This window comes from Heteronotia binoei, chromosome 15 (genome assembly GCF_032191835.1).
Source record: "Heteronotia binoei isolate CCM8104 ecotype False Entrance Well chromosome 15, APGP_CSIRO_Hbin_v1, whole genome shotgun sequence".
Classification (NCBI taxonomy): domain Eukaryota; kingdom Metazoa; phylum Chordata; class Lepidosauria; order Squamata; family Gekkonidae; genus Heteronotia; species Heteronotia binoei.
In genome coordinates, this window is record NC_083237.1 from 26,381,188 (window position 1) to 26,524,747 (window position 143,560).

Genomic DNA, 143,560 nt, shown 5'->3' on the forward strand with positions numbered 1-143,560 from the left:
TCCGTGGATCTTACCCTCTTCTATCCGTGTGTGGCGTGGACAGCGGGAGAGGCGGCAGAGCTCGGCTCCTGTGTGCCCACAGCAGCCGAGTGAATCTGGTGTTATATACATATATACAGACATATGTACACGTTAAAAAAAACAGGGTGGGAGGGGCCAGGAAGTGGGGGTTTTAGACTTTTCAGAAATTGGCCAGGACCGCCAAGCTCTGCTTGCAGTCAATCTTGGTGGCGTCGGGGCTAGTATACACGAGGGACAGAGCCGCGAGGAAGGCCTGGCACTCATCCTCGCTCTCGAAGGCCAGCTCTGACACAACGTAGGAGACGAGAAGCACCGGGCGAAAACTGAGGGAAATAAAGAGAGACACTGGTGAATGGGAAAAGGCAGCAGATGAAAAGCAGGCTAAGATGACAAGCAGAATACGGCTCCTAGAGGGCTACTGGTTACCTTTCGTTGCCTTGGCATTGCAATGAAGCCCTACGAACTTTTTTAGGGGAGGGAGGGGGAATAAATTTCAATTCCTTATGGTCAAGGTGAGCCTGAAAGAGCTTCACCACGACCCCCCAACTATAGAGAAACAGGGCTTGTTGTAATTCTCTCAAGGCCTTCTGCAAAGCTACTTGGGGTACTCCCAATATAGTCCTGAACAAGGTTCAGTGTTGCTAGCAGCACACTGGCAGTGCTTGGACGGAGCATCACAACCCCCCTCCTCATTCCTACTATAAAAGTATGGAAAGGTAGAAGGAACTGAGTTTTACATTCAAAGGCCCTGTTCATAATATGCAGGAAATCCAAATCCCTGAAAACCACAGAAAGGTTAGTCCCCCAACCCGTAGTTAAGCATTAAGGCCATTTGTGCACATACACATGCATGTGCAAACATGCCCCAGACCCTAGTCCTGTCTCCCCTATCTTTCCCAGACCTTCTAATTGGAGATGCCAAGAACAGAATCTACAATCTTTTTCATGCAAGGCACGAGCTGTAATTGTTCCCAAAAAAGGGTTAGGGGGAAAACCGTAGCTAAAGGGTGCAATATGAATCAAATACAGTCTTAAGCACACAGAAAAAAACTTGTTGCTGAATCAACTCCATTCCAGGACATTTGCAAGGCTCACAACTCGACTCCCTCCTCCCTTCCCAAGGCCAGTTTTCTAACTGGGGAGAAGGTCAGTATTGTTCTTCTTCCCAGTCTTATCTCCAAAGCTCACTGTTCCCAAACAGCCAATCACTAGGGCTTTCCAGCTTAACAATTTGAGCTGTAAGCCATGGAAGGTCTCAGGACTGGGAAAAGATTGTGTCTCTATGCCATTCTCTGAAGAGAAGCACACCAACCCACAAACGTACTGCTACTGTGTCATATTCACACTTCAAAATCTCTTCCACTAGGCTTACAAATGGCTTGGAGTGATTTGGGAGGGAGGGGGCAGAACTGAAAGAGGTCCCTATATAGGGAATTAAGCAAATGTCGCCTATCTACACTGCCTTGCTTTCAGTGGACTGTTTGCTCTGATGTGTGTTTGCCCACACACACTCTGCAAAGAACATCAATAATGAGCATTTTATGTAAAGCACTATAGTGGTTCTGTTTTTATAATAAGCTGCTTTGGACAACAACCGAATGGAACAGGGGAGAAGAAATTCTTTGCACTTCCTCTGGCCACCCCCCACCCCACCTCCCCACGTTTGGGTTGGGATACAGCCAAGCAAGGAGAAGCAAAATACATGAAACCAACGGCAAGCCTACACAGGTCTACTTCTTAGTTTTTCCAGGACACTGTAATTTTTTGTGGATGCTGCCTTGTTCCTTCATGTATCTGTGTATTTCTTGTATGAAATACCTTTCCTAAGTAGTACCTGAGAAGAGATTTCACTTAGAACCTTTAAGTGGATTCAAATGCCTTCTGGCAGAGCTCAAGTCTACAATCAAATCTGTTTCAGCCATTATAACTCAAACAGAGTCCTTGGCAAGAAAGCTGTTTCTCCACTTACCTGCTAAGGGCATGGCCCTCTGGACTAAGGCTGTGTGAAAATGTAAAAACCCCCTTTACCCACCCCTATCTACAAGGCTCCCCATCCCTATACGAGAAAAGCTGTGCAGGAAGGAAGGAGGTAAGAAAATACAGAAGTGTGCGGTACCGCCCCACCCCAGCTTCACATACGTTTTGATCATGGCTTTGAGGGCCGTTTTCCTCTCTCGTTCGGCAAACTTGTCAATGAGATACCCGGACATGCAGGGTGCCTGACGGTAGAGGCAGAAGAAGCGGTGGTAATTGGACAGGGCCCAGGCTGCTCGCAAGGCCAGTGCGTGTGACACACATGGGTCTGCTTTCAGCTCTTTGGTCAAGTATGCCAGCTCAGTGGTGATGTCTGCAGAGAAGAAAAAAGCTGTTTATCTCTCATAGTCCCGTCTTTGCTTACTCTCAACACCCATTATCTTTGGCATAAATAGCTAATGTTTTCCATTCCAGTGCTTCACATCGCTTCAGTTTGACTTACAAGGCCCAACTAAATCTGTCAATAGAGTAAGGCCAAAAATCTGTCAATAGAGTAAGGTCACACAATAGCATCTCCAGACTATTCCCCTTTCTGATAAAATGAAATTGAGAGGGGGAAGAGCAGGAAAAAAATTAAAGTGAGTTAGGACCCCCCTCCCCATCAGGGGCAGGCAGCCCGCCTACTTCCTGTCTCCCAGGATGATGGGAACAGGAGTCCTTATTTAACAAAGGGGATGTGAGAGGAACTGAGATCTCAATCCTGAATCCAGGCTAAAAAGAGCACCCCTTTTACTAGGCTAAAGAGCCTGCTAGGGTGTGTTTTTTGAGAGAAAATTTTTTGAGAATTCCTTAAGGAACTTTTAAAGACTGAGAGACACAGATTGACCCCACAACCACTTTCCTTCCCCTTTGGACATTGATCTGGCACTGCACAAGCAGAGATGTGATCTATTCAGACTTAGAAAGTAAGGGACCCTCCCTCGACCCATGTCCCTTCTCTCTCACCCCCTGAATTCTTGGTGAAAATGTAGTAGAGGATGCGGTAAGCAGTGAATTCCCCAACATTTCCAGGGAGGTTCTCTGCATAGAGAGACTTCAGCTGCGTCTGGCATTGGTTGAACTCCTCATGGTCACCCTGGGAGCAGGGGAAAGAAGATAATCCAGCGTTACTGCAAATCCCACTGCAAATCCCATTGAAGTTGCTGTAATCGCTTCCAGAACAAGATTTTTTTTTAAAGTTTTTTGAGCCCTGGTATCCTACTGCCAGGTAACCAGATAGATTCTTTCTCCTCTAAGGAATCCATTTTGTTCTTACTAGCTGAAGGTGACCCCAGGGCATTCCAAGAAGAGAGCCGGGCCAGTGTAGGGGTTCAAGTGCACTGAACTAGGGAAACTGAACTTCCCACTCGGTCTCAAAGACTGCTGGGTAACTTCAGGCCACTCTTCACCCTAACCCACCTCATAGGGATACTGTGGAGAGAACAGTGAAGCACTACGCAGGCCACCCTGAGCTCCCTTTCCTAAAAAAAAAAATGGTAATGAACTATCTATGAAGGGACTTTTAATTTGTATGTGGATTATAGGAGGGACACCTGTCATACCTCAAAAGCTGAAAGTATTCTGACCTGTTGTTCACCCATAGTTCCCTGCTGCAAAGAGGATCGCATAATTCAGTACTCCTAGTTCTGCTGCAGGGTTTATTGGCAGCCTTTGCTCCCTCACTAACCTGTCCTTAAATTCTGTAACCACCCTAAGTCTTAAGCGAGCAAGAAAGGCTTTACAAGACCTAAATTTTAAAAAATTAAAAATACAGTAACTCAATGGATGCAGCTAATTATCCAGCATACCTTGCTCATGGGTTAATTTTTTTATTTTTTTAAACACATTACTTATAGGGGGCTTCTTGGGGGAGGGAACATGGGGACAACGAAGAAGCGCAGGGGATGTACAAGGTGGGTAAGCCATATAAATGCCTCCACCAAGGCATTCTGAGCATTTCCAAGCATCTATACGCAAAGCTTAAAGATACATATGGTTTCTCTTTAAATAAGAAAGAGGAACCCAACAGTTCCTACCCTGAAGATACTTTATTATATCTTGTAAATTCAAGCTGGTTCTCTTTGCCTGATCTCATCAACAACTAACTGAGAAAAGCCAGTGGCTTCGAATAACTTTCTCTTACCTTCTCCAGCGCTATCCTTGCGTGGGTTTCATACACCTCTACAGTGAATTCTGTACGGATTCCCTGAACCTAAACAGGAGAAAAAACAAAAGTTACCTAAGCAGTGACTTTTGATTTCCTGCGCCGGGGTAGTGGTGATGTCTCAAGCTCTGTATTGAAGAACGACAGCTAATGAATATTTTAAATATATAATAAATAAAAGGGAGCACTGGAAACCTACATGGTGTCATGAGTTCAGATCCAGAAAGTTACATGAAGAAATGACATTCCAGCCTTCTCAACCACAGGCAGAGAAACAGGAAGGATGCCTGTATTGTATTTTCCCTCTATGTACCAGAGCAAACAACCCTAAACACAGCTGGCAAGCCTGCCAAGGTCTGACTGGACTCGGGGGGGGGGGGGGGGGGGCTGTGGAACTTTATATCAGTAACATGGGAAGATTACATCAATGGTCCATGTCACCTCTGGAGCTTCCACATGGCCTAGCGTCCAGCTGCTGTTAGAGATGACTGTTCTCTTCTCTTCATGTTTAACAAAAGGAAGGGAACAGCCTGTGCCAAATGAAGGACAAGTGGAACAAATTGTCTGATGTAACACAGGTGGCACAAAGCTGCCCAACTTGTAGAGTTGCATGCCAGCTGGTCAGAGCAGGCAAAACGTGCGGGTAGTGTGCAAACTAGGAAATTGCATTCACGTGCTGGTGTCACAGGAGCACAGAAAAATGCCACTGCTCTTGTTGCTGCCCAGTTAGCTGCCCGAGGAACCTTACCATTATACTGCTCTGCTCTAAAATGAAGTGTGCCGAGACAAATTTTCTTGCACAGAATTTGGGTTGACTGCAGTGACCTGTAGAACCTGTGCAAATCACTCCCATATATATTATATACTTGGCACTGCTTAGGTCTGCAAAGGATCTGTACAAGGCACCAAAGCCCCACAGGCCTCACACCTCCTTGCCTATGCACTTTGAAACCTACCCTTGATGGCCGTGTGGCCTAGAAACAACTTATTTTTAAAAGTAACAAAAAGAAAGGGAGCTTTGACTTTCAAAAATTTGTACCCCCAAAATCTTGTTGGTCTATAAGGTGCTACTAGACTTCAATCTAGCTGTTCTACTGCAGGCCAGCACTCCAAGAAAAAGAAAGCAGTCTCCAGTAGGTGAATTTAGCGTCTTAACACCAATGCTTGCAGGCTCCAACTCCTCTGATAGAGAACCCAGGAACAACTCTCAGCTTCCTGCCCAAATAAGGGACAATAACAAGCTCCATCTGCAGAAGCAAAGCTAATAAAGACCAACTCCCATATGCTCCAGAGGCAACTACTCCCAACCCCCAATGGGCTCTCTTACTGTGAGGTCTTGCCGGATGGATTTCATCTGCTCGCAAGCATAGGCATAATCCTGCTTCTCTTTCCAGTGCGATTTCACCATGGACAGGGATTTTTTAAGCACCTGGAAGAAACAGAGGCAAGTAAGAGACTGACCCAATGAGTGTAAACCAAAGTGATCTTGGGATTTCCCCCTGCAGTAAAACAAGCCCACTGAGTACAGCAGCAGGTAGAATCCGGATTACAACAGACTGACAACCAATGTTCCCTCTAAGCTGCTGAGTCTTGTGAGCAAAAATTCTACTTTGTGAGCTACTGGCATCAAAGCTGCATAAATTATTGTGTTCTGGGGTCATCCTTCCTGAGCTAAGACAAAAAATTTTAGCTGGAGGCTAAAAATCTGTGAGCTAGCTCATGTTAACTCAGCTTAGAGGGAACACTGCTGACAACCATCAGCAAGATTACAGACACAGTTTTCCTGGCTGGCGGGGCATCTGTGGTCGTTCTCCTTCCACATTACAAACTGCTTTGCCCTGCACAGTCCTTCTGTCTTCCATAGCCTACTTTCTTCCTTCACTGTGCCAGACCTGCATGGGTCTATCTCTAGCTGCAGGGCAAGCCTGAGTTTGTCTGCACACTGTCCCAAACTTAAAGAACCTACCTGGGGTGAATTGCTCAGCACCTTAATCATACAGTACCTTGTGCGATTTAATCTACTGTTTATGGCTTGATTCACACAGCATTATCTGCTGTGTGTGTGTTTATCATCCACTTCCTGTTTTTCAGCCACGGCTCAGCTGTACAATGCCTTACGCCGTGATGACTGGTTATCATGTGTAGATGACACTGCTTTGACAGCAGGGGAATACACAGTAATTGTACACTTTAAGATGACTGGTTCTTCCCTACCCCCCACCAAACTACCAGGACCGGATACCATAATGCTTCTTGCAAAGAATGTGCAGCAGCCTGTGAAGACTTTAAGCCCAGGTATTTTTTGATAGCTCTACCACCATATTGTTGGTATTCGATGTATTTGTACAGGTAGCTCACTGCAGTAGGCAGCTCATTGGATACAGAATACAAGCATGACCATTATGCCACCCCTCATTATTTTGTAATCTTAAAAGCCGTATCTTCTAATTGCTACCCTAAAAAGGCTAGCTGTGCAACAAACAGACCGTGAGCATACCAAGGTGCAACCCTCAATCTTTGTTATTGGGGCAAAAACAGTGCAACTTCCAACTAAAATCGCACTGTTCTCGAAAAACACTGCAACAAAATGAGACGTGAATTCTGACTTTTCAATGTTATCCGTCTAATACTCTCTGCAGGGTCTCTCCTCCCCACCCACCAGGCAGTATCCACAGAAAAGCAGAACATAAAATTAAAGAAGTGAGAGGTGCCAAGACATGAGTGGAGGATTATTATTCTTATTTGGCAGGATGCAGCTGCTGGAGCCTCTCACCAAGACAGGCCGGACAGTGGATGGATCTGGCGCGCAAGTCAGGCGCAGGTAATGTTTGGTGATCTCCTGAGAGGTGCCCACAATCTTCAGCTCGTTCCAGTCGAGACAGTCTGAGCCGGTGGTGTCAAAGCTGTTGATCTGCAGGATAAGGGGCTCCAGGCGCAGCTTTTTAGAGTGGCCTCCGTGCTGGAACCGGGCTGCTCGCCGCTCCTTTTTGAACTCCTTCTCGGGGTCTTCGTAGTCCATGGTATTGCGCTTCCGGTTGCGCTTTGAAGGGCCCTGGTCATGCCTGCAAAGACCAGATTGCAAGGATTACTTAGGTAGCAAGGCAAAGTTCCAGGTGTATACGAGATCTGGTTTCTCTGAAGACCAAGGAAAACTTGACAAATCTAACAATCTGACCTCCAGTATCCAACAATACCGGATTCCAGCTACCAGAGTTTTCAACCTGTGTCCTGTTCAGTGACAACTGAAAGAGATTCATGCCCAATTCTAACCCATAAAAGAACTGGAATATCCTTCTTTTGGCACAGCAAAGCCACCCCCCCTCCCACACCAAAAAATGAAATTGGCTTGAAATTCATGCATCACCCAACATACCTTTTCCCTCGTTGGGCTCTCATCCGGCCTCTATCCATGTGGCCCCCACGCCCCCGGTTTCTCTGGGTATTCCTACGGCCACCCAATCGACATTCACTGCCCGAGTAGGAACTGTCAGAATCTGAATCGCTGTTAGAGAGGAGAAAGAAAGTCAATTTTTAATCTTTCTGCTCCCAGTAAACACTACAATTTGCCTTCTACTGAATACAAACAAGCTGCAAGGCAACATCTGCCCCACTTAGTCACACAAGGATGGTTGTCCCATGGTGGGGTCCAAGAATCGAGGCTTCCAGATTTCTCCTTTCGTTTTTAGCCCCACTGCTTCTTTCTACTATTTAGCTTCAAACTCTTTACGGCTCTCTGCCATCCTTAATGGCACGATACCTAACCTACTACAGTCCTCCAAGGCTCACCTCCTCCGAAAATGGCGGTTGGGTGACCGTGATGAAGACCGTGACCTGGAACGTGAGTCGATGCTTGAGGAGGAGCTGTTTTCCTTCATGAAGACGTTGCGGTTCCCAAACTTGGTAGGGAAGCCATTCCCACGTGCACGGCCAGCCCCGGCTCCCCCACTGCCTCCCCCTCGCTGAGGCTGAGAGCTGCCACTGCTGCCCCGCTGCTGCGAAAGGGTGGACTGCATGGAAGGCCGTGGCGAGTGGAGAGAGGATACCTCCCAGCGCTGCTGTTTCTTCTTGGGGCTGTCGGCCATGTTGTCCCGGTCCAGCCTGCAAAGAGGTATCAATGCTCCTTAGTATGCTGGGCACCATGAAGGGCTCTTTACTGAAGAGCAAGATCCTGTTTGCCTCTCAAGAAAAAAAAAAAAGGCCAGGAACTACAGCTCCCACCCCCTTCCTCTTCTCAAATCTCACTCCTCTCAAGAACTCAGTTATGGGCTTTGACCCCTGGTCTTCCATCCAGGCACCTGACATGCCAGCACAGGAGAACTTGCGCCTCCACCCAATCATCCATAACAGATCTCTCCCTCCCATCAACTGTTCCTCCACCTCAACCACCCTGACTCATTTCCTCGGCCCCTCACTCACCCTGGAAGCGGCTCCCGGCTCCAGTCAATCGTGTAGGCAGTGCCATCTTGCAGCCTGGCCTGCAGCACTTCCTTGAGGAGCTTCTCAGTGCGGTCTTTGTCCTCCTCTGACTCGCAAGCTGTGAAGCAGCGCTGGACGTACTCTTTCATGTCCTGCGGCCAGTCCTCTGGCTTGCCCGTGGAACAGCTGCAGGGAGGAATAAGTTAGGTTTCCCAAGCCCCAGTAGTGCTTCACCTGGACCTCATGCTCTGGAAAGCCTTTGCCACGAGGTCAGAGGCAGGGTGGCAGAACATAAAATGAAAACTCTGGGAAGAACACCATCCTAGAGCAGGGGTGGCCTAACTGCAGTTTGGGAGCTGAAACATATTATGTGGCTCTCAAAGCCCCACTGCCATCAGCTGGCTTGGAGAATGCATTTAAAGTTGCTTTCTTTCCACCTCTCCCTCCCTCATCTATTTGACTTTCATCCTGTCTTGCAGCTCTCAAACATCTGATGTTTGTGTCTTGTGGCTCTCAAACACCTGGCATTTAGTCTACTTGGCTCTTACGTTAAGCAAGTTTGGCCACCCGTTCTAGAGGGTTAACTATACTGAATTCGCAAACACGGCAGCAACTTGCACTCTCTGAATGGATGACATCCTTCACAAGCACGCCGTCATGTGCCATCCAAGCTGTTTAAGCTCCACAGAAAGACTACCACCACCACCCAGGCATCTTGTTCCAGGTCAAACTGCATGTCTTGGAAGTCAATATGCCCCATTCTTCAAACAGCTGCCTCTTATCTGTCAACTGCAACCAGCGCTGCTTACTAAACTCTGCCTAAAGACCAGCACTTAAGACACACAGACCTGGCTACAGTATCAGAACGTGACAGAGCACTCACTGTTAAATAAACAGCCACCGTGTGTATGTGCGTATGTCAATTTCTTGAGACTGGGAAGCTAGTCCCTCTGAAAAATAACATCACCCCCTTCTGCCACAGCCACTGACTGACGAAGGATATCTTTCCATTGCAATGTGATTGAAGTGTGCATACTGGAAAGAAGCACCAGGGATGCAGTGGGAGGGGGCTGGGAAGAGCACCAGGGACAGAAGGAAACATTGATCTCATGCTTTTTTCCTAGCTGCAGACACCCATTGGGTAGGGCTTACAAAAACGAGGCAAACGGTGAAATGATCCTGTATCTCCACAGCGACCATCTCATGCCTGGAACGCCCATATATTTGGCCTTTGGAACTATGAGGTCTAGAAACTTTATCAAAATGAATGAAGTACCTGGAAACTCTGCTTACCCTAGAACATGGGACAGTGTTTGACACAGTGGCAGCCAGATGGCTTTCTAAAACCCTTGTGACCCTTCCTGAATGGTCTCCCGCTTACTGACCAAACAGAACAAGGACCAAAGCTTGCAGAACAAATGCCCACCTGTGATTGTGCCGCTTCTCAGAATTCTGCTGGGAGCTGAAGTTGCTGTGTTGTTGCTGCTGCTGTGAATCCGAGGAGTTGAAGTTCTGGTTTGTCACCACAAAGGGGCGCTTCGGGAGATTGAACTTCAGACCCCCAGACCCAGGCACTTCTGTTGGGAAGAGAACAAGGGCAAGGAGGTTTCTGAAAAGTGAGATGTCTTTCAGTCCTCTACACAGAAGAGCTTCTAGAGCAGCATGAAAAGTTCCCTGTCCGTTATTACAGAGACAGCCTCAAGCCTCGTGGAAGGTGAGGTTACAGATTAACCACACCAAAAAATTCTGCCTTTGTCCAGCACTTTTGAATGTCACAAAAGGCACCGCTGTAGCCTGCCGCAGAAATGGCACTGCCACATGCTCTGTTATCTCAGTAAAAGCTAGAGAGAAACAACCTTTTTCATTCTACTAATTCAGAAATGTTAGAAATATATTCTAGTGATCTGAATCCTGAATAGCTCAACTATCCTCTCACAAAAGGGCATTTTACAAGAAGCCAGAGAAAGGCTCTGCCAGCACATCAGAGGCACCCTGCACCAACAGAGGCAGCGAGCCACACATTTCGGCTGTGCTTGGAAGCCAGGGAGACTATTTCACTTCCTGCTCCACAGAGGCAACAGCACATCCCTTTTGCCCCCAAGGCTCAACAAACTGCAGCAGTGGGCAGCACGTACAGGAGCCTGCAGCAAACCCCTTCTCCTCCATCATCCCAGGACTCTGAGACAGCCAGCTGAGCATCCCTTTACAAGCACTTCCTCCCAGTGCAGCTAGCCCTTTTTAAAAACTCCCCTCCCCCACCCTCCCCAAAGGCTTTCAATGCTCCAATTAAATCTGTGGTTGCCACTGGCAAGCTGGTGCCTCTGTTTCTGGGGCCCTGGCAAAATATGAACTAAAAACCATGAGAAACAGTACCAAAAACTTAAAACACTAAGAAAAGAAAATGGAAAGTACTTTTAGCACCAGGGCCATTAACTTGCATAAACAGGCCTCCACCTTTCCAAAGGACTGGGAGTTCTGACAAGTAGCTCCCCTTCCCTTCCTCTTGCCCTCCTCCCTTGGCCCACAGCAGCTCACGTTTCATGCGGTTCCACAGCTGCTGCCCTTTCTTGGGCTTGGCCCCATCCTGGTAAGAATGCTGTTGCTGGTTGTAGGAGGCATTCGACTGGTTCTGTTGGGAGTGTGGCACTCCGGAAGGTCCACCCTGCTGCTGCCCTCCAGAGCCCATGGGGTGACCACCGTGCTGTGAGGGATGGTTGGGATGCTGCATGGGTGGCTGTGGAGGGTTAGGGACCGCCATCTGCTGCTGCTGGTTTGAGTACGACATCGCTGCATCTTCCATGCCAGGGACAGGAGGCTGGCAGAGAGGGGGGGAAAGCCACCACCATCATAGCAAGCTACTCCTTTGAAGCAGAAACCTCAAGGGACAAGGCGCAGGTAGAATTCTACAGCCTTAGGTATACTACACCTATATAACTTTATTCCTCTGCCCAATAATCTAGACTCCTCCCCAAGTCCCCCTGCCTTATGAGCCCTTGCAGAATAAGAAAAGAACATCCAAAGCCACCTGCTAGCTGCTTCCCCCATTCAGGGTGTGGCCTGCCTGGTATGGGCCAGAGCCTGGGCCTTCTCTGTTGTCGCTCCTGCATTGTGAAATGGGCTCTGTGAAGAGGGGAGCCACCTCCCTGGACACCTTTAGGAAGTACTGCAAGGCTTGCTTCTTCACCAGGGCTTCTGAGGGGGATGAATGCAAGTATTCTTTTAAGGGACAGAGAGGAAGGTATGGGGGGTTATTTAGTTTTAATTCATAGTATTTTTTTTATTAATTGTAAGCTGCCTTGAGCCAAGAAGAAAAGTGGCATATGAATATTTTAACAAATAAAACGTTCAGCGCCCTTTTAATATAGCTAATCATGTGAAATGATGTGCATTAGGACCAAAAAAAATCCAGCTGCTAGTATAGACTAATGGGCTCTGGACTTGCTGAGACTAAGAGGGAAAAAGATCTTGGTGTCATAGTGGATAGCTCAATTAAAGTGTCAACCCAGTGTACTGCATGGTAAAAAAAGGCAAATTCTGTGTTTGGGATTGTTAGGAGAGGGACTGCCAATAAAATGGCTCATACAATAATGTCCCTGAATAGATCTACGGTAAGGCCTCATTTGGAATACTGTGTACAGTAGTTCTGGTCACCATATCTTAAAAGGACATTGCAGAGCTGGAAAAAGTAGAGAGAAGGGCTATCAAGATGTTTAGGTGGTTGGAGCAGCTTTCCTATGAGGAATCTAGGACTTCTCAGATTAGAAAAGAAATGACTAAGGGAAGACATGATAAAGGTTTATAAAATTATGCATGGGGTGGATACAGCTGTCAAAGGGAAATTTTCCTCACTCTCCCAAAATGTTAGAACTCAAGAGAATCCAATGAAACTGTTGGGCAGTAGGTTCAGGATGGACAAAAGGAAACAGTACTTTACGCAGAAAGTAATTAAAATGTAGAATTTGTTTCCAAAAGATGTTGTGATGGCCACAGGAATAAACAGCTTTCAAAGGGAATTAGATTCATGGAGGAAAAATCTATCAGTGGCTACTAGCCATGGCAACTGAGGAGAACCTCCACATTCAGCAGTACTAATCCTCTGAATCCCAGAGCCAGGAGACAACATCAAGGGAAGGCCTCAGCCTCTATGCCAGTGGCCATCCAGAGGAACTGGTTGGCCACTGTGTGAAACAGGGTGCTGGACTAGATGGACCACTGGTCTGATCCAGCAGGGTTCTTCTTATGTTCTTGTGTACTGATGTCCTCTCCCAGCACAGACCAATTAACACACCATCACTGCAAGCTTCTGAAGCAAGAAAACTGCTTGGGGTGAGGATATCACACATATTTTGGAAGCCAAAGTACACATCATACAATTCATTTGCATGGTATGAAATACAACTGGTGTTAACAGCCTACATCGGGGGGGGGGGGCATTGCCAAGAAGATAAGCAGCAAATTTGGCAGAGTCCAAGATAAAGAGGGCAGGCTTGGGTAAGTAAAATAACACAAGGAAACCAAGCTAACACCCTTCTGCTGGGAATAAGCCCAATTATACTTTTAAAACTGACACTTGTTCTTCCCTGACTTCGAGAAACGATTTACTGCGTCAGAGAGAGGGTGAAATGCAAGGAGTAACCAGCCTTCTTCATTTGAATTAACTCTTAGTGGTCAAAATTAAGTCAGAACTGGGAATTTTGAATTTGATGGGGGTGTCTTCTCTGGTCACTGATTTTGTCTTTCAAGCAAAGCAGGGAAAATAGAACAGAAATCAAGCAGCATCTTTAAGACTAACCAAGTTTATCCCAGTATAAGCTTTCATAGATGAGCACTCACTTCATCAGATGCAAACAGGGTTGAGCTCAAACTCACAGCTTAGGCTGGAATAAGCTTGGTTAAAGGTATTGCTTGATTCCTATTTTGCTACTACAGTCTAATGTGGAAGAGGGGGAGGGAAAGAAGCTAAATAAAAGCTATGCATCCATTACCTGGTTCATGTTTCCTTGGTGTTGGCCAGGAGCTGGCGGCTGTTGGGGTGATGTAGAGGAGTAAGATCCTGGGACACCATATTGCCCTGGAGAGTTGTATCCAGGGTAGACATTCTGGGGAGAACAGGCAAGCCACAGAAGCAGATCAGTAAAGCAAGGTAACCTACAGCCTAACGGGCAAATTTTAAAACTAGATTTTAATTTGGTATTGTCCACTACCCACCCCCACTTTCCTTCTAAAGATATAATTTCATAATTAGCAGTGATGGTCAGAATATTATTTCATGGAAAATTGTTTTCTGGCTTCTCTGCCCAGTGTTCCTTCCTCCAACTTTCTGATATCTCTGCTTCATGACTATTTCTGATATTTTGAATTTATCCTTGCATTTCCTAGGCAGCACTGGAGCAATCTGCATCCTCCAACCACATCTAGTTTGAATTATTTGATAGAGCGAGAGGGGCCATGGTTCAGTGGCAGAGCATCTGCTTCACATGTCAAAGGTCCCAGGTTCAATCTCTGACCCTTAATTGGAGATGCTAAGCAGCAGGTGATGTGAAAGACTTCCACGTAAGAGCCTGGAGAGCCACTGCCAGTGTGAGAAGACAACACCAATCCTGATGGACCAAGGGCATGAATCCATACAAGGTAGCTTCTTGTGTGCAGGAGCTTCAGGTGAGGATCCTGCCATGATCATAATTTTGAGTGTCCCTCTCTGATCTATAATTTTAGAATCGCTGCTCTAGATCTCTCTGGCTTTCCAACTGAAAGAGGCAGCTAAAGAGCATTTCACAGGTGTCCAGAAACAGGGCTCTACATCTCATGGTGCCAGAGCTGACTCAGTAAGGAACTAAATATGGCTCTTTAAGAGTCTTTAAGTACACTGGAGAAGATAGGTGGATGCAGGAATAACAGGTATGTGAAGAGAATGGCAAACAAACATTTTAAAATGACTGGAGGGCTTCCTGGAGATGCTTTAGAGAAAGAGTAATGATAGATGTGAGCCATACTAATACTTATGACAGTGTACTAGATTCACAGGAGTGTCAAACATTCGGCCCTGGGGTCAAATCAGGCCCCTGGAGGGCTCCTATCAGGCCCACAAGCAAATCTGCTTCCTTCTCCCTCCCTCTTGCTTTCTTCAGTTATCAGAGACTGTGAAATAAAATATTGCAAGAATGCTAACCTTTTAAGCATGTTTTATTTAAACCTTAAAAAGAATTTTCTTTGTGTTTGTCTGTGTCTTCTATAAAGCTTATGTCTTCACTATCTAGCATTACAGTTTATGATGCACATGGCCCGACAAGGTCTCATTTTTGTCAGATCCGGTGCTCATAACAAATGAGTTTGACACCCTTGTACTAGAACAACTGCACAAGGTGCTCCTGGTATATTTATTACTTATTGTGACACCTTGTGTGCACCACTTTTCTAATAAAGGACTCACAACAACCAGTGTTTAGGCCACAGAAAATGTATGGATATCATCAATGCAATAATTCACATCATCAGTGTGAAGTGGAACTGTTTCTTTGTTGATCTCTTGCTCAGCATTTTGACATTGTCTGGCTCTACAGTTATAAAAATTGCTGCCCTTGCCAATGCCACTGGGCATTCAGAGGTATGGGGCACTGAGGAATCAACCAGCCACTGCTACTTACCATAGGGTAATAATAATTATAGGGGTAGAGATAGCTGCTGTACTGCTGATACCATTGATAGTACTGCTGCTGCTGCTGCAGGGATTCCCCTTGCTGGGCTGCGTACTGTGGAAAGAAGGAGAACAAACTTTTCATCACAAAGGGATGCCTAGAAACCACTTTCCTTTGCCAATGCCACAGGAGGTCCAGTGGACTACAAGGAAACAGGCTGTCCATCTAACAGCCCTGGGAGCTTACTCTGACACTTGGAAAGATTGGCATCTGACAATCTAGGAGTCAAGGGTCCTTGTGACACAGACCCTGAACCTCTCCCAGAGAGCTGAGGCACTGAGCTCTTTAGACCAGGAGTCCAAGTCAGTACCCCTGAACCAATACAGACAACACAACAGAATGCTGGCAGCTTCCACATTTGCTTCCACTCACACAGCAGGTGTCTCAAAGAAACAGACTGAGCTCACAGCCATGGAGCATTATAGTGCCTCACATATCCCCTTCCCCCCAAAAGATAAGTTTCCTAGTTACATTTGATTCTTGCTGGTATGCTACCCCCCACCGCCCCCAAAAGATTAGTCAAGAGCCTTGCCCATTATTATGCCTGCAAAACCAGACACAAAAAACCCCGCATACTCTCAGATTATTCCTACTCTCTACGACATACAACCTTGCTGTGTAGCAATGAAGAAACACTCTTACCTGCGCGTTTGTTGGTGCACTGGTGGCATTTTTATTGTTGCCAGAAGCAGCAGCGCTAGCCTTGCTGATGCTGGCCAGCGCCTGGCGGGCTTTCTCCCATTCAGGGTTCTCATGCATTGGGCCTTCCATGCCATTCTCCCTGGCACTCCCGTTACCCAGGTTGTACTGGGTTGCCCTGGGGGTAGAAGAGTAAATATCTAACTCCAGATTCAGTTATTACTCTTTGTTACTACTATTAATATAAGGCTGGATTTGTATATCACTTTCCATTCTGCCCATAAGCACACTGCTATTTGCTCCATGATACAGGAATGACCACTCACAGCCATCCAATGAGTCACTCCAAGCAAGCCTGATTTGAACCTAAGCTCAGTATTTAGCACTATACTTTTGTTATTTGACACACTGAATATCACTTTAGCTCTGCCTGCACACACATATGCACCCTATGCTCCAGCTAAAACTTCCAAGACCATGCAACTGATTCAACTTGAGACTAAGGGAGTTAACTTCCATGCAATGCTCTCTTCACATTTTAAAGGTTTACCATATTTTTCATAAACACCAGGGATCAGGCAATGGCTAGCAAAGCCTCTTGTAACATCAGAGCTCCTGAATAATCAGGAAGGCCCTGGCAGCAGCGAGGGCAGCAGAGGTCAGACCACTCAATCACTCCTAAGCGTAACAGAAGGCCAGTGTGGATCCAAGTGGGCAGCCGTGTTGGGCTGAAACAGAACAAACTTTGAGTCTGGTAGCACCTTTCAGACCAACAAAAGTTTATTCAAGCACACTTCCTCAGATACATTGATATAGGCAGAAGGCCAGTGTGACATCACAGTCAACAGAGTCAGAACAGGCAAGGGATAAGAAGCACATGATACAATCAAATCTAGATAAATGTATTTAGAGTTATCAATCCTGAAGTGCCCTGAAATTTCCCTTCTGATGCTCCTGCATTCTCCTGCTCTTAGATTTCAGCTACTTTTCTGTTTCAGAAATAATCAGCCTAATTTATTCAATTTGCATGACAGCTCTTCCACAATTTCCATCATGCAATTAAGACTATGAAACCTACCAGGCCCACAAATTTTACTAGCCCATCTGCTCAAACATCATATATTGGTTACATGTGGCCTAAGTTGGGGATGGGGGTGGACAGAAATAAAAGAACCACCAGTGATTACAGCATCTCCCTGTTTGGTCACTTGGAGGCAATTCTGACCAACTATGTAACCAAATAAAGAGTGATTATGAACACATCTCTGGGCTCTAAATGTGCCCTTTATTTAGAAAAATGTTTTCCTTTCAGTTATGTTTTGAATCTTCCTCTGATACCTCCAAGCTATTCTCAGCCTTCACTTCTTCAGTCAAACATCTCCACCCACTCTTCCCTTGGTAGCCTTTTGCAATGGCTCATCATAAGAATCTGTCCACAAGGAGGTAAAAACTTTTGTCACCAAGCCTTGTGCAAATATTCCCTTACACTGATGAAATTTAATTTTTACCTGTCCAAAGGCCTACATATTTTGCAGACGAGATAATTTGAGCTGATACAACACTTGCCCAGTACCCAGGGAGAAGAATAGGTATTACACATGAGTAAGCACTATTCACCTAACCTCATCTTCTTGAAAGCTTGATGGACAACTGACTAATTGTACAAGATCAGCAAGATGGTAAAAACAAACATTATGATGTCACAAGTAAAATGCTGACCTCAACAAGAATGCTTAGCTTTGGGGTATGATTGCACCTTAACTCCACTACTCATTTTTACCATGAATCCTACCTTTATTACATTTGTATTTGCTCAGTGATTGAAATTTAACTACCTCTGAAATCCCTCTAACATAGAACATCTAACTAATTCAGAAACCCAGAAAGGAACCAATACCTGCATGTTGCAGCACCTGCAATATTATGAGAACCTGAACTATTTTCCATTCTGTGGGACTAAGCATGTCTTGAGCAGATTCAACCTTAAAACACAACTATATTTACAAGAGATTCCATAATATGGGATTTCCCACCCTCTAAAGTTCTTCAAACAAACTGCTACTACCATTTCTTCTTTGCCCAGCCTAACTAGACAGCCACTTACAAGAGAAGAATTTCAGACCAATTAATTTCTACATTAGAAACTCAAGATGTTTTCTTAGACTCATAGAGCAAGTATGTCATACCACAAATTCCTGCCATTTCAGACCGGCAGTGAGTGTCCAATAAATGCTGTGTGCTATAACCAAAAATACTTTAGTTCAAATAAATTCAGCAACAGACTCAAATGATTAGAGATTAGGATTAAAATATTTTTGGCTAGTTTTCCAGACTTAAATTGTAAAGTCAATTTTGTAACAATGCTTGGGGGACTCTTGAGCAAACAATCCCATCCTCCAGCCATGCAGGATTTCACAACACAAGATAAACCAGGCCCAAAGTCTTTTTTTTTTTTTAAACCCTCTCTGCTGCAATTGAACAGTTCCAGGCTTTTTTTTTACCAGCTGCAGGTTTGAACCCTTAACCTCCAAGGTCAGAAACAATTTCAACATCAAGAGCTGTGCATTCAATTCCATCAATGTAACTAATCTCTGAAAATGATTCAGCTAGTCCCCACTCCCTTTTCAGTACCCAGATTTGTTTTTGTAATTCTTCCTTCCAACTGTGATTCTCTTGCCTGTCATAATTAGGTAAAATTGCCACCCCACTCCTCCCACTGAGCAACACCTACCAAAACATCAACCCTCATTCAACCCCAAATAATTAAGATGCTGCAATCACCATTCTGAGGCACGCTGGTCTCCTATATTGGTAGCCATCCGGAAACAGCAAAACTGTGAATTTCAAACGGGCGACACCAAGGCCCCGAGAGCCTCTTGAGGGGGGGGGGAGGGGCCCACCACTTCCGTCTCTTTACTCCCGGCAGAGCTCAAACAAAGGAAGTTAACAGGGCAAGACGCACAAGAGCAAGACGCACATCACACTCTCTGCGGGGAGCCAGGGCCAACTTGTAGGAACGGCCCTTTGCCCGAAATGCAATTGAAGGGCCCCAGATTCCTTTACAGCACAGGCAGCGCTAGCCAGGGAGTGCTCCCTCTTGACACCTTCCAAGAGGAAACACAAGAGCAGCCACACGCTCTTGCCCTCCCCCAGAACCTTTTAGCCTTTGCAACCCGCTTTGTTTGCTTTGCTACAGCTAGAGCCCTTTATTACAATTCTCGTGTATAGCTACTGCGCTCCCTCACCCGACACGTCAGTTTCCTAGGCAACCCTTGGACTGAGGCGGCAACCCACCCTCACCCACTCCTTCCCCTCTCACCCCCCCCCCCCGAAAGAAACACTCGGCTGCTCTCCCCTCAGGGCCAACCTCCCCGCTCGGTCTTCCCTAGCCTCGCCCTCAGCAGGACTGCCCACTTCCACGCGGGCCTCAGCCCCTAGTGGGCCACTTACATCCGGGTCCTGCTTCTCTCTCTCTCTCCTACCCCACCCCCTACTCCTTTCCTCTCCCCCTCCGCCTAACAAAGCAGCGGCTCTCTCGGCTTCAGCTTCGCGGCGGCAACGACACAAAACGGCGGGCCAATTTTTGGCTCCAGAGTCGGAAACCGCCTGCGAGATCCGCCCGCTCCCAAAGGACGCCTCTCGCGGCCCAAAATGGCGCCCGCCGACTCTCTTGCCCGCTCCGTCCGTCTGTCTCTTAGCTTGTAGCCTTCCTTCCGGTCGCCTGGGAGGGGAGGGGAGGAGAGGAGAACGCGCAGACGCGCGCAGTGACGTCACAATATGGAAACGCCCTCGACAGCCCACAAGTCCTACCCACCGGCACCAGCCGTTAGTCAATCAAATTGAATCGTACTACAGCGCCACCTTTGCTCGCGGAGGTCTCCGGGGTTGCAGCTCGCCTCTGCCACGGACTCGGTAAGCGGCCTTCGGCAGGCCGCTCTCTCTCCGCGGGGGAGGGGGATACTGGCCTTCCTCGCGGGGCTGTTGTTAAGGACTGTTGCCGTGGTTATGTAGAAGGCCTCAAGCGATATACATGGATAGCACTAATATATTAAGTGTTGGTTACATTATAATTCTTTTATTAGTAACTTTTAATAATAGAATTATAACATAACCAATACTTAATATATTAGTGCTATTCATGTTTTATTAGTAGCTATTAATAATATGTCACCATGCCTTTGAAATCAGAGCTAACGTTAAGGTTGCCAACCTCTAGGCGGGGCCTGGAGATCTCCCAGAATTTACAAGTGATCCCCAGGCAACTGAGATCAGTTTTCCTGGAGAAAATGGCTGCTTTGGAGTCTGTGGCAGTATACTCTGCTGTGGTATTCCCCCCTCCCCAAGCTCCTCCCTCGGTTTCATCCTCCAAATACCCAGGAATCTCCAGGAATTTCCCAACCCATGGCTGGCAACCCTAGTTGCAGAACATAAGGAGAGCCCTGCTGGATCAGACGGGATTCATCTAGTCCAGCATCCTTACTCACATAGTGGCCAGCCTGCTCCTCTGGAGGGCCAACAACAGGGCATAGAGACCTTCCCCTGATGTTGCCTCCTGGCTCTGGGATTCAGACTTTTAGTGCCTCTGAACATGGAGATTCCCCTCAGCCACCATAGCTAGTAGCCACTGATAGACCTATCCTCCATGAATTTATTTGATCCCCCTGTAAAGCTATTTATTCCAGTAGTCAACTGCTGGCAGCAAATTCCACATTTTAATCACTCACGGTGTAGACGTATTTCCTTTTTTCCCTTCCTGAATCTGCTGCTAGAGCTGCTGGAAAGCTGAGTTGTAAATCAGAAAATCCCTCAGCTTAGTTTTCTAGTCAATACCAGCTCTGGTTTAAATGGCACAGTGACATTGTTAATAATGATATGACCAACAATATAACACTGTTATTCTTATACATTCAAATTCTTATACATTCAAATTTCACCTTGACCATGAATTTACTAAATGGCCTTAGGCAAGTCTTTTTCAGTCTCAGCTCTCCCTTCAACGTGGGGAGAATAATACTGGCCTGCCTTGAAGGGCTGTTGCAACGATTAAGACAAGGTGATGCATGAAACTTTGACCACTTGAAAATGCTATTGAAATGTGATTAATGATTTTTTTTAATTAAGGGGAAAGAGGCAGCAGTAAATTTAGTCCACAGGGAAGAGCTGCCAGGTAATAGCACCAGATGCAAAGATTCAGCTTGAAAGATTCAGTTTAATTGTAGAACAGCTAGATTTGAGTCCTTAAGAGACCAACAAAATTTTCAGATGTGAGCTTTTGAAAGTCAAAGGTTCCTTTGTCAGATATGAATCTAGTTGTTGTGCAGACCACTTGGCAATCATAGGAAAGAAGGATTGTTGGAAGAAGGGGGATTTTAAGAGGCACAGGGAGAAATCCTAAAACAGTTCTACCCTGAAGTTATTTGAATAGGCTTACTTCCCAGAAAGCAATTTTGAGGTTGGTTTACTTCACTCATAAGCGGGGCCTTCCATAGGTGCCAATCTGCGAATGGGCAAAATCGACAACTGCATGTGCTTTCTCTGTTGTGGCCCCTCAACTTGTGCCTTTCCGCAAACTTTGCAAAATTGAATTATTCAGGATGGCTTTTCTGCACAGGGAATAGGGTAGCACTGTACAAAACTCTCTACAAAATTACCTGGATAAATTGTTAGGGATGGTATATTCTACTAAATATAGTTTGCTGTCTAATTTTGCATCATTTAATGTGTCATCCTCAGGGCCACATAGGCCAATGAAGAAGTCTTATAGCTTGGGCACAAATTCAGCTGGGAATGTTAAATAAAATGTTTGGAATCCAATTCCTGGTGGCAGCATTACACATAAATTAAGAGGGAAGTTGTGACAGTAGCTCTTCAGGTCTGTGAGAAATAAACTGTTCCCAGACTACCAAGAATTGCTTTTTTAAAATTAGGACCTCCCCATCTGGTTTTCAACTGAACATCCAACCTCGTCTTCACTATTGCTGCCTTGTGACAACTTAGTAGGTATTCAACTGCTGCAGTTGTGTTTCCAAGAACAAATTCTTATGATTTAATGTAGTCTCAGATCTGTCACCTGGGAAGCAACAGGAAGTTTCAAGTGCAGTCCTGGGTGAGGAAAGAACCACACTGAATAAAGCGAGACTTGATCCTGAAGATATTGATTTTGGATTGCTCCCTTAGGCAGCCCTGGTCTAGATTTGCCCCCCTTTGCAGGGGAACAGGGGAGAGAAGGTGGCACAGTGTAGCCCAATCTTGTCAGATCTTGGAAGCTTAGCAGGGTCAGTATTTGGAAGGGAGACCACCAAGGAATACACTGCAGAGGAAGGCTATGGTAAACCACCTCTGCTTCCCACTTGTCTGGGAAGCCCCGTGTTGCAGTTGCCATGAGTCAGCTGTGACAATGGCACTTTATACATGCACAGAATGGATAAAAGGAAGTACTTCTTCACCCAAAGGGTGATTAACGCTTGGAATTCACTGCCACAGGAGGTGGCGGCAGCTACAAGCTTCTAGAGGGGATTGGATAAACATATGGAGCAGAGATCCATCTGTGGCTGTTAGCCACGGTGTATTGTTGGAAAACTCTGTCTGGGACAAGTGATGCTCTGTATTCTTGGTACTTGGGAGGGGCAACAGGGTGAGGGCTTCTGGTGTCCTGGCTCCACTGATGGACCTCCTGATGGCACCTGGGTTTTTTGCCCACTGTGTGACAGTGGTGGACTGGATGGGCCATTGGCCTGATCCAACATGGCTTCTCTTATATTCACAGGGGAATAGAACACACAGAGGTCTCTGATTGTGCTTGGGGGTCTGTTTGGCTTCATGAGCATGGCAGTTGCCCTCCAGAAAATGTTGGGAGGGATGTGTTATAGGATCAGGACCACCGATTGATTCTAAAGAAACCAGAACTGCAAAATATATCTATATCATTTGCAGTTGTTAGCAGGCAGTACTGCAAGGGAAGAGCTGAAACAGGGGAGCCATCTTTGCAGATGGAGCAGAGAATTCAATAACCAGGCTTCACGTAACATTCTCCTCTGCTGGAAAGAGGGCCCATTATCACAGCAGGCATGACAGCAAGAGGGAATCGTTGGGCCTTTGGCTGCTTTGCTAAATTTATTCCCATTGAATCACTGGCAGGGAGCGGGAGAGAGAAGAACAGATGCTGTGAGGAGCTGAGAACAAGCTCTGCTGCCTCCCCTTGTCCAAGGCTAAGATGCGACTTGGGCCACTACGGTGGGAGGGGGGATGACAACTGGAGGGCTGACTGTGTGCACAGCAGCAAATAAATCTCCATGTTAAGGTCTGAATCGCTGAACAGCTCCATCTTATCTCTGCATGTCAAAACCTGGGTTCCTTCTAAGCTGAGTTGGTGTGAGCTAGCTCACAGTTTTTTAGTCTTGGTCTCGCATATTTTTGTCTTCGCTCAGGAAAAATGGCCGCAGAGCAATCAAATTTATGCAGAAGCTCACAAAGCAGAATTTTGCTCACAAGACTTCACAGGGCAGCATCTCCCTTGAAAGTTTCTGAGCTCACATTCTGCACTGCCTTTCATCGTATGTTTGCGTACATTTCCAATTTGCACGTTACGATTTTATTTTCAGTCTCCTCCCTATCCCTTTGAATTCCAACACGCAAATATTTAAAAGCCTACCAGAATTGCAGACTACATATCTTCCCCAATCCAAACATTGTCTTCCAAAATATAAAAATCACAGAGACTGGGCAAGTCCGCCATTTTCTTTTGCCTTACAGCCTCAGGAAGATCCCTCAGTAACGCACCCCACCCCTGGCCCCGCCCCACTCCAAACAACCACACAAAAATCAAAAGGATGTAAAATAAAGTTTCCCTTTTATTTTAAACTGGGCAAATTCCAAACGCTTGTTAGTGTTGTTGGTGGGTGGGTCTCTAATTAGGAACAAAGAGGCTGGTGGGGAGCAGGGGTGGCTCCGGCCCCAAACGGACTCCCCTCTTCCTTCTCTTCTCTTCTGCTCTCCTTGGGGCTTCTGGGAGCCATCCTCCCATCCCTCTGGTCTACCCAGTGTGAGAGCCTGGAGCAGGGCAGTTTCCTGCTGAGGGGCGGGACACTCCCCCTGTAGTTTTATACCTTGCCACATGCTGACTCCCTCCACTTTCTGCTCTCTTCCCATTCATCCTTCCTTTCACTCGTTTGCTCTGTCCCTCCATTCATTCATTTTTTTTTTTTGCACATCACCTTTGCATATGGTGTTCCTGTTCTTTTATGGTGTATTTTTACTTGCTAAACCTCTCTCCTGCTCTTTTCTGAAAGGGGCAGCTGTTTGCTGCAAAAAAAGAAATCCCATAGCACTCTAGAGACTACCTCGTTTATCGTTGCATGAGATTTGGTGGGCCAGAGTTCGCTTTTCTATACACGGCTGGCGGTTTTTTTCATTTGTTTGTTCATCATTCATCCCTCTTGCCTCGCTCAGCTGCTCTCCTTTGTCCTGGTTCCCTATCAACCCTCTTTTTTGATTACATTCCTTTTCTCTGGTCCCCCCTTTCTTTTATCTTTTGTTTCCACTCCTTATCCTTGCCTCTGTCGACGTCCCTTATATGCCGATGATGGGAGATAACCTTGCTGGCTCTTCTTCTCTTGCTTCCTTTCTGAGGCCAGGCAAATTAAGTGAATGAAGAAGAGATGCTGGGCAAAGGGCAGGGGACATGGTGAGAGGGTGCACTTCAGTTGCACTCTGATAAGAAACTGGGAAAGGAGGGGGGATCTGCTCTGTGTTAGTCAGATGGTGTGGATGTGGGTAGAGGGTCTTCTGGGGTGCATCTAGGGCTGGTATCCGGTCCGGTAGGGGGGTTCCACTTCTTCGCTAGCACCGACGTAAGACGCTCGCATGCTGGGGGAATACTGTGAGGCAACAGAGAAGAGAAGTTGAGAGGTAAGCATCCAAATGGAATATTACAATAAGAATCGGGAGATAAGAACTGGTTTCATCCAGGGCTTTTTTTGTAGCAGGAACTCCTTTGTGCATTAGGCCACCCGCCCTTGATGTAGCCAATCCTCCAAGAGCTTACAATAGAACCTGTAAGAAGAGCCCTGTAAGCGCTTGGAGGATTGGCTACATTGGGATGTGTGGCCTAATATGCAAAGGAGTCCCTACTACAAAAAAAAAAGTGCCCTGGTTTCATCAGAGCCTTTCCATTGGCTGAGGCACGTGGCCTCGGGCAGGGGGAAAAATAGATGAGAGGGCAGTGGGGTTACTAACTCCAGCTTGGGACATTCCTAGAAATTTGGGGTGGAGCCTGAGGACAGCAGAGTTTGGAGAGGGGAGAGACCTCAGCCCAGGATACAATGTCACAGACCACCCACCAAGGCAGCCATTTTCTTCTGAGGAACTGATCGCTGCGGACTGGAGATCAGTTGTAATGCTGGGAGATCTCCAGGCCCCAACGGGTGGTTATAACATACTAAAGCACCCTGTGTAATCAATAATAAACCTATAATCGATATAAATAAAGACTATTCATGTTGCCTTGATTATTGCGCAAAAAACAGTGTAATCCTACACTGACAAGAGGCAAACATATACACAATTTAAAGAGATTTACAATACAACAAAGTGTCTATTCAGACAACAGAAGCTTGTAAGACAAGGGGGATGGAGGTGGTCGCAACATTGTCTTGCAAGCTTCTATTGTCTGAAGAACAGAGACACCGTTCTGCATTGCCTTGCAAGCTTCTGTCTTTTGAAGAGTAGAGACACCTTTTTGTATTGTGAATCTCTTGAAATTGTGTATATGTTTGCATCTCGTCAGTGTTTTTTGCACTATAACCAAGACAACACAAATAGTATTTATATCAATTATAGTTTTACTATTGATTATACGTGGTGTTTTAGTATCTGTTCTATCTTCCTACACTGTGGTCCTTCTGTTACCTACACCCACCTGGACGTTGGCAACTATCTTCACCCTGTGAGGCCTGCCATGGACATTCTGAATGGCTGCTCCCCACCTACTGTGGTTGTACAGCTAGCTAGCATCACTTAAAGACAGGCCTCAGATTCAGCAGGAGCTCACAGGAGCACAGCTCCTGAACCTTCCTGAGGGTTCCCCCTCCTCCTCCCCACCTACCTTGTCCATTGAATAGTAGGTGCAGCTGCATAACAATCCCTGGATTAGGAGAGCAGGCAGCCAGCCAGCCAGCCACAAGGAGCTTTGCCATACCCCTAGCAGCTCTCATTAACCCCTGGAGAAGCCCATACCTCCCTTTCTTCACTTCTCATGTGATTTTGGGTGGCAGGTGGCTTGCTGGCCTTTTGACTGGGGGGGGGGCAGCCCAGGAGAGCCCCAGGTGAGTGAGGCCTGCTTGGGCTGCCTGGATCTCTAGTCAGCCCAAGCAGGCCTCGCTTGCCCGAGGCTCTCCTTTCTTGCATTGGGTTGCTTTTGGCTGGGGGATATGCTAATGAGTTATGCTAATGAGCTCCACCACCTATTTTTCTACGAAACGACCCCTGCTTAAAAGTGCCCTGCCATTTCTCTTTTTATAGGCTACACGCCCATCAAACGTGAGACTTAATAGCTGTTCACTGATTCCCAGGCACCTTGCTTGTTCTAACCATACAGTCTTCTTTGCAACTGACAAGAGTAACTCTGAAGGTACAAGATTCTTTTCAGACAAGGATTGCACCATGTTTCTCCTCCCATTTATGCTATTCTCACATGAGCCACAGAAGATGAAATTCCAGCTGGACCAGTTAAATTCAGGCTACCCGCATTCCCTTTACTACTGCACAGTTATGGGGGCTTCCCCTCAAATCACTCCTCCTCCTTTTGCAAATGCAGCTTCTGGGACTGCTCAATCACAGAGGAGAACAACCCAGGGAAACAGGGAAGTTTTAACCCTTTTGCCCCTGCCATTCCCCATCCCTCCCCCCAAACTGGGCTAAAAACAGTTCCAAGAGAGATGACTTTTTCTAAGAAGAAAATAGTGGGCAAAGAAAGGGTTAAAACATCCCTTCCCTTTTCAGTGCTGTTCTCCTGCTTGATAAAGTGATCCCAGAAGCTGCACTAGCAGGAGACGAAACGCTTTCATCATTTAGGAAGAAGCCATAATGTGTGGCTGAGCTCTAAGAAACTCATCTAAGCAACTCTGTGCCTAAGGCAAAGTAACCTGTTAGTGGAGGCATGTCACACCCTGCAACATGTTGGTTGCATTGTCAACCACCCAAGGAAAAAGAGTTTTGCCTGGTTTTCTGACCTCTGGGCCAGCATCTCAGACTTCTTGAGTGAAAACTAGAATAAAATCGTAACATCATTTCCACAGTGCCTGTGCTTTACCTGTCAGCTGCCACATGTACTAAAAAAGGCCAGTGACTGAACGAAGCCCTGGCAGCCCGCTAGACATGATGCTGTGCACGGAACCGCAGGGCAATTGTGTGTGTCACCTCCCCCCCAGGTTCTCTTGAGCTCCAAGATGGGGTTGCGAGTGGCAATATGGCTCGTTAGCAAGAGCACTGCAGGGACTGCTCTCGCACCACCTTCACAGTACAGCAGTGCAGAACCCAAACCCAGGTTCACCATATCTGCCAGCAAGTGCTTCAGAAGCTGAGAGGTTTTGCTGTGACTGCTGCTCCCACTAGAGCTCCCCTGGTCCCGCAGAGATGCCAGAGGTTCGGAACCCCAAAGCAGCCAATCCAAAACATGGGCCACATATTGTCGGTCATTTGAGTTCTGATAGAAACCCATTTTTGCAGCCTTGGGCAGCCAAACCTGAGATAGCTGCTGGGTACTTGGTCATGGCTGGTGCATGGCATATGGCCTCATGATTACATGTCACAGGAATCCATGCTGCCAACTTACCGAAGGGGGTGGGGAATGGCGGTCAATGAGGGGGACGCTCTCAAATCGAGGACTGCCACTGAACGAAGCGCTTTGACTCCTGCAAGTGACATTGACAAAGAAGTTCATAATGCACTTTTCCCCCTCCCATCCCCCACTGCCCCAAATCTGGCAGACAGACTGATTCCCAGATGCTATCAGAAAAACTTGAAACTTCCGCCCTGGCAGTAATGAGCAGGGTCCCACAGAGATCCCTTCAGAGATGTGGCAGCTAATAAAATCCTTGATGTATTTTTAGGCAGGAAGCCAAAGGCTAATGCATCTGAGTCTGAGAAGGTCCTAGTGCATACCTAGAGGCTGTGGACCCTCTGCCTGGTGGTAGACTCCCCACCCTCACCCCCACTTTTGAAGTTTGCATCCAAGGGTCACTGGTGTGCATGTGGGGAGGGTGGAATGTGCCTGTCCCTCCACCAGACAAAAAGAATCCACTTCCAAAGTGTATCTGTTGGGATGAGAATAAACCCAGGTCCACCCCCCTCTTTCCCACTGACATTTGGACCACCTTTTGATCTCAGTCTCTCAACAGGGGCAGCAAGAAAAACAAAATGTGCAGGGGAGGAGGAAGAAATATAAAGTTGAGATTTTGGAGATTTCAGAAATCCAGTTTGGGTGAGAAAATGATCAGGGACTGAGAATATGATCAGCTTTAGAATGGACCACAGAGAGGGTCACAGTGTCATCTCCAGGACAGCCTCCTCGAAATGGTCTGCAAAAGCCTTGCTTTGGGACAAGATGGGCTGACAGAAAGGTTCAAGTTGCCAGCTCTGGGTTGGGAAACACCTGGAGATTTTGGGAGTGCGGCCTGAGGAGGGCAGGGTTTGGGGAGGAGAGGGACCTCAGTGGGATGGAATGCCACAGAGCCCAACTCCCAAAGTGGCCATTTCCTCCAGGTAAACTGATCTCTGTCACCTGGAGATCAGTTGTGATAGTGGGAGATCTCCAGCCACCACCTGTACGTTGGCAACACGAATAGCAAAAAGGTAGGCATAAAGGGCAGGAATGGGAGCAGAGACGAACCAGTTGCCAGCTGGCTGGAAATGGGAACAGGTGAGTGAGACACAGAATGGACAGACAGAGACACGAGGGATCCCTCTCCTGCTCCATGCTAAACCGACTGAGGGCCTAAATACATTTTCAGTTTTCCTTAAGCTTCTCATACCCGAGCAGTTTGTCCAGACAAGCATTCTCCAAGCTCTGCAAAGCGAAGTCAATTAAAACAAATCCATCTTTTGTCCATACGTGGCTTGGAACTGGAGATTTGTTTCACACCAATGGCCAAAATGACTGGAAGGAGGCACACCCAGTGCAGTGACTCATACAGAGCTGCAGTGGGTAGCCTCCTGTGAGAGCAGTTAATGAGTCTGCATTGGATGTGATTGGATTATTCAATCAATTCAAACTCAGCAACTGTCCTTAAAGGAGATTTCTCACAACTGTAAAGTGCGTTGTTGGTTTTGCTTCATGTAGCCCAATAAGCAGACCTCTCAAATCAGGCCAGTCTGGGAATTACTGGTCCAAATAGCACCTTCCTGCTTTCCAAAGGGAGTGGGGGAGACCCAGAGAGATTTCTGTGTTATATAAGCTTACAGGAGCATCCGTGGGCAGCAGGTTCCATTGCCCAAAGCCAAGAACTGTGACATGTCTGGCATGTGGGATTTTGATCTTTCTGCCTTCGCTCTTCCCGGCATTTGGAGGGAATCTGAATAAGCAGTAACGTTTGCCAAGGGATGAAAGGATGTGGAACTCTTGGGCAGAGGGAGAAGCAAACAGAGTGGGAGGCCTGGTAGCACTTATCCTGCCTTTGGAAGCCAAGCAGCACAAGGCACAGAAGAGGGGATGCCAAGCAATTGCAGATGGCACCCTTAACGGCTGCCACAATATTGCCAAACACCCCCTCTGCTACATCTCTGCAAGGCAGAGAGGGATCTGCCGCTTCAGAGATGAGAAGGCTCGCTGACATCTCTTGCAAAACAACTTGGTTTGGAAACGGTCTGAGACTCAGCCAGGGCCAGCCCTGCCACTAAGCAAACTAGGTGATTGCCTAGGGCGCTGGCCTTCTGGGGGTGTCGAATTGGGCACCCCCCATTTGACTTGGTGACGTTATCAATGCTGGGGGGAGGGGTGCCAGTGTTAGCCTTGCCTAGGGTGCCAGAAAGCCTAGGGCCAGTCCTGGACTCAGCTAAGACACCCTTCAGTTTTAAGATCCCTTCTCACACGTTGGTAAAATCTGAGTAGGGAAGTGTTTATGTCAGAAAGATCTTAGTCTTTAAAAGTACCAATGTTTGCTTACATGTTCCCACACTTTGGGCAAATAGGTAAGAAAATGGTTTGATGGCCATGGCTTTCTTCACCAGACTCAAGCTTTGCATAGGGTTTTTAGCGGCTCCCACAACAGCATTTTTGTATAGTCATTCCAGAAAATCCTGACAATACTGCTCCCAAGGAATAGCGGATTCCAGTCTGGAACTGCCATTCTCAGTTCACTCAGTTTTAAAGGAGACTCTCAACAACATCATTGCCAACATTACATTCCTCATCATCATCTTTTTTCAGACCTGAGGCTATGATTTTTTTTTAAAGCACAAGATATAATTGCAGCTCTAGATGTCCAGAGCAGACAATCAAAATGCTTTTGAGGTTTCTCTGGACTACTGTCTCTTTAAACTTTCGTTCTGGTTAATTCATTACTTTCCATTCTCCACTGCTAGGCTAGCCACAGAATTCCTAGAGAACTATTTACAGTTCTGGTGCCTTTTAAAAGAATACTTTTCACTTTGTGGCCAAAGCCACATTCATTTTTTATTATATTTTTATGACTTATAGCGCTACTGTGAAAACACAGTAATTAATTTTTTAAAAATGTCACCTGACTACAAAATGAAAAGAAAGTACTTAAGCATACACACATGCAAACTCTGTAACAAGAACCAGTTACCTATTGCATGGTGGAAGGGAACTATGGTTTGAACATGGATGCAGAGGCATGAAGTATCAGTTTAAAAAAAGAGAGGTTGACAAATTTAGGAACTGAACAACTTTCATAGCTTCTTTAGTCGTTATGGGCTGTTTAGACAGGTACACAGTTTTGATGTATGCAGGTTTCAAGTCCACTTGCAGATTTATGGTGCCACACTATACCCTTCTAACTCAGCTGAAGTCAGTTGGTTTAGAACGATGTTGTTCTGCTTAGGATAGCAATGTTAGCTATTAATCAGCTAAAGCACTAGTTAAATTTAAACTGGGAAGACACTAACTGCAGCATAAACAAAGGAATAAACAAGAAGCGACAGGAAGAAATTAGATATTTGCCAAATGAGAGATATTTCCTCGTAAACCTCTTGCAGGATCTTTCTGTTACGGATGGACATTGCAGGATTTTTGCGGGGAATATAGAGTTATGAATATATGAAGCTGCCTTCTACTGAATCAGACCATCGGTCCATCAAAGTCAGTATTGTCCACTCAGACTGGCAGTGGCTCTCCAGGGTCTCAAGCTGAGGTTTTTCATACCTCTTTGCCTGGACCTTTTTTTAGTTGGAGATGCCAGGGATTGAACCTGGGACCTTCTGCTTACCAAGCAGATGCTCTACCACTGAGCCACCATCCCTCCCTCAATATTATTATATCGAGTTATATTAAGTGCCATGTGAAACTTCAGTTGTAATTGTGCTTGCAGCCTACTGCAGAAAAGGAATAAAATGTCCCAGTGTGGAAGCAGTTCATTTTTGTTCTCCCCCCCCCTCCCAAATGCTCATTTGTGCTAATTTTGTTCTCGTGTCAAGAGTGCAACTCCAACCCAGCATGATGAATGGGCTGCCAGAGTCCCGCCTTCTGTGCAGGAGCATTCTGTGATGCGGACATGCCTGCCTGGTGTCGAGATCTTTTCTGCACTCAACTTCTTCCACGATCCATTTGCTTACCTCCACCATTAACTTTGCAAGGTAGTCCTGCCAGTCATTCTCTGTGTAGCAGTTTGCATTTGCCATTTTTAGAATTCAGGCTTTTCTTACAAAAGTGCAAATAAATAAAGTGCAAAAGTGGCAATTGTTTGCAACAGTTATAGGGGGAAAATACATAGAACAACATTAAATGGTGGTGGCTTCCCATCCGTCTTTGCAGGTAAGGGAAAACCCAATGAGGAGTATTGTTAACTGTCCTCTGTGCTCACCAGTACTGCATTGCCCACTTACACATTTGTAGGGTAGTCTGGGGTTGTAGGATGCTAACGAGAGACACTGTTTGCGTGTGAAACCTGTGACAGTTCTGCTTCCAACTGGGCGGTGTACAAGGGTCCTAATGCAGAAGCACCATCTATAAAGAAAGAGCTAGTCGCTTCACCAGTTTATAGCCTACATTGTTCCCCAGTCACGCACTGCAATAGTTAAACAGGGTTAAAGCCAATTTAAATCTATAGCCTAGGCAGAACACAGATGATTCCCCCCACCCCCTGGAGCGTTTATGCAGCTTCAAAGGTTTTTGTAGTGCGGTTTTTGTAGCGTTCATTCCACATTATAAGCAGGTTTTGCAGGGTTTTTAAAAATCATTTTAAAAACTTGCAAAATCTATTTGACCAGAAGTGACAGTGGTTATGCAGGCAAGAGTTGCCTCTTTCAAGCCACTATTTCAGCTCCCCACTCAACTCACCATTCCCCTGACTTGTAAGAGTCCAGGGGCTGTGCTATTCGGCTTGTTGCGTGAAACCACATGTATGCTGGGGAGCCTGTGTTTTTCTTCAAAGTAACAAATAGTGCACCCTCAGGACCACTTGCAGGTCAGGGGAATGGTGGTGGTGGGAAGCTGAAGCCCCTTCCTCACATACACCATGGTTAGGGTTGCCAGCTCCAGGTTGGGAAGTTCTTGAAGCTTTGGAGGTGGAGCTTGGGAAGGATGGCATTTGGGGAGGGGATGGACCTCAGCAGGGTATAATACTATAGAGTTCTGTCCCCCCCCCCCCCCCCACAAAACAGTCATTTTCTCAAAGGGAACTGACCTCTGTCATCTGGAGAGCAGGCATAATTCTGGGAGAACTCCAGGACACACCTGAAGGTTGGCAAGCATAACCACAGTCCTGATCCAAATCAAGAACTACATGCATGGGGATTAAGTAGAAGCCACAACTCACATCTGATCTGATGGCTGGCCTCTAGTACAGAGTGGGGACCTCAGACCCAACCTGTGAACTCCGTTATACAGGCCCCTGCCCATTTCAAAGCTATTTTCTTTCCCCAAAACACCGCAAGAGGCTTTAGAGCGACATGCAGGAGAGACAGTGGTCGGAAAGCATCTGAAGCAAAGGCAGGTGGGGAGAAAGACGGACGGGAGGAATGAATGGGATGCGAATGGCAGGACAGCGGAAGAGGAGGGAGGGAGAGGGGCAGGCAGAGGGAAAAGTGTGGGGAGCACTCGGATGCTCATCTGGGGGAGTCAGCCCTCCCTTCCCCCCACCACTCGCGCACTCAGCTCTTTGCCATCGCTGGCTGCTCCAAGCCCCTCCCACTTCGCAGGGGGCATCGTGACCGAGCGCGCGGGGAGGGGGTTGGGAGGTGGGTGGTTGGGGGCTACTCACATGTACTGTGAGATGGGGGCGTTGGAAATGGGGGGGGCTGAGAGGCGCAGGCTGCCACGGCTGCCCCAGCTCGAACAGTGGCTATAGGAGCCGGGCAGGGTGGGCCCGGCCCCCCCCGCGCGCACCGCCGGCAGCCTACGTGCCTGGGGCGTGAAAGGGTCGTCGTCCTCCATGTCGTCATAGTCGGAGTCCCTGCACAGGATCGCAAGGAGAAAGAGAAAGAGAGAGAGTGAGGGGCAATTTTGGAAGAAATCACCCTCCCCCTGATTTCACAAGTAGGATTGGAGCCCAAAGATCCCAAGGAAGCAGCTGCTGTTAATTGCTCGTGATCTGTCAACTCCAGGCCTTTTTTGTAGCAGGAACTCCTTTGCATATTAGGCCACACACCCTGATGTAGCCAATCCTCCAAGAGCTTAGAGGGCTCTTAGTACAGGGCCTACTGCAAGCTCTTGGAGGATTGGCTGCATCTGGGTGTGTGGCCTAATATGCAAAGGAGTTCCTGCTACAAAAAAATACAGCATATCCTGCAAATCTCACACCAAAATGACATACATATGTGCTGTCAAGTAGCAACTGACTTATGGTGACCCCAGTAAGGGGCTTTGAAGGCAGGTGAGAAGCAGAGATGGTTTACTTGCCTTCCTCTGCAGAGTCTTCTTGGTGACCCCCCCATCCAACTACTGACCCTGCTTAGCTTCCGAGATCTGATGAGATCTGGCCGCTTTCCTTTCCCACACCAAAATTATAGTACCACATCCTTGAGTCTCCCACAGTAGCTCTGACAATACATTTGTTCCTTGTCTTGTATTTATTCTAACATTCTAACCCCACCTTTCTCCAAGGATTCAAGGAAGTTTACAGAACACCTGTTGGCTCATACTACAGCCTAACTGCAGCAGTACCCAGGCAGGCTACAATCTTTGCAGATGTAGTAAGTTGAAGTCCAAATCCCGACTGATGCCTCAGTTTAAGGAGATAAGGCAAGAGAACATTCTTTTCCTGTCCATGGTGCTGTAGTGTAGCAGTGAACGGAATGCTGGTTGGGCGCCCTGAGTCATGGGGGTGGCAGCCAGGGGAGGGGAACTGCTAAGTGCTGCCTGATTTTTTTGATATGCCCCCCAACTCTTAAAGCCCTGGCTACGGGCCTGCTTCCCTGCTCTTTTTGTCGTCATGAAGGGTCTTGCAACTTGTTGACTGAGATGGCTTCCGCCAATCTCAGACACTTGGGCCACGCTGCAAAGTAAGACCTTCCCTTCCTGACTTTGCGATGGATTCAGGGTCTCATACTGTGTACTGCAACCTGCACAAAGCAGCAGTACATGTTTAGTTTGCTTGCCATAGATGAATAGCCCTTATGCATGTCACACCAGCGTGAAAACACAGCACAGGTCACTGCTTTGCACGTGTTGCAGTACAGTTTAAATGAGACATTCTTTGAGAGCGCAAAGTCCCATGGATGAGTCCTGTCATCTCACAGGCATCATGGTCCAGTCCTTTTTCACAGGCCACTTCCTTTTAGGGTTGCCAGCCTCCAGGTGGGGCCTGGAGATCTCCCACTTTTACAACTGACCTCCAGCTGGCAGAGATCAGCTCCCCGGGAGAAAATGGCTGCTTGGAAGGGTGGACTCTGTGTCATTGTCCCATGCTGAGGCCCCTCCCCTCCCCAAACCCTGCCCTCTCCCAGATAAACGCCCAAAGTCTGCAGGTATTTTCCAACACAGACCTGGCAAACCTACTTCCTTTCCCTACAACTGAAGAGTGATCAGGGGCAACCTAAGTGGCCAAGGAAAGCATCTAGGCACCTGAGACAGAAGTAGTACAACCTCCCCTAGTCTCAGGCAGCTGGCTGCGGTTGTACCTCTTTCTTCTCTCTAGCAGAAGCTGCCAGAAGACCTCTTCTACTGAGGTATATCAGAAGATCACAGTTGATGTCTCAATGCTAGATCAGGACAGATCATCCCTAGTTGCTACTGCTAGGATACCTGAGGCCACCATTCAAATATCATTTGCTCTAAAACTACATTTCTGTAAACACCCTTCATGCAAAGTTCAAGTCTGGTAGCACCTCAGGGGTGGAATTCTAGTAGGAGTTCCTTAGCATATTAGGCCACACACCCCTGATGTAGCCAATCCTCCAAGAGCTTAGAAAAAAGAGCCTTGTAAGCTCTTGCGAGGATTGGCTACATCAGGGGTGTGTGGCCTAATATACAAAGGAGCTCCTGCTAGAATTCCACCCCTGTAGTACCTGAAAGACCAAGATTTCTGGGGTATAAGCCTTCGAGAGTCCTTCCACTTTGATTCTCAAAACTTTACACCCTGGGAATCTGGTTGGTCTCTAAGGTTCTACTGGACTTGAATCTTGCTATTCTACCATAGACCAACATGGCTACCCACATGAAACAGCCTCCAGGCAGACTTCCATAACTGATGCTACAGTCAGTACAAAAGACAATTGTTCTCTAGTTCTTTAAAAAAACCCTCCAATCTTTCAGTTCTGGTGCACACCATAACTCAGCCTCCCAGAAACAGTGCACAAAAGCCACCAAATGGTCAGGACAGTAAACAGCCAATAGCCTAGTTGGTTGTCACTGGCACAGGAATGACTTCTAAGCCAGGAAACTTTACAGAGTTGGGAAGGCTTTTTTCCGTTTCTGAAATACACAGATAGGTGTGGGCCTATAAGAAGCAACTACAGGACTTGTTTGCAAGGTTGTGCTATATCTGTCCCCTGCTAATGCCCAGAACCCAAGACATCAGCTTTACCTGCTCTGGAACCTCTTCCAGGCACGGGGTAGACTGCAGACAGCTGTGGTGAAGGAAAGGGCAGAGAGGAAGGAGAAGAGGAGGAGGAAGAGCAGGCCTTCCATGCCATCGTAGCACAGCCCTTTCAGGGCATCCACATAGTCCTGAGAAAGAAAGAAAGAAAAAGAAAGAAAGAAAGAAAGAAAGAAAGAAAGAAAGAAAGAAAGAAAGAAAGAAAGAAAGAAAGAAAGAAAGAAAGAAAGAAAGAAAGAAAGAAAGAAAGAAAGAGAGAGAGAGAGAGAAAGTCATATATCCAGCAGGGACTTGTTTGTGATGGCCCTGGAGCTCTGGAACACTTTTCTGTAAGAAGCAGAAGATGGCCATTTTTGCTAATTCTTCCCTTCCACGTCATCCTCCAAAATGCAGGTCCTGGATGGAGGACTCCTAAGGAATAGCTTAGAGGGAAATCAGATGTCCCCTGCAGGGGAGGTCAGCAAATCCCCCCCCCACACACACACACACAAACACATGCAGAAATCTGGGCTGGACCCAAACCAAGCCTTTTTAACAGGGCTTTTTAATATTTTGCTTGGGGCTGGTTCTTTATGGTTTCTAATGGACACTGGTTTTATGATGTCATTGCACTATGGTGGCTGAGGGTTCTGTTTTTTGTAGCAGGAACTCCTTTGCATATTAGACCACACACCCCTGATTTAGTCAGTCCTCTTAGAGCTTACAGTAGGCCCTGAGCCCTGTAAGCTCTAAGGAGTAAGGAGTAAGCTGTAAGGAGTTCCTGCTACAAAAAAAAGCCCTGCTGCTGGAGAAGGTGCAGGTGGCCATGGTGACAGGAAGAGGAGAGGGAAAGCAGCTCAGTGGCCCCATCAGAGGTGGTCCACCTGTTTATGGAGGAAGAAGAACATGGCATGTACCTTGTGAAGTCCCCGGCAGTTGAGCAGAGCAACAAGGTGATGGAAATTGCTTTCTGTGGTGTTCAAAGTGCTCTGGATGGCCAAGATGCTCCTCTGCAATTCAGAAAAGTCATGAGAAGAGAACTTCCCAGGTATGTTCTCTCATCCCAGCCCCATCCAATTCCCTTTCCAAATGTCCTGGCTCCCAGGATCCTCCTGTGCATATCCCTACTGACCTCAGCGGCTGGGAATTGTGGGACGGCTTCTCTCTCCAATCCGTACAGCTGGGAGTGTATGTTGGACAGTGCCCTCTGACACATCGTGAGCTTCTGTATCCATTGTGCAGAGGATGATGGGAGAAATACAAAGCACTGTGGTTGGAAAACTATACATGCAAATAGCCCGTGGAACTTCTACGGTCCTGAATCTTCACTGTCACACCACATAACAGCAGGACTAGATTCTATTCCCTTTTGCCTCCTGACCAGAGTTTTTTTTGTAGCCGGAACTCCTTCGCACATTAGGCCACACTCCCTGATATAGCCAATCCTCCTGGAGCTTACAGTAGGCCCTGTAAGAAGAGCCCTGTAAGCTCTTGGAGGATTGGCTACATCAGGGGGTTTGGCCTGATACACTACAAAAAAGCCCTGCTCATGACAATTTATTTACTTTAGGGTTCATAACATATCAAATCAAGCATAAGATAGCAAATTCAACAATATTAACAGTCTTTTTAAAAGTATCTTGACAACAATTGACTTCTAAATTATTATTTACCAAGCATCTGAGTAGAATCAAACAGATTTTATACAGAGGGAAACTGAAAGAGAGGTCGAATTAGTCCAGTATCAATCAAAGTTATGGAAAAGTGTCACTGATAAATAAAAGTTATTTAATTTGGCTACTTGTCTATTTAGCCCAATGTGCAATCCACTTTATCCAAAAGGTGCATAGTTTCAGACGGGAAGCAGTTTGTAGCAGCAGAACAAAACTGAAGCATGTTGAAGACCAACAAAAATTTTAAGGTACAAGCTTTTGTGAGTGACAGCTCACCTTGTTATATAAATATATACATTTATTTTGCTATTTTATGATTAGATCAAATACAAAACCTGGAGCTCAATCCAGAGTGCTGAGAAGGCCAACCTTGATTTTGTTTTAAATCGCAAAAGTAAGTTTGTAGTCCCTACAGCTGTGGAGGTGGGCTTGAAAATGTGTTGGCAAAGCTTTGGCAATCTGAATCATCCTCGGCCCTCCATGTGACGAATGAAAACAGAATGGATGATGCACAGAAAGTGACTGACTGAACACTGGCCTGGTTTTCACAACTGATCCAAGATGCAGATTTTGAGGGCTACCTTGGCACAGAATTGTTCCCCTCATACAGGCCACACTTTCTAAGGGGGCAAATGAGATTGCCTACCTGATGGAAAGGGTTAAAGACATCTTGGCTGCAGGTTAAGTAGTATTGCAGGATTTCTGCAGTTAGGAGGAAGAGAAAAAAAAATCAGACACTGTATCCATCTGAGCTGACATAATCCCCCTCTCACTTCTAAGATCTTTTTTGGGGGGGGGGCATCAAGTCTCTGGTGATTTATGGAGACCCCCTCTGGTTTTCAGGGCAACAGAAGCTCAGAGGTGGTTTGTGAACCAAATAGGGCTGACCCTGCTTAGCTTCCGTGATCTGATGAGACTGGGCCAGCCTGGGCTATCCAGGTTGGGTTTTCTAAGATCTGGTGCTTGTTTAGCCAATGGGCATTTTCCACTGATGCTACACAGGCAATAGAGAGTTCTAAGCCTCCTCCCAGCCCCTGCGTGCATGCACAAGCACACACACAGGCTTTGTACTTTTGACAAGTATATGCCAGGGCAGGCATTCAACTGGTACTGCTTTGCCCCCATCTTTATATTTCTGTTAGCACAGAACCTCTCAGGCCCCCAGAAGAGTGCAGCAATCTAGGAAATGAACCAAGCAGTGCCCTGAATATCTGTTCTTGGAAGCAAGGGTGTTAGTAATCTTTGCATGGTTACGTTAACAAGCTTCATGGAGATTCTCCTGAGGCCAGATAGTGGAGCAAAATTTGAACCCCAAACTCCTGAGTCAAACTGTTAACTGACCACCATGAAAAAGAAAATTCCTGCTCCTGGGGTTTTGCCAACAGCAGATGCCAGCAAAGCATGTGAGGGCATGGAGATCGACATGCTGATGCCTGCACAGCTTGAGCCACTGCTGAAAATGCAGTTTCCAGGGGCTGCTTCAAAAGCTGGCCCTCCTCTACTCAGGTGGAAACCCATCATGCCCATTCATGGCAGCTCTGATCCTACCTGGGCTGAGTCCAGTTCTGGCTTGGGTTGTGTTCATCACATAGCCATCTGGTTCAAAGCAGAAATCACTCAGTCCCTGAAAGGGCGGGGGGAGGAAGAGGAGGAGAAACACATGTCTCTTTCATTGCATTCTGTTGTTACCAGCATCTAAGCAAAACCAAGCAACAATCAGTGCAATACCCTGCAGAACTGCTCCAATCTAAACCCACTTCCTTCAATAAGGTTAGACTGGAGTAACTCTATCTAGGTCTGCATGGTCAAGAAGGCAGAGTCCCCTGAACAGACAGTGGTGGGTCCATCTGATAGACACCGTAATGAAATGAAATGGCAGAGGGTAGTATATCTTTGGGACATTGTGGTTTAAGAGGAAAGGGTCCAGAACCGAGAACCACTGTTTCTGATGTAACATGTCTTATACTTTAAAAAAAAATTGCACTGTCTTCTAATTTTGTGATACAGTTTTACATTGTTGATTGTACGTCTTATACTGTGTATTATTGCATTGCTTTAAAATTCTGTAGCCTAACTTGACTCTTAGCAAGAAAGACTGCAGACAGAATAAATAAATAAATATAAACAAATAAATGCTAAGTGGCTGGCACATGAGACTGAGATAATTATTATTTAATTACATTTTTTAAAATCAGGTCATGGTCAGAAGTGAAGCAGCCTGGGGTGAACACAAGGTATTTATTTATGGAGAAGATATATCCCTTGCCTTCCTACTAAAAGTGGCATGCAGCATGGCTTAAGGTAAACCTTGTGCAAGCACCAGGCAAAGGGGATATTTTACAAAATAATACAAAAGCAATATGAACAACATAGCAGTAGCATAGTAACAGTCAGTCGTAAGAACAGCAATAAATAATATCTCTAAAGAAGAAATCAAATCAACCATAAAAATCAATAAGCCCCAGCAGGTCAAATGGTCTGTCATCACCATGTTAGGAAGGCCACTCAGTTTTATCCACCACCCACTGCCTTGGAGAAGAAAATAATTCATCAGCTCTCTGGATGGCCAAAAGCAAGGGGACAAACTGTGTTTTGAGGGAAAGGGTGTTTCTAAAGTGGAAAGGGAAAAAAAAATAGCTGGGTGTTTATGGGTTTGAACCATACACAGGGCTGCCTTGGGTTGCCCCACAGGGGGACTGCACCTGCACAGATAGCAGGAAGACCCCACAATAAAGGGGAGCATCCAGACGATGTTATACCCAAGGTGGTTGTATAACTTAGGGTTGTCAGTTCTGCATAGGGAAATACCTGGAGATTTTTTTTTGGGGGGGGGGGGTGAAGCCTGCAGAAGGTGGGGTTTTTTCCCAGGTGAGCTGATCCCTGTTACCTGGAGATCAGTTGCACTAGCGGGTCACTTCCAGCCACCACCTGGAGGTTGGCAATTCTATTGTACCAAAGAGTTTTCCCTCCCAAATCGCTAGAGCATCTGGGAAAACCATAGTTTTTCTGGAAGCCCCTAGAGAGGCCAGCACGCAATATCGCCAGTGCGATGACGTTACTTGCAAGTGACATCATCACTCCACGCATGCGAAAACAGTCCCCCGCAACCCTACCAAAAGAGGAAACAGTGGGATGTTGCATGTGGACAGATTGTCTGTCTGGTAACGAGGAGGGGTACAGAGCCAAGCCCTATCCGTCTTCAAAAAGGTGGCGCTAAACTCTACATTCCTTTCCCCATTTTTGGACCTTTGAGAAGCTTTTTCATGTTTTTTATGGAGTTGTGCTGTAGCAATGCAGCAGGGCTGGGGGAAAGAAAGGGGGGGAGCCCTGAAAGAGCTTTAAAGGAGGGGTGGGTGGGGAGACCCCTGTGCATTATGCAGGTGTGACAGCTGGGACTGGGAAGTGCCAGCAAGTGGTGTTGGAACAGGGCTTGTGGTGAGTTTGTGCGGATGCAGTATGGAACCGAGGTCCCTCAAAAGGGCTGTGCCCATTGTGGAGGGAACAGAACATTAATCAAGGCCACTGGAAAGTACACAGAGACTATGGAGTGCCTGCTAATTAGAACTAAGTGAGAAGAGTGTGTGTGTTTGTGTGCAGAGGGATGTGATGATGGGAAGGGGACTGTAACTCTGGCTGGAAATGCCAGCAATTAAATTAACGTGCTTCAGAGAGCAGGGACAGACTTTCCACCAAGGCCACCCAGTCAGTCCTTCAGACATCATAAGGTGGCCCTCTTTTTGTCTGCCAGAGGTTCCTGTGCTTTTGACATCTGCAGGATGGGCAAGAACACAGCAGTTCAGAGCATCTTAACACAAAGATGTAGTGGCTGAAAATGCAGCAGAGGTTTCTCACAGTGGTTATAAGGCTTGGGGACACTGGTGCCATTAGAGTGGGACTTTGGGGTGGAGGTGCAGGCCCTCACAGGTTCATTCGAGGTGCCAACAACCTCCAGGCGAAGCCTGGAATTCTCATGGAATTACAACTGATCTCTGTTAATGCCAATAAAGGTATGGAAATGGAAATGAAACAACTGATCTCTGGACTACAGAGCATTATGATTCCCTGGAGGAAATGGGAGCACTGGAGGAGAAATATGGCTGCCAAGTTCCCACCAGGGGTGGGGGATCCCCTGGTTTGGTGGGCCCCAACCTGCTGGCAGGGAGGAGGCTGCTGGGGGGGATCCCTGCCCCCCAAGTCTGTCAACATGTGGAGTGATGATGTCACCCGGAAGTGATGTATTGTGCTGGGCATATCGCATGGGGATGCTCTAGGAAATTGCAGAAAATTATGGTTTCCAGTGGGGATGCTCTAGCAATTTGGGAGGAACTCTATGGTACCATAGAGTCTCCTCAATTGCTAGAGCATCCCCACTTGAAACCATAGAATTTTTTGCAATTTCCTGGAGCGTCCCTGCGCAACACATCACTTCTGAATGATGACAATGTGCTGTGTGTGCTATGCACGCATGAAAAAAACTCCCCCACTGGCAGCCAGTGTGGACTTGGCAACCCTAAAGAAACTCCAAGGTATACCATAGTGTCTAGTAGAAACAGACATCCTAGAGTGACATCACACCCTTGCTAAGTTCCCTTCCCTCTCCAGATTCTGTCCTTCTCTGGGATGGCCCACAAATCTCCCAGGAATTTCCTAAGCAGAATTTGGCTCCCGAAGCAGAATGCAGCTTTGTCACTGAAGTACACATTATCACTAGGAGGGGAGGTGGCGAGAATATTGGGTCCAGAGTCTGAAATTGCAACACTGGATTGGAACTCTGCCTTGAAAAGAATAGGCTGCAATCCTCAGCACCCATTACAGTCCTTACCACCTTAGAGGTAGCTGATGTTTTGTGCATCTCTAAGAGGGCATCCTTTCGGGAATGGAAAATATAGAAGGAGGAAGTCCCAGGGGATTCTGGGCTGTGGGAGAAGCCAGCTAGGTCAGGAGGAGGCTCCCCACCCTTCCGCTGTGCTGCTCCAGGTAGCTGCATAGTCTGTTTGTATGGCCAGGCTAGCTCTAGATCAGGGGTGGCCAAACTGCAGCTCGGGAGCCACATGTGGCTCTTTCACACATCTTGTGTGGCTCTCAAAGCCCCCACTACCCATTCAGCTAGCTTGGAGAAGGCATTTCTCTCTTTAAATCACTTCACCAAGCCAGCCAGTGACTTGGAGAATGCATTTAAAGTTAAAGTTGCCTGCTTCCTTCCTTCCATGATGTTCATGTCTTGCGGCTCTCAAACAACTGGCATCTATATTTTGTGGCTCTTACATTAAGCAAGTTTGTCCACCCCTACTCTAAATTGTACCCATTCCTCCTTTCCTTCTCCCAGCTTTGGATTTCATCAGCCCAGATCTACTGATCTGTACCTCCACCCCAAGCCCCTTACTCACCACGGCTGCTGCTGTCTCCAACCCCATGGAGCCCCAGCTCAGGATGAGAACTAGGAAACTCATCACAGTCATCCTGTTGGAAGAAAGAAAGGTACCTGAGTGAGCACAGAGCACCTTGCCTTTAGTCAAGGGATCAGCATGCTTTCCCTATTCCATTTCATCTCTTCTTATATCCGTTTATATTTCTGTCAGTGGTTTCGTATCGCCACTTTTTGCTACTGGTTTTTGTAGATCTGCATAATGTATGCATTTCTGTATACATTGTCATTTACATGGATGATATGTGTATAAGGCTGATTTACTGATGCAAAAATAACGCTGAAAACCATGGACATGTTCTGGCAAATAATGCAATGCAAGAAAACCAAAAAGAAAGGAAAAGAAAGAACCATGGGTCATTTTGCACAAGGGAGAAACAAAACTAAAATGGGGTGTTGGGGGGATGAAACAGTCAGGTAACCTTACTTGGTATCAACAGGGCTTTTTTTGTAACAGGAACTCCTTTGCATATTAGGCCACACACCCCTGATGTAGCCAATCCCCCAAGAACTTACAGGGCTCTTATTCCAGTGCCTACTGTAAGCTCAGGAGGATTGGCTACATCAGGGGTGTGTGGCCTAATATGCAAAGGAGTTCCAGCTACAAAAAAAGCCCTGATCGAGCCAAACCACTAGTCCATCTAACTGACTACTGACTACTCTGCCTGACAGTGGCTCCCCAGGGTCTCAGACAGGTGTTACATGAGACTGAACCCAGGACCATCTGGGCAGGGCCAGTTCTCCGGCCAAGCTACCAAAACCGGGCAGGGACTCATCTCATCTCCTCAGCCCTCACTGGCATGGGAGACAACAGGCTCCACTTCCTGACGTGGTGCAGCTCAGGGGTAGAATTCTATCAAGAGCTCCTTTGCATATTAGGCCACACCCCGATGTAGCCAATCCTCCAAGAGCTTACAAGGCTCTTTTCTGTAAGCTCCTGGAGGATTGGCTACATCAGGGGGTGTGGCCTAATATGCAAAGGAGCTCCTGATAGAATTCCACCCCTGGTGCAGCTGCTCTGACCCCATCAACAGCCCTGTGGAAAGAGGCAATGAGTGTACCTTGACTGGGATGACAGAACCGACCCTGGTTCTGAATGGAAACTATTACTGAGCCACGGCTCCCTGCTCAAGGCTGTGTCACCTTTTTTCCTGAGGTGGTTGGATGATTTCCAGAAGATGTATTTTTTCTCCACTATTGCACTGCTCCTTCTGGATTCAGATGCCACCTAGTCCTTCTAAACTACAGCTGTGCCTATGGGTGGGGCATGTCATGGCAAAACTCAGAGGGACGGCCATGCTGGCCAATTGCGGAAAGACCACAAAGGAGTCTTGTGACACCTTCGCAAATGTTCTGTGGCTGAAGCTTTGCTAAACTAGAGGCTGCGTTGTTATGTTGGTGAAGCATATCCTCAGTTGGTGGATATATTGGTGGATATAGTCATAAGTAGGTCTAAGCGAAGAATCCCCCTCCCAGAAAAGTGTAAATATAAATGTATAAAAAGCTGGGTTAAAGGGCCATGGGATGCATGAGGTAAGATCTGTGACATTTTTATGCACCACTCAGACATATGCAAGGTATGTCCAGCCGCCATTCACAAAAGCAGTAATTGGCAATAACACAATCTCCCTGGCTTTGCTAAATTAATTTAATCTGTTTCCAGGCCGCTGTCTGATGTCGATGAATGGGTCTGTCACTATGGTTTTGCCTTAGAGCGGTGCCTGATTAGAATCCAGGAGCTGGCAAAAGGAGGTTAATGTTTCTTAATGGCTGTGGGTGTTCCTTTGAATGAGCAATTCTATGGGGGTGGGGTGAGTCTCTGGTTCAGCGGCAGAACACTTGCTTTGCATGCAGGAGGCCCTCTCTGGCTAGAAAGGAACCAGGTAGCCAGGGGTGTGAAAAACATGAACCCCAGACTCTGGAGAGCCCCTGCCAGTCAGAGGATGAGACATCGACCCTGATAGACCAATGGTCTGACTCACTGGAAGGCAGCACCATGTATTCAATTGAGCCTCAGAGCTGGAAGCTGTAGTGATTATGTATGAGTAGTAGTAGTAGTAGAAGAAGAAGAAGAAGAAGAACTGCAGATTTATACCCTGCCCTTCTCTCTGAATCAGAGACTCAGAGCGGCTTACAATCTCCTTTATCTTCTTCCTCAACAACAGACACTCTGTGAGGTGGGTGAGGCTGAGAGGTCTTTCACAGAAGCTGCCCTTTCAAGGACAATTCTTGCGAGAGCTATGGCTAACCCAAGGCTATTCCAGCAGTGCAAGTGAAAGAGTGGGGAATCAAACCTGGTTCTCCCAGAGAAGAGTCCGCACACTTAACCACTACACCAAACTGGCTCTCATGTATGAGCAAAAGAGGCTGATTATTTGGAAGATGGGCACAGGGGGGAGGGGGAGGCAGAGAGGGAGAGGTGGCAGGAGATGCAGCCCCTTGAGGTTTTGGGGCCAAACTACAGGTAATGTTAGGGATCTGGCAGGGGATCTCCTCAAATGTTTCCCCCTCCCCTGCAAAGGAACAGCTGACAGGGGTGAAATGTGATTCTGGGGAAAGAAAGGTTTCCCTCTTTCCTCTCCACTACACCATTTCCATGACTGAAAATCCCTCCTGCCGGGCTGATTTTAGCTCTCAAAGGAAGCCAGTCAGCCCTGGCTAGTATTTAGATGGGAGACCTCCAAGGAATTATCAGTTAGTGGTGACACAGAGGCAGGCAATGGCCAACTACCACTGGACATCTCTTGCCTTGAAAGCCCTATTGGCTCAGCATAGGTTGGCTGGGACTTGACAGTGCTTTTCACCACTAGCAGTGGCATGACACACACAGCTCCTCTCTCTTACACCACTGTTTGTAGTGTTTGTGCATGCTAATAAAGGTGAGTGACTGACTGACATATACACAGTACAAATACCTGCTTTTTCCCCTAAAGGAACCTCAGAAGAGGGGGCATTTTCAACCACAGAAGCATTATTAGAACTTGGGAGGGAAAGAGTTAACTCTGTCTTCTCCAGCAACACAGTCTTAATCTATCTTCCCCTCCCCTCACCAACACACAGCCATTCCCCATACTCTAGCATCCTGTGCACGTTGGCTCCTACTTTCTCTTGGAGGAGCTGATAAAAGGCTGCTGTACCATGGGGAGGGGAGGTTGCAGGGGTGGGGGGGTGTCTGCGCTCCACATAGGCTCTGATTGCACATCTTTCAAATAAAGTAATTATGACAAAGATGCCTTAAATCTGCAAAAGAAACGAAATCCAGGAGTGCGTCCCTTGAAATTCTCACCGCTCAGGGACTGTGTAACATATTTTTATACATAGCTCTGTTTGGCACTAAACATTCCCCTAAAAAAGAAAAAGGGGAAAAAACCTAAACTGAACCCCTAAAACACCCCTGAAAGTAGCTGGTGGTCTTCTTCCTCTGGTTCAACAATTTTTGCAGCGCGTAAAAAAAAAAATCCTTTTGAACCTCTTATGGGTGCAACGGTCCCATCTAGTGCCCCTCCCTCCCCCAAACTCCCAAGCATTCCCAGCCACTGTCCCAGTGCAGCAGTGCCCAGATGTGCCCACCAGATGGCGCACTCACACGATTACCAGCCACTTGATCTGCTTCGCCAGCCCCAGCAAGGTGAAGAGGCAGATGATGAGGTCCAGCAGCAACAGCAGGATGTAGGCCAGCCACCTGGGAGAGCCAGAAAGCAAAGGAGTGAGGACCACACTGCCCATTTCTTCACTCCCATTCACTGTTCCCTGACTGGTCCTATGTTAGAACTTTTGTGCTGTGAGCCGCCATGAGCCGCTTTGGTGGGAAGGGCGGGATATAAACTAAAACTAAATAAAATGAAAATGAAAATGAAATGGTCTGCCTAACAGTCATCCATCCATCCATCTATCTGTGACGAACCGCTTACTAGAATAAAGTTTGAGTCCAGTGGCGCCTTTAAGACCAACAAAGTGTTATTCTGGGCACACACACAAAAGCTTATATCCAGAATTAAACTTTGTTGGTCATAAAGGCGCCAATGGACTCAAACTTTGTTCTCTTGCTTTGTTCTATAGCTGCCCCATTAATCTCTCTTACTAGAATGTTACACGCCTCTTCTTCGCCATACTTTACTCATATCAGTCTGTCCCTAAATTACTCTATTTCCTCCTTCCTTCCTTCTCCTTTCCCCCACTAATCCTAATATTTGGGCAGTACCCCAGATGATGCTGTAACCTTACAGTTCCCCTCACACTGCTCCATCCACACAGCCCCCCTCATGCTACTCCATCCTCACAGTTCCCCTCACAATGCTCCATCCTCACAGTTCCCCTCATGCTGCTCTAGCCTCATGGTTCCCCTCACACTGCTCCATTCTCAGTTCCCTTCATGCTATTCCATCCTTACAGTTCCCCTCAAGCCACTCCATCCTCACAGTTTACCCCACTACTGCATCCTCATCAGCTCCCCTCAAGCTGCTCCACTTCAGTCCTCCTCACACTGCTTCATTAGTTCCCCTCATGCCGCTCCATCCTCAGTTTCCCTCATCCTGCTCCACTTCACAGTCCCCCTCACACTGCTTCATTCTCAGTTCCCCATATGTCGCTCCATCCTCACGGTTTCCCTCATGCTGCTCTATCTCACAGTCCCCATCACACTGCTTCATTCTCAGTTCCCCTCATGTCGCTCCATCCTCTAAGTTTCCTTCATGCTGCTCCACCTCAGTCCTCCTCACACTGCTTCATTCTCAGTTCCCCTCATGCTGCTCCATCCTCACAGTTTCCCTCATGCTGCTCCACCTCACAGTCCCCCTCACACTGCTTCATTCTCAGTTCCCCTCATGCCGCTCCATCCTCTAAGTTTCCTTCATGCTGCTCCACCTCACAGTCCCCCTCACACTGCTTCATTCTCAGTTCCCCTCATGCCGCTCCATCCTCAGTTTCCCTCATGCTGCTCCACCTCACAGTCCCCCTCACACTGCTTCATTCTCAGTTCCCCTCATGCCGCTCCATCCTCAGTTTCCCTCATGCTGCTCCACCTCACAGTCCCCCTCACACTGCTTCATTCTCAGTTCCCCTCATGTCGCTCCATCCTCTAAGTTTCCTTCATGCTGCTCCACCTCAGTCCTCCTCACACTGCTTCATTCTCAGTTCCCCTCATGCTGCTCCATCCTCACAGTTTCCCTCATGCTGCTCCACCTCACAGTCCCCCTCACACTGCTTCATTCTCAGTTCCCCTCATGCCGCTCCATCCTCTAAGTTTCCTTCATGCTGCTCCACCTCACAGTCCCCCTCACACTGCTTCATTCTCAGTTCCCCTCATGCCGCTCCATCCTCAGTTTTCCTCATGCTGCTCCACCTCACAGTCCCCCTCACACTGCTTCATTCTCAGTTCCCCTCATGCCGCTCCATCCTCAGTTTCCCTCATGCTGCTCCACCTCACAGTCCCCCTCACACTGCTTCATTCTCAGTTCCCCTCATGCCGCTCCATCCTCAGTTTCCCTCATGCTGCTCCACCTCACAGTCCCCCTCACACTGCTTCATTCTCAGTTCCCCTCATGCCGCTCCATCCTCTAAGTTTCCTTCATGCTGCTCCACCTCACAGTCCCCCTCACACTGCTTCATTCTCAGTTCCCCTCATGCCGCTCCATCCTCAGTTTCCCTCATGCTGCTCCACCTCACAGTCCCCCTCACACTGCTTCATTCTCAGTTGCCTTCATGCCGCTCCATCCTCACAGTTTCCCTCATGCTGCTCCACCTCACAGTCCCCCTCACACTGCTTCATTCTCAGTTCCCCTCATGCCGCTCCATCCTCACAATTCCCCCACGCTGCTCCATCCTCACAGTCTTCCTCAGACACCCACCCTCCTTCTCACCTGTAGTCCTCCAGGTAGCCAACTTGTTCTGCCAGGAAGCTAGGCCCACCACGTGTTTCCCCCCAGAAAGGGACCCCATCTAGGGTCTGCGCCACTGTCTCGGCCTGGCGGCGAGTGTTACGGACCACAGCCACCAAGTCAGTCCGTGGCGACAATGTCTCCTCGAGCTGGGTCAGGTCCCCACGCACAGTTGCTGAAAGTAGCTCTACTGTCTCCGAGACCTGGGGGAGAGGGATGGGGGGGTGTCACAATTCTGGTATATATACAAACTAGTTCTGGTGTGGGAAGGCCATAGGAGCCACATGTAGCAGGCATGTATCTAGGTACCCATGGCCGATGGAACATACACGTGCTGCATCCTTCATTTTACACAGCGCTTCAGGGCCCAGCGGGAACTCAAGAACTAGTTCTCCACACACCAGTCACCATACGACCCGTGTTCCCTTCAAGCTGAGTTAGTATGAGCTAGCTTACAATTTTTTAGCCTCCAGTTTACACATTTTTGCCTCAGCTCAGGAAAAAATGGCGCTAGAGCAAACTAATTTACACAGTAGCTCACAACTTTAATGCCAGCAGTTCACAACTCTAATGCCAGTAGCTCACAAAGTAGAATTTTTGCTCACAAGGCTCCACAGCTTAGAGGAGGAGGGGATGCAAACATCATGATGTGCTCAAATGTACATTTGCACAGTGAATGCTTATTCCATGTAAGGATTTCTCCAGAACCGGATCTACATGTTTTTTGAGGGGGGGCAAAATTAAAAAATGATGCTCCCTTTTGGGCCATTTTGTCTTATGGTCCCGTAGAATACAATGGACTCCATGTCCAATTTGGCAACCCCTCTCTGTCACCCCTGGGGCAAGCACCCCCCTCTGCCCCCCCTAGATCCGGCCCGGGACTTCTCTTAGCCAAAGGAAGGACAGGACATGGCAGGTTTATTAAGGGTGATTAGCTATAACGGCTAGAAATGGGCACATTCCTGATCCGAGGCAGGATACCTCTGATTAACGGATGTTGGGGACAAACAGAACGGCTGTCTCCACTTTGCCCTGCTTGGAAGCTTTCTAGGGCCATCTGGCCAGTCGCAGGGACAGAAAGCTGAACTCAGCTAACCTTCGGTCTGATCTAGCAGGGCAATTATTTTGTCCTTAAGGAGCTCCGCAGAGCACAGTCTCTATTTCCGGGAAGTCCTTGTTCAAATGCTCATTTTGTTTCTGAGATTTCACGAGGCACTGTTTACATCTTTCCGCGTTTCATTTCACAACCATAAGGGCTAGAAACTTGGCTTCAAGCCGTATGGGCTAGAATCACACGGCTGCAACTGTTCTCCATATTGACATCAGCTAAGCACCGCTGTGTGCCATGCACCCGCTTGCCAGATAAAAGCCGCTCGCTGTTTACAACCCTATGGCCAACATTCCGTAAAGCTGTGGGTTTTACTCCGTCTTCTTTAGAAGTTTTATCAGTGAGATCAAAAATGATATGGCTCTCTCTGAAAGACCCATCTTTTGGGCTCATGTTTTGCAGGGTGGGTGGGTGGAGTGGGAACGGTCCAAGTTGCACAGCCATAGCCAGGATATGGTCTGTTTATGTCATTTCAGAAATACAATAGACATTTTTCTTCCGTGAATTATGCAATTGTGAACAGGATGGGAATATGTGGGGGGAGGGGGGGGAAGAGGATGTCACTATTTATTTATGTGAAATATTTAATTTCCCCTTTTTTTTCCTTTCATGCCTGACTCGAAGCAGCTTACAGGCTTGGAAAAATGAAGCTCAGGCCCCAAACAGCTATTGATCCTTCCAGCATTGCCGTGGTCCAGCCTGCAACAGGAGAACCACTTCTTAATTTTTTACCTTCCCTTCTCCTACTCTCCCCTTCCATTCTTCCCCTTCCTTTCGCTGTTGTTTCTGTTTCTCACTTTCCTCTTCTTGTCCTAGTGGCTATTAAGCCCTGACCTGGAGAGCCCAGGCTAGTATTTGGATGGGAGATCACTGAGGAATATTAGGGTCGTGACGCGGAGGCAGGCAATGCCCAACCACCTTTGAATGCTTCTTGCCTTGAAAAACCCCACAGGGTCACCATAAGTCTGCTGTGACTTGATAGTACTTTCTGTCACTACCGATCAATATTAAAATATGGCCATAAGGACACCCGGGCAATCCACTTCAAAGCAGAATATGACCCAGTTGTGTCAGGACCCTGATCCATCAGTTTAAAGGCCAATGATCTGAAGTTCACAAGCATAGCAGATCTGGCCAGTGATGTAGGTGAATTACTCCCTATGATACACCCCCAAACTCTATGCAAAATGAAGAAATGACAGAGGTGCTAGGTTCCTTGATAGATGCACTGTTGTAGGAAGAAGGAGTCTCTGAGAGTATAAAAGCCAAAGCATGCACACACACACACACACAAACAAAAACCACTAGTGCATATTATGTGGAAAGCATCGTCATTCTTCACATAGCTGAGTATTCATATTGCTGGGGAGGGATGGTGGCTCAGTGGTAGAGCATCTGCTTGGTAAGCAGAAGGTCCCAGGTTCAATCCCTGGCATCTCCAACTAAAAGGGTCCAGGCAAATAGGTGTGAAAAACCTCAGCTTGAGACCCTGGAGAGCCTCTGCCAGTTTGAGTAGACAATTCTGACTTTGATGGACCGAGGGTCTGATTCAGTATAAGGCAGCTTCATATATGTTCACATAAACCCAAAATGGGCATTTTCTAGATGCTACTCAAGACCACACCAGTTTTAAGGCACATGCATGCTATTGTACACCAGCCTGGAGATACCTGCTTGAGATCACTTACAGGTATGCCACACACAGTCACTGTGCCTTCCATGCTGCATATTCAGCCCTGCCAAGTGACTTGCCTGTTCCATTCCATTCACAAGTATGGTCTGCATGCTAGTGCTCACAGCAAACTTGGATGGCCTAACTACACATTACAAAGTCCTCAGATCATCCCCAGCGCAACCACAAGGATGTTCAATCAGCTGAGTTGTGAGTTCCCTACTAGGAACTGAATTCCCAGGTACATGAAGTCCAATTTTTATCAGGACTACAGTGCACAGTGAGAGGCTACTTAATCCTCTACCCTGTGCTGTTATCCCAACTTGAAATACCTCTGGGTGTGCTATCTGGTCTGCTGGAGAAACCTGAACAAACCCCATCAATACATGCGGACAGGGGTGGCCCATCTATTAGGTAACCCTGAGCAATTGCCTAGAAGACCAGTGGTGAAGAGGCACCAACCAGCCCTGTTGCGATCCCACCATCTGTCCCATCACCCACTCACTGCACCAAGATTTGCCCAGGAGAAGGGAGATGCTGGCTTCCTACTTCCCCACAGCTCTTGAGAGGAGGGCAAGGAGGTTGGGTGCCACCGCATCCCACCTCACCTAGCTGAGGGGGGTGGGAGAAAGAGGTAGGACATGCAACAATTTCTCAACATGGTGTGCATGGGGGGGAGGGGTCAAGCACAAGCTTCCCATCTCCCTACTGCCTGATGGGAAGGGGAAGCAAGGAGGGTAGTGCTGCCATTCAATCTCCCTGATGGATAAGGAGCAGCTTGGGTACCCTAGCCATGGGTGCTCCAATTCCTTGGGCTAGCCCTAGCACACACCTGTGTGCATTTCAGGTGAAATGTATGTGGGGGAAAGGCTTAAGCACCCTCTTACTACCTGGCAATGTCTCAATATGAATTGGGCTCCTGCATACCCAGGAACTGAGTTCCCAGTGGGGAGTTTGCAGCTCACATCTGATTCACATCATGGAGGATCTGCACACTGCTTGAGGACTTGGTAGTCAGGTTCAAGGGGCATATCTGCAACATGCTAAATATACACTAGACCAGGGGTGGCCAAACTTGCTTAATGTAAGAGCCACATAGAATAAACATCAGATGTTTGAGGGAGGGAGGGAGGGAGGGAGGGAGGGAGGGAGGGAGGGAGGAAGGAAGGAAGGAAGGAAGGAAGGAAGGAAGGAAGGAAGGAAGGAAGGAAGGAAGGAAGGAAGGAAGGAAGGAAGGAAGGAAGGAAGGAAGGAAGGAAGGAAGGAAGGAAGGAAGATGGGGAAGGGAGGGAGAGGTGGAAAGAAAGCAACAAACTTTAAATGCATTCTCCGAGTTGCCAACTGGCTTGGCTTGGAGCAGTGATTTAAAGAGAGAAATGCTTTCTCCAAGCCAGCCAGTGGGGAAGTGGGGGCTTCTAGAGGCACACAATGTGCGTGAAAGAGAAAGATGTGTCTCCCAAACTGTAATTTGGCCACCCCTGCACTAGACCCAGACCTAATTCATATCCCAGGAGGAAAGAGATAAGAGTCGAGGACCCTTAGGCTTAAGGGTATGGCCAATAAGCTGTACCACTGAAGGAAGAAAGGAGTCCAGGACCCTTAATCCTGCCAGGGATTGTTGGCTCAACTAATTCCAGCCTCTGTCACCTCTGGAATACGTAAGAAGAGCACAGGCACAGGTTAAAGTGAGTTCAGGGATACCATCTCAAGATACCTGCATGCACAAACAAGCTCTTAACACTCTAATAAAGACATGCACTCACTCACCAGTGTATCGATGGAGCTTAATGTGTGGTTGGCGTTCAGCAGCGAATAGGTGACCTGGTACACGCCATCGTTGGTCTCACTGTTTCCATAGAAACCAATGCCAATCCCAGCACTGTGTTTGGAGGGAGGGAAAAAAAGAGAGACATCTCAGCATCCAAGAACTCCAAACTTTATGACCCTGCTCCCAAGCGGAGAGATTTCCAATTCCATATGGCCAGGATTTTGCCTCATAAATGTCCATTTTTGCAACTTGTAACAATGTACGGTCACAGACTGGTTTTTAATGATATGGCAGATGTCTGGGCAATACTACTGCTGGCAGGGCTTATATGACTGACTATTCCTCCATACAAATATAATTCCTTTCTCACAGAATATTTGTTGCCATGATGATGGGTTACAGCCTAAGCTGATGTGCTGGTGTCCTGTGAACAGGGGACTTAGCTAAACAGAGGAATATTCCACACATGAACTCCCAGTTGCTGTATGAAAAGCGCAGTCACATTGAGCACACTGAGTTGCACTTACCTGTCACTGTTATTCAGACACACATTGGGACTGCGCTTGCACAGGTCAGCAATGGGACATTTCTTACTAGCTCAAAAACTTCAAAGACTGATGGCGGCCCGTAACAGGGTTCAGTAATGGAAGCCAAGGGAAGCGGACGAGTGGGCCTGAGCTTGGAGTCACCTTGAAAGGAACCCGGGAGGACAAAGCCTTCTCCTTCAGTGTAGCTTTCAACCTAGGCAGGGGTGGCCAACGGTAGCTCTCCAGATGTTTTTTGCCTACAACTCCCATCAGCCCCAGTCAGCATGGCCAATGGCTGGGGCTGATGGGAGTTGTAGGCAAAAAACATCTGGAGAGCTATCGGCCACCCCTGCAGGCACTCTTTCTGTCTGCACCCTAAGGGTAAAGCACTGGCAACTCGAACAAGCGCCAACATTGTAGGCTTCTCCTAAGCACAGAAGGCAGAGTTCATGCTCATAGATGTACATCATTTTTGTTCTACATTTTGCGTCATTTTTGTTCTACATTTTGTACATTTTTTAAAAAAGCACCTTGGATGCCACAGCAAAGGACAACAAGCACAACCAACAGGGACAGCCCAGGCAATGGGTCTTGCCTCCCGTGAAGTAAAACACCAGAAGGAGTGCAAAACAAATCCACAAATCCTCTCCTTGCGGCTGGCCTGCACAAGCACAGTCCCATCATGGGGCTGCAAAAGAAGATGGAAGATGAAATGCTGTGAACACCTGGACCTGGTCAGGCTCTTGGTCTGTCAAGCTCAGTATTGTCTGCTTTGATTAGCAGAAGCTCTCCAAGGTCTCAGGCAGGAATTTTTCGCATCAACTGCTTCCCAAGTTCCTTTACCTGGAGATTCCAGGGACTGGCCCTGGGACCTTCTGTGTGTATTATGCCCTCTCCTCTTCTTAATGGTTACAACACTTGATCAGGAACTGCACAAGCCTTTTCCTTCAGTTGCTGAGCCAACTGCTAATAACCTCTTGGGAGCATCGAATCTAGAGGCACCTTCCTGCCCCAGGGGGTTTTTTTTGTAGCAGAAACTCCTTTGCATATTAGGCCACACACCCCTGATGTAGCCAATCCCACAAGAGCTTACAGGGCTCTTAGTACAGGTCTACTGTAAGCTCCAGAAGGATTGACTACATCGGGTGTGTGGCCTAATATGCAAAGGAGTTCCTGGTACAAAGAAAAAGCAGGAACTGCAAAAGCCCTTTCCTGCAGCTGCTGAGCCAACTGCTAATAATCTCTTGGGAGCATGAACTCTAGAGGCACCTTCCTGTCCCAGAACTAGGACCAGATTTAGGATTTTGAGGGGTTCAAGGCAAGATATTATTAGACAGTATGGGCCTCTTGTGTGTGTGTGGGGGGGCAAAGCAGGTGGGATTTGTCCCCTGAGGGAACACAGAAACTCTGTAGGCAGATATTTTGTGGTGACGGGGTGAGGAGGTACAACCTAAGAGTAAGAGCATAAAGACAGGTAGCTTGGTACGTTTAAAGACACTTGCATTAAAAGGCAATAAATTTAAAATAGAATACAGTTGTATAAGGGACTAATACTTGTCATTCATCATAGTGCATTTGCATTCATTGGCCAAAACGGTGGAAAGGAGGAGCCAGTTTATTTCGGAGTGAGCTGCTGGGTAGAATTCTGCCTGACTGTCCCCCCCCCTTTATATCTTAAGTGGGGGAACACCCTCTAGTATTTCACCGAGAGACATGTTAATAACCCCCATATTCTCTTTCCAAGGCTCCCTTTGTAAATCCCATCCCATGCAGAGACACTGAACACGTGTGTGGGGAGGAGAAAGCCCCCCCCCCCAGCCTACATGCAGTTAGCAGATTGCTGGAACAGCCCTCATGCACGTTCTGTGTGTAGGCTTCTCCACACAATTGCGGCGTCTGATTTTTGCAAGGATCCCCATTGCTTGTATGCTAGAATCTGCCCACGTAGAAATGTAAGGATTGTTCAGTCTGCTGAACACATGAAAGGTGAGATGTGGAAGGATGTGCCACCAGGATCCTCCTGGGTTTGCATGGTCTGAGAGGGATGTTATTGAAGTCCCTTCATTACCCGTCAATTGCTGCCTTCATTTGCTCTGCATCTGCTTATCCTCAACAGATTTAAAAGCCACAAAGGTGTTTTTCTCCCGTTATACCATGAAAACACAATTTTCTCTTTGCTATCAACATTTCAATTTCTCAACATCTTAGGTATGCAAAAGTTCAGAGGTATGCATGCTAGTCTGCTGCAGGGGGGGAAGATGACAAAGTCTTGGGATTAGAGTTGCCAACCTTCAGGTGAGGCCTGGAGATCTGCTATTTCAACAGATCTCCAGACTACAGAGATCACTTCTCTTGAAGAAAATGGCAGCTCTAAGGCATTATAGACCACTGAAGTCCCTTCCCTCCCCAGGCTCCACCTTTTCTCACAGGCTCTGCCCCAAACTCCTCATAGGGTTGCCTGTCTCCAGGTGGGAGCATGGGAGCTCCAGATTTTGCAGGCTTCTGTCTGAGGCTGGCCAGCGGGGGAAGCCCCACCCCCAACACTCACAAGCTCACGTGATGTCCCTGATATAATATCATCACACAGAAGTGACATCATCATTCAGGGATGTTATGTGGTGAAGCTCCAGTATTTGTGCAAAACTCTATGGTTTGAGCCCAATTTTACCATAGAGTTTGTCCAAAAAACTAGAGTGTCACTAAGTGATGTCATCATACCAGGGACGTCATCACACTGCCCTTCCCACCCACCCAACAGCGCATGGTGGGGACCTGGCAACCCTACACCTCAGGCATTTTCAGACCAAGTTGGCAACATTACCTGGGGTAACTTAAAGCCTAACAGATTTATTGTGACAAAAGTTTTGCTGATAAAACCCTGCCTGATCAGATGTATGAAACAATGGCTTCAGTTGGCAGGGTATGACGTGGCAGGTTGTGCTGCACATCATGGCATCTCAGTACTCACGCAGAGGCATTTCCACACAGGCATATTAGAGATAAGGTGTTTTTATTCAAGCAGGGCCAAATGACACATTACACCATTTCCAGGTCTATCCTGGGCCTTGTAAAATCAGACGTGCCCTGGAAGATTTACATTGAAACTTCTCAGGCCTGATTCCCATCCCCTGCGTGCCATCTTCCGACCTAAAATGGCCCCGGGGAGCTGTCATCTACCCCACTGAGGAAAGTTATGGCTGAATCACACAGTACAAAGTCCTCACAGCTGCCCCAAGGACTTTTGGCCAAGTAGGCCTGATGTCTTCAAACAAGTTTAGTCTGTACAGTTCTGCATGAGGGAAATGGTGCCCACTGGGCAGCCTGAGCTCAGAAAAACAGTGCCTGGGAGAAAGCCACAAGTCTCTCCTTCCCAAGTCCCAGTCTGAGCAGGCCCCTGAGGTGCTTTAAAAATTAAAGGTAAAGGTAGTCACCTGAGCAAGCACCAGTCGTTTCCGACTCTGGGGTGACGTTGCTTTCACAACATTTTCATGGCGGACTTTTTACAGGGTGGTTTGCCATTGCCTTCCCCAGTCATCTACACTTTCCCCCCAGCAAGCTGGGTACTCATTTTACCGAAGGATCTGCACAGTTCTAAATGAGGGAAATAGTGCCCACTGAGCAGCCTGAACTCAGAAAAATAGTGCCTGAGAGAAAGCCTTGGAAGGATGGAAGGCTGAGTCGACCTGGAGCCGGCTACCTGAACCAGCTTCCGCTGGGATTGAACTCAGGTCGTGAGCAGAGGGCTCTGACTGCAGTACTGCAGCTTTACTACTCTGAGCCATGGGGCTTTAAAAATTACTTGTTTAAAAACATCACATTTGTTTGGCCGCATGTATGCTGAGAGTGCTGTGTTTCCCAGACCCTTTGGAGGCCTGATTCTGACCCAGAGTATGCTATGCAAGGAGAAGAGGTTTCAGCCGTGTACACAGTTTTTCTGATCTAAAATGGTCCCAGAAGAAACCATTTACTTCTTTGTAAAACTTAGCCATTATTATACTAATTCCCCCAACAGAGCAGATAGTGGCTCCCTAGGGGCATTTCAAGTCAGAAAAGTGGTATGGGGGATACTCCTGATCCTGTATTCCTGATCCAAGTTGGGCCCCTGAGATATTACATTATGACATGGTCACCAAGTGTATATTTGGTTTGACAAGACTGGAGAATGACAACACCAGCAAACCTCCATTAACCAAATTCTAACCAGGCATCCCCCTAAGGCAAAATAGGGACAGTGATTTACCAGAAAAGAGCAAGGGTCCAGGAGCAGCTAACAGCTCACGAAAGCTCATACCTGACACAAATTTTGTTAAGTCTTTCAGGTGCTACTGGACTCTTGCTCTTTTCTAAAGCTACAAGCCGATTAACACAGCAACCCATCTCAGTTTATCAGAGAAAGATATAACTAGGCTGCATATGGCTCCTCTGAATTCAGGTGGATGAAGTCCATAGGCATGTGTAGATTGTGGGGTTTGGATGTCCACTGGATGCCCACCCCAAGGACATATGTGCAGATATAACCCAAAGAATCTGGAGCACAAATGAGAAGGACCCATCCTGATGGTGCAATGAAGAAAACAGGGAAGAGTCACATCAGGAAATGAAATGCCAACAGGAGAAGAAAACAGGTTAGGAAGCCCCTGCACAGCACAAAGATGCATCAGGGGGGAACAGCAACAGCCAGCAAAACATCTAAGCTCCTTATGGCAGCTGGCCGGGGATTGGGAAGGGATTTGCATGGAGAGGCAACAAGGCAGTATAGAAGGGCTGGTACTGGAGAGAGACCTGGTATCCCCTCAACTCATCCATCCTCTCTCTGTTGTCCACGATGGGCCCATCTATCTGATGTCGGATCCTGACAGCAAGCATTTGCCCATCCACCCCCTAGCTTGCTTCTGCACTGTAATTATGAAGCACGCTGGGTGGGTAATTATACTCTTTCTGGTAATGACACAAACGTGCAGGAAACAGCTGCAACCAAAATGAACTAGGATTAACCCAACAGAAACCAAAAACGCTAGCCCTTCCTCCTTAATCTGTCTCAAGCACGGACCCATCCATCCACCTGAGCCATTTGCTCAAGGCCAGTTCACTCATTATAGCTGGCTTTTAACAATAAAAAAAGGATTTAGCAATTTGTGCGGGGTTATGGGAGACGTTGCAGGTACTAACTGTCGTTTATGGAAATTCATCTCCTTTGCTGAAATTATGAATTGAGATAAACACATAAACCCCTTTGCTGAAAAGATCAATTAAAAATCGAGATAAATACATAAATACCTTTCTTCCTTCTTTCATCCCATCCTGTCCACTCCTCAATCCATCCAGCCCCAACTGAATTCAATTAACTGGCATATAAATAGGCCCGCAACAGTAAAATCAATTAATCATTAGTTTATTTAATTAAAAACTTTTTACTGACTCAGAAAGTGTTTCCGGTTCAGCAAGCAGCAGATTTGTTTTCCTGAAAAAATGCCTGATTTTTTTAAACAAATACAGCCTCTTGGTAACCCATGAAATGTAGGCATTATTTTGGAGGAAGGCTTCTGCCTCTCTTTCATAAAGGAAGGAACCCCTCTTCTAAGATGGTTCCTGCTGTAACATGTGAGTCACTGAACAACAAAACAAGGCTGTTTTGCCTTCAGAATTTCTTTTTATTCATATATAAATCCTGAAAATTTAAATGTCCAACTGATAAAAAAATTAATTAAACTCACTAAGATTTCTTTAATTAAGAGGAAGCCTTTCATAAATTTGGAAACAACTACTAGCCTGGTCACCCAAGGCGAGTAAGCATTTCCTCCAGGTTACCAAATAGTTGTGGGTTTTTTTCTGAATTGGAAAAAAATTAGTTTTTTTTTTAAAAAAATCTTTCTCCCATCACTGCAGGGTTGTCAGGCCCAACTCAAGAAATATTTGGGAACTTTCAGAGCAGAGCCAGGAGCAATGTTATGACAAGCACGACTGAACTCTGAAGGGAGTTCTGGACATCACATTTAAAGGGATTGCACTCCTTTTAAACACCTTCCATTCATTAGAAATAATGGAGGCTGGGGGCATCTTCTTTTGGGGCTCATAGAATTGAACCCCCTGGTCCAATGTTTTGAAACTTGAGTGGGGCAGGTTTGAGGAGAGGCATCAGAAGCTATACTAAAAAAAAAAATCTCTCCTAGGGCCCCTGATACCCATGGATAAATTCTCTATTATACCTTTTGGAGACTGATCCTCATAGGGTGTAATGGAGTGCCCAGTACACATTCACCCCCCTTCTGATAACCCTGAAGTTGGGGGAGGGCCTCCAAACCAGAGGATCCCAGGCCTCAACTGGGGATCAGCAACCCTACGTCACTAGCAAAAAATAAGTAACACCAGTATGCTGAGCAATTGGGCTAGTGAACAAATTGTGGGCCAGTAAATGGGATTTATTTGTAAGGCTGCTACAAATTACACTTGAGAAAAATCAAATCTAACACTGAGATGTGGGAGAAGAGGGAGTTGCCAACTGGTCTTCCATGATGATGCCTGGACCGAGATTCAGTTGAAAGTTCTCCTCATTCCAGCTACCATTTTGGATCCCTGAGGCCAGAGACGGCAGCTAGATACCCTTTTATTGGCCTCGACTGATTAATGCTTATATTGGACTTAATTGCTGGAAGCTGCTTTGTGATTAAATTTATTTGGTTGAAAATTGGGTAAAAATACAATAAATAAATTAGCAAAGCATTACAGGGAGGGGATCTCAAACCAGGACTCACAACAGCCAAGGCCTGCCATCTTTTTTGGCCCTTTCAGAAATTTTATAAACTTACTTATCAGGAGTATAGGAACTTGATTTGGGGGAGGAGGCTTTAGCCTTTACCCTCTGCCTTGGAGAGGTGCTGTTTTCCCTATTAGTGGGTTAAACTTAACGGTACACTTGTTCATCCCTTACCTTGTTGTATACCATTAGTAGGTTTGTCAGCACTGGGTTGGGAACTACCTGGAGAGTTTGGGGGTGGAGCCTGAAGAGGGCAGGACATGGGGAGGGGAGGGATTTCAATGGGATAGAGTGCCATAGAGTCCAACTTCCAAAGTGCCCATTTTTCCCAGGTGAACTGACCTCTAATCTCCAGGTGGGTGGCAACTGTTTTAAACACTATGGGAAATTGAGCAGTGTTTCTCAAGGGCACAGTACCAGCCCTGCCATCTGACTGAAGCACCCCAAGGCTCAGTCCTGCTCCATGTAGCTGTCTAAAGGCAAGCTCTGAAAGAAGGGATTTCAGTCTGAGCTACTCATCTTACTGGCAGAGGATCTTGCCAGCCTCGTCTCCTGCTGTCTACAAAATCTAACCTCGGTTGCTATATATGCAGTGCCAGGGCTTTTTTTGGTAGAAAAAGCCCAGCAGGAACTCATTTGCATATAAGGTCACACCCCCTGATGTCACCATTGTTTCACATAGGATTTTTTTGTAGAAAAAGCCCAGCAGGAATTCATTTACCTGTTAGACCACACACCCTGACACCAAGCCAGCTGGAACTGCATTCCTGTGCGTTCCTGCTCAAAAAAAGCCCTGTGCAGTGCCATCTGTAGCCTGACCAGGTGTTGAGCTGGCACTTTAACTCTGCACACCGAAGTCCTTGCCTACTGGTATCCCATTTGCACTGGGCCTTACACTACATCTTTTCTGGCCCTTCTTACCTTCAGTTGCTGATTTGGAAAAAATGACTCTGGTCAGCCCTCGAACACAGTACTTGCTCCTGGCTCCATGTCACCCAACAGGTTGCTTTGCGAAGCATCAACCTGACTTTCCACCCCACACAACCATTCACACCGGGCTCCTCCAGAAGGTGGCAAAGTCACACGTTCACAAGTCAGAAGGCGACCTACTTCCTTGGGGGCCACGAGCCTTCTTTTGCGCAAGGCCCCTCAGAAAAGTTGAGGGCATCTAATTCTCAGCTGGCCCGTACAAAGAGGATTTATTTTATTATTCATTTATTATTTTCGATTTATAACCTGCCCTTCGCTCAACGGGCTCAGGGTGGGTAACAACAATCGATAAATATACAGAGTTAAAATGGATTCATATAATAAAAACAATATAGCACTCTAAAAACAAACTTAAATTCTGCAGATGGCAATATCAAATTTCATTTACTTCTCCTACATATCCCCCAGCTGGTATAAAACAGATGACATACCCTTAAGGTGGTGGGTCAATAAACATTTCAGCAAGGCTGTTTCAGCAGGGAGGCCACAGATTGATAGAACGCCCCCCGCCTCAGTCAAAGGCCTGGTGGAACAGTAGGCTTGCCAATCCCCAGGTCCCAGTGGGGGTTCTCCTGCTTTCCCAGGCACCTTCCTGCTCCCAGTCAGCTGGCCGACGGGGGGAAGCCCCGCCCCCACAGCCCCCATGTGCCTTTCCACCTCCGGAGGCTTCATACTCCACTGGAAAGGCCTTCCTCTTGGGATGGTGTGTCTGTGTCTTTAAGGCTGAAGGGGGGCAGGGGAGCAGGCAGAATAACATGGCTGTGCAAGCAGTCCAGACCCTCCATTGGTTGCACAATCTTTGCAGAGGTCAGTTGCTCTGTGTTACTTTGAGGAAGTTGGAAGTTCAGCAACTCGTGAGTAGGGATGCCAATCCCCAGGTGGCAGCAGGCCCTCCCCCACTTCAGAGTCGTCAGAAACGGGGGGGGGGGGAGGAGGAAAATGTCTGCTGAGCAGGGCCGGATCTAGGGGAGGGCCAAGGGGCGTGCTTGCCCCGGGTGCCAGTAGAGGGGGGGGCGCCAAATTGGGTATGGAGTCCATTCTATCTATGGACCCATAAGATAGAATGGGCCCATAAGGGGGCATAATTTTTTAATTTTGCCCCCCCCCCTCAAAAACATATAGATTCAGTCCTGCTGCTGGGCACTTTATTATTCCCTATGGAGATCGATTCCCACAGGGAATAATGGAGAATTGATCTGGGGGTATCTGGGGCTTTGAAGGGGCTGTTCTTTTAAGTAGAGGCACCACATTTTCAGCATAGCATCTAATGACTCTCCTCAAAATGCGTTCCAAGTTTCAAATAGATTGGACCAGGGGGTCCAATTCTGTGAGACCCAAAAGAAGGTGCCCCTATCCTTCATTATTTCTAATGTCGGGAAGGCATTTAAAAGGTGTGTGGTTCCTTTAAATGTGATGGCCAGAACTCCCTTTGGAGTTCAGTTGTGCTTGTCACAACTTTGCTTATGGCTCCACCCCAATGTCTCCTAGCTCCACCCCCAAAGTCCCCAGATATTTCTTGAATTGGACTTGGCGACCCTATGGAACAGGCCCTGAGCAACTGCAACAGTCCCCGCAGGACCCTAATCTCCCATGGGAGTTTGTTCTACCAGGGAGGGGCCAGGAAGAAAACGCCCTAGCCCAAGTTGAGGCTAAGTGGATTTCTTTTGGGCCAGGGATTACCTGTAGATGTTGATCCATGGAGCGTAAAGCTTTCCAGGGCATATATGGGAAGAGATATACTGGTCCCAGGCTGTTCAAGGCTTTGAAGGATGCCTAGTGCAATGGTCCCTCACATCTGAGAACCAGCTCTGCATTCATGGATCCACCTGTTCTTCCTCCACACATCACCCCCCCCCCCCACACACACACCCTTCTCCCTCTCTTCTAGGGTTGCCAACTCCATTTTGGGAATTTCCTGGAGATTTGTGGTGGTTCCTGGGGAGGGCGGGGTTTGGGGAGGCGAGGAATGCCCTCCAAAACTGACAATTCCGACAGGGGCACTGGTCTCTGTCATCTTGTGATCTGTTGTACCTCTAAGAGATCTCCAGGCTCCCCCTGGGGACTGACAACCATAGACTTCTCTTCCCAACCATCCATCTAACCACCCAGTTCTCTCACAGGCCTTCTGCCTTCCCCCTGTAGGCTCTGCCTCTTTCAGTCACAACGGGCCCTCTTTTCCTACTTCTCCCTAAATCTCATTTCTATGGCAACCACCTCCCTCCTCCTTCTTGTCCTCTCACAGCCTTACAGAGAGGCAATGCCATTCTCAGGATAATCAAGCTTTTTCATTAAATGGGAGGCCATTCCCAGACTCAGGGATGAGGGGATAAAAAGCACAGGGGTTGGAGGGTGGAGGGAAGGGTTTTGGCTCTGGTCCCATCCCTTTGCAGACCCTCTAGCTCCCATTCTCCTTCCAGAGGAATCTTGGCTCCCATCCCACCCCTCCCTTAACCCACTTGATCTCACCCCATCAGTTTCAAAACCCTTATTCCCAGCTGCTGTCCCTCATGCCTAACCTAGGTTCAAGGGGTTCAAAGTTCTCTTCCTCTGCCCTGCTTTGCTCTCTTGCAAATCCTCACTTTCCCAGAGGAGAGATGCATTTCTTTAGTCCACCTTGAGGAGTGGGCACAAGCTCTTTGGCATAAATGAAGAAGGAAGAGAGAAAGAAGGAAGAGCTCTGGTTCGGGGAGGACCCATGGCCCAGAACACGCATGTCCTGGCTCACTCCCAGGCACCTCCTGAGGAGCAAGTACAGGAGAAAAGGTTTTCTCTGCCAGACAGAGTAAACAAAATGGAGGTAGGTGGACCAATAACTCCCCCACAGCAGCCTCCACCCTGGCAAACTGGAGAGGTGGGAGAGAATTCTCCTCTGGGACAACAAATCACTCCCATTTCCCACAGCAAAACTAGTGTCTCTCTCCAGCTACCCAGCTCGTTTTCCCACTTGTGCCTCCATGCTTGAGACTGAGCGCTCAGTTCATATTATTGGATGTTGCACAATCATTGCGCTTACATCCATGAATCAAAACAGGATTTTTCCTGTGTAAACAAGACAACCCTCTTGCGAATGAGGGCTACAGCACAATATCCAATGATGCATGGAGGCAGAAACTGGCAACCCTAGGTCATGCCCTTCAAGGCAATGCTGCACACAACAACGCTAAATAAGTGCCCCGAAGGTTTCATCCTTGTTCAAGAATTTTTGCACACCAGCCAACACCGTCTCAACTTGCCCCAGATGCTCTGGCTTCAGTTGCGGCCCAGCAGAGACAGAAAAGCAGGGCAGGAGATCTTTTGTACACCTGAGCTCTGATCATTTCTTTTCTGCTTCCTTAGGGCATAAGGGGCTCTGTCAACACTGGAGATGGGATGTCGGGTGGCATGAAGCTGGATGCACTTAATGTTCCCCGGGGGGGGGGGGGGACTCAAGGGCTGGCTCACTCATGTATATAGAACATCTCTTCATGTCTCATCATGTGATTACACTTGAGAAGTCACAGCAAAATGTGTGAACAGACTCCCTCAAAAGCACTGTGTCTGAGAAACAAGAGAAGGGGTATAAACATTCTGCTTGATCTGTAAGGGCTGCCTCTCAAATTGCTACCCTGTGTCCTTTGGGACAGTCACCCTGTGGGACAGTAGTCTGGACCAAGACAATCTTGGTTTCTGACCGTTACATGTAACTCCCTGTGGTTCCTGCCCAGTGAAGATATGGACTCCATACTCTTCTTCAAACTCAACAGATCTCTCTCCCCTTCTAATGTGAGAGCCAGTTTGGTGTAGTGGTTAAGTGCGCGGGCTCTTATCTGGGAGAACCGGGTTTGATTCCCCACTCCTCCACTTGCACCTGCTGGAATGGCCTTGGGTCAGCCATAGCTCTCACAGGAGTTGTCCTTGAAAGGGCAGCCGCTGTAAGAGCTCTCTCAGCCCCACCCACCTCACAGGGTGTCTGTTGTGGAAGGGGGGAAAAGGTAGAGGAGACTGTGACCGTTCTGAGACTCTGAGATTCAGAGTATAGGGCAGGATATAAATCCAATATCTTCTTCTAAGAATTTCCAGTTCCACAGACTCATCTAGTGTCTCTTCTCTGATGAGCAAATGGCCATTCATTGCCCTGGGCTGGTCTCTGTGGCTGCAAACGGGTGGCAGCTGGCTGCTGGATCCTTCTTGCCCATCCAGCTGGAAAAGTTCTTTCTCCTGGGGCTAGACGAATAAAGCCTCCATGTGCTAAAAATATTTCTCAGCTACCCCTCCCTCCCCAGAGAAGAAAGGGACCTCATAGGTCATCCACCCAGCATGAGGCTGGAGTAACACTTCTGCATGCTGTGGTTTTGCGATGGCAGGCCCTGGATGAGTGGCAAGACAAGATGGTAGAAATTGTGGTTGATTATACAAGGCACAAGATTAACAGGGGTGACTTGCCATTGGCTGCTTCTGCACAGTAACTCTGAACTTTCCCCTCCAAGTACTCATCAGGGCTGCTGACCCTGCTTTGCTTCCAATGATGAGATCAGGCTAGCCTGGACCATCCAGGTCAGGGCATCATAACAATTGTACACCATCAAGTCGCAACTGACTGGTGACTCCTCATGGGGTTTTCAAGGCAAGAAATAAACAGAGGTGATTGGCCATATAGCAGGGGTGGCCAACGGTAGCTCTCCAGATGTTTTTTGTCTACAACTCCCATCAGCCCCAGCCATTGGCCATGCTGGCTGAGGCTGATGGGAGTTGTAGGCAAAAAACATCTGGAGAACTACCATTGCCACCCCTGCCATATAGGGTGGCCAGATCCCACTTAGGAAAAATCTGGGGACTTTGGGGGCGGAGCCAGGAGACGTTGGGGTTGAAGCCGGAAGCAAGGGTGTGACAAGCATGATTGAAAGGAGTTCTCACCATCACATTTAAAGGGACCGTGCTCCTTTTAAATTCCTTCCCTCCATTTGGAACAATGAAGGATAAGGTCTTTGGGGGCTCATAGAATTGGACCTCCTGGTCCAATCTTTTTGAAACTGGGAGGGGGGGGGGGTTGAGGAGGGCACCAGATGCTATGCTGAAAATTTGGTGCCTCTACCTCAAAAAACACCCACCCAGAGCCCCAGAGTCCCTTATACCCTATGGGAATTGGTCTCCATAGGGTATAATGGAGTGCCCAGCAGACATTTGCCTCTTGCACCCCCACCCCCTGCTTTCTGATAACCCTGAAGCAGAAGGAAGGCCTCCAAATCTGGGGGATCCCCTGCCCCCAACTGCGGATTGGCAACTCTATCTGCATAGCAAGCCCAATCTTCCTGGGTGCTCTTCCCCTAACTGTGGCTGAACTTGCTTAGCTTCTAAGTGCTGATAAGATTAGGCTATTCGGGGCAATCTGCACTACAGGGTTATATTCTCATCCTTGAGCCAGCAACTTCCCCCAAATGATGATTCCCAGGATCCTCCAGTGTGCAATTTGGTGGTGGGGGTGAGGAGAGTGCCATCAAGTTGCAGTTGACTTACGGCAACCCCCTAGGGTTTTCAAAGCAAGAGATGATCAGAGGTGGCTGGCCATTATCTGCCTCTGTGTAGCAACCCTGGACCACCTTGGGAGTGGCCTATCCAAGTACTAACCAGGGCAGTCCCTACGGTTGCCAAGTCCAATTCAATAAATATCTGGGGATGTTGGGGGTGGAGCCAGGAAACATTGGGGTGGTGCCAAGAGGCTTTGGGGTGGGGCCAGGAGCAAGTGTGTGACAAGCATAATTCAACTCCAAAGGGAGTTCTGGCCATCACTTTTAAAGGGACTGCACACCATTTAAATGCCTTCCCCTCCACTGGAAATAATGAAGGATAGGGGTGCCTTCTTTTGGGCTCATGGAATTAGACCCCCTGGTCCAATCTTTTTGAGACTTGGCAATATTCTGAGGAGAAGCATTGGATGCAAATGTGATGCCTCTATCTCAAAAATAAAAACAGCCCCTTCAGAGCCCCAGATATTCATGGATCAATTTTCCATTATATCCTATGGCAGGGGTGGCCAACGGTAGCTCTCCAGATGTTTTTTGCCTACAACTCCCATCAGCCTCAGCCAATGGCTGGGGCTGATGGGAGTTGTAGGCAAAAACATCTGGAGAGTTACTGTTGGCCACCCCTGTCGTATGGGAATGAGTTTCCATAGGGAATAATGGAGTGCCCAGCACACATTCCCCCCCCCCCCCCGTTTTCTGATGACCATGAGGCAGGAGGAGGGCATCCAAAGCCCCTGCCCCCACCTGGGGATTGGCAACCTTGGCAGACCCTGGTTAGCTTCCAAGAACTGAGGAGATGGGGATGGAGCCTGGAGAGGGCAGGGACGTTCAGTGAGGTCCAATGCCACAAAGCCCACCCTCCAAAGCATCCCTTTTCTCCAGGGGAACTGATCTCTGTAGGCTGGAGAGATTCGGTGTCATTCCAGGGGCTGGCATCCCTAAACAATATTGGGGGTGCATGTGGAGTTAGCCTTCACTTTCCCTAGCAATACCGGGGCTTGCACACAGCTGCTTTCTGCAGCTAAAATACATGTCTCATCACAATTTTCTAATGTCACGTGTAGTTTTGCTCTGTGGGGAGCCATGGGAGTTAAACTGGTATAAACTGGATATACATGTGTGGAGCAGATGTGCTCCTAGGAATCAGCAAGAAGGCAGGCGGAGTGGCAATGAGTAGCGAGCGTTTCATGGGCTAATGCAATTCTAGCAACCAGGGACTGTGCAAGTACAAGTGACAAGGGGGTTGTCATGCGCTAACGGCTCCTGACTGCTAATTAACAACGGGCTGCTAATATGGCAGCATGAGGGGAAAGGGACTTCATGTTTCCTGTTACTTTCTAGATGTGATGAGAGAGTCATAGTCCTCAAAGGGAGCCAGAAGTGATGTTCTGATAACAATCCAGAAATGCTGCACTCACAGACAACAGATAATGCTCCAACAATTGGGGATTTGGCAGCCCTCGTAGCAGAACAGAAGTAGAGCCGCTGCTGCACAAGGAACTCATAATCCTCCAGCAGCAACAAACTGACAAAGATTCAACAAAACCAGGAGAAGTACAATAATATTTCCTTTAGTACTATGGTTAGATTCCTGAAAGCGGCGCTAAGCGGCTCTATATCGATAACACTGGTTCTAAATCAGGGATGCCAGCCATAGATGGCACCCCAGAAGAAGTATTTCAGGAGTGGGGACAAGCTCTTTGGCATAAAACCAGAAGCGATATCATCAAGTCAGAGCAAAGCTCTTGGATTCACCAAAAATCTATGGTTAAATCATAGTTTGGGGTGAATTCTAAAGTATCATGACAATGCAGTGATGTCACTTCCAGTTTTGCACAGGAAGAGATATTGCACATTAGCATGACCCCCCACCCTTTTCCATCACCAACTTGTCGAGCAGTGGTGGGCTCAGGCCCCCATTGACTCTAATGGGGAATAGGCTCACAGTATTACCATTCCTTACTTTGTGAGTAAAATACAGGCAGCAATTAGAGGAGGTAGCAACCACCAGCTCTGTTAGGCACCTGTGCTGGAGCACCTGAGGAAGCTGTTCCAGGTTGCCATCTGAATTAAGGCTTTTTTTTCAGGACTGCTGTCAGCCCTGCAGCTTTCCCGGGGCGGTGGCGGGGGGCTCCTCAGTCATGCAAGCCAGTTTGGTGTAGTGGTTAAGTGTGAGGACTCTCATTTGGGAGAACCAGATTTGATTCTCCACTCCTTCACTTGTTTGCTAAGTAATGTGCTAACAGAAGGGAATCAGTAATGTTCTGGTAACAAAAGGCTGTAACTCTCTAACAACAGATGCAGTCTCTAGTGACAGAGAACGAATATAACATTCTTGTAACACAGTGTAATGACTACAAATAAAGTCAGTAGTTCTCACAACATAGAATTGGTAGCACTTTAGCAACAAAGAACATTTTATATGCAACAGGAAATGTAAGTCTACAGTAGCCAAATATAGTCAAGTTCTACTAACAGAGACTAGCATCAGGATGTAGTATTGCAGAATCAATGCCCTCATTAGACAGGATAAGGTGGTCTGTTTGGAGGGGTCCCATTAAAGGTCAGCAAACTGTTAATTTATTATTATGTTTTTACTATCACTTGGGTTTTCCATCTCAGGCACTGCAATCTCTTGAGCCTTCTTGGTTGCAAGGCAGTCATAAGACCTTAGCAATATTTTGAAACCAAGAGATGTGTCATCAGGAATTTTGGTGTTTCCTACATGTGAAAAATTGTATTGACACAGAATTCAAGATCCCGAGAACTTTGGCTAACTGAGTTAAGTACAAGACATTGAAATATGTGCATTATAGGCTGGATCCAACCAATGCTCCCTTTAAGCTGTGGAGTCTTGTGAGCAAAAATTCTACTTTGCGAGTTACTGACATTAAAGTTGAGAGCTAATATATAAATTAGCTTGCTCTGGGGCCATTTTTCCTGAGCTAAAACAAAAATGTGTGAGTTGGAGGCTAAAAAACTGTGAGCTAGCTCACACTAACTCAGCTTAGAGGGAACACTGGATCCAACCAACTTTTCTGCTGAAGAGAAAGGAAGGAAGGGTCTCAGCTGACCACTCAAAAAGACTATTCCGGGGCATCATGGGACCTGCATGCACAAAAGGCCATGTGGGATAGAAGCTGTAGGAAGGAGGAGGATTAGGCAAGACTGAGTAGCATAGCTCACTCGATCTAACCCAAGTAAGAATGCTCACCTCCACATGGGAACTGGGGATCCCCTGGAATTACAGCTCATCTTCAGTCTACAGGGATCAGCTCCCTTGGAGAAAATGGATGGTTTGGGGGATGGACTCTATGGCTATTGTACCTCTCTGAGGTCCCTGTCCTTCCCAGGTTCAATCCCCAAATCTTCAGGAGTTTCTCAGCCTGGATCTGGAAACCCTACCCCCACCAGTGTTCCCTCTAAGCTGAGTTAGAGTGAGCTAGCTCACAGATTTTTAGCCTCCAGCTCACACATTTTTGTCTTAGCTCAGGAAGGAGGACCCCAGAGCACAATCATTTATGTAGTAGCTCATAGCTTTCATGCCAGTAGCTCACAACTTTAATACCAGTGGCTCACAAAGTAAAATATTTGCTCGGAAAACTCTGCAGCTTAGAGGGAACATTGACCCCCACCCCCAGCAACCTAAACCCAAGACAGATGCACACAGCCCACTCCATTGCCCTGACTGCAAGCTACTGAAAGCAGGAGGCAGGCAGCAATTGAAGGTTGGATGAACAAGGAATACGGGCCTGACTCTGCCATGGGTTTCGCTGCTCCTGCTAAGGAGTGCCTCAGATCCCTTCAGACTGTGCCAGGAGGGCCACCAGCTGATCAACTCTAGATTGGGGCTGCAGCCCTTGGCCACATTCTTGGGAATCAAGTTCTGCTGAATTAGAGCAACACAACTTATATCTCTGTAAACAGGTTGTGGGATGGGGTGTTGAGATGATGGCTACTTAGATTTTTTTCCCATCTATTACCTGCTTACACAATTGCTTGTCCTGAGATAACCCCTGAACTCATTATAACCTCTGGCTTATTTACGTGTAAAGGTCAAGAATCAGGTTTTTTTAGGTGGGGGGAGTTAATAACAGTCTCCTGACAACATATGGTGCCCTTAACTAATAAGTCACAGAGTTCAGTTAGTTAATCAATAAGAAAGCATTTCAATTGACTAAAAAAGTGTCCTCAGTCGATCAGTCAGTGGATATTTAAAAAAAAAATTCTAGTACAATAGCTTATAAAAATTGTGGATGAGAAGTGCAATTTTAGAAGAGAATGAGGAATGCCTCCTAAAATGAGGTCTAGAGCAACACCACCCATGAACATCACCAATGCAACATGAGGTATTTTTTTCCTTTTAGGACTATTTTTCTTATATGCAAATTCATGCAGTTAATTAACTGATCAATTAAAACACACAATTTCTTGACTAAAATTTCTTGAATTAGGCTGCTTCCCGAATAATACATCAATGAAAATATTAATATACCTTTGATGCACTGTAAATTAAGCACTGATCAAAAGTTAGTCTGTTTCATTCCAGGATAAGGGACCATGAAATCAGGTCAGATGAGCTTGGAGCTGACATAGTCCTGTGCAGAGTCCCCAACCTTTTTCAGCCTGTGGGCCCGTCTGGAATTAGGACACAGGGCAGTGGTGGGCACAACCACAAAATGGCCACTGTGAAAAGTGAAGCCAGCCACACACACACACAGGAAGCCCAACTGCAGGGAGCAAGAGGAGTAAATTTTAAAAATGCAATGGGAAGGAGAACTCAGAGTGAGAATTAAACCAACAATGAAGAGACAGCTGCCACTGAAATGTTATTTTAATCTGTTCAGCCAATCAGATCCCCAATGGCCAATGAGAAACTCCACTGGGCAGCAGCCCATCTGACCCCATCCACTTTCTAAAAACACTTGGCAGTCACCATGGAGCACCTAGGCATCACGTTGGGGAGGGGCCTAGTCCAGTGAATCAGGGCTCCACATTTGGATTTCAGAGGACTGGGTTCAAATCCTAGCCCAACTATATTGCTTTGAGCAAGGGTCTATGGAGCTGTTTACACTGATTTAGAGGCATCTACGGATAGTAGCCTACAAGGACTGAGGGTATTTTGGAGTCAAACTAGATGTTACACTGGAGACACATATAACAGTCTCCTAATATGTCTCAGGGAAGGAATACTGAAATGAAAAGCAGCCATGGAATGTAGGGTTGCCAATCCCCAGGTGGAGGCAGGGGATCCCCCGGTGTGGAGGCCCTCCCCCCGCTTCAGGGTCGTCAGAAAGCGGGGGGAGGGAAATGTCTTCTGGGAACTCTATTATTCCCTATGGAGATTTATTCCCATAGAAAATCATGGAGAATTGATCCGCGGGTATCTGGGCCTCTGGGGGGGCTGTTTTTTGGGGTAGAGGCACCAAATTTTCAGTATAGCATCTAGTGCCTCTCCCCAAAATACCCCCCAGGTTTCAAAAAGATTGGACCAGGGGGTCCAATTCTATGAGCCTCCAAAGAAGGTGCCCCTATCCTTCATGATTTCCTATGGAAGGAAGGCATTGAAAAGGTGTGCCGTCCCTTTAAATGTGATGGCCAGAACTCCCTTCGGAGTTCAATGATGCTTGTCACAGCCTTGATCTTGGCTCCATCCCGAATGTCTCCTGGCTCCACCCCCAAAGTCTCCTGGCTCCACCCCCAAAGTCCCCAGGTATTTTTTGAATTGGACTTGGCAACCCTAATGGAATGGGTGATTTCAGCTCAAGAATGGGGAGGGTGGAGCTACTCAACCCTTCTCCCCTGACTATTTCTCTTTTCAAAATCACCCTTCTTACCAAAGAGCTTTTCCACCCAATGGGAAAAAATGATAACAGTCTGGATTTAAAAAGCAGCATGGCTAGGCAATCTGGAAATGGGAAAAAATGGCTGGAGAACAGGCTAAGTAGCTCTCACCCTCTATCCTTTCCCCACTTTTAATTGCAGCCTCAGAGACTGTTAAATGTTGTGGGTAGTATTATGTATTGCATCTCACTGAGTTCAGTTGCCTGAGCTTGAGACAGGCACTCCTTACAAACCAGGATCCTGAAGCCTGGAAGAACTAGCCAATCAGGATGCTCCTTCTATCCTTGCCCCACTTTTAATTGCAGCCTCCTATGACCACTTTAAAAACAATACAGAAAGACTGCTAAACAGCATAGGTAGTTAGGCCTTCAGTTAGGCCTTCAGTCATACATCGTTAGCTAACCTTTTTGGCTGACTCACACTTAATTCTGTCTTTCTATAAAAACACCCTTGACTGATCATGATCTAGCAACTAAGTCAATGTTCACTTACAAGAGAACTTGAGGGATTTCCATTATATTTCCAGGCAAAGGAGACACATATGGAGAGTGGCTGGAATTGCAATGGCAAGCTCCCAATCTTCATGCAAGATGTGCATAAGTTTCATGCAATGTACAAGTGTAAACAACTAGAAATCTCTACTAAGGTGTAAAAATCTTTCTTTTTTCAAGGTTCCAGAGTGGATGGAAGAGTCCCTATATGTGCATACTTGTAGGGATGGAAGTGTTAGAACTAAGCATGTTTTCCAAACAGAAGCATGCAGTTCAGGCAGACTATGCCCCAATTTTACTCCCCCAGTGTGCATTTATTCTTCCCATCATTGTTTGGAAATGTCTACAGTTACTTGTGACTGAACCAAGAGCGTCATCAAGATGGTGTGGTAAGGTTCAGCCATCCTAGGATCTCCCACACCTAAACAAAAGTTGTTCTTTCATTGTAGAAACAAGTCTTACATTTAAAAAAACACCTTTCTCTTTTAATAGCTGCATCAATGGAAAGACATTGGCTCTTGCTTTTCCTTGTTGCCAATCTCCAGATGGTGGTTGGAAATCTCACGCGATTACAACTGATCTCTAGGTGACAGATCAGTTCACCTGAAGCAAATGGCCATGTTGGGAAGGTGGACTTTATGGCATTAAACTTCACTGAAGTCCCTTCCCTTCCCAAACCCCACCCTCCTCAGTCTCCACCCCCAAAATAGCCAGGTATTTTCCAACCTGGAACGGGTAACCCTACCTACCACAATGGGAGATGTGCCATCTGCTGAAATTCTCTCTTTTGGAGAACTGTGTACAAGGCACTGGAGCATTGCCCTGTTCTGCATCTGATAACCTAATAACGAATATCCTCACCTCACCCTGCCTTGAACCACATGACCCTGGGCTGTCACTCACAAGGGGAGCAACAAGTAACCAATGTCCCAGAGAGATGTGGGTAACAAAACACCATTAGCATAAACAGTGTGGCATGCGAGTAAAGTACCGGCCTAGCCATGAGGCCGAAGCCAGCACTTAGCAACCCCTTAGCAATGGCTTTTTGTTCCTTGCGCCATGGGCCAACCCCGCCATTGTCGGGGCTCTTTGCTGCGGGAAGGATTTGGAACTATTGTGATGTGGGGCAGGGTCTCTTTAAGCAGTCCTTCTCCACCCCCAAACTACCCCAATTGGGGCCAAGGACACAAAGGAACCATTGTTCCGTCCATGAATGGGTACAGTCTTGGCATGAATGGGAGCCTTCTTTTTGTGGTTGCTGGGCTTGTTCCCAAAGCGGCTGGGAATGGACCCTGATGCGACCCTTGTCAAATCAGGACAGGGATGGGGTGGAGGGGAGGATAGGAGCTTGATTTTTCCTACTGAGAAAGTGGGAATACTGGAAAGAGACTCTTCCTCCAACGTCTAGGTTATGGTAGAGATGCTATAGACTAAGAGATTGGCCTTCTGGGTCTCTCTTTTGATCCTCTGTTGTAGAGATAATTTTTTCAGCTTCATGGGTCTGGACCGGGCAAACTGTTGAGAGGAGCACAACAATGTCATAACTTTGGAGGAATTTCCAGGGGACGTTCACACACCAGATGGGGAACATCAGCTGTTGCAGCCCTTAGAGTGTACACATATACATATACCTATTCTACAGATATTACCAGCTTTTAATTACATGTGCGATAGCTTATCCTTTGATGTTTGTCAAAAGGAAACTGGTACCTGCAGTGAACTGAGATGGGGCAGAGCCACATTGCAGTGTGTGAGCCAAGAGTTAGGAACCTAGGGTCTTCTGCTATGTAATAACAGTTCTAGTGACCCTTTGCTTTACAGTTGGGCTGCTGGCGTTGATATGTAGAATGCACTTGGAGTTCATATTGGTTTCATATAGGAAACACTCCAGATGGATCAGATTATCTGAACCTCTTTCAATATGGCTTCCAGCTGGGACTGAAGATGGAAACTGCTTAAGTAACCATGGTAAATAACCTGGATAGGGGGAGTGGCTCACTGTTGGATATTTTGGACTTCTTAGCAACTTGCAGTACCATTGACCATATGGGCCTTTTGGATTAATGTGGAACCATTTTATGGTGGCTCCAGTCTACTAATGAGCAGATCCCAAAGGGCAATGATGGCAGACTACTGCACTTGCCTTTGGACTTTGGGTTATGGAGATCTCCATGGTTCCATCTTGTCACACACGCAATTTTACATCTACATGAAACTGCCGGGTGAAGTCATCTGGAGTTCATTGTCCTCAAGAAGCTGATTATATTTAGTTCTCTTTCTCACCTTTCCATCAGATTTCAGGGAAGCAGCTGAAACTTTAACTGGAGTCAATGAAGGTCTGGATGTGGGCAACCAAACTGAAACTTAATGCAGATAAACTGAAGTTATCTTGTTCCATGCCAGGGCTGATGGTGGCGCGGGGAGTACATTTGCAACCTGTTGAGCAGGGCTTTTTTTGTAGCAGGAACTCCTTTGCATATTAGGCCACACGACAATGATGTAGCCAATCCTCCTGGAGCTTACAGTAGGCTCTGTAAGAAGAGCCCTGTAAACTCTGTGAGAACTGGCTACATCAGGGGGTGTAGCCTAATATGCAAAGGAGTTCCTGCTACAAAAAAAGCCCTGCTGTTGAGGATAGGGTGGTCAGGAAAATCAGTCTAACCATTTGGGTGTACTACTGAATCTTGCTCTGCTTTTGATGGAACAGAGGTAGTCAGAGAGTGCATTTTGTCAATTTAGGCTGATTTGGCTGTGACCGCTCTTTGAAAAAACAGATCTGGCCACAACGATGCATGCCTTAGTAGCATATAGTTTGGAGTACTGTAATGCACCCAAGCAGGGGTGGCCTTTGAAGAGTATCCAGAAGCTAAATTGGTTCATACAAAATCTAAAGGGACTCACCCTATAACCCCTATATTGTGTCGGCTCCACTGGCTTCCACTTGCTTCTGATTCAAAGTACTTTCAGTGATCTCTAATGGTGCATTCACACTACACTAAATAATGTGTTTTACATCCGGATTTTTGCTATTCTTACACAGTGAAAATTTGGATGTAAAACACATTATTTAGTGTAGTGTGAACACACCATGAGGCCATTAAATGGCTTAGGATCAAGGTGCTCAAAAGACTGTAACCACACATATATACACACGTCCTCTGCCAGGTCTGTGCTGTTTGTACTAATGGTGACATAAACAACTGGACTGGATACACAGGCCAAGCTTTTCTCACACTGAGTATGTTCATCGGGCTTCCTTCCTCCTCACCTTCAGATGCCAGGTTAAGACATTCTCATGTCTTAAGCCAGAAGGCTTTCATAGGTGAACTGTATCCACAGATGCTGAGTGTTGATTGTTTTATGGGTTTATCGCTGCACTGGACTTCTAAATGCAGTTTCAGGGGTGATATTTTTGTTGTTTTAAAGAATGCTTTTTTTCTTGAATTGGTTTTATGGGTTTGCTATTCTACAGATTTGGGGCTGGGAGTGAAAGGCTGTGATTGCTGTTTGGTGAGTGGAAAGCCAAGGGCCCTGAACAGATCAATGAAAGAGCCTGTGGCATCAGAATAGACCTCGTTATCATTTTGCAAGTTCAAATTAGTTGCGGATGTGCAGAACAGGCCCTCTCTCCTTATCTGCCAGCTTCCTTGAAGTCTATTTTTGAAGCAAAAAATCCAGGAATCAAATGGAACCTCTGCTGACTCCTTTTGTCTGGGCGAGCCACAACCAAAGCTCTCTGAACTTAACAGAACCTGACACCACGTCTGTTTAATTAAAGGCATTTTAAATCTTGCTTGTTATATATATATTTTTCTCTCCCTATAGTTAAGGACAACTCCTGATGGGAAAAAAGGAATCTACAGCCAATATATACGTATTCTCAGAGGCAATGAAAAGATCCAAGACACGGTTATTATTAATATCATAAAGACTGATTGGGAGACCATGTCACCATCCCTCGCAACCTTGCAAAGAGAGATCCACAGCAGACACCATCTAAAAACAAGCTTTCTACAAGGTTTAAAACAGCAGGGCACTTTAGATTCTGAGCACCTAGGTTTGTTGGACCAGGGCAGTTTCTTGTGGACTGGAAAGGGTTAGAAAAAAGTTTTTAGGATCCAGAACACAAGAAAGGGGACAAGGCCTAAGAAACTTCTGAGGCCCTCTCCTTAGTTTTGGGGGGAAGGGTCTAATACAGTAAACAAAGAGTGGAATAAGAGAAGGAGATCTTTCAGAGGACAGACAGCAGAACTATTCCATGTGCTTCAAGGGCTCAAAGGGAAAATAAGAAGAAATTGGATTTATATCCAGCCCTATACTCTGAATCTCAGAGCCTCAGAGCGGTCACAATCTCCTTTACCTCCCCCGCCCCACAACAGACACCCTGTGAGGTAGGTGGGCCTGAGAGAGCTCTTACAACAGCTGCCCTTTCAAGTACAGTTCCTGAGAGATCTATGGCTGACCCAAGGCCATTCCAGCAGCTGCAAGTGGAGGAGTGGGGAATCAAACCCAATTCTCCCAGATAAGAGTCCGTGCACTTAACCACTACAACAAACTAGCTCTCAAGTGCTGTGGGGTCAGTGCTTCACATGCACAAAGTCCTAGATTCAGTACAGGACATACCCTGTTAAAGGTCTCTGGTAGGTGTTGAGGATGAACTTCCCCTGTTTGACTAATGCCTGTCTGACCCTGCTGGCAGAACAGACAGAGTTAGACAAGATCAGCCAATGGCCTTGCTGTCCCACATGTCGTTTGGCTGCCCCAAATCTAACCCAACCCACCCCCCCCCCAGCAGCTGATTTATGTAGTGAATGTTGGTTGAGTCATAGCTATTCATTGATAAGGAAAATCAAATCCATTTGTGAAATAATCTGTTAAACATTTCTAAGATTTCTCCCTAACCTTATCCCAAAAATGAAATTCGTAGAGGAGACATCCATTCACGTTTGACTTGCTAAGTTGGGTTAGAGGAACCACCATGTTCAGAGCCAGAGCACCTTTACCAGTTGCCAGAATGGAGTAGGGGCACCCACAAGAGAGCACTTGGTCTCTGCGTTCCTGTCGGCAGGCCTTCCATGGAATCTGGCTGACTGGACATGATCACCCTGCATGGTGCAGGGGGTTGGACTAGATGTCCTTTCCAACTCTATGATTCTATTATTCTACCTGGTGGTCTGATCCAGCAGGGCCCGTCTTGTGTTCTCATGAGAACTGCTGTGATCAGTTTGTCAATACATCCGGTTTAGAAGCTGGCAAAGGACAGGCTTTTGCAGAGTAAAAGACCACAGAGTGTGGAGAAGTGCCTTCAGCCAAGTGTAACACCGTGGGGGAGGCAGGTACTCATCTTAGGTGAGAGGAAAGAGGTGTGTGTACAGAGTACAGATGTAGCTTCAAAAGAGGACTTGTGGAAGATTCTTTTCTCCCGGAGAAAGAGCCTAGTTTCCACCTGCCTTTACAGTGTAAATCACAGAGTACAAGCCAACAGCACGCTGGCTTCGTTGCCAATCTTCCCCGTCTCTTCATGCATCAGGCAAGCAGCTTGCCTCTTCTATTTTTTAAAAGTGCCATATTGCCTTGTTCATTTTGTAAAAGTGCAATCAATTAAAAAAAAAAAAAGACCTGCAAGACTGCCTTGGGGATGAGGGGCAGAGGTGGGTTACTGACATCCCGGCACCAGCCAATTAGCACACTGCACAGCCGGTTGCTGCTGCGACCTCACAGAACCAGTTCTTCCTAAGAAAATTGCTCATTTTGAACGGAACGCAGTGAGTGTGCTTCAACAGTGGCATGTATCCCTGCTTTCAACAGTGGAACGTTCGAAGTTATGAGGTTCCTGGTTCTTAGAGATGGGGGTTTTTTTGCTTCAGGGGACAACGGAAGGCATTTCAGTCCCGTGCCTTACAGTAAAGTTGGGGGGGGGGGGAGGCAACAAGGGAAGGCCATGGTGGTGGGAGACTAGAGTTGGCAGGGATTTTGTAGGAGTGCAAGGCCTGGAATAACAAACAGACAAAGGGGCCTGGTGAGGTGGTGACGGGACAGAGAGAATGGGACACAATTTCTTATTCTCCCCGTGGAACAAGAGGCCCTTTGTGGCTTCAGTTCAGAAAAGGGGGCGGAGTTGATGGGGGATGAATGGACATCTAGTGAGAGAGGCAGGAGCGAACCATCAGAGGCTGAAAGAAGCAAGAGAGAGCAATAGTCTTCCAGGGGATTAATGTCTGGGGGGATGGGGAGAGATGCTGTGGAAACAGGTTTTGGAGTCTGGTGAGGATTCCACAGATTGATGGACTTTCACAGTGACCTTGGAAAATGGGGGCAACAGGACCTTCCCTGTCCTGCTCCATTTCCAGATTAGCTCACTCAGGTGGGGGAACTGAGAAACAACTCAGTAAAGCAGGCCCTGCCAAGAGATTGGGAGAAACAGTTACCTCAGGCAGTAGATTAAGGAGACAGGTTAGGCAGTTTTACACAGCTGTGTATAACATGTTTTCCTATGGAAAATGCCAAGTGACTCAGGAGATAAAATGGCATCTCTGCGATAGCTCTGAAGAGCAACTGCTCTGCTACACACAGTGCCACCAGAATGATTTTGCCCCCACCTCCAAGTGAGTAAGCGGCAGGCAGGCAATTTTGGGCAGGGTGAGGCTGTTCTTCAGGTTTTCAGATGATTAAGGAAAGCCTTGGAATGAATTATTACTCCTCCATAGGAGTACCATTTTTTATGCCAGTTGGTTGGTTGAGGGAGCTTTGGCAAATGTATGTTTGTGGGAGGCAATGGAAAGGGCAGAAGGTGTCAGTACATGATTTGCAGGATTGATGTATAAGCCGGAGGCTTCTGGGGATGGCAGACACACAAGGATGGTAGGCATGCACTGTTTCATCCTCTGTCTGCCCAGTTTGAAAAAACACCCCACATTCATAAGGACTAGAAACAGGGGTTATTTTGTAGAAAAATAGGTGGTGGAGCTCATTAGCATACCTCATTAGCATATGCTGCCCCCCCACCAGCCAAAAGCAACCCGACACAAGAAAGGAGAGCCCTGGGCCAGCGAAGCCTGCTTGGTGTGGCTAGAGATCCAGCCAGCCCAAGCAGGCCTCGCTCTCCTGGGACTCTCCTTAACTGCCCTCCCCCCAGTCAAAAGGCCAGCAAGCCACCTGCCACCCAAAATCACATAAGAGGTGGAGAAAGGGTGGCACAGGCTTCTCCAGGGGTTAATGAGGGCTGCTGGGGGTGTGGCAAAGCTCCTGGTGGATGGCTGGCTTTTGCTTTCCTAATCCAGGGATTGTTATGCAGCTATTCAATGGACAAAGTAGGTAGGTGGGGAGGATGGGGGGGGCATCAGAAAGGTTCAGGAGCTATGCTCCTGTGAGCTCCTGCTGAATTCAAGGCCTGACTAGAAATATGGGCAAAAGAGGGGGAAACTGCAGGGCCTTTCTCTCAGGGAAGGCCAGTGGCTAGAAGGCCAGTGGCTATCCTTGACCCCTACCAGTCTGGTTTTCGCCCGGGCCACGGGGCGGAGACGGTGCTGGTCGCCCTGGTGGATGACCTTCAGCGGCATCTGGATCAAGGCGGCTCGGCGGTGCTGATGTTGTTGGACCTATCGGCAGCGTTCGATATGGTCGACCATCGGCTTCTGGCGCGCCGCCTTGCCGACGCAGGGATTCAGGGGTTGGCCTTGCAATGGTTTTCCTCTTTCCTTGACGGTCGGGGACAAAGGGTGGCGATTGGGGAGGAACTGTCCTGGAGACACACGCTTGATTGCGGGGTGCCTCAAGGGGCGGTGCTCTCCCCGATGTTATTTAACATCTACATGCGCCCCCTTGCCCAGATTGCCCGAGGGTACGGGCTCGGGTGTCATCAATATGCTGATGACACCCAGCTCTATCTGCTTATGGATGGCCGGCCCGCCTGCGCCCCAGAAAATCTGGACCGAGCGTTACAGGCAGTGGCTAGGTGGTTTAGGCTGAGCGGGCTGAAGCTGAATCCGGCGAAGACAGAGGTCCTGTGCCTTGGTCGCTGCGGCCCGGGAAGGGAAATCCCCCTGCCAGTTTTTGACGGCGCGCCACTAACAGCGTCGGGCAGGGTTAAGAGCCTGGGGGTGCTGTTGGAGCCTTCACTGACAATGGAGGCCCAGATAGCAGCCACTGCCAAGTCCGCGTTTTTTCACCTTCGGCGGGCGAAGCAGTTGGCCCCCTTCCTGGAACGTGACGACCTGGCAACAGTGATTCATGCTACGGTCACCTCGAGGTTAGACTACTGTAATGCCCTCTACATGGGGCTACCCTTGTGCCGGACCCGGAAACTGCAGTTGGTGCAGAACGCTGCTGCCCGGCTGTTATTAGGGCTCCCAAGACGGGAGCACATTCGGCCGGGGCTCCGGGATCTGCACTGGCTGCCAGTAATATTCCGAGTCCGGTACAAGGTGTTGGTTATTACCTTTAAAGCCCTATATGGCCTAGGACCTGTCTACCTTAGGGACCGTCTTTCCCCACACGTTCCCCAGAGAGTACTACGCTCGGGTTCACAAAACCTGTTGGTAGTCCCCGGGCCAAAGGAGGCCCGTCTAAAATCCACCAGGGATCGGGCCTTCTCAGTAACGGCACCTTATTGGTGGAACCAGCTGCCGGAGGAGGTGCGGGCCCTGCGGGACCTAGGGCAGTTCCGCAGGGCCTGTAAGACAGCCCTCTTCCGGCAGGCCTATAATACTGACTGACAAGGAAATCTTTTGGATGGAACAAAATGCATCTGTAGACCGCCGGTTTTTATCTATCTTGCTTTTATTAATTTATGGTTTTAATTTTACTTGTAAGTGTTTTAAATTGTAGTATTTGAATTATCATGTTGTAAGCCGCCCTGAGACACTTCGGTGCGAAGGGCGGGGTATAAATCCCAATATAAATAAATAAATAAAAAGGCAGACCGCTCAGTAGCCTCAGGCAGTCTGTAGCAGGTGAGATAGGCCTGAGATGAGCCAGTAAATTATACAGAGCCAGACAGGACCTTATTGGCTTCTCAGGTAGGGTTGCCAGCTCTGGTTTGGGAAATACCTTGAGATTTTGGGGTGGAGCCCAGTGTGCTCCCTAAGCTGAGTTACCTCACAGTTTTTTAGCCTTTGGCTCACACATTTTTGACCTAGCTCAGGAAAAATGGCTCAAGAGCAATCTTATTTATGCAGTAGCTCACAACGTTAATGCCAGTAGCTCAGAAAGTAGAATTTTTGCTCACAAGACTCTACACCTTAGAGGGAGCTTGAGCCAGAGGTGGGCGGGATTAGGGGAGGGGAGGGATTTAAATGCTATATAATGCCATAAAATCCACCTCCCAAAGAGGCAATTTTCTCCAAGTGAACTGATCTCAGTCACCAGATTAGTTGTAGTAGTGGGAGATCTCCAGCCACCACCTAGAGGTTGGCGACCCTATTCTCAGGTCACCTGATCATGCTAGATTATTGGCTGTAGTGTTTCTGCTGTAGCTGGGGTTGCCAGCTGGAAACCTTTGGGGGGTTGAGACTGGGAGGGGGGAAATGGCATTGTGCAACTCTCACTCCTCAGTTTTTGCTCCTGCTGCTCTCCACTAAGCGAGGGCAGGGCCACATGCGGGGATGGGAGGTTGCTTGCCACAGTGGGCAACTTGGTAACCCTAGTTACCAGCCTCTAGGTGGAGTTCTCCCAGAATTACAGAGATCAGCCCCCCCTGGAGGAAATACCAGTGTTGGAGGGTGGAGTTGGTCACTGGAGTTGGTCACTGTTCTTGCAGGTGGTCTTTAGGGTGGTACAGCCAAAAAGCAAAATTCCTATCTCTATTCCTACTTACAAAATGGTGCATGGATTCTGGGCTACCAGAGTTTCAAGTTCGAGTCACTGCATTAACCCACCCACCCCAAAGACTGCCATTTTAGCTAAGACTGGCTGCAGAGAATGTGGAAAACAGAAAAATATAGAAATTACCAGCAGATGATAACAGCTGCCACACAGCTCCAGGTGACGCAGCAAACCTTTTGAGTCTTGGTTTCCTCATCATCTTCGTTGCTGCAGCAGCAGAAGCGGATCAGGTAGACACAGATGAGAACCAGGCTGATAGCAAAGCATAGGCCTGAGATGCTAGCTAGAAACAGCAATGCCTAGAGATAAATAAAGATAAAACTATCAGTCAAAGAAAGGGGTCAGCAGAACTTTGGCTCATAGACCTTCTATGATTGAAAACACAGGATAGATGGATACTGGCCACATTAAACAAGAACTGAAAATCTTTCCTACTTTGGGAATCTTTCTAGTCTTCATGAATGGCTTTTTAAGAGTTTTTAAACAAACAAAGAGTTTTTAAACAAACTATGCAGACAGAGAATGACGGTATCTCAAATAGCCTCCTGCTCTGTATCCTAGATAGCCATGAGCTGAGCTAGGGTTGCCAGCCTCCACCAGGTGGAGCCTGGAGATCTCTCACTTTTACAACTGATCTTCAGCTAGCAGAGATCAGCTCCCTTGGAGAAAATGGCTGCTTTGAAGGGTAGACTCTGTGGCCTTGTAGCATGCTGAGGGCCCTCCTCTCCCCAAACCATGCCCTCTCCTTGATCCACCCCCCGAAGTCTCCAGGAATTTCCAACACAGAACTGGCAACCCTATCTGAACCTGTGAGCACTTTTGGAATTCTGAAGCAGTGAGTGAGCACAGCCGCAAAATGGCCACCATGTAAGGCTGCCAGCCTCCAAGTGGGATGTGGGGATCCCTCCTGAATTACTGCACTGCACATCTCCAGAAAACAGAGATCAGTTCTCCTGGAGAAAATGGATACTTCAGAGGGTGGATTCTGTAGCATTGTACCCTGCTGAGGTCCCTCCCCTCTCCAGGATCCATCCTCAAATCCTGAGGAGTTTCCCTACTGGATTTGTCAATGCTATGCACCCCCATTGCCCGCCAGTACGGGATGGGAAATTCCTGGAGATTTGGGGCCTGGGGAGGGCGGAGTTTGGGTAAGGGAAGGATAATGCCATATAGTATAATGCCACAGAGTCCACCCTCCAAAGTAGTCATTTTCTCCAGGGGAACTTATCTTGGTTATCTGTAATAGCAGACGATCTCCAGGTGCTACCGGGAGAGTGGCAACTCTATCCACAGGTGGCCAGGAGGGACCTGCCAACCCTACCAGTTTGGTGTAGCGGTTAAGTGTGCGGACTCTTATCTGGGAGATTCCTCACTCCTCCACTTGCAGCTGCTGGAATGGTCTTGGGTTAGCCATAGCTCTGGCAGAGGTTGTCCTTGAAAGGGCAGCTACTGTGAGAGCCCTCTCAGCCCCACCCACCTCACAAGGTGTTTGTTGTGGGGGGAGAAGATATAGGAGATTGTAAGCTGCTCTGAGTCTCTGATTCAGAGAGAAGGGTGGGGTATAAATCTGCAATTCTTCTTCTTCAATTCTTGTTCTACCACAATGGGAGGTGGAGCCAACCACAAACTAGTCACCATGAGAGGCAGAGCGCCAGCACCATCCCCAGAAACCCAAAAACAGATAACATGAGCAGTATTGTTTCAAAATGCACTAAGAAAGAAGAGTGTGAGTAGGGTTGCCAGGCCCCAAGGCCACAAGCAGGGGATTTGGGGGGGGGGGGCAATAACATCAGTGAAACCAGGTTGGGAAACTCCTGGAGATTTGGGGATGGAGCCTGGGGCAGACGGGGACCTCCATGGAGTACATTACCATAGAGTCCACCCTCCAAAGCACCCATTTTCTCCAGGGGAACTGATCCCTGCAGTTAAAAGAATAGGTGTGATTCTGGGGGATACAATCAGATCTCCAACAGCCTCTTTGAAGCCCTGCTGGGCAGGATCCCCATCTGACCACACCCACTCTCTAAATGCACATGGTGGGCAGTGTTCCCTCTAAGCTGAGTTAGTGTGAGCTAGCCCCAAAGCAAACCAATTTATGTAGCAGCTCACAACTTTAATGCGAATAGCTTACAAAGTAGAATTTTTGCTTGCAAGACTCCACAGCTTAGAGGGAGCATTGGTCGTGGTCACTCAGCAAGGTGTTGGTGGGCACCATACCACCCACGGGCACCGTGTTGGGGACCCCTCTCTAGCTCATAAATTCCTCCTGTTATTTACTTACTGATACCTTCTTTCCATTCTGATACCTCCCACAAACTTACATGCATAACACCAGTCCTGTGAAACATACTTCTTTCAAGGAGTGACCTCTTTCCCTACCTCAAGTAGGGTTGCCAGCCTCCAGGTGGAGCCTGGAGATTTCCCACTTTTACAAATGATCTCCAGCTGGCAGAGATCAGCTCCCTTGAAGAAAATGGCTGCTTGGAAGGGTAGACTCTATGACATTGTACCCTGCTGGGCCCCTCCCCTCCCAAAACCCCACACAGATCCACTCCCAAAGTCTTCAGGTATATTCCAACATGGACCTGGCTACCCGGAGGGTGGGAGGGTCCTTTCTATCCTACTTTCCAGTGCACCTAACCAGCCAGGAGAAAACAAAATCAAGGAAAATCCCCTTCTCCACCTGTATTATGCTGTGTGTATCTTATTGCTTATTTGAAGATTATTGTGTTTTATACTGACTACATTGTTAACTGCCTTCAGCTTTTTTCTTTTCAAAATGGTAAGAAGACATTAATATTAAAAATGCATAAATAGGTCTGCCTCTGCCAGAATCCCTCAGACAACATTAAAGACTTTTCTCTTCCATTTGATGAATTTTTATGAGGTCGTACATATTTGAGTGTGATCTTTGGGGGGTTTAGGATTTTTTTTTTTTTTTTTTAGTGAGGAACTCTTTACATTTACTTTGCTCACATGCTGTAAGTTTTCCCCTCAAAAAAATTGGAAGCATTTTGAAAAGTAGAATACACAAATAATGATAATGGCAATATTCAGACTTAACTGGGTGTAAACACTGTTCAGTGCAGCAGGATTTAGGTGCAAGTAAACATATATGCCCTGACCTTGGATTAGGGTTGCCAAATCCAATTAAAGAAAAATCTGGGGACTTTGGGGGCGGAGCCAGGAGACTTTGGGGGTGGAGTCAGGAGACATTGGGGATGGAGCCAGGAACAAGGGTGTGACAAGCATAATTGAATTCCAAGGGAGTTCTGGCCATCACATTTAAAGGGACAGCACACCTTTTTAAATGCCTTTCTTCCATAGGAAATAATTAACGATAGGGGCACCATATTTTGGGGCTCATAGAATTGGACCCTCTGGTCCAATTGTTTTGAAACTTGGGGGGGCATTTTGGGGAGAGGCACTAGATACTATACTAAAAATTTGGTGCCTCTACCTCAAAAAATAGCCCCCCCAGAGCCCCCAATACCCACGGATCAATTCCCTATTATTCCCTATGGGAATTGTTCTCCATAGGGAATAATAGAGTGCCCAGTAGACATTTCCCTCCCCCCCACGCTTTCTAAAGGGGGGGGGAGGGCCTCCAAACCAGGGAATCCCCTGCCCACTCCCTCTCTCTCACACACAAATACTTACTAGATCTTCTTCCTGCAGAACTTTCCTTGCTGTGAAAACGAAAGCAAAAGCAAAAGAAAGGGAGGGGCCGTTCTCCATGGAAACTATTACTGACTCTTTCCAATGAAGCCCTGTTTCCTGTTTCCTGCACAGCCTTAAAGGCACACATTTTACAAATGGATCAGTTTGCAGGTTTCTAAACTTTGCAGGAGCTCTACAACTACATGATGTCTACACGCATGTTCTTCTCCCCCCTCCCCCAGCTTCCGGATTTTTGGAGAGCGGGGGAGGAGGCTGCAAATTTAAGGGTCCCTCGCCAGGGCGGAGGGGGGGGTATGGAAGCCTACCTTGGATAACCCAGGTTAGCCCCCCAATCTTGTCAGATCTAAGTTAAGAAGGTACAGCCCTTCTTAGGAGCCCACTGGTTGGCAGGCCACCAAAGAAGTCAAGAGTTGCGACAAGGGCTTTTTATGTAGGAAAAAACCCAGCAGGAACTCATTTGCATATTAGGCCACACCCCTGACATCACCATTGTTTCACACAGGACTTTTTAACCCCCCCCCGCAGAAACTCATTTGCATATTAGGCCGCACCCCTAATGCCAAGCCAGTGTCAAGCATTGTGAATTTTCTAGTTGTTATAATAGTCAGATCATAAAATTGTTACTAACCATGAAATAGATTCAGGCACATCAAAGTAGCAAACCCCCTCCATTGCTTCTTTCGCTTTTACTAACAAATGCAGGAATGTCCTCTTTGAAGATAAGACCTCCTGAGACTCATTCCCAGGACCAGCGAGGCCTGGACCCAGGATGAGCCAACCGCAATACAGATAAGGAAGTTAGAGTGTGAATTTCACACGTGAATGTAGAATTGTTTATAGAACCTTTGATGTGCCATTTTAAAGCTTGTATTCTGTTGTTACTAAGTATCAGTTCCAATACCTAGCTCAACTGAGTCACATGGATTATCAATAAACCAAACTTTGTTTCAAAAAACCAAGGACTGGTTATTTTGAAATCTCATGCTTGACATTTTGGAACTGATCCTTTATTAAGAGTTCATCTGATCTGGCAACTTTAAGCCGGATGGCTGAAAGAGTACCAGATAACAGAGAACCTACTGATCCACTTAAAGGAATCGAGGTGCGGACTCCCCCCTGGCACATCATGGGGACTCGGAGAGTCGGGGGGCGCTGGTCCCTGCTACACATACAACAACTGTTCATCACCCCTAAAAAGTGGGCACTGCGGACCTCCACAACCCTGATGGATGAAGCACCAGCACACCACGAAGTCATCCTGTTGAGGCCAGTGCGAGGGGGTAAGGGCGGTGGAAACCCCGAGGAGAGAGAAGACGACTGTCCCTTGGGGGACGAGGACGAACGGGGTGTATCTAGACCTGACGACGACCCTCCCGTGGGTTGAGTTGAAGGAGGAAGATGGGAGTCCCCCTAAAGAGATGGACATCCTAAAGACCGTGAGGGGAGAGGTGACCACCATGGCGAGAGAACTACGGGACGAAATACAAGCGAACGCCACCTTCATGGTGCGAGAGATGCAGAGGCAGATCGATCAGCTACTGCTGTGCGACTTTGGGAGAGCTCCACCGGCCTCGCCTGCAGCGCTGGCGCCACCGGTACCATCACCAGCTCCGGCACCTCAAGTGCCCCCGGTGGTACCGGCCCAACCGGGGGCCCTGCCACCACTACCGGGACCCCCAGCCCCTTGAGACTACGGAAGGGGTCGAGAATTGGATGCCACCTTCGATGGTGACCCAGAGGAAGTGGAGTACTTTACCATCCAAGCCAATAGCTATATGCATTATTGGGGGAACACATTCCCTGATGACTTTAGCCGAGTGGACTACCTCAGGTCCAAGCTGAAGGTAGCAGCAAGACGGTGGTACATGAATCTGTACGAGACGAGGGGGCCCGAGCTCGACACAGTGGCCGGGTTCCTGAAGGCACTGTTAACTCAATACGAAGATCCCCTCCAAGAGACCCGAGCCATCACGGCCTTGCGCAACATGCAACAAGGGGCGAAGTTGGTAAGAGAGTACACGGCCGACTTCAGAGCCCAGTCAGCGAAGGTTCGGGGTTGGAACAAGATGATGAAGATTGAAGCGTACCAGAGAGGGCTGAATGCGAGCCTACTAGACCGAGCCCTACAGCAAGCCCACCCCACTACACTTGTGGGCTGGGTACAACTGGCCGGCGAGGTAGAGACCAACATGAAGCGAGTGGCCCTCCAACACCAACTGCAGCAAGGGGGAAAGGGGGGACGTGAGGCTCAGTCGGGGGGCAAGCCCGATGGGAAGAAAGGAGCAGCCCAGGGAGGAACCTCAAAACCTCCCCCTGTGCGCAAATGCTTCCGATGTGGGGACCCAAACCACTTGGCGGCAAACTGCCCCGAGAAACCTCGAGCCCCCGACTCCAAAGCCGACCGCAGCGGGACCAAAGAAGACCTCGACCAAGGCCAAGGAATCGGTTCGAGGGAGCACCACAACATTGATCGTGCTTGACGAGGATACTATAATTCTGGATGACTTAAATGAAGAGTCGTGGGGAACAGAGCCGGCGGAAAACGACAACGACCTGCACTGATAGGTGCCGGGAGGCAGGTCGTGGATCTAACAGCACCGTTGCGGGTGAGAATAACTGGATCTTTGTTTTTTGTGCCATTGATATTGCTAAACTTAACGCTTAAACGCTTTATCCATGCCTGAGCTCTAATTGACACAGGGTGTACACGGGAAGTTATCACCCCAAAGTTAGTGGACGCCTTGGGGTTAGCCCGGAAACCCCTGCCCCACCCGATCCAATTTGAACAGATGGACGGGTCAGTAATGAGGGGAGAACCCTGCTTGGAGGAGACCCAAGGGGTGCCGGTGGGGATAGAGGATCATTGGGACGTAGAGATGTTTGTAATCGCCCCCTCCTCCTCCTTCGACATAGTGTTGGGAGTTGGATGGTTAGCCAAACACCAACCAGACATACAATGGGGGGACCAAACAATAGACTTTACCGACCAAAGGTGCAAACACCATCACTGGTTAGGGGCTTGGGGGCCTAACCCTCCTCCCCGAAACAAGAAAATGTGCATGTCGGTGGAAGAGGTCCAAGTTATCCCCCGAGAGTACAGAGACTTGCATAAAGTATTCAGCGAGGAGGAGGCGAACGAACTCTCTCCCCACCGAAGCACCGATTGCACCACTGAACTAATTCCCGGGCAAGAGCTGCCCAAAGCCAAACTATATTCTATGGGGTGGGCCAAGAAGGCAGAACTGAGGAAGTTCATAGACAAGAACCTCAAAAGAGGCTTCATCAGGCCGGCTACCGCCCCGCATGCAGCGCCGGTGCTCTTCCAGAAGAAGAAAGACGGGAGCCTTAGACTTTGCACAGATTTTCGCAAGATAAATGGATTTCAATATCCAACACGAGAGTACCTTTTGAGATCTGGACTGATCATAAGAACCTAGAGGAAACTAACTGAAAAACAAATTCGGTGGGCGGGAATCTTTGCGAAGTTTGACTTCACCCTGAGACACATACCCGGGTCGAAAAACTTCTTAGCCGACGCACTATCTAGACTGCCTCAACACGAGAGTCAGAGGGAAGAGGTGGTGGACTCCGTCATTCCCCCCAGCGCCGTAGCAGGCGCAGTGACCACCCAGTCGGGAAAGAAATGGGGAGTGCCAGAACCATGGGGGGGCAATAGACTGATCGAAGAGACAGAACGCGAAGGCGAAGGGAGACCTGAAAGCTTCCCCTGATTAAAGGGGAAGAGGGATTTTGGTACCACGATGGGAAATTGTATGTGCCAAAAACCCTGAGGCCTTACAACACTGCCATTGTAATAAACTGTCAGGACACTCCGGATACGTGAAGACGTTACACCTAGTCAATAGACAATTCTGGTGGCCTCAAATGAAAAAGGACATTTCAGAATTTGTGACCACTTGCCTGGTGTGTATAATGGCAAAGAAACGAGGTGGGAAACCCCCCAGCCTCCTCCAGCCCACTCCCACTGCGGAACGCCCTTGGTCCGTAGTCTCTATGGTCTTTATAGTGGAACTGCCTGCCTCTCAGGGCAAAACTGTAATATTGGTGGTGGTGAATACTTTCTCAAAGCAAGCCCACTTCATTCCCTGTAAAAAATTGCCTACAGCAAAAAAGCTTGCTTATTTGTTTTTCCAATACGTTGTTAAGGTCCATTCATTTCCCGATAAGGTCATTAGTGACCGCAGCTCGCAATTCATTGCCAACTTCTGGCGGGAGTTTTGTAAATTAACAGGAATGGAACAAGGGTTGAGCTCTGCCTACCACCCCCAGACGGACGAGCAGACGGAACGCATAAACGCGCTTCTAGAACAATATTTACAGTGCTATGTGAACTTCCAGCAGTCTAATTGGGTGGAGCTTTTACCGTTCGCAGAATATGGATACAATAATAGCCTCCATAGCTCAACCAAAGCAACCCCATTCAAAATTGTCAATGGCTACGAGGGAAAACAGTTCCCACTGCTACCCACCTCTTGTCAGCAATGGTCGGAAACACTAGGGAAAGGGTGGTCCATAATTCAAGAAAATCTGGAAATGGCCAAACAGGATTACAAAGCGCCTTATGACAAAAAACATGCCCCAGAATGGGAATTTAAAGTAGGAGAAACTGTATTCCTGTCTACAAAGAACTTGCCTTTGCCACAGACTTCCATGAAGCTCGTGTACAAATATTTGGGGCCATTCAAAATAAAGAGGGTGATAAATAAAGTGACAGTGGAGTTAGAATTGCCAAAACTGTGTAGTAAAATCCATCCAGTTTTCCATTGCAGCCTTCTTCGGCGAGATCCGGGGGCTATGAGCTGGCATCCTCACCCGCCGGAGCCCAAATCTATTCAAGTGGAGGGTCAGAGTCACCATGAGGTGCAGGAGATATTGGATGCGAGAGAAAAACAGGGGGTACTCTACTTCCTAGTACGCTGGAAGTATTTTTCCCCCAGTTGTGATGAATGGGTAAAAGCATCCAACCTCCGGGGCCCCCTCCTCCTTAAAAGATTTTACCTGCTGCACCCAGACAAACCCCGAGCAAGAGCTTAGGGGGGGCAGTATGTCAAGCATTGTGAATTTTCTAGTTGTTATAATAGTCAGATCATAGAATTGTTACTAACCATGAAATAGATTCAGGCACATCAAAGTAGCAAACCCCCTCCATTGCTTCTTTCGCTTTTACTAACAAATGCAGGAATGTCCTCTTTGAAGATAAGACCTCCTGGGACTCATTCCCAGGCCCAGCGAGGCCTGGACCCAGGATGAGCCAACCGCAATACAGATAAGGAAGTTAGAGTGTGAATTTCACACGTGAATGTAGAATTGTTTATAGAACCTTTGATGTGCCATTTTAAAGCTTGTATTCTGTTGTTACTAAGTATCAGTTCCAATACCTAGCTCAACTGAGCCACATGGATTATCAATAAACCAAACTTTGTTTCAAAAACCCAAGGACTGGTTATTTTGAAATCTCATGCTTGACAGCCAGCCAGAACTGAGTTCCTGTGCATTCCTGCTTTTAAAAAGCCCTGGATGCGATGCAGAGGCAGGCTATGTCAAATCACCCTCTGAATAAAGTCAGAGTCCAGTAGTACCTTTAAGACCAACAAATTGTTATTCAAGGCATAAGTTTTTTTGTGTTACTTACACACTTCTTCAGATACAATGAAATGGGAGAAAAGCATTCAAGTGTCTCTTGCTTTGAAAACCCAAGGGGCTTGCCATAAGTCGGCTACGACTTGTCGGCACTTTCCATCACCAAACTTATATAGGCTTAGGCTCTTTGATTAAGAGTTTTCATGAGGTCATCAAATCCAGTTTTATGATCGGAGAAAAATTTGAAGATTTGGGACCACTAAGCCTTGAATAGTTCATTTTATTTTATCGCCACAGAATACTGACAGCCCGTTCTTTTTTGGTTATTGGGGCCGGGCCCTACAATCTCCTTAGATAAAATGTCAGGAATGAAACTACATATCCTTAAAGAAGCTCCTGCAAACACCCCCACCCCCCCCTGCATTAAGGGAGTATGGCATAGTTCTTCTCTCTCAATTATACGCCCACCCCGAACTGGTCCACATACACACACACATCCCAACTGCTCCTCTCAGGCTCAGAATACAGCTGGTAAAAGCTTCCCCTGCTTGCTGGGACTGCCTGAGGCATCGCCCGGAGAGATGTGATGGAGGGAAATGTTCCTCTGCCTCTCGCACCCTCCCCACCCATCCTGCAAACATACAAACAAACAAACAGATTACAGGCAATCTGACAATTTGCCTCAGGCTTAGACACCACAATCTGCGCCCACAGCAGCTGGCAGGGCGGGGGGGGGGGGGGAGATAGTGGCTGGAGGATGTGGGGGGGGGGGGTCAGTTTGCTCCAGGCTCTAAGACTTTAGCAGTTGCATCTAAAGCATCAGATTTTTTGGCACACATGGAGCCACGGTACAAATGCTCGTGCAGACACTATAACTGGTAGAGTCAGTCCAGTGCCCACCAAAGAGCAGAGTGCTTCAAATAAACACAGCAGCGTCTCTTCGCCAGGTTAGCCAGCTTACAAAGCTACGCAGAGTCACACTGCAAATCTAAAAGAGAAATACTTCTCTATTTTAGAAGTACGCATTAGACAGGAAAGAGGAGAGATAGGATAGAGTACTAACTTACTAGCTAAGGATGGCAGCAGATGGCAGGAGGGCCATCTGCTTCATGGTGCCAAGAGAGGACAGCATGTCGTCCCTCTTGGTGTGTGCAGGGAGAAGGGGGCGCTTCGTCTGAGAGAGCAAACAGAAGGAAGGAAGTCGTCCCTGAGAGCACAATCTACATTTCAAAGGGAACAGGGGCAGAAGAGTAAATACAGGAAGGAAAGAACAAAGTAGGAGTCCAGTAGCATCTTTAAGACCAACAAAGTTTTATTCAGAATGTAACCTTTCGGGTGCATGCACACCTCTTCAGACAGCTGCCCACCTGGATCTATCTAAAGGAAGGAAAGGTCAGTGTGCCTATCTAGCGAACTATTCTCTCTTGCCACGCAGTCTGGAGGCTGAGGCAGAGGACAGTCCCTTCCCCTCCAAAAGACACACCATTAGCAGCTATGTAATTACATGCTTCTCTACATTAACCCCAAATTGCCATTCATTCATCTATTCCCTAAGATCCCATCACTCCACCCATAAAAAAATTCTCTTCTGTCCACTCATCTGGTCACTAGGGTTGCCAGGTCTGTATTGGAAAATACCTGGAGACTTTGGGGGTAGATCTGGGAGAGGGCAGGGTTTTGGGAAGGGAGGGGCCTCAGCAAGGTACAAGGCCATAGAGTCCACCCTTCCAAGCAGCCATTTTCTCCAGGGGAGCTGATCTCTGCCAGCTGGAGATCAGTTGTAAAAGCGGGAGATCTCCAGGCCCCACCTGGAGGCTGGCAACCCTACATAACCCATCTTCTGTCCATCCCCCTTTCCCCTGGAATTCTGCTTGTGGTCCGTGTTCAAACTCATCCAGACAACATCTGGGTACCCGCACATTTTCATTTCATACACCCATTGGTCTACAGTTCTGTTCAAGCCCGTAATGCACCCATAAAATAGAAGAGAGGAAAACAATGAAAGCTGCTTTCTGGTTCCCTTTGGGGAGAAAATGGGATATCAGTGAAATAAATTAAACAATTTATTTATTTTTATTTGCTTTGATTTGTATCCCGCCCTCCCCACCGAAACAGGCTCAGGGCGGCTCACAGCATAAAACCTCACAGAATTAAAACAATACATATTATAAAATATACATTCTATAAAATTATATATATTCAGAAATTAAAACAACGTATCATTTAGTACTCAGATCTAGATATTATCTTGTTAGATTTTACAGTGCGACGGTATTCCATCTATGATGTAGGCTCCGTATCAATTAAAGGCCAGCTGGAAGAGGATAGTTTTGCAGACCCTGCGGAACTGACCAAGATTAGGTTTTCTCTTTGCAACAACCCTGTGAAATAGGTTAGGCTGAGAATGAGTGACTGACTCAAGTTTTCCTAGGGAGATTCCATGACAGAGTGGGGATTACAAAGCCCTGTCTCTCAGATCTTAGTCCATCTCTCTAGCCACAACCTACACTGGCTCTCTGCAGTTGTAATCAGTCCATTCAGAAACCACTGAAAATTCACTTTTTGTATTTCACATGTGCAGATCAACAAGAGGGTTTTTTTTTCCTCTTCCCAGTGGCACTCATGTGAATTGGGCTGTAGTTGAATACATGCTGTCATGCTGGCTAGACTTTATGAACAGACAAGGTTTTGTGAGTCAGGGCTTAACCCCAGAACCTGTTGTCAGTCTAAGCCCTCAGCCCTAAAACGCATGAAGCAGAGTAACAAAGAGAGTGCCTCTGAGACTGTGCAGGGTGCCTTGGCAGATCTCTTGAATAATAACCACACACAGCTCCTTTTTGTCTCAGGCTGAGAGGAAAGGCAAATCGGAATATGCAGAAGACAGAGACCAAGGGGAGAGACACAGAGAGATGGAGAAACATGAATCCCTGTGTTTTGTCAATTCTGTGAGTGTCTTTCATTCCCCTCTACACATATACTCTCCCTCACACACACACACAGGCACACCAACATGGCAAATTGGATCAGCTGCAGCTGTGAGGCTGAGCATGACCTACATATCAGCAGTTGGAGTGTTCGCCTCATCACTGGCACTGTGAGGAAATCTGCTGCCACAAACTCCCGCCCCCTCAGCCACAGGGTGGGATGGCACTGCTGCTCAGTCTGGAGGCACCCATGGCTTCCCTCCCTGGCTCTTCCCTCGGATGCTTCAAACACCTACAGATTCCCACGGTTCTTCTGCCCCAGTCCTCCTCAGCCTTCTGCACATTTAGCTCTGTGTTCCCCTAGATGCTGTCCCCCCTCCCCTCCCAGCACATTTGTCACAGAAACCATTTCACAAAACAGGCCTCAACATTTCCCCCCCTGAAAAAAGACTGCAGTTTGTCCCAAACCTAGAAGATCCAAGATGGGAAAGGCTTCCTATCTGATTCCCCAGACATTTGGGATCAGCCCTTGACTCTCCTGAGGAGTATGGCCCTGCATTCCATTCTCCTGGGCCCACCGAATTAGTTCTGTGTGAGGGATCATTTGAGAACTCACTTGTGAGACAGGTCTGCTTGGCTTTCTAAGCTTTTAGCTGAAATGGCCAAAAAGACTCTCTCCATTTATCTCTATCTCCCTGAGGACTCCTGGAAAAATAAAACCCCCAAACCAAGAGATAGGGTTGCCAGGTGAGTGTTGAAAAATATCTGCAGACTTTGAAGAAGACTGCAGATTAATACCCCACCCTTCTCTCTGAATCAGAGTCTCAGAGTGGCTTACAATCTCCTTTATCTTCCTCCTCCACAACAGACACCCTGTGAGGTGGGTGGGGCTGAGAGAGCTCTCCCAGAAGCTGCCCTTTCAAGGACAACCTCTGCGAGAGCTATGGCTGACCCAAGGTCATTCCAGCACGTGCATGTGGAGGAGTGGGGAATCAAACCTGGTTCTCCCAGATAAGAGTCCATGCACTTAACCACTACACCAAATTGGCTCTCTTTGGAGGTGGATCTGAGAGAAAGCAGGGTTTGGGGACATGAGGGGCCTCATCATGGCACAATGCCACAGAGTCCACCAATCAAAGCAGCCATTTTCTCTAGGGGAGCTGATCTCTGCCAGCTGGAGATCAGTTGTAGAAGCGAGAGATCTCCAGGCCCCACCTGGATGCTGGCAACCCTACCTAGAGTTGAGCCATTGTACAAAACCATGTCATTTGGGTGGGCCTGCAAAAAGCACCAGATTTCAGCCTGGGGATCCTGCCTCTAACATGCTGAGGTGTTGAGAGAATAATGCAGCCACTTTACATCCTTCCCCATTCCTCTGACAGTCCACAGTTCAGTCCCCTTTTTCAATCAGTACCTTTTGGTGCACCTCCTTTGTGCATCAGAAAGTGTGCTACATGCATTCCTCCTGATACATGTAATCACCCTTCTGGGTGAATAGGGCATTGCTAGGGTTGCCAAGTCTGGTGGGGAAATTGCTGGAGGAGGGCGAGGTTTGAGGAGTGAAGGACCTCAGCAGGGCGTAATGCCATGCCAAGGGTGGCCAAATTGTGGCTCTTTCACAAATATTGTGTGGCTCTTGAAGCCCCCAACACCCCGTTGGCTGGCTTGAAAAGGTGCTTTCTTTCCACCTCTCCCTTCCTTCTGGCTCTCAAACATCTGATGTTCATGTCTTCTGGTTCTGTCTGATATTTATTCTATGTGGCTCTTCTGTTAAGCAAGTTTGGCCACTCCTGTACTATTCACGCCACCCTCCAAACCAGCTATTTTCTCCAGCCAAACTGATTTCTGTAGTCTGGAGATCAGCTGTAATTCTGGGAGATCCCCAGGCCCATCTGGAGGCTGCCAACCCTAGAATGCAAGTATGTATTCTCCAGCTTTGGTTCACACCAACACGTATCTGCAACAAACTTGGGTTTCCAATTGTATGTACCGACTCTGGAAAATACACACATTGTCCTGTTCACACAAAATGGCCCCTGTATTGAGAGGATTATAGTAGCACCAAAAATGTTAACAAATGTAAAGGGCTACTGGCGACCTTTCACTGCTGATGAGGGTGAAGCATATTGCAACAGGCCCAAATTCAAGAAGACAGCCAAAAGAAGAGGCTATTTTGGAACATTTGTAGAGATCTCTAGATTGTGAAATGGCAACTTGATGTAATGGTTTCTACGGTGTCCCCTGGCCACCAGCAGGTGATAGGGGAGTAGGGTGCCAGATTCAGGTTGGAAAACTTCTGGAGATTTGGAAATGGAACCTGGAAAGGACAGGGACCTCGGTGGGCCATATTCCCACCTGGAGGCTGGCATCCCTATCATAGAATAGTGGCATGCACACCAGCAATATCTGTCCATAGCAATGAGTTGTCCAAGCAATTAGTTTCCATCGTAGGAGCTGTAACCAAAGCCTAGCAGGTTAACTGTTTTCCAAGCTGTTTTGAAAATTTAAGAAAACACAATTGCCTCCGATACTTGTGAATGGGAGACAAAACAGAATGATGCGGGTGAGAGGGAGACAGAGAGAGATGGATTGATCAGTCAACAGAACGTAAATATGTGAATCAACAAGGCTGATAGTGGGGAGCAAGAAAACAGGAGGTGAAAACCTTACGTCTAAAACCTACATGCAGAACAGGTTGAGGCAAACGCTCTCTCCTCCTCCCCCGCTATACTCTAGGCACAGATTCCCGTGACGCTCATTAATCTGGCTAATTTGATCCGATTGTTTTAAAAAGCACTTTCAATATTTGAATCCCTTAATCCCAAAGCCAAAGCTTTCAGCTGGTGTGAACCAGCCTCATCTTATTGTCGTCAACAGGGCTCGATCCTCACATGGCAAACCCCACTCTGGTATGCAGGATGGAAGTTCAAATGACTTTGAGATGGTGGGGGGAGGAGGAAATCTTACAGATGGTTCGTGGCAACAGCTTCCCATGGGGCTAAACTCTACTGCTTAACTTTCGCCTGGAAATTAGCACAGGTTATAGGGATGCCAACCTCCAGGTGGGACATGGAGATCCCCTGGAATTCCAGCTCATCTCCAGACTATAGAGATTACTTCCCCTGGAAAAACTGGCTGCTTTGGAAGGTGGACTCTATGCCGTTGTACCCCACCAGGATCTCTGTCCTCTCAGGCTCTACTTCCAAATATGCAGGAGTTTCTCAACCTGGATTTGGTAACCCTATCCCTCATCCCCTGCCAGTGGCTGGGGGGATATGGCAACCCTAGCACAGGACGGTCCACGTACCTGCTATAGATGTGGTTGTCGGCTCTGGATTGGGAAATACCTGGAGATTTGTAGGTGGAGCCTGGGGAAGATGGAATTTGAGCAGGGTGGACTTTGGGGAGGGGAGTGACCTCATCAGGGTATATTGCGATAGAGTCCACTCTCCAAAGCGGCCATTTTCTCCAGGTGAGCTAAATGTGGTTATCTGGAGATCAACTGTAACAGCAGAAGATCTCCAGGTGCTACCTGGAGGTTTGCAACTCTACTGTAGAATGAACACATGAAGAACACCTGAAGCTTGCCTTATACTGAAGCAAACCCTTGATCCATCAAAGTCAGTTTTGTCTAGTCTCAGACTGGCAGTGGCTCTCCAGGTTTCAGGCTGAGGTGTTTCACAACACCAGTCAGGGCTGTCAAACTCACGGCCCACCCAGGGCTTCAATCAGTCCTGTGGCAATTTTCTCCTCCCTCCTCCCTCCTCCCCATCCTGTCCTCACTATGGGGTCTCCATAAATCAGCTGCCAATTAACTGCACCTGCCGCCACCACTACCACGAATGAGTGCATGCCTCACACTGACTTCCGAGGGGATTCATGCATGCTTTTATCCACAGCCATTGATGTCTATCATAATTTGGGGCATCTGATGAATGTGAATTTAATCATTTGGAAAAAAAAAAAGAAATCACAAAGTAAACTTCCTGAATTAAAATTCCAGTGTGGGGCAGTCGCGTCAGTTTGTTGCTGCCCAAACAAAGATGAGTTTGGTGGCACCTTAAAAACGAACAGATTGACTGAGGCATAAAGTGTCAGGGGATGAAGCTCACAAAGGGTGCATTTGGGGGAGTGGATCATGGAAGTCTACGCATTCATATACATATTTATTTATTTATTACTGCCTCATCTCCTGAAATTCAGGGCAGCATACATTAGACAAAGCTGTTTGTCTTCAAGGTGCCACAAAATGCCCTTCCTAAAATGAAAGGACTTTGGTATGGTAGTGAACACACTAAATGTTTGAGTCACTGGTATGCCATGCCAGGATGTCACCGAGCATATTCTCTTACTCAGTTTGGTTATCATGTCCCAAATACAAACACACTAATACTGTCAACGCCTGTTTCAATATGGAGGTGACACCAGGCTGTCACCTCCTTTCTGCCCTATGTGCTGAGACGTTCACAGCGACAACAGAGCACACACACCAGAAGATTCTTCACAATGTCTTCCTTATATCCTTGTAGGGAGGGAGGGCAGTGATCTTGGAAGTGAAGCAGGGTCAGTACTTGGATGGGAGATGGCCAAGGAAGACACTGCAGAAGAAGACAATGGCCAACCTCCTCCGCTTCCCACTTGCCTTGACGGCTCCTTGCTCAGGTCACCATAAATCAGTTGCAAGTTGATGGCATGTATGTAGGCCTTTTTTTGAGCAGGAATGCAGTTTCAGCTGCCTTGACATCAGAGGTTGTGGTCTAATATGCAAATGAGTTGCTGCCGGGCTTTCTCTACAAAAAAGCCCTGTGTGAAACAATGGTGACATCAGGGTGTGTGGCCTAATATGCAAATGAGTTGCTGCTGGGCTTTCTCTACAAAAAAGTCCTGTGATGTATGTATATCCTTGCACCCACCATTGCCCCCTGCAGTGCCAGAGGGCTTTTAAAAATAAAATGGTAGTAGGGATATACCTACTCCTCATTTCTTAAAAAATGATACACCCAAAAAACAGCAGGGGAGAAATGGTAGGTGTGAGCAGATGGGGTGAAAGATGACAGTGGATGAGGGCAGGAAAGGTTTGGAAATCTGCCCCTTCTCAACCACACATGGCCGAACCTGATTTGACTGTGATATTTCCTGAAAAACTGGAGCAGAGTTTGTTTGGGAAGCACTGGGGCTGACTTCCAGAAACATAAGGTTGCCAGGTCCCAGCTGGCTATCAGCAGGAGAAGGGGGGGGTAGGGTTGCCAAATCCAGGATGGGAAACTGCTAGAGATTTGGGGACAGAGCCTGGGGAGGGCAGACACCTCAGTGGAGTACACAGCCACAGAGTCCACCCTCCAAAGGATCATATTCTCCAGGGGAGCTGATACTGTAGTCCGAAAATGAGCTGTAATTCTGGGGGATCCCCAGGTCCCACTTGGAGGTTGGCATCTCTTCAAAGTACAGAATGTAATGGAAGGAGCACAAGCAGAGAATGATGTCCTGAGGATGCTCAAAAAATTCCCATTCCAGTTTGGGAATGAGGTGGAGCAAATCTTCCATATGGAAGTACTTCCAAATCAGCATACTAGCAAATCTGAAGAGTGTAATTCTGAAGGCGGGGCGGGGGGGAGAGAAATTTTTAAGCCAAATCTTTAGCGTTGCCAGCTCTGGCTTGAGAAGTTTCTAGAGATTTGGGAGCAGTACTTGGGGAGTGACTTCTGTTTCTCCTAGACTTCAGGATATACCACAGAATTTGCCTTTTTCTCCAGGAGAACTGATCTCTGTTGTCATCCCAGGAGAATTCCAGCCCCCACTGGGAGGATGATGGCCCTACAAATCTGTTATCCATGGAAGTCAGAGAATGTGAGAAACTGCCCAGAAGAAAGGTCAAAGGTGCCACCAGTACCAGACTGATTCAGGATGCAGAGGTCAGTGACCAGATGGATGTGGCCTCAGATGGGTCAGCATACTCTACACTAAATAATGCATTTTACATCCGGATTTTTGCTATTTTCACACAGTAAAAATCCAGATGTAAAACACATTATTTAGTGTAGAGTGAGCGCACCAGTCTGCAGGAGGAGGCAGGGGGCAGGTTTGGCACAAGTGGCTGGCACACAGAGCACTCACAGTCAGGGGTGGAATTCTAGCAGGAGCTCATTTGCATATTAGGCCACACCCTCCTGATGTAGCTAATCCTCCAAGAACTTACAAGGGTCTTTTTTATAAGCTCTTGGAGGATTGGCTACATCAGGGTGTGTGTGGCCTAATATGCAAAGGAGCTCCTGCTAGAATTCCACCCCTGCTCACAGTCAACAGAACTGTCAACAGAAGGAACAACAGGGTTCCATGAATACTCCTCCAAGAGCCAGCGAAGAGAGGAAGCTTCTGTCTGTCCTTATAGATGGTTTAGTGGCTGTGCAGAAAACAGCAGATGCAATGTAGCTGGCACCTCTCCCAAGTCTTTGGTGGCAGGTTAGCCACAGCCTCCCCCCCCAACACACACACATGCTGACTGCACCTCAATGTGGGACAAATTAAGGTTGCGAGAACTCTTTACAGCTCAACAGTAAAACAGCCAGGAAGCGTCAGGAGGTGTGAAGATGTGCCAAGATAAAGAGCCATCAAAAAGGTAAATTATTTATATGAGGCTGAATCTCACATCTGCATCTTTTAAAAAGATGTCTGGAAAGAAAGTGTAAAGAGAGAGGAAGCTATAAAAAGAGCTGAAGGCATATAAGAAGAAGCAAGGGCTGGGAGAACCTCTCCTTCTCTCCTCAGTGTCTCAGAAACCAGGCTGCAGGAGAGGGGGAGGCGGCTGATGTCCTACATTCTGTGTGACCAGAAAACCCAAATTCTGTAATTGAATTGGGCAAAGTCGATTTGACACGAGAGAGCTTAATCAGCGTGATTTGACCGAGTTTCAAAGCGGGAGGGGCTGGTGGACAATCCATAGTCCGAGGCAGCGAACCTCTGCATACCAGCACAAAGGGTCACTCTCTTGGGAGAGCCTCAGCCTCTCTGTTCTGTTGGCTGGCTGCTGTGTGGAATAGGATGTTGGACTAGATGGACCACCAGGGGTTGGATCCAGCAGGGCTCTTGTTTTTAAGTTCATCTAGAACCCCTTTTTAATAAGGTGGGATCTGGCTACGGGATGTAGAGACGGGATGAAAACACCGACTGTGTTGGGCTGCCAACTTCCAGGTGGTGCCTAGGGATCTCCCAGAATTACAACTGACTTCAGATGACAGAGATCAGTTCCCTTGGAGAAAATGGTGACTTTGGAAGGTGGACTCTATGGTACTATGCTCTGCTGAAGCCATCCCCTCCCCAAACTCTGCTCTCCCCAAACTCCACAGGTTAGAATCACCCAAAGAGTGATTAACACATTGAATTCACTGCCACAGGAGGGATGTTGACCAGAGAGGGATGCTCAGTCCACTTCCACCAAGAATGAGAGATCATTCCAAGACCTCTGCGATATCTCATGAGCCTTTTGTTCTGCTGATGGGCTTAAAACACCATGAAAATTATTGTGCTCCACTCTTCCCTCCTGGACATGTATGCATGTACTTGTGGGGGGGGGCAAATACACGGAGGCAGTGTGCTCAGTGGTGGTATACTGGAAGGCATCATGCCCCAGAGCCCCCAAGCCCCCAAGCTTGCAACTGCCCCATAGAGGGTGCATTTTCTACTGGAAACTATCAACCCTACCACTGGCTGTAATAGGAAGTAGTTCAGAACGGAGACCTAGTGTGATATAGCAGTTAGACTAGGATCTGGGAGATCCTAATTTAAATCTCTACATGGAAGCTCACTGGGTGATCTTGGGCCTGTCACCCATTCTCGGTCTCACCTACTCACAGGATTGTTGTGAGGAGAAAATATTGTGAGGAGAATGATGTAAACTGTTTTGGGTCCCCACCGGCAAGAAAGGTAGGGTACAAACGACATAAATAAGGAAAACAATCCTTCAAGACACCTTGTTCTTCACAATGGGCAGATTAACACTCAGCCCCAAAGACAATTAGGTCTCGAACTCCAAGTACCTTCCTTTCTGCACCCTGACAGAATAGTGCCCACCACTAAGTATTTAAAGGCATCCACAATGCTGTGACCACAAGATGGTATCTCTTTCCCTCAACTGCTCTTTTCAAGGAATCAGTGGATTTATTGGCCACTAGATGTACATTTTCGTTAAGGAACAGGTGGGAAACCATCTGCGTAGTTCACATCATGCTCATCTGATGTCACACTTCCAGACAGACTTCCAGGAGAACAAATGTAACCCGAGCTACAGGTGGTTTCTATTACTTTCACACTGAGGGGGAGGAACCTTCAGTGCAAAGCCAGTGTGCCAGTTAATGCCCGAATACATCACTGCCACTGCCTCCTGTGGCCTGTCTAACAATGTATTTGACTCTTGTGCCAATTGGGCAGTGAAACTAATTGCTGTGGGATATGGCGAACCTGCTGAGCACATAACTCAGTGCCAAAATGAGGTAGGGGGAGGGGCTTTAATGAATTCACAGGGGACAGAACCCTCAATGGCTGTTAGGGATGACTGCAGAAAGATGGACAATGACAGATCTAAATCTTCAGTGGATGGAGCTTGGAATCAATGTGACATGGTTTTACTCCACAAGCTTCCTGGTTGATTTAAAGCCTGTTAAAACTCATCACTGGAGAAACAATACTGGGTTGGAGGGTTCTCTGGGTGTAACTTCATTTTTTACACACGCACCCCTGAGAGGCTGGTTGGGGAGGGGGGCTGTGGTTCAGTGGCACAGCATCTGCTTGGCATGCAGAAGGTCCCAGGCTCAACCCCCAGCATCTCCAATTAAGGATCAAGTATGAAGTGATGGCAAAGACCTCAGCCTGGGAAGCTGCTGCCAGTCTGAGTAGACAATATGGACCTTAATGGACCAATCGTCTGATTCCGTATGAGCCAGTTTTGTGAGAGAATTACATGAGGGAAGATTTTCATGAAATTACATTATCACATGAATGCACGTGATAATGTAATTTCATGAAAATCTTCCCTCACGTAATTAGATATTCCACAAGTGGGGAAGGCACATCTCTCCCACACCTCCCCCAAGTTAGCGATACTGCTTTAGAGAGTTTATTAATCCAGTACTGTACACTACATTTCTCTGCATTGTCCAAATCATGAGGTGGGCAGTTCCACAGGCTGGCATTAGACAAATTAGGTAGATAGAAGACTATTGGGAAGCCATATTCCACCCTATTTATTGCAATGTATACCAAGATTCTCTGTTGGATAAATTTCAAACATATACCCTTTCTGGTTTTGGTTAAGAATAAGCCTATTTTTGTGTTGGATAGAAGTAAAACAGGTTGGATTTAAGTAAAACTTCCCTCACACAATTTTCTTCCTAAATTCATCCTAAATTCAAAGTGAGCTTGCTCGTATTTGTGTGGAAATAAAAGTACCAACTGTCACCTTATACAGCACTTGGGTCTGGAGAGTAAATAAATGACATTGTAAACAAAGATGCATAGATAAGCCATTAGGGGAGTTAGAAACCTGGTTCACACAACAGTTGTAGTTTGTTTTTGGTTACACAGGTACAGAGAGCTGTGTGCATCACCCCGTCATAACAATTTGTTGTTGTTGTTGTTCAGTCGCACAGTCGAGTCCGACTCTTTGCGACCCCATGGACAAAGTCACGCCAGGCCGTCCTGTCTTCTACAATCCTCCTTAGCTGGCACTAATTTCTTCAGTCACAAAAGTCATTGTTGCCCCTGCCACATTCATGCAGGTTCATTTCTCTATCTGAGTGCTCTCTTTAGGCTAGTGGTACCCACTTGCCTACAACAGAAAACTCCTAGGTGGGCAGCTGTATGGATACACTACAAACTGGGCCAGTCCACACACTTTCAGCCTAACTTCCTGCCCAGGGCTGTTGTGAGGAGAAAATGGAGGAAGAGAAGAATGATGGAAGCCACTTTGGGTCCCGATTGGGGAGAAAGACAGGGTATAAACAAAGTCAGTAAATAAACTCAGAGGCAAGGTTGATCTCAATCAAATAAGAGAAGGGTGTTGGAATCCAGATCCCTCAACAGCTGGGTCTGGTCCTTCAGACTCCCTGAATTTGAAGCTGGAGTTTCTCAGGTACAGAGACTCCTCTGAACTCCCCCACAGGTTCCCCCTCCCTCCAGCCCCCCTTCCTCTCCATCCCTTCGCATTCCCATCTGTCTCTCTCTTCCCTTCTCTCTCCATCCAGGCCTCCATCTTTCCCTGTCAGGTTTGTGTTCCCACCACCCACTCCATCCGCCCACCCTTCCCTTCCCTTCCCTCCCCTCCACCTCCAGTGCCTTCGCCCTCTCCTCCCCTCCCCTCCTTCTCCAGGTATCTCTTATGGTCCGTCCCCTCCCTCTCACAGCTTATGCACCTCCCTCCCTCCCTCCTTCCTGGGCTCCTTCCACCTGCCTCCCCTCTCTCCAGATATGATCCTCCCCGGGGGCATCTCCTTTTGCCTCTGGCTTGCCTTTCCCATTTCTCTCCGCATCCCTGGTTTTTTTGCCCCCCCCCCCACCGCCCCGCTCGGCTGATGTTGAATCTTTCCATCTCTCCCTTCTCCAGCCGTCCATCCTCTCGGATCTCTCTGCTCTCTACTGAGCTCTGCATCCTCCATCCAGATGTTTGCACAGGCAGCCAAGCGCTTGCTTTCCTCTTCCCTGGCCCCTGTGCAGCTCCATCCATCCGATCCAACCACCCATCCCTCCTCCACCATCCCATCTCTCCCTCTCCCGCGCCTCCCCGCGAGCACTTTCTCTTCTCCGCCAGCAGATCCGCGGCCACCTGCCCCCGTCCAATCCCGCGCTCGCTCCGGCTTGGCACCCACCTGCTGGTAGCCCCAGTCCTCGGGGGCGAATTCGCTCCCCACCGCCTCGAACTGGAAGTTGATGTGCGGCGCCTGGTGCAGAAGGAAGGTCCACCACGACGCCCGGTAGCCCTGGGGGGACCCCATCACTCCTGCCCCGGGCCCCCGGATCCCCACCCCACGGCGGCGGCGCTCACCGCTCGGGACGCCGAGCACCCATGCTGGCACCGGGAGGGAGGCTGGCGGGGAATGGGGCGCCGCCGGGAGGCAGCGCGGAACATCAGGGCTTAGCCGCGCGGGATATGGGGGGGGGGAGTGATGGGGGGAATGGGAGGGGGGAGGGCAGGGGGAGATTGAGCAAGGCGCAGCGCCATCTAGCGAGCTTCTGCGGCCAGTTCCTAGTTTGTATTCCTCACGCTTGCCTACTCTGCTGGCCGGGCTGACGGCTCCCTCTAGTGGATTTACTCGTCTCAACAAACAAAACCACCTTTTGGCTGGGGAGGGGCGGGGAGGAACGGCCTCCGCCGGTAAAACAACTTTTAAAACTTGGTCCCGCCGATCCGCTGTGGCCTTCAAGAAGGGAAGCAGGAAATCAACATCCCCAGCTCGCTAATTAGATTGGAAGGGGGAGAGGAGGGATCCCGCTTCGCGTTCCTGTGCCTGCAGTTCTCTGAAGCGAAGTTTCTGCGAAGATGGGGACGTTCTTACAACCCACCGATTGCTCCTCCTCCACCGCTGGAATTCCTTTTGCCCAAACAGTGTTTTGGCAATCCTCGAGTTTTTCTCGTCAGGAATATGGCATTGCCCCTGAACTGGCTGTGGGATAATCTGGGAAATGCAGGTCTTCCCACTGGCTGTAGATTAATTGGTAATCCACATAATCCATTTTTGCATAAAAGCGGGGGGGGGGGGGGGATGAGTTTCAGAACTGCTCCAACCTCACTGAGTAGAAGCACCCGTGATGCTGCCTCCCTTGTTCTGAATCAGATCCATGGGCATGGCCCATCAGAGTCCATCTTGGCTAGTCAGACTGGCAGCAGCTCTCCAGGGTCTCAAGTACAGGTCTTGCATTTTCACATCACCTACTACCTGGTTCTTTTATTATTTATTTAATTTATATCCCGCCCTTCCCACCAAAGGCAGGCTCAGGGCGGCTCACAAGGGTCGACACTAACACGTTAGTGTGACCGATACAATAAACAACAAGAAAAACATAGGACATAAAAACAATTTAAAACGTTTGCATGTGCTACTATCGTAACTTCAGGCAGGGATTAAAATTCTGGTGCTTAGCTATGCTCAGAGGTCTCAGGATCGCCATAGGGTAGTGCAGTAGGCCATTGGTGGTGTTCTTATGGGCTAGTCCCATTGCTGCAGATGTTACCAGTTTGGTGTAGTGGTTAAGTGTGTGGACTCTTATCTGGGAGAACCGGGTTTGATTCCCCACTCCTCCACTTGCACCTGCTAGCATGGACTTGGGTCAGCCATAGCTCTCTCAGAGGTTGTCCTTGAAAGGACAACCGCTGTGAGAGCCCCCTCCAGCCCCACCCACCTCACAGGGTGTCTGTTGTGGGGGAGGAAGGTAAAGGAGATTGTGAGCTGCTCTGAGACTCTTCGGAGTGGAGGGCGGGATATAAATCCAATATCTTCTTCTAAATGCCTGGTGGAAGAGTGCCATTTTGCAGCCCCTGCAGAACTGTAAAAGCTCTCACAGGGCCCTAACCTCCTCCAGCAACTCATTCCACCAGCAAGGGGCAGCAACAGAAAAGGCCCTGGCTCTCGTTGTTTTGAGCTTTGCTTTCCTGATACTGGGAACTGTCAACAGGTTTTGAGACCCAGACTGAAGTGCTCGCTGGGGCATGTGCAGGGAAAGGTGGTCCCTAAGGTATGCAGGAACCTGGCCATATAGGGCTTTAAAGATAATGACCAGCACCTTGAAGCGATTCCGGTACCCTATTGGTAGCCAGTGCAGCACATTCAGCACAGGCTGGATGTGTTTCCATAAAGGAACTCCCATTAACAGCCTGGCTACAGCATTCTGCACTAGCTGAAGTTGCTGGATTTGGGACAAGGGCAGCCCCATGTAGAGAGCATTACAGTAATCCAGTCTCGAGGTGACCGTTGCATGGATCACTGTTGCCAAGTCGTCGCGTTCGAGAAAGGGGACCAACTGCTTTGCCATCCACAGATGGTAAAATGCTGACTTGGCAGTGGCAGCTACTTGGGCCTCCATTGTTTTAATTGGAGGTGCCAGGGATTGGGCCTGGGACTTTCTGCATGCTGCTCTATCACTGAGCCACAGCCCTTCATCTAGTCAAATAAGTATGCCTCTGTAAGAGCGACTGGCCTAAATTCCCACCGCAGGGACCTGCTCTCCTGCCTTCCAGGTCCAATGCTCTGACCATGACTACGTTGGAACGTGGTCACATGAGGATTATGGACACCTACTGCTTATTGGCTGTGCCATCATTACCCACCACCAAACATACTCTCTACCAGGCTCAGTCGCTTTGCAGACATTTAGTGGGGTTTTTTAAAAAAAAACAACAACAAATGCTTCCAGTAGTTGTGCATTTATTTCCCTTTTGGCAACTCCTGGGCACAACACTACAATTGTACATGTTGTCTGTTTTGCAGGAAGAAGATTGCACAAATCCCTGGGTTGTTTTTTAAATAAACAAATCCTATATAGCTCTTGTGGGTGTGGCTATCATAAGAAACTAGCTTGCAGACAGCTACCATAACCATATTATATTTTTATCCAGGGCTCTCTTTTTTTGTAGAAAAAGCCCAGCAGGAATTCATTTGCATATTAGGCCACACCCCCTGACATCAAGCCAGCTGGAACTGTGTTCCTACTCAAAAAAAGCCCTGCTTTTATCCCACCCCTCCTCCAAGAACCCAGGTCTCCTCAACAATCTGAATTCTAGCTCGGCTCTTGAGCTAATAGTTTTATGGTGAAACTTATGATCTTATTGCTTTTCACCACTGACCACTTTAATCTTTAAGTCAAAGGCCTTCACCGTTACAGCAGCAACCAACAAAGAAGAAACAGTTACAGTCAAACTGTAGGACAACATAATCATTTCTGAACAGATGCAAATGATTACCGTTCATTCCAAATGATTACAGGAAATCACACTCGAGTGTCAACATGTACCATCACAGCTGACAAACACAAAAGCACCTACTTTATAGGCACCTTTTGTGCATGTCTTTCATTTAGTCTAAATATGTTATTGTAACTGTCAAGTCTTTAAAGGCAATGTTGACCTTCTAAGATCTCTTTTCAGCATTTGAGAATAGAATGGAAATATTCCATTGTCTACACATCACTCCACAAATATGGTGGTTCAGAATAAAACATTCTTAGATATTGGCCTTCTAAGGCATTTGACACATTCTGGTGTCAGAACTTGGATGAACTTCAAGCGATTCCAATACTTGTAGCAAGTTAGGATCTTTATTTGAGGAACAACAGTACTATAGAAACGAAATAACAGTAATGGCGCATCTGGGCAGTTGGTTACATTTTATGCCCACAGCAAAGCATAATAAAACAATAAGTCACACGAGATCAAGTGAGAGTCTCTTCTTCCCAGCCATCGTTATCAGCAAAGGAGGATGCCCCCCTATTGCGAAGGCCAAACGGCCTGGCTTCAAAGCGCACCTGTGATGTTGAGCAGAGACTTTCTGCCGCCTGTCTTACCCCCTGAATATTTTGCATAGCAAAGGGCCTTGGGTCAATGACCGCTGTCAGGCACTCTAATTTATAATATGGAGTCAGTTCAGTCAAGCAAAGCATGTAAAGTTACAAGTTCTGACATACTGCCCCCCCTAAGCTCTTCGGCTTGGGCTTGTGTGGGTACAGTAGGTGAAACTTTCTAAGCAGTTGCGGTGCGGATACATCACTAGCTTTTACCCATTCATCACAGCTAGGAGGAAAGTATTTCCATCTTATCAAGTAGTATAGTGTCCCCCTTTGGACCTTAGAGTCCAGGATTTCTAGCACCTCATGGTGACTCTGACCCTTCACTATAGTCGGAGGCGGCTCCGGGGGGCGAGGATGGAATTGCGTAGCTCCAGGATCCTTTCGAAGAAGGCTGCAATGAAAAACAGGGTGGATCTTACTCAGGGATTTGGGTAGTTCTAATTCCACAGTCACTTTGTTAATCACCTTCTTTATTTTGAATGGCCCTAAGTATTTCAGTGCGAGTTTTCGACACCCCTGAGGTAAGGGCAAGTTCTTGGTGGATAGAAACACAGTTTCCCCTTCTTTCAAATCCCACTGAGGGGCGTGTTTTTTATCAAAATGCTTTTTGTACTCCTTTTTCGCCTCCTCCAGGTTTTCCTGTATCACTTTCCACCCGGTTTTTATTCCCTCCCACCATTGCTGACACGAGGTGGGTTCAGTAGGTCCGGCGGGGAGGGGAAGGTTTGGAAAGGGCTTCCCCTCGTACCCATTTACTACCCGGAAGGGGGACGTTTTGGTAGAGCTATGAAAACTGTTGTTGTAGCCGTACTCGGCGAATGGCAAGAGGTCCACCCAATTTGTTTGTTGGTAGTTAATGTAACACCTTAAATATTGTTCTAGAAGCCCGTTCACTCTCTCAGTCTGTCCGTCCGTCTGGGGGTGGTAAGCTGAGCTAAGCCCCTGTTCGATGCCAGCTAGCTTGCAAAACTCCCGCCAGAAGTTGGCAACGAACTGCGGCCCGCGGTCGCTAATGACCTTCTCAGGGAATGAGTGTAGCCGTACCACGTGATTGAAGAACAACTGGGCTAGTTTCTTGGCTGTGGGTAATTTTTTGCAAGGGATAAAGTGGGCCTGTTTTGAGAAGGTGTCCACTACTACCAGTATCACCGTTTTCCCTTGGGAAGGAGGGAGTTCTACTATAAAGTCCATGGAGACCACGGCCCGGGGCGGCTCGCGGTTGGGAGGGGGACTAAGTGGCCTGGCGGCTTCCCCCCCCGGCGCTTAGACATGATGCATGTAGGGCAGGCCAGTACAAATTCTGAGACGTCTCGTTTTAACTTTGGCCACCAGAATTGTCGGGTGATTAGATGGAGGGTTTTTACATACCCGAAGTGCCCTGCCAGGCGGCTGGAGTGACTTTGCTCTAGGATTTCCTTTCTCATGGATTTGGGCACGTAAATTTTCCCTTTGTGGAGCCACAGTCCCCCCTCCCCTTGTTCCAGCCCTTCCGGACGCTCCGCGCCTTCTAGCTCCGCCTCTGAAGCTAGTCGTTCCGTGGGGAAGGGAGCGGGCGCGTCGGTCTTTTTTCCGGAGCGAGTGGTGACTCCCCCCGCCACGGCTGAAGGAGGGACGAGAGAATCAATTACTTCCTCTCGCTGACTGTCATGTTGGGGCATGCGGGATAGAGCGTCGGCCAAGAAGTTTTTGGTTCCCGGGATGTGCTTCAGCACAAAGTCGAATTTTGCGAAAAACCCCGCCCACCGAATTTGTTTGGCAGTCAATTTATGGCGGCCCGTGAGTGCCTCTAAGTTTTTGTGGTCGGTCCAGATCTCAAACGGGACTCGGGCCCCCTCCAACCAAGACCTCCAAGTTTTCAAGGCGAACATTACTGCGAAAGCCTCTTTGTCCCACACTGACCAGTTTCTTTGTTCGTTTGAGAATTTGTGGGAAATGTAAGCACAGGGACGCAGTTCCCCCTCTTCATTCCTCTGCAGCAATATGACTCCTACGGCGACGTCGGAGGCGTCGCATTGAACCACGAAGGGTTTTAATTCATTGGGGTGAGCCAATATCGGTTCAGAGGTGAAGAGCTGTTTAAGTTCTTGGAAGGCTCTGTGGCACTCTGGCGTCCAGACCAAGCGTGCCCCAGGTTTTTTCGCTGCCTCCCCCTTCCCTTTTGTTTTCAGCAGTTCGGTGAGGGGGAGCATCACCCGGGCGAACCCCTTAATGAATCCGCGGTAAAAATTTGCGAACCCGAGAAAAGATTGTAGCTGCCGTCGGGTTCGGGGTGGTTCCCAATCTAGAACTGCTTGGATTTTGGCGGGGTCCATCGCCAATCCCTCCCCCGACACTCGGAACCCCAGGTAGTCTAATTCCGTTTTGTGGAATTCACACTTAGACAGTTTAGCATACAATTTGTTTTTACACAGCGTGGTCAGCACTTTTCTCACTAGTGGCACATGAGATTCGAGGTCTTTTGAATAAATAATGATGTCATCAAGGTACACCACCACCCCCTTGAACAGAAACTCCCTTAGCACTTCATTGATAAAATTCATGAAGACCCCCGGCGCGCCCTGGAGTCCGAACGGCATTACTAAGTATTCAAACTGTCCCATGGGAGTGTTGAATGCCGTCTTCCACTCGTCCCCCTCCTTAATCCTTACGCGGAAGTACGCGTCTCGGAGGTCGAGTTTAGTGAAGATTTTCCCTTCGGCCACTGTGTTCAACAAGTCTCTTATCAGCGGGATCGGATAAGCATTGGACATAGAAATCCCATTTATCCCGCGAAAATCAGTGCAAAGCCTAAGCCCCCCATCCTTCTTCTTACGGAATAACACAGGGGCTTCGTGGGGGGCCGTGGCGGGGCGGATGAACCCCCTTTTCAGATTTTTGTCAATGAATTTTCTCAGTTCCGCTTTCTCCGCCCATCCCATTGAGTAAAGCTTGGCTTTGGGTAAGGTCTGCCCAGGGATTAGTTCGATGGCACAGTCCGTGGGGCGGTGCGGGGGGAGCTCGTCCGCTTCCCGCTCACTAAATGCTTTTTTCAAGTCCCGGTATTCCCTGGGGATCGATCCCACCTCCTCAAGAGTGAGGCAGAGTCTCTCGTTCTGGGGAGGCGCTTTCGGGCCCCACTCGGGCCTCCAGTGGTGGTGCTCGCACCGCCAGTCCGGGAACCTCACGATTTGTTCAGCCCATCGGATGTCCGGCTGGTGTTTGGCTAACCATCCGGACCCCACCACCACGTCGAATGAGCATGAAGGGGCTATGACGAAAGTCTCTATGCCCCAATGCTCCTCAGTCCCCACAGGGGTTGCCTGGGTCTCTAGGGTGCATGGTTCCCCCCGCATGGTTGACCCGTCCATCTGTTCGAACTGAATGGGGTGAGGTAGGGGGGATGTGGCTAATCCAAGGGCTTCCACCAAGCGTGGGGTGATAATGTCCCTGGTGCACCCGGAGTCAATCAGGGCTCGGGCGTGCATAAATCTCTTTAAGTTGGGGTTCAAAAGTGTGACCGCCATAAATAAAAGCCCCCCGGAAACTCTCACCGTTAGTAGTGCCGGCGTTTTGTCGACCTGCTTCGCGGCACTGATTAAAGCAGGTCGCTGTCGTTTCCCGCCGACTCCTGGTCCCAGGACTCCTCACTGGACTCTTCTACGGTGGTAACTTCCTCGTCAATCGCCAAGGAGGTGGCGACGGTGCCCCGACTGGGCTCCTTAGCGCGTCCGCCTTTCTTCTTCGGTGCGGTGGGCGCTGGCTTGGAGGGCGTCGGAGTTGCCGGCGGTTTCACCGGGCAGTTGGCCGCCAGGTGATTCGGGTCCCCGCATCTGAAACACTTCCTTGGGGTGGTTGAGGGGGTGGACGTTGTGGGCCCGCGCTTGCCTTCACCTTTTCCCGGGGAAGGACTCGACTTGATCCCCTTCTTTCCCTGTTGTTGGCGCCGCATTCCCACATGCTGGAGGTCGGTCTCGACTTCCCCGGCGAGTTGAATCCACCCTACCAGGGTGTCCGGTCTCCCTTGGTGGTAACACCGATCCAATATGTTGGCGTTCAGGCCGTTCTTGAACGCAGTGTACTTCATTACTTCGTTCCAACCTCGGGCCGCTGCGCAGTGGCCCATGAATTCGGTGGCATACTCGCGCGTGGAGCGGTTGCCTTGTTCGATTCTTTGGAGGGCCGCCACGGCTTTCTCCTCGCGCAGCGGGTCTCCATACTGGCGCAGCATCGCCTGTAGAAAATCGGCCACGGTGGCCAGCTCGGGTTTTCGGCCAGTATAGAGCCCTACGTACCATTTCTGAGCCGGTCCTCTCAGTCTGGAAGTGATGTGGGCCACCCGGCTGGCTTCAGTGGGGTAGCCTGCTCCCCAGTGCGTAAAAAAGGTGTTGCATTGAATGGTGAAGTATTCCACCGCGTCTCCGTCCCCATCGAAAGTCATTTTCAGCTCTCGGTGCCCCCCTCCGTCTCCCCCGACTGGGGCGACCGGGGCAGGGATCACTGGAATGACCGGCCCACCCACCGGCGGGGCCGGAGGTCCAGCCGGGGCCCCAGCCGGCGACCCTGCTGGCGGCCCCGCCGGAGGGCCAGCCGGGGGCCCGACCGGCGGCCCGACGGGGGCCCCGCGGGAGGGCCAGCCGGCGGTCCGGCTGGGGGGCCGGCCGGGGGCCCCGCTGGCGGGCCGGCCGGTACCCCCCCAGGAGGGGCTTGCCCGGCCGCCACTATCCCTTGGAGCGTGCGAATCTGGTCGCGGATTGCTCCCATGTTCTGCTGCATTTCTTCGGCCATCAGGGCTCGGGATGCATGGACCTCATCGTGGATCTCTCTCACCCAATCGTACAGCTCGTTGCGCAGTGTTCGGATTGGGTCCCCTCCGCCCTGGGTGCCGAGACCCTCGTCTCTGGGCTCGTCCTCGTCCCCCTCTTCCACGCCCGTTGCGAGGGCGCGGTAGCGCTGTTCTGCTGCCTCCATGGCTGCTGTGGACTTCCTCGGGCTGTAAGTCCATTGAGGGAAGGCATCCACGGAGAACGGCGCGGGGACTTTAATCTTCCTCCTCGCCCCCGTTACCTTCGGGTCGAGGGGTGCTTCGTCGGGTGGGAGGTTGGGCTCTCCGTTGTCTGGTGCCAGTGCCGCCATCGGCCAGGTTGCCAGCACAGATAAGTCCAAATAAAAGGATTACTGTTATAATGTCAGAACTTGGATGAACTTCAAGCGATTCCAATACTTGTAGCAAGTTAGGATCTTTATTTGAGGAACAACAGTACTATAGAAACGAAATAACAGTAATGGCGCATCTGGGCAGTTGGTTACATTTTATGCCCACAGCAAAGCATAATAAAACAATAAGTCACACGAGATCAAGTGAGAGTCTCTTCTTCCCAGCCATCGTTATCAGCAAAGGAGGATGCCCCCCTATTGCGAAGGCCAAACGGCCTGGCTTCAAAGCGCACCTGTGATGTTGAGCAGAGACTTTCTGCCGCCTGTCTTACCCCCTGAATATTTTGCATAGCAAAGGGCCTTGGGTCAATGACTGCTGTCAGGCACTCTAATTTATAATATGGAGTCAGTTCAGTCAAGCAAAGCATGTAAAGTTACAAGTTCTGACATCTGGAACAGCTGTGTGAACAAAGTGCCCCATAAAAAGCCGTATTAACCTATCCACAAACATCAGTAAAAGTCATTAGGTGGTGCCTGATGGCTCGAGCTAGACTGATCTCATCAGATCTTGGAAGCTAAACAGGGTCAGCTCTTGTTAGTACATGGATGGGAGACCAATGGCCTATACTGTACCACTCCACAAAGAGTAATTTTTTAAAAATTACTGTTCCTCATTTTTACACATTTTCTCAAGCCTTTAGCAATATCTGGTTAATTTTTTGTCTCTTTTCTATCACCCTTTGGATTTTATTCCTGCTGCTACTTAGTTGAGTCTTGGATAAATGGGCTGATTTTATCACTTCTCAATTTTATTGTAATTTATATTAACATCTTTCCAGCCACCTTAAGGGTCATATGAGGCAGCATCAGTATGTGTTAAATAAATGTTTGCAATTTATGTGATTGGCTTTTAAATACTTTATAAACCACCTCAAAGATTCAAGTTGAAGGGTGGGGAATGTATATTTCAAACTTTTCTGGTTTCCTCCATGACCAAATTGTGCCAAGCAGCTTTGGTGATTAAATTATGTGCCAGTGTTAAGTGAGGCCATTCTGCTGACCTCTGGTTGCACTTTGACTTTTAACCAGCAGTTCCACTGAATCTGCTTCTGTGTAATGTTGATATCATGAAAGACACCAGCAGGCCTTGAATTCAGCAGGAGCTCACAGGAGCACAGCTCCTGAACCTTTCTGTGGGTTCCCCCTCTTCCTCCCCACCTACCTTACCTTGTCCATTGAATAGTAGGTGCAGCTGCATAACAATCCCTGGATGGACTCCACCACCTGTTTTTGTACAAAATAACCGCTGAATACCAGCCAAAGATAACCAACACCCAAAAGCAGGGATGGAAGGCCAGATTCACCCTTGAGATCTGTCCATCCCACTTCCACACTAACCTTGTAGTCTGGAATTGCCATCCTTTCACAGTTTCAGAGGAGAATCCAGATTGCAGTGGGCACACAACTCAGCACAATCCACTGCTTCCCCTACTGTCCTCCCCATTTTTCCCAGACCTGATTTGTGGCATTTTTAAAGGGAAAAACAAAACAAAAATTTAAACAGTTCTGGCATAGATGCATCAGTGTGTGTGCTTGTAGTGTGCCCAGTGTGTTTCACTGCATTACAAAGTTTTCTGGGGCAACTGTATCTCTAAGTGCAGCTCTTTCTCTTTTGATTTCATCTTAATTAAAATGTTTAAGGCTGCTGCAACATTCCTACTTCTATGGTTAATTAGCAGTTCTTGTTAACCACCAGTTCCTTTCTCTTTGCAGTGCATTTAAACATTTATTATAATAATTTTGTTAAGTGTGCAACTACAATCATAAAAATAAATGTTGAAATGAGCCATCACTTGGACTGCAAACAGAAAAACAGTACTTAAATATCTCCCTTTGGGGAGCAAAAACAGTAATTAACTAATCATTTAGGAATGTCATGGCCACAGGAAGCAACTAATTAATCTATCAACAAAAGAACAAAAGGTAAATTGCAAAGATAAGCAGTGCCTGTGCTGAACAGGCCTAACTTTAGAGTAAGCATAACAGTAATACCTTGTCTGCGGAGATTGTCCTCTGGTGTATGGAAGTGGCTGATGACAGAAGTCCAGGAAGTAGTTGATAATCCTTTGGGGTGTTTTCCTCCCATGTGACTTTCTCCACATATCCCCAGGGAAGGATGCAGCACCTGTCTAACTGTGAGAGCAATCACCCCTGTTATTCTTGTTCACACACACTCCTTCAAATTGGATGCGGTTGATGAGATACCAGACAGGATTGTTATCAGATCCTGGTTGCTGTCAAGCCCTGGAGAAATTGTACATTATGGAAGGAAGGGTTTTAATTTTACTATGGAATAACCAACTTACCTGAACTCTCTTGCAACTGGAAGAAGAGCTTCCAGGTCAGAAGATTAGAGCATAAGAGGAACCCTGCTGGATCAGGCCAGTGGCCCAGCATTCTTTCTCACCCCATGGCCAACCAGCCACTCTGGAGGGCCAAAGCCTTCCCCTGATGTAGTCTCCAAGCAGTGCTTCCTGGCAGAGCTGAGCACCTCTTTTTACAAGGGACAGGTGGTAGCTCAGGATGCAAGGATCCATTCTAATTGTCAGGGTCCTCCTGGGCCTGTAGGCAATCATATTGTTGGGATTTGTGGAAGTTCACTTCCTTCTGTCATGAAAGAGTTAACCTGTTTGTGTTTATATATGTTAACTGCTAGTTAGTTACACTTAGGACCAATGAGATGGGTTGCACGTTTTCCCCACATTAGAAGGGGTAGTTCTATGCATAATGAAGTGACCAGTAGCCTGGTCATTGGCCAGGCAATAGTTAGGTGATGTAACCTGAGAGATTTGCACCTCTGCATTTTGAGAGCTTCTTCTCCCTTCTTTGTTCTAACACCAGACAGTGAATCTCCATCTTGGAGATAACAACATCTAGCAATATGTAGCTTAGTCAGATAGGCTGGTTTATTGTCTATTGTTCTTTTCACTTATGTACCCTTCCCAAATTTCCTTAGTAAACTTTCTTTTAGTTAATTCAAACGCTTTGGACTGCGTTATTATTCCACACTGCTTTATATTGCCAACACATATCCAAATGCAGACCCACAGAGCGTGCTCTTGATTCTTAAGATTTATTTGTGGTAGGGTTGCAAGTTCCCAGGAGGGGTCTGGAGTTCCCCCTGGAGTCACAACTTCTCTGCAGGTTACACAGGAGAATAGGGGAGCTTTGGAGGACAGACTCTGTGGCATACCATAGATTCCAGGTTAAATCCTTCCCCAAATTCCTCCTCCACAGGCACAGGCACCAAACTTTCAGGAGTTTCCCAGCCTGGTGCTGGCAACCCTGATTTCTGGAATTGGAGATGAGGGCTTGAGCCGATGAAGCAAGGCAAAGGTACTGTTCTGCTGACCAAACAAGCACAAAAGCCCAGGGCTGGCTGAAGTATGTTTTCAGGATGCTATGGGCCAGCATTGCTGACCTATGGTTGCCAATCACCAGTTGGGGGCAGGGGATCCCCTGGTTTGAAGGCCCTCCCCCCTTCAGGGTTATCAGAAAGTGGGAGAGAAGAAGATATTGGATTTATATTCCGCCCTCCACTCCGAAGAGTCTCAGAGCGGCTCACAATCTCCTTTACCTTCCTCCTCGACAAGAGACACCCTGTGAGGTGGGTGGGGCTGGAGAGGGCTCTCACAGCAGCTGCCCTTTCAAGGACAACCTCTGCCAGAGCTATGGCTGACCCAAGGCCATGCCAGCAGGTGCAGGTGGAGGAGTGGGGAATCAAACCCGGTTCTCCCAGATAAGAGACCGCACACTTAACCACTACACCAAACTGGAATTTGGAGAGGGTATTGAATGTCCACTGGGCACTAGGGTTGCCAATCCCCAGGTGGGGACAGGGGATCCCCTGGTTTGGGGGCCCTCCCCCTGCTTCAGGGTCATCAGAAAGCAGGGGGAGGGAAAGAAACATCTGCTGGGCACTCCATTATTCCCCATGGAGACCGATTCCCATAGGGTATAATAGAAAATAAATCTGCAGGTATCTGGGGCTTGGAGGGGCTGTGTTTTGAGGTAGAGGCACCAAATTTGTAGCATAGCATCTGATGCCTCTCCTCAAAAGACCCTCCAAGTTGCAAAAAGATTGGACCAGGGGATCCAGTTCTATGAGCCCCAAAAGAAGATGCCCCTATCCATTATTTCCAGTGGAGGGAAGGCATTTAAAAGGTGTGCAGTCCTTTTAAATGTGATGGTCAGAGCTCCCTTTGGAGTTCAATTATGCTTGTCACAACCTTGCTCCTGGCTCCACCCCCAAAGTCCCCAGATATTTCTTGAATTGGACCTGGCAACCCTACTGGGCACTCCATTATACCCTTTGGAACCTGGTCCCCATAGGGTATAATGGAAATTCAATTTATGGGTATCTGGGGCGGGGCCTGTTTTATGAGGTAGTGGCACCAAATTTTCAGTACAGCATTTGGTGCCTCTCCTTAACTCCCCACCCCTCAGTTTCATAAAGGTTGGACCAGGGGGTCCAATTTTATGAGTCTCAAAAGAAGGTGCCCCCACCCTCCATTATTTCTAGTGTAGGGAAGGCATTTAAAAGGAGTGCAGCCAGAACTCCCTTCAGAGTTCAATCATGCTTGTCCCAATCTTGCTCCTGGCTCTACCCTCAAAGTCCCCAGATATTTCCTGTGTCAGATCCGGTAACCCTAGCTGGCTCTTACTTTAGGCCCTGACTTGCTGGTGAAAAAGCCCAGAAGGAGCCTGGACAAGGCTTCCTAGGGCTGGAGATCTCAATTGCCCTGCCCATGTGAAGCTTGATTGTTCAGTTGATTTATAAATGGTGAAAGGCAGACTAGCTACCACTAGTGGATACTTAACAGTACTTCTTCATGCAATGGGTTTAAATTTTGGTGTAGGGAATGTATATGCCACATCATCACCTATCCAGAATCCTGCTGTAGGTGGCTTACAAGTAAAAAAAACAATGTCACAAATAATTAAAACACCATAAATCATCAATATAAAAACAAAGTAAGACATTAAAACAAGCTATTGAAATAAAAACAGCATAAAACAACCAGTGAAATTACCAAGCAGGTGGAGAGGGTGGGGGGAAGCACAAAAGTTTAGGTGAACACTAACCCGAAACCACTGCTAGTCAGACCACCACAACATCAGCTATTTGTTACTGGTTAAGTGGCAAGTCTTGGAAAGTTCTTTTCCATTTCAGTCCATTGGTTTTGGCCAGCCCAGGAAAAGTTCCATGACCCACAACTAACATTTTCCCCTTCCTCTTCATCCCACTCCCCAGTTTGTGGCTAGAGTCTGGGGTGCAAGACTGGGCTTACCCCCCCCCCCCCCTGATTTTTGCAGTCTTGTGATGCCTGCAAAAGGATGTGGTTTCCTATGCAAAATGTCTATGGTTAATATTCACCACAGAACATTTGTAAATCGTAAGGAAGTACATGTTACTGAGCATTTTGGCATTTAAGAAGCTGCAGTTCCCAGCTGAGATCTTAATTCACTACAAGCATTTTCCTGTAGTATAGTTAAATGGGAAAGGCAATGCAGAGATATGCCTTTCCTCTTATAGCTCCAAAAATGAAAGAGGCTAGAACTTCCTTAAAAAAAAAAGAAAGATGAAACCTGGGAGTTCAGATCACAGATTGCTATCATGTTGTAATGATATACTACAGCTATTTTTAAAAATAAAAAGTATATGGGCCTTCCTGACCATCTTAGGCAGACTGTTCCACAAGGTGGAAACCACTACAGATGTAACGTACTCGAGGCGGAGACGAGAGTAGGGCAACATGGTTTATTAGGAGCACGTTGCAAGAGAGGGAACACGCGGGCCGGGTCCCGCTTATATACAATCCCCGGTACAGCCTACAGGGTTGGTCAGGCCAATCCTGACCCGTTGATCTTCCCGCCACAGCTGTAGATGGGCGGGGAGATTCGCGCCCTGCGCTCGGTCGCATATTATTTACTGATACACTACACCCCTCCCCCCCTGGTTAATGAACATAGTCTTGCAGATATGCGGGAGGTCGTCGCTCTCTGGTGGACCGTCTGGGGAGGTCCTGTGGGGAAGGCGCCGCCACCGCATCTGACGCTGCGGGGGACCCTGGTGCGGCCGGTGGCGGCCGGACTGGTTCTTCGGCACCTTCGGGCTCTGGCGGTTCCGGTGCTACCTGGGCCGGCGTTAGGGGTGATGGGGCCGCGTCCTCCGGTCGGTCCCCGATGAGCTCCTCTCCGGCTCTTGCCTCTTCTGTGTCTGCCAGTTCCTCTGGTAGCGTGCGGCGCCTCAATTGGTCTATGTGCCGCCGTAGTACCTGGCCCCCCTCAGTTGATATGTCGTAATGGCGGGACCCGGTGACTCGTAGCACTCGGCCCGCCACCCAATTGGGCCCCCTGGCGTAGTTTCGGGCGTAAACCGGGTCGCCCGCGAAGAAACCCCTGACTGCGTCCCGGACCTCGGGGCTCTCGCGGGTGTCTGACGCCCGGTCAGGGTGTAGTCTGTCCAGCCGAGTTATGAGCTTTCGCCCCATGAGGAGCTCGGCCGGGCTAACCCCTGTGACCGGGTTGGGGGTGATCCTATTGTCGAATAGGAATGCTGCTAATCGGTGGTCCCAGTCTCCCTGTACAATACGGCCCAGGGCTTCCTTGGTGGTGCGGACCATCCGCTCTGCCTGGCCGTTGGTGGCTGGGTGGAAGGGGGCCGACCTTATGTGCCTAATAAGGTATCGCTGGAGGAACGCCTGGAAGTCTGCGGACGTGAAAGCGGTCCCATTGTCCGAGACTATGGTGTCCGGGATACCGTGTGTGCTTAAGACCCTGCGTAATGCTCGGATTGCGGCTGCGGACGAGGTGGACCCTACGGGGATGACCTCGAGCCATTTGGTGTAGGCGTCCACAATTATCATGAAGATCTGCCCCTGGAATGGCCCCGCGAAGTCGAGGTGGAGTCTCGACCATGGTTTCCTGGTGGACTCCCACCTAGTGGCGGGGGCGCTGGGAGGCTCGGGCCGCGACTCTTGGCACGTCTGGCACCTGCGGACCCAACTCTCTATTTCCCCGTCCATTCCCGGCCACCAGACGTAGCTTCTGGCCAGGGCCTTCATGCGAACTATGCCGGGGTGGGTCTCATGGAGGGATTCTAGAACACGCCTTTGCAGCGGGGGCGGAATCACCACCCTACTCCCCCATAGTAGGCACCCCTTGTGTGCCGCTAGTTCCTCCCTCCTGACCTTATAGGGTTTGAAATCTTCCCCCATGTTCCCCTCTGGCCACCCCCTCACCACCCAGTCGAGCACCCGTGCAAGTGTCTTATGTTTCTGGGTGGCCTTGGCGACCTCCGCTGCGTGGAGGGGCGGCTCTGGGAGGCTTTCCATCAGCATGACCTGGTGTGCGGGGGCGGGGTCTGGACCCGTTTCCGGAAGCGGCAAGCGGCTGAGCGCGTCAGCGTGACCCCTAGCCTTGCCGGCCCGGTGTACCAGTGTGTAAGTGTAGGAGTTGAGGAATTGATTCCACCTCAACACGCGCTGTGACAGGATTTGGGGGGTTTGTCGATCTGGGGCCAGCAGGCCTAAGAGGGGCTTGTGGTCCGTGGCTATGGTGAACCTCCGCCCGTACAGATACTCATGGAACTTGCCGGCCCCCGCCACGATCGCCAGAGCCTCCTTGTCTATTTGCGCGTAATTGCGCTCTGCCGGTGCCAGTGTGCGGGAGTAGTACGCTACCGGCACCTCCCTCCCGTCCGGGAGTTGGTGCCCCAGGACTGCTCCCACCCCATACGGCGACGCATCGCAAGCCAAGATGACGGGGAGGCCCTCGTCAAAATGGTGGAGTACCGCGTTGGACACCAGAACGTCCTTGACCGCCTGAAACGCGGCGGCTTGTCGTTTGCCCCAAACCCAAGGGGCTTTTTTATCCAGTAGGCGGTGAAGGGGCTCAGCTAGGGCTGCCTTGTGGGGGAGGAATGAGTGATAAAAGTTAAGGACCCCCAAGAAGCTTTGTAGCTCCGCTTTGCAGGTGGGGGCCGGAGCTTGCACGATGGCCCGTGTCTTTTCTTCCGTGGGGTGGATACCCGCTGCGTCCACGGCGAACCCCAGGAACTCCACCCGCGGAACCCCCAGCAGGCACTTCTCCCTCTTGACTTTTAGCCCCGCAGCCTGGAACCGGCGGAGCACCTCTCTTAGGCGGTTGCCGAATTCTTCGGGGTCCGGGGCGGCGACTAAAACGTCATCGAAGAACGGCTGGACTCCGGGGATCCCTTTAAGGAGGGCGTCCATTATACTCTGGAAGATCCCCGGAGCGACGCTTACCCCGAACTGTAGCCTCCTCACCCGGAAGGCCCCCCTGTGTGTTACTATCGTTTGGGCTTCCGCCGTCTTAGCATCTACCGGGAGCTGTTGGTAGGCCTGTGCCAGGTCCAGCTTCCCGAAGATCTTGGACCCCGCTAGGGCCGCCAGAACGTGGTTTACCACCGGCACTGGGTAGGGGTTATCCTGCAGTGCCTTGTTTATCGTGCATTTATAGTCTGCACAGATCCGCACCTCCCCGTTTGGCTTGATGGGGGTTACGATGGGGGTCTCCCAGGTGGCATAGTCCACAGGCTCCAGGACACCCTGGGCTGTGAGGCGGTCTAGTTCGGCCTCTATTTTTGGCTTTAAAGCGAACGGGACCCTCCTTGCCTTGAGCCGGATCGGCCTGACCGTGGGGTCTAGGGGCAGGGAGATGGCCGGCCCCTTGTAGCTTCCCAGGGACCCATCGAATACTTCGGGGAACTCTTTGCAAATCTCCCCGAACCCGCTGGGCGTTAAGGTTTGCCCCACCCCCTCCACGCGTATCCCCAAGGGTTTGAACCAATCCAGCCCCAGCAGGGTGGCAAGTTGGCGCTTTACCACCAGGATGTCCAGCGGCCCGTAGAAGGACCCCCTCTCAACTTGCACCCGCGCCCACCCCGCGATTTGCACCGGGTTCTTCTGAAAGTCCCGGAGTATGAAGTTCGCCGGCCGTAGTTGCAGCCGCTGCCGGGGGCACAGTTCCCTCAGGGTCTCCTCCGCTATGAGGGAAATGGAGGAACCTGAGTCCACCTCCATTTGGCAGGGGTTCCCTTCGATGAGGACTGCCACTTTAATTTTATCGGGGGTGGCGTGGGGCAAGTTCAGTACCTGTAGGGACGTGGAGTCTGCTGAGTGGGACTCCGCTGACTCGTGGTGCGTGGTCGGCCTCCGACGGTTGAGCTTGGCCCGGCAAGCCCTGGAGATGTGGCCGGTCTTCCCGCAACTCCGGCAGTCCCAGGTCCGGTACTGGCAGTCTCTCCGATCGTGGGAGTCGCCGCAGCTGGCGCACTTGGTGGCCGGAACCCTCTCCGACGCTGGTGGTCGATTGGCCGCTCGGGGGCGTTGGGCCGCTCTGCTGGGTGGGCCGGCGGGGCGACGCAGCTGGTAGGCTTCTCTCTCCTCCATGCGGTCGTGGTCCAGCTCCTCGTGGTGGACGGCGTCTGACTGGGTCTTGGGAAAGGTCCTGGAGGTCCTCTCGAACGCCACCGCTTCGCTGAAAGCGCTCTGGAGGGTGAGCTCTTCTTTGGCGAAGAGCTTCTGTTGGAGCCTCTCGTCGCGGAGGCCCCACGTGAATCTGTCGGCCAGGGTGTCTTCCAGCTGGGGGAAGTTGCAGTTCCCGGCGATCTTGCGGAGGGCCGCCAGATAGTCGGCGGCCGATTCTCCTGCCGCCTGGTCCCTCCTGTGGAACAGGAATCTGCGAGCCACCCAGGATGGCTGCGGCAAGAAGTGGCCTGTGAGGAGTCTGATGATCTCTTCGTAGGATTTCTCCGCCAGGCGGGCGGGCGCCGAGAGACCCTTTGCGATCTCGAACGTGGCAGGCCCGCATACGCTCAGGAGAACATCCCTCTTTGCTCCGGCGTCGGTAACCTTGTTGGCCCGGAGGTAGAACTCGACCCGTTCCGAGTAGGACTCCCAGCCCTCTGGATTTGCGGGGTCGAAGGGCTCGAGGTGGCCGGTGATTCCGCCCTGGTTGGCCATGGTGGCGGCGGCGGTCGTGGCCGGTCGTTCGTTGCCCAAGATCTCCGTCGTAGCCGATAAGGCTAGAATCCCATCCTCGTCGCCAGTGTAACGTACTCGAGGTGGAGACGAGAGTAGGGCAACATGGTTTATTAGGAGCACGTTGCAAGAGAGGGAACACGCGGGCCGGGTCCCGCTTATATACAATCCCCGGTACAGCCTACAGGGTTGGTCAGGCCAATCCTGACCCGTTGATCTTCCCGCCACAGCTGTAGATGGGCGGGGAGATTCGCGCCCTGCGCTCGGTCGCATATTATTTACTGATACACTACAACAGAGAATGCAGCTAGGAAGAAGCTTCATCAGCAAGAGATTACAGTAAGACTCTAAACATTCACCAGAAAACCCAGAAACAGCTCTGGTGTAAGAACAGACAACGACATCAGCTTTGCTTTGTCAGCACTTAGCTTCTGGACTGTTTTATGGCTTATTTACAGTTGACGGGATGTCAAGTGGTGTGGGAGCCTTGGGTGCATTGGTGGTGTCTCTGTCCTAGGGCAGGACGTGGAGTGAAGGCACTTTCCCTTTGCATACGGGATGCAGGAATATATTGGGTCGGAGATTTGGAAAGTTGGATGGTGAGACATAACCATGCTCATGACTTATATAAATGACATCACATCCTGAGAGAAGTTGGTGCAAAGGCTTCTGCTCCATCACTAAATTCCGCGTAACACCAGATCATTGAGGAATAAAACTGCATTCCTCTGTGAGCTGCTGGAGGAGGAGAAAGTTGGTCTGGCTTGCATGACAGAGACCTGGTGAGCCAAAGTGATGGGCTGTTTGCTTCAACTAATGCTGCCTGTTATGTTGAAAGCCAGCATGGTGCCAGTATGGTGTGCAGTTATTAAAGTGACCAGATTTGGACTCCAAAACATCTTTATGTTATATGCTAATTTGCTTTTCAGCCCTGTCTGTAAGTTTGAATGGTTGTCTTCCATTGCATTTTATCTGAAGAAGCGTGCTTGCACATGAAAGCTCATACCTTGACTACAACTTAGTTGGTCTTAAAGGTGTCACTGGACTCAAACTTTATTCTCTTGCTTCAGACCAACATGGCTACCCACATGTATCCTACTTTGGTCCAGTCACTCAACTCAGCCTAACTAACTTCACAGATTTGTTGTGAGACTTAAATGGAGGAGAGGAGGAGGAGAAGAAGAAGGAGATATTGGATTAATATCCTGCCCTCCACTCCAATTCTCAGAGTCTCAGTGGCTCACAATCTCCTTTATCTTCCTCCCCCACAACAGACACCCTGTGAGGTGGGTGGGGCTGAGAGAGCTCTCACAGCAGTGGCCCTTTCAAGGACAACCTCTGCCAGAGCTATGGCTGACCCAAGGCCATTCCAGCAGGTGCAAGCAGAGGAGTGGGGAATCAAATCTGGTTCTCCCAGATAAGAGTCCGCAAATTAACCACTACACCAAACTGGCTCTAAGAACAACATAAGCTGCCCATTGGAGAAAAAGGTGAAAAACAAAGTAAATGAATGAATGAGTGATATGTGATCCTTCATTAACCCTGCTGTGGAGGCTGTGGGGAGGGGCTGGCTATCATTCTTCATGAAATGTTGTCCTTTCACAGGTTTCCTATGGAAAATATAGCTTGCATTGATTTGCCTGTTCCTTATCTAAGGTTTTAGGGATAAATAAGGCATTCTGCTTACTTACTGGCCACCTGTCTCCCTGGGGGCATCTGATTTGAACTGGCAGAGGTAATCTTGGCCCTGGAGCTGGATACATCCACAGTGATTATTGGAGATTCCAGCATCCATCCCAGTGGCACCTTGCTTGCACTGGCTTAAGGGTCTGGACTGTCTCTAGCCCCTATGATTCTCTCATGAACCCTACAGTTAGCAAAGAAAGACATGAAACTGCCTTATACTGAATCAGACCCCAGGTCCATCACAATCAGTATTATTTATGCAAACTAGCAGTGACTCCCCAGGGTTTCAGGCAGAAGCCTTTCACATCACCTACTGCCAGATCTTTTAATTGGAGATACCAGAGATTGAACCTGGGGCCTTCTGCATGCCAAGCAGATGCAGAGCCAGTTTGGTGTAGTGGCTAAGTGTGCGGCCTCTTATCTGAGAGAACTGGGTTTGATTCTCCATTCCTCCACATGCAACTGCTGATGTGACCTTGAGTCAGTCACAAGTTCTCACAGAGCTGTTCCTCTCAACAGCAGTTTCTGTCAGAGCTCTCTCAGCCCCACCTGCCTCACAGGGTGTCTGTTGTGGGGAGGGGAAGGGAAAGGAGATTGTAAGCCACTCTGAGACTCCTTGTCAAGCGTGCTTATTTCTGTAACATAATGGGTCCTTAGACACAAAGCAGACCTCCCGCTCTTTACTGCTCCCCCTCTCCTTACGACCATGGGACAAGTAATAAATCCATCAGGCCCGAGGATGTTTATGCTACAGCCTGGCTGGTAAGTCTTTCAAGTTGCCTCTCCCACAGGTTCACACAGACAGTCCTTATCTTCTGCTAAAGAAGTGTGAGAATGGGAGATGTTTTTAGTAGGCTAAATTCTTTCGTAAGAAAAGAGATAGTTTAACAACCTTTGAACCCGTGACTCAAGTATGCATCTGTAATGTAACCTTTGAAGTTATCCTATATAGCAACTGTGTAACTCTGTATTACTCCAATACTCCCAAGGCTTGTGTCCTTGGAGCTTCTGAGTTTCTTTAATAAAACAGCTTTGATTTAAAACAAAAGACTGCTTATTGAGAAATGTCGACGCTTGACACTCCTTCAGGTAGTGAAGGGCAGGGTATAAACCCAATCTCCTCCTTCCTCTGAACCATAACCCCTCCCTTTAAATATACATTATCTCCTCATTTGGGAATGAACCCCAGTCTCATGTGTGACAGGTGGGGATGCTTACCAGTATACTTACCACTAGGGGCATACCTTAGACTTAAAATTTTGCAACAAATCTTTGGAGGAAGGTCTGATTTGGGACTGGAGGTTCAGCCTGAGCTGTGCTCTGCCCACAGATGAATGTGACACTCTTCAGGAGTTGAGTAGTTGGTTCAAATGGACCCCAGTCGATGGCACTGTTGAGATCATGGTGGAATCCTGGAATGAAAAAGTTCCTGCAAGCTGGTGATGAGGTTGCACCTATCAACCTTTCCTCAGGTTCTAAACCAGGCAGGCATCTTCCCCCTACTTAAAAAAAAAGATAAATTGCCCTGACCTGGGTGGCCCAGGCTAGCCCAGGCTCATAGGATCTGGGAATCTAAGCAGGGTCAGCCTTGGTTAGTAGTCAGATGGGAGACCTCCGAGGAAACCCTGGACTGCCATGCAGAGGCAGGCAAGAGCAAACTACTTCTGTTGGTCTCTTGCCTTGAAACCCCCATGCTGCTTAAGACTTGCAGTTTTTGAGCCTCCCCCCCCCCCACCTTTGCTGGAGGTTGATGGGTATATGGCACCGATGCTGCTCCTTCTGTCTCTCGCACATACATATGCACAGAGAAAAAGGGACAGCTCATATTCAGGCCTCCCCCCCACACACACATGCGCCAATAGGGCATTAACCAATCTGAATGTCAGGCCCTGGAGTCCAATACCGTCCTGAAGCTGCTTGCCCAATCAAGAAGTCTTAACATATCAAAACTGTTTATCTGCCTGGCTGAGATCTTTCTCAGCATAGATGACTATTTTTGAGTCAATACATCTGTTAAACGTTTGCCCCCTGGCCTCTCATCCACCACAACCCCTTCTTGATTTGTCTAACAGGGCTATGAGGATCCATTCTGCAGTTATCAGGTTGCTAGACTATTGTGATGCACTCAATATGGGTCTGCCCTTAAGGATATCTAGGAAGCTCCAGGTGATATAGAGCACTGCAGGACAACTACTACTGGCCACGAAGTAGAATGTGCATGTCATAAACATTATGCAGATGCTCAATTGGTTACTGACCAGCTGTGAGTTCAATCCAAGGGTCAGGTCATCATCTACAAAGACATCATCTACAAAGGACCCACATATCTCTAAGACTGCTCTCCTGCATTGCTCCACCATGATGATTTCATTATTCTGAGCAAAGCCTTATGAAGGTGCCAACCTGAAAATGGGTAAAATTGTCAAGGGCTTGGTGGCTGGATCAGGGTCAGCCCTAGACTGTCTGGCACCCTAGGCAAGGCTAACTTCTGGTGTGCGTCACCATCACATAGAGACCCCAATTTGGTGCCCCAAGAAGGCCAACGCCCCAGGCAATCACCCAGTTTGCCTAGTGGCAGGGCCAGAACCTGCACCGGATCCATTTTCATACCAAAGTCAACTACATAGGTCAGTAAAGGGACAAGTATATCAGTAAACAATGCAGAGATCATCCCACACAACACCTCTCCCCTCAGGACTCTTCACAGGCAGTGAAAACAGCTTTCACTACAACTGGCATTTAAACTGAAGGGATTATTTGCCCGGGTAGGCAAAGTAACGGTAGGCAAGTCATGACAAAGAAAAGTGTGTGAATTCTTCCTTTCTCGGTATAAGTAACCTTAAGATTTCTAAGATGGGGAAAATGCTGAACCATAAGGCTACCATGACAGCTGCAATCTCGAAATTTCCTTGACAGATTCAGTCACGGAAGCACAGGGTAGGAGAGGTTGTTTTGTAGAAAAATAGGTGGTGGAGATCATCCAGGGATTGTTATGCAGCTGTACCTACTATTCAATGAACAAGGTAGGTAGGGGGGGTGGGGACTGTCAGAAAGGTTAAGGAGCGGCGCTCTGGTGAGCTCCTGCTGAATTCAAGGCCTGGGAAGGGGTGATGGTGGGGAAGCAAAGGTAGAATAAGAGGAAACAGAAGAGTTAGGTGTCTCAACTCTTAGGCAGGCCGGTCACTTAGCTGGATTCCAAGGCGGAAAGGAAGTCACTGGAGCAGGGGGAGGATCACGGGCTCAGGCATTTCCCCTGAAAGGCTGTGAAAAAGAGAACACAAGTTCCAGCTCTGTGAAGGGTTCCTCTTTTGTATGCAAAACTGAGAAACAGAGTCTATATGTATAATTTGTGACAAACTGAATGAACAAGCTGTTTTCAGACTTTACGTTTTTTTACTCCAGCCCCACATAACAGGGCAGCATTCCCACTATGCGCAATCCTCCTGCTATTTTGTTTGAATGGGACAATGGACATACTTTCTGTGCACTTCAGCATGCAAATGCATTTCCCAAAGAAACCCGGGGTTCTTTTTTAGCTAGACATGCATGGAGAATAGTGTGTTGCCCCAGAGAGACAAAATGGCACACATAGTGCATACTCACATGGTTGAAGCATCAAACCTGAGTGTCTTGAAAGAGCTAAAGAATGTCCTTCGATCTCTCAGGAAGTGCAGGCCCTGTTTCAGGCCCAAGAGAATGGAAAAGACCCATCAGTGCAGTCCCTTAGGTGCGATCAGGCAAGTCACAGCAGGTGGCCATAAAGGGCAGCAAATACTAATCATTTCATTCATTCGTATATTTGGACTTCAATGTAGGGTGCCATTTTGAATTTTTAACTCAGGATTCAGTATGGTTTGGGCTGTTTCTAAATATGTGCCTGAAAACCTACCTAAAGCTTTTTTGCTTTCGTACTAAAGTCAAACATGGAAAACAGTTGGTTCATCACAGCTAGTTTAAGAAGTGTCAGATGAAAGGATGACTGCTGGAATGTCCATTGGTGAACTAGACTGGGCTAGAACATAAGAACATAAGAACATAAGAGAAGCCATGTTGGATCAGGCCAACGGCCCATCAAGTCCAACACTCTGTGTCACACAGTGGCAAAAAATTTTATATACACACATACACTGTGGCTAATAGCCACTGATGGACCTGTGCTCCATATTTTTATCTAAACCCTTCTTGAAGGTGGCTATACTTGTGGCCGCCACCACAAGTATAGAAAGGCCCTCTGATTGGACCCCTCAACATAGAGCACAAAAGGTGGCAGACAAATGATATGGAGGCCCATTTGGATTTCCCCAGACACCGAAGGTGCTTGAGCGATTCTGCATGCATTTGACATTAGCCACAAATCTTTGGTTAACAACAGACCTGACACAAGAGCTGTCATGAGGCTACAGAACTCTTAAGAGCTCACTTCAAGAGAGTGAGAGTGTGGAGAGAGAATAAGAGAGTGAGCAGGACACAGGAAAGAAATCCACCTGATTTACCTTTAATTAGGACCAACCAAAGAGAAACAAACATTGTGCAAGCTTTAGAGCTTGCTAGAATTCTTTATCAGGTATGTGTGTGGGAAGATAAACATTAAAAGCAGATTTGTTGGACCTTGATGTTAAGGTCTTGTCTTGCATCTCTCGGCTTGACTTCGCGAACGAAGATTTAAGAAGGGTGCAGTAGTCCACGTCTGCTGCAGGCTCGCTGGTGGCTGACAAGACCAATGCGGGACAGGCAGATCCGGCCACAGTGGCTGCAGGGAAAAGTCTGATTTGGGGTTGGTGCTGTAGCAGTGCGATTCTTCCTCAATCTCCTTTTGTCTTCAAGACCAGCTATGCATGCGTTCTCAAAGGAAGAGACAGCCTGGTGGATGGTGTGCCTCCATGCTTTGCGATCTGAGGCTAGGTCAGACCACTGGTGATGGTTGATGCGACAGGTGCCAAGGGATTTCTTCAAGGAGTCCTTGTACCTCTTCTTTGGTGCCCCTCTATTTCGATGGCCAGTGGAAAGTTCGCCATACAGAGCAATCTTGGGAAGGCGGTGGTTTTCCATCCTAGAAATATGCCCTGCCCAGCACAGCTGCGTCTTCAACAGCAGTGCTTCGATGCTTGTAACCTCCGCCCTCTTTTTTTTTAATATGTATATTTTTATTATTAATACATTATCCGTTTCTCTACATGGTTTCTGATATCCATTTTACATTTACCACCAACCCACCCCCCTTAGTCTATACATCCTTTTCTTCTTCCAGCCAGGGACAAAGGACTCGAAGCTTCCACTGAATGTCCACTCTCCTTTCTTCCTTCGCCCATTTCAGATACGTCAGCCACTTTTCTTTAATTCTTGATCTTCTTTCTTCCCATGATTCTTCTTGCACCATTATAGCGGCTATATCTGACTGGACAAAATCAAAGAGGTAGTTATGCCAAGTACTTTCCTTCCATTTACTTTTGTCCTTCCATCGTGCCGCTATTACCGCTTTACCCGCTGATATCATTGCTTTTAGTAAATGTTGGTTGTTTTTCCGTTTTTTCATTCCCTAATAAACTCATCTGCATTAGTTCAAAGTTAATTCTCGGCTCTACCTGAAAGAATTTCTTTATCATTCCCACTACCATATCCCATAGTTTCTTGGCCTCAGGACACTCCCACCACATGTGGGAATACCATCCCTTTTCTTTCTTACAGTGCCAACACTTAGGACTCAACCCAGGAAACATATTGGCTAAAGTAGCCGGAGTTCTATACCATTTGGTGAAAAATTTCAATTCCATTTCTCTAACCTTATGTATCTTAACTTTTTTTAAACCTTCCATTATCTTCTCCCCTGTTCGTTTCGTTATTTGGCCTTCTAAACTTCATGACCGTTGAAGGTAGCTTATTGCTCCTTCGTTACCTAAATTCATGCTCCTGTATAGGATGCCTGCTAATCCTTTTTTTGTTTTACCCATTAATTTATAAAACTTTTCCATAGGTTCTTCTTCATTTAAGTTACTCTTTTCCACTTCCTTTTTAACTTTAGTATACAATCCTGTGGCCTTAAGCCAGTATTGTATTCCTACGACTTCTTGAAATTCATGTAATGGTTTTAACTTATCTAGTATTAACAAATCTTCTACCCTTCTAAATCCTTTAGCCTTAAGTAGTTCGCTCCACCTATGCTCCTTGTCTCCTTCCATCAACACTTCTAATGGCGTCCATCTAGATACCCGATTCAGCCATTTTGGTTGCCATTTCTTCCAAACATTTAGCCCATTTTTCCTTGGTCCCACGTTTAAATTAAGTTCCTTCGCCCCCATGTTCGTAAAGATGCCATGTTTTCCTACCCCATTATTGGCTTCATTCTCAAACCTTATCCATTTCTGGTCCCCTTCCTTCTCTATTTCTAATAATGCTTTAAGCTGAAATGCTTCATAATAATTGACTATATCTGGGACTCCCCATCCAAGTTCTGATTTATGATTGTATGCCAATTTTTTTGGAAATCTAAGTTTCCTACTACCAAATATCCATTCCCTTATTTTAGTGTTCCAGTTAGTCATTTTTTGCTTATCTAACTCCAGTGGTATCGTTTGAAAAAGGTACGACAACCTTGGCATCCAAAACATCGATACACTCTTTATTCTAGTGGTCAGGCTCATCGTCCTTTTCCCCCACTGCTGCATATCCCTCTCTATTTTCTCCCAGATTTTATTAAAATTTCCCTCCACTATCCTGTTAATATTTTTATAAATTTCTATCCCTAGATATTTAAATTTCTTAACTCCCATCCCCATATTAGTTATCCTATTAATCTCTTTCCTTTCTTCCAAACCAACATTAAAGTACATTATTTCAGACTTTCCCATATTTATCCTTAAGCCTGATACTGCTTCAAAATCTTCTAAAATAATTTTCGTTTCCCTAATGGCTTCTTTCGGGTTAGATATTGTCATGATTATGTCATCTGCAAATAAATTGATTTTTATTTCCTCCTTTCCTATTCTACAGCCTTCTATTCTCCCTGAATTCCTAATCCTTTCTGCTAGTTGCTCTATCGCCATTATAAACAGGGATGGGGAAAGTGGACACCCCTGCCTCACACCTCTCTCAATTGGGAGCTGATCCGTATGTTCGTTGTTTACTCTTACCACTGCTGACCCCTCCCTATAGACCTCTTGAATGGCTTTTAAGAATAGTGGGCCAATCCCACACTTCTTCATTATGGACCATAAGAATTCATGGGACAGCGTGTCAAATGCCTTGTATACATCTAATTTAAGTAAAGCAAGTTGCCCAGAACGTTTATGGTACAACACATTAAATATATTCCTTATAGGATGTGCAATACTCCTATTCTTTACAAAGCCATATTGATCCTCTTTTATTATATGAGGTAATATGTTCCTTAACCTATTTGCTAAAACTTTAGCGAAAATTTTGTAGTCCTGGTTAAGTAAACTTATTGGTCTATATGAACCCACTTCCCGAGGATCCTTCTGGGGTTTTAATATTACGGTTATTTCAGCCATTCTCCAAGAGTCGGGAGCTTTCCCTCCCTTCAATATAGCATTAAACACTTGTTGTAATTCGGGGATCAGTAACTCCTTCATCTCCTTATAAAAATCCACAGTAAAGCCGTCAGGCCCTGGGGATTTACCCACTTTTATTTATTTATTTATTTATTTATTTATATTAGGATTTATACCCCGCCCTTCTCACCTAAGTGTCTCAGGGCGGCTTACAGCACAATAATTCAAACACATCAGTTTAAAACATTTAAAAATACAATTAAAATACAATTAAACCATAAATTAATAAAAACAAGATAGAATAAAACCGGCGGTCTATAGATGCATTTTGTTCCATCCAAGATATTTTCATTGTCAGTTAATGTTATAGGCCTGCCGGAAGAGGGCTGTCTTACAGGCCCTGCGGAATTGCCCTAGATCCCGCAGGGCCCGCACCTCTTCCGGCAGCTGGTTCCACCAATAAGGTGCCGTTATTGAGAAGGCCCGATCCCTGGTGGATTTTAGACGGGCCTCATTTGGCCCGGGGACTACCAACAGGTTTTGTAAACCTGAGCGTAGTACTCTCTGGGGAACGTGTGGGGAGAGACGGTCCCTAAGGTAGGCAGGTCCTAGGCCATATAGGGCTTTAAAGGTAATGACCAACACCTTGTACCGGACTCGGAATATTACTGGCAGCCAGTGCAGACCCTGGAGCCCCGGCCGAATGTGCTCCCGTCTTGGGAGCCCTAATAGCAGCCGGGCAGCAGCGTTCTGCACTAACTGCAGTTTCCGGGTCCGGCACAAGGGTAGCCCCATGTAGAGGGCATTACAGTAGTCCAGCCTCGAGGTGACCGTAGCATGAATCACTGTTGCCAGGTCGTCACGTTCCAGGAAGGGGGCCAACTGCCTCGCCTGCCTAAGATGAAAAAAAGCGGACTTGGCAGTGGCTGCTATCTGAGCCTCCATCGTCAGTGAAGGCTCCAACAGCACCCCCAGGCTCTTAACCCTGCCCGACGCTGTTAGCAGAGCGCCGTCAAAAACTGGCAGGGGGATTTCCCTTCCCGGGCCGCAGCGACCCAAGCAAAGGACCTCTGTCTTCGCCGGATTCAGCTTCAGCCCGCTCAGCCTAAGCCACCTAGCCACTGCCTGTAACGCCCGGTCCAGATTTTCTGGGGCGCAGGCAGGCCGGCCGTCCATAAGCAGATAGAGCTGGGTGTCATCAGCATATTGATGGCAACCCAGCCCATACCTTCGGGCCATCTGGGCAAGGGGGCGCATATAGATGTTAAATAACATCGGGGAAAGCACCGCCCCTTGAGGCACCCCGCAATCAAGCGTATGTCTCCAGGACAGTTCCTCCCCAATCGCCACCCTTTGTCCCCGACCGTCAAGGAAAGAGGAAAGCCATTGCAAGGCCAACCCCTGAATCCCTGCGTCGGCAAGGCGGCACGCCAGAAGCCGATGGTCGACCATATCGAACGCTGCCGATAGGTCCAACAACATCAGCACCGCCGAGCCGCCTTGATCCAGATGTTGCCGAAGGTCATCCACCAGGGCGACCAGCACCGCCTCCGTCCCGTGGCCCGGGCGGAAACCAGACTGGTAGGGGTCAAGGACAGAAGCATCCTCCAGGAAGCTCTGTAGCTGCAACGCCGCTGCCCTCTCTATAAGTTTGCCCAAAAAGGGCAAATTCGATACCGGCCGATAGTGTGCTAATTCGGTCGGATCTAACGTTGTTTTCTTCAAGAGGGGACGGACCACTTTTAAATTGTTCACAACTTCCTCTATTTCTTGAACTGTTATTTCCTTCTCCAAACTCTCTCTATCTGTATCTCCCAACACTTCTCCACTTTCTTCAATATGTTCTGTTATATCCCTCCTAGCGTATAACTCTTTGTAGAATTCTTGAAACACTTGCCTAATTTCTCTCGGGTTCTGCGTGACCTTTCCTTGTCTCTTAATACTTTCCACCTTTTGCTTTTCTTTCCTAGTCTTGAGATAATTAGCCAATCTCCTAACGGAGTTTATTGAATCTCTTTGAAACTCATTTCTTACCATGGTTTGTTTTTTCCATAATGCCCTCGAATCCATAAAGTCCAATTGTTTCCTAATTTCATCGATCTTTTTTTTCCTATCAGGGCAGAATCTAATACCTTGACTGCTCTGCAGTGCGCCTAATTCCTGAAGTTTCTGTGTCTTGTTAGCATACCATTCTTTTTTTATTTCTTTCTCCTTCATCATACAATGACCTCTTAACACTGCTTTTGCTGCTTCCCACAAGATATTTGTGGCCACTGTTCCCTTATTTTCTCTAAAATATTGTTTTACTTGATTTTCCATATATTGTCTATTTTCTTTTTTTAATAAGACCATACTGTTAAATCTCCAAGTCCTTCTAATTTGTTCATTTTTTATCACCAGTTCTATATTTAGTGGAGCATGATCTGAGATCCATATTGGATGGGTTGTTACTTTCCTCAACTCCCAATTATTTGATTTTTTAAGAAATATATAATCTATACAAGAAGCTGTCTTGTGTCTACTTGATAAATGTGTCGGCTTTGGAACCAAGCCTAAGGCCTCATGTGCTTCTACCAAATTCCTTTTCCACCTAGCCTCCTTCTCCTTGGTCATATCTATGTTAAAGTCTCCTGCTATAATAACTTCTCCCTCTGAGAATTTCTGAACCTTTTGCATAACTTTATTCAAAAATCTCCTCTGTCCTGTATTTGGGGCATATATATATTTATAAGCGTTATTACTCTATTTTGAAACCTACCTTTGATAAACAAATATCTCCCTTCCCTATCACTAATGAGATCTAGTATCCTAATATCGATCCTTGTGTGGACTAAAATTGCAACTCCTCTCGTCTTAGTTCTACTTCTTGCTTCAGCCAATACTTTCCATCCTGGGTGTTTAATCAACGGTTTAATATCATCCTTTGCCTTATGTGTTTCCTGTAAATACACGATATCTATATTGTGTTGTTTTGCCATTCTTGTTAATCTATATCTTTTCAGGTCTGAACTTAGTCCGTTGACATTCAGTGAGAGCATTTTCAAAGTTTTAGCCATAATCATTCACCTCCCTTCCCTTCCTGGCTGGATAACAAAGTCTATTCTGCCTCTCCCCTTTCTCCCTTCCCCCCTCCCACACCCTTTCCTCCCACTCTTCCACATCATCCCCCCTCCCCTCTTCTGGTATAGGGCTCGCTTTTGGGTTGATCTCTCCACCCTCCCTATACCTTCGGGTGGGCACACCTCCCCCCCCCCCTCCTGGATCTTTTATTATTTCCTTCCTTCACTTAAGACCGTGATATTCCCTCCCTCTTATTTGTGGGGTACTTCCCTTTTTTTTTTTTGGAGTTCCTCCTTTTCCTTGAACATCTTATAGTCTCGTCCTCTGTCGTTTCTCCTGACGTGTAGAAGGCCCCTCCTCTGGTTCGTCGACATTAAGCTCTTCCTCTGGTTGAGTTCCTGTTTCTCCTGGGTCCAGACCCATCTTCTCCAAGAGTTTCCTTGCTTCAGCTGGGTTCCTTGCTGTGAGTCTTTTGCCTTCTTTGTAGATCACAATAGTGGCTGGGTAAGCCCATGTAAACAATATCTTGTTCTGAAAGAGTTTATCTGCAAATGGCTTCATTTGTCTTTTTTCTTCCAGTGTTTCACTGCAAAAGTCTTGTCTCACATATACCCTTTTCCCTTTAAATTCCAGCGCCCTCTTCTTCTTCAAAGCCAAAAAGACTTGCTGCTGCACTTTTTCTCTTGTAAATTTGACTATCACTGGTCTCGGAGATCCTCCTGACCTTCTAGACCTAAGCCTATGGACTCTCTCGACCTGGTCAGCATTAATCATAACACCTGTTTGCTGTTCTGAGAGCCAATTTATTATCCCGTCTTCCAAGTGTCGTGAGTCAATGTCTTCTGAAATACCATGAATGATAAGGTTTGCCCTTCTTGCTCTGTCAGAGAGGCTTTTAATCTGCTCCTTTAAATAAACTATCTCCTTCCGATTTGTTGACGCTGCCTTATCAGCCTTGTTGGCCAGCTGCCTAATATCTTGCAGATCCTTGTTTATCTGGCTAACTTCATTATTAATTTTAGCAACAGTCTCCTCTATTTTGTTCTGAGACTGCATCATTAAAGCTTGAAACTGTGCTATCTGTTCGGAAAGCTGTTTCACTGTAGTGGCAGCCATTTTAACGGTGCTAATCACTGCCTCCGGTTCTTATCTGTTTTCCAAAATAATCCCTTTTTCTCAGTGCTAGCTGTCTTCTGAGCACGCCTTTAAATTCTTTGACTCTCTAGCTTCACTGCCAAATATTATGACCCCAAAACTTCAATATTTACTTATCTTTCGGTCCTAATCTCTTTTCTTGTCCGGAGAGGGGCGAGCCGAGGCTGTTTCTCTTCAGAGCGTGCGCATTTCCACCGTAACCTCCGCCCTCTTGAGGACTTCAGTGTTGGTCACAAAGTCACTCCAGCATACTTGCATACATCTGTCATTAAAGGAATGACAGAAAACAGCTACAGGGATGCGTTGGTTTCTTTAGAAGTATTATAGGAGTGTAGTCACTTTAAAGGAAAGGGGTTTTTTAACAGAAAAGTTATTTTTCATTTTACCGGAAAGCAAGGGGGATTGGTTGCTTGCAAGGTGATTGGGTGTGTGTGTGTGTGTCTGCTTTTCAAATGGCATTTTTTTAATAGATGTTCCAGAGGGATAATATCCACACAACACAGTCACTGCAGCACAACTTAAATTACTACAGTGAATAAGCACATACATCTCTATAGTTCTTTCTCTGGAAACCAACATCCCCCATGTTCCTGTCTTAAGGAGATCTATTCCAAAGGTAGTAAGGGAAGCGGTACTCTCTGGATTTGAAACGTCCACGAAACAGGAGTCCAGTGGCACCTTAAAGACTCGCAACATTTCGTCAGATCTCTCTTCTTCAGATGCTCGGTCTTTTCATTGCGTTCTGATTCCCCGTGTCCTATTGCTCCTGCTCAGAAACCGTCCTCTCTTTTTTCTGAATGATGAAAAAGCATAGAATTTGGTCTAAGCTGAGTCCTTGTGTCACCGTTCACATAGATTTTGAGAACTGTTCACTTCCTCTGGTTTCTCTGCCTGCTGTGGCTGCACCCTGAAAGCGGATGTGATTTCATCAGGCGGTTGAGGGTGTCAAATGTGGTGAGCTGTGCTACACAGATGCATTTGAGAAGCTGGAGCCTTCAGCCGAGATCCTCATTATGGGGATAACAGCAGGAGGAGGAAACACAGCCCTGCTGCCTACGAAACCCCTCACCATGAGCGTCCCTTTTAGACTCCTCTTTGTGGGTTTGTATGCCAGAGGGAAGGAAAATGGGGCCTTACAGTGTGCAACAGCAGGGTGGGAGGATGAGGGAAGCAGGAGCAGGTCCAGTTGTCCAAATCTATTGAGATTAATGGAATCCTCTCCTTTCCAGGCTGGTGGATGGCTGGGCAGAGTTGGATGGTGACAGGTGAGTAACAGCAGACAGAAAGACTATTGATATTTGGGGGGGGGGGGATAGGTGCGATGGAATGCCAGTCATTCAGATCTGTTTCCCCCCCCCCCGCCCCCTGCATGTCACATCTAACAAACTATCCCTCCTCCATGCACCTGATTACAGGCTCAGACACACCACCATATCTGTTTTTCCAGCAGGGTTGCCAACTCCTGCTTGGGAAATTCCTTGGGACAGTAGGATTTGGGAAGAGGAGAGACCTCAGTGGGATATAATGACAATAGAGCCCATCTTCCAAAGCAGCCATTTTCTCCAGGGGAATCAATCTCTGTAGTCTGGAGAACAACTGTAATTCTGGGGGACCTCTGGGCCTCACACAGAGCTTCGTAATCTTATTCCTCAGTGTAAATCTAAATAATAGGAGCCAGGCCCTCTCAGAGGTCTTGGCAGCTCTGAGCCCCATCCAGTTTTTGAGGATATCATAAAAAATAAGAAATGACAACAAAGAATAAGCATCAAAATAATTTGCGAAACTCAAATATAAAAAAATAACGTCTAAATCTGAAGCTTCCCTTGAACTTGAGGCCCAGAATAAATTACGATCCCCCTCACTGACCACACAAAGAGTGAGGCTGAATTTTGATTATCCCACCTCCCTTCCTTCATTGCAGTCCGCATGGCTGCTAACAGATAGGAACGAGCAGAACTTTGTTTGTAGACAAAGCCCAGCAGGAACTCATTTACATATTAGGCCACACTTCCTGACATCACCATTGTTTCACATAGGGCTATTTTGTAGAAAAGGCCCAGCACGGACTCATTTTCATATTAGGCCACACCCCCTGATGCCAAGCCAGCCGGAACTGCTTTCCTGTGCATTCCTGCTCAAAAAAAGCCCTGGGAAAGAGCCCTTTCTGTTTTTCTGGCAGAATGGGATTGAATCAGTGGGTGGATCCCTCCCTTCTGCTGTTGCTCAGTTCTACACAGGGCCCCTATGCAGAGATGTGAAGACTAGGGTTGCTAATCCCCAGGTGGGGGAAGGGGATCCCCCCCCCCCCGTTTTGAGGCCCTCCCCCCACTTCAGGGTCAAATTGAGCAATACTGAACAACAAAGCACTTTGACACTATATTTGCAGTTGTTTGATTAAAACTAAGGTAATTCTCTGCTTAAATTTCGTTAAATCACTTCAGAATGAAATGTAATGCATTAACTAAATTATGCATTGAGCGTGTTATATCCTCAGAACAGTAAATTTAAGGTCTTATAAGAAAATGCATTGTTAATTGTTCAGACTCCCTGTCTTCCCCTGTCTGTCCCCCAAAAAATCACTTGGAGAATTTAAAAAAACGTTTTCACCCAATGGCTTCAAAGTTTCCATTTTTTTTTTTAAATTCTCTAATGATGCTAAAGAGAGCAAACCTAAGCGGGTCTAACTAGAATCCTGCTCAAGTCTATTCAATGGGGCTTAGTCCCAGGAAGACGTTCTTAAGATCGTGCTCTAGATCTTTACTAAGCAACTTTTCCCCCCAAATAAATGAGCAGTGAGCTAATTTGTTGTCTAATTGTCTTAAAGAGATGAATCAGGATCCTGTGGATGTTCTCACAATAATCTGAACCTGGTTTTATGTAGTCCCCCAGAGCATGCAAAAGTCTTCCATGGTGCAGAGTTTCCATTGCAAACTCCTCCTTCCAAATATAATTCTTGTTTGCTTTCTCATCCAGGACAACATTTTTCTTATAGGAAGCCTTCAATCTCTGTGAGACCAGAGGTGGTCGCCCTGGGGGAAAACTTCACTGTCCACTGTAGCAATGCAAGCCAACCAAATGCAGAGTTCTCTCTATACAGGGCTGATTCATCTTTGACACATCTGTCTTCCCAAATGGCAAAGGGTTATGAGGCCAAATTTATCATTTCGAACACCAGGATTTCAGATGCAGGCATCTACCAGTGTTCATATTACTTTAAATCCAGCACTGAGATGCGCTGTTCAGATTACAGTGACAAAGCACACATCAACATAACAGGTGAGAGTCAGCCTCAGTCCTTGTATGCCTATTTTTAAGAATGATACTGAAGTGGCCTTTGCATTTCTTACATCTAGTAATTAAACCAAAAAGTGTCATGGGCTAAAATATATTGTTATAGATGTTGGGTATGCTTTTTTGTTAGGTTAATAACCCTGAATGCAATTGGTGTTGTCAAAGAGAGGTAATGGTTAGGAAATGGTGGCTTGATATGTGGGTAATATGAGGACTTAACTTGACCAATCCAGAGAAATCTGCAATCATGTGCGTCACAGTAGCTATCTGAATTAAGAATCACACAAAAGCAGGAACTGAGAAGAACCTGCAGCTAATGGTTGACTCTTATACAGGACACAGAGTAGGGATCTCAAACCCAACTTGTGTACCCTATATCAGATCTTGAAACACAAGACAGGGACTGAGACAGCTGTAAGCAGAGGGCAGGTACAGCTTCTGGGCCAGTTGGGGAAACCCTATACCTGGAAACCTGTGGGTTTCCCGAACAGCATCTCTGGGGCAGTTTCATCTCAGGAAAATGGCACAGGTGAGAAGGCTGAAGTCCCTTCTCCATGTGCACCACAGTCTTGAGCCAAGTCAGGAATCTTGCGCACAGGAATTGTGAACCCACTACTCACATGTGAACGTTACATCTGACCAGTGTTCCCTCTAAGCTGAGTTAGCGTGAGCTAGCTCACAGATTTCTAGACTCCAGCTCACACATTTTTGTATTAGCTCAGGAAAATTGACCTCAGAGCACAATAATTTATGCAGTAGCTCACAACTTTAATGCCAATAGCTCACAATTTTATAGTGAGTAGCTCACCAAGTAGAATTTTTGCTCACAAGACTCTGCAGCTTAAAGGGAACATTGCATCTGACCGAGGCTTTTTTTGTGGAAAAAGCCCCGCAGGAGCTCATTGGCATATTAGGCCACACCCCTGATCCCAAGCCAGCCGGAATTGTGTTTCTGTGCATTCCTGTTCAAAAAAAGCCCCGTATCCAACATTGGGTGCAGATCCAGATCCACTCTGCACACTTTGTAATGTATTCCCTGGAGACCAGATATGCGTTAGTGGATCTCCTGTCAAGGGCTTGCTGGTGACCATAGGCTCTGCTGGTACATTGGTAAATAAACCAAACATTACAAAGACATTATAGAACTCCTGTGTTTTTTCTCATCCAAAGGAAATGATGCTCACACCCATACCTGGGTTTGAAAAGAAAATCTCTCACTTCCTATGTCACATAAACATCATTTGAAACTTTTTAAGAGAGTCATTCCTGTCTAATAAATTATTTTGTGGCTGTGTTCTGCAGGATTTGTGAACTGAATC

At 47.8% G+C, this 143,560-nt stretch overlaps 3 protein-coding genes across 4 annotated transcripts in view; 1 reads left to right on the forward strand and 2 right to left on the reverse strand.

The window, feature by feature from the left end:
* LENG8 (leukocyte receptor cluster member 8) overlaps nt 1-18,821 on the reverse strand; it is a 20,235-nt gene extending 1,414 nt beyond the window's left edge. Inside the window, exons 1-15 of the mRNA XM_060255480.1 lie at nt 18,730-18,821; nt 15,952-16,126; nt 15,259-15,363; nt 13,600-13,713; nt 11,150-11,429; nt 10,041-10,191; nt 8,615-8,800; nt 7,985-8,296; nt 7,572-7,700; nt 6,972-7,260; nt 5,526-5,627; nt 4,178-4,246; nt 3,001-3,130; nt 2,161-2,368; nt 1-344 (exon numbers count right to left, since the gene is read on the reverse strand). The exon at nt 1-344 is cut by the window's left edge and continues 1,414 nt beyond it. Of these exons, the coding sequence (XP_060111463.1) occupies nt 182-344; nt 2,161-2,368; nt 3,001-3,130; nt 4,178-4,246; nt 5,526-5,627; nt 6,972-7,260; nt 7,572-7,700; nt 7,985-8,296; nt 8,615-8,800; nt 10,041-10,191; nt 11,150-11,429; nt 13,600-13,713; nt 15,259-15,363; nt 15,952-16,126; nt 18,730-18,767 (2,451 nt within the window). The 5' untranslated portion in view covers nt 18,768-18,821 and the 3' untranslated portion in view covers nt 1-181. The remainder of the gene's footprint in view (nt 345-2,160; nt 2,369-3,000; nt 3,131-4,177; nt 4,247-5,525; nt 5,628-6,971; nt 7,261-7,571; nt 7,701-7,984; nt 8,297-8,614; nt 8,801-10,040; nt 10,192-11,149; nt 11,430-13,599; nt 13,714-15,258; nt 15,364-15,951; nt 16,127-18,729) is intronic.
* A 5,885-nt stretch (nt 18,822-24,706) lies between these two features.
* On the reverse strand, nt 24,707-106,930 carry TTYH1 (tweety family member 1). 2 transcript variants are annotated; one of them, XM_060256038.1, is made up of 14 exons: nt 106,651-106,930; nt 83,715-83,887; nt 53,659-53,770; nt 49,094-49,314; nt 46,822-46,917; nt 43,198-43,270; nt 39,359-39,434; nt 38,457-38,512; nt 37,270-37,362; nt 37,055-37,147; nt 36,147-36,289; nt 33,384-33,575; nt 27,779-27,857; nt 24,707-24,824 (listed from the first exon to the last, which is right to left on the reverse strand). In XM_060256038.1, the coding sequence occupies exons 1-14, from the start codon at nt 106,774-106,776 to the stop codon at nt 24,744-24,746; spliced, it is 1,614 nt and encodes a 537-aa protein (XP_060112021.1). In that variant the 5' UTR covers nt 106,777-106,930; the 3' UTR covers nt 24,707-24,743. The 2 variants fall into 2 exon arrangements, with proteins under 2 accessions (XP_060112021.1, XP_060112022.1); XM_060256039.1 differs by having other exon boundaries at nt 33,527-33,575; nt 106,651-106,927.
* Nucleotides 106,931-142,081: 35,151 nt separating this feature from the next.
* Nucleotides 142,082-143,560, forward strand: part of LOC132583328 (T-cell-interacting, activating receptor on myeloid cells protein 1-like) — a 6,331-nt gene continuing 4,852 nt past the window's right edge. The window contains exon 1 of the mRNA XM_060254992.1: nt 142,082-142,226. Coding sequence (XP_060110975.1) covers nt 142,082-142,226 — 145 coding nt within the window. The remainder of the gene's footprint in view (nt 142,227-143,560) is intronic.

Bases quoted from the DNA above. Each gene is read 5' to 3' on its own strand.
- TTYH1 (XM_060256038.1), bottom strand. From the start codon at position 106,776: ATGGGGTCCCCCCAGGGCTACCGGGCGTCGTGGTGGACCTTCCTTCTG. The intron at 53,771-83,714 runs GTAATTTCTATA...CTCCAAACACAG, and splicing joins GCAGCTGTTATCATCTGCTG to TGCTGGGATTGGCATTGGTT. The intron at 43,271-46,821 runs GTGAGTGCGCCA...TTCTTCCAACAG, and splicing joins ATCAAGTGGCTGGTAATCGT to GATGACTGTGATGAGTTTCC.